The sequence below is a fragment of the Schistocerca piceifrons genome, chromosome X, assembly GCF_021461385.2.
Source record: "Schistocerca piceifrons isolate TAMUIC-IGC-003096 chromosome X, iqSchPice1.1, whole genome shotgun sequence".
NCBI lineage: Eukaryota > Metazoa > Arthropoda > Insecta > Orthoptera > Acrididae > Schistocerca > Schistocerca piceifrons.
Genome location: NC_060149.1, coordinates 560,905,883 through 561,050,061, shown reverse-complemented (window position 1 = coordinate 561,050,061; position 144,179 = coordinate 560,905,883).

Sequence of the window (144,179 nt, the reverse complement as noted above, 5' to 3'; positions counted from 1 at the left end):
TGGTTTCCGCATTGTGAAGGGGCAGTTATATTGCTCGGACTTGTTAGATGTGAAGTGTAATCGGCGTTTCTCCACATAGCCCCCTCTCTATGTTGGCGTAATGTGGGATAGATATCAGTATACTCGTGTTGCCTGTAAGACACCGATATTTAATATGGCGTTTATTCCGTAATATCCTTGTAGTGGACTCGTATAAATTCGTTGCTGTTTTGATGCGGCTGAGGCTAGTTAAGCTAAATAAAAGCTTTCCTTTCCCTCTGCTTGATGAGTTATCTAGTTTTAGCCATGGCAGTCCGGAAGGCTGTCAGATTCACTCCTGTTGGTCTATTCCCAAGCCTACATCATTCATTATTTTATCCATTTTGGTTAGAGAACACATCAGCTTTCTTCGTAAAATACACTGTAGGAAATACTACAACTAACCACAAGTTTTGGAAACGATTTTATTGTACTATAACTACTTTCGGGCCTGAGCCAATCGTCAGATGGTAGCATTGACTTCTGAGTCACAGAAACTTAATTATTTTTTGGGACACAAATGTAAAACTTGCAAAGAAGTCAACGCTACGATCTGACGATGGACTCGGAGCGAAACTAGTAATGGTAAAACAAAATCATTTCAAAAATGTTATCGATGGTTGCAATATTTCCCATTCTGTACTCTATATCATTCATCTTACCACTCCCTAGTTGCTAACTGATATTCCTCGTTCCACCAAGGGATTGCATTTCTTGTGGGGTGGCTAGAAGATGTAGGAATTGAGGAATCATCATGGTTGGTATTTGCTGTGTGATACGCCCAGTCTAGAATGTTGACATTGTGTTTGAATGCAGCCATTTAGCTGTGCACAACGAATTCACCCTGCTGATCTTCTAATTAGGCCACCTTCTTTCGGCTGCTTTAGACACTGCCAGGTGAAGCCACATGAGAGAAGTGCTCACTTCCATGTAGAACTAAACAGGATCAACGAGGGTATAAGAGCATAGGGTGTCACGTATGGCCGAGAAAGACCCCATTGCTGTGGAGAACTACGTCATTCCCATGTGATCTGACAGTAGCAGGCTCACAGTTACTTAACCCTTGGGGCTGATCGCAGAAGAGCCACCCAGCACATTGTGTGTATTGATGATACCTAAAAAAGAAATGCGCTGTTGAGTTGTCTCAGGAGATCTGAACGTGCTGTACTGACAAGAGTTTCCTGCGCAGGGATGTACACGTAGCATATTATCAGTCCAGATGGAGCGTGTACTGCTGCTACAACCGCTTGTAGGTCATAGAGAAGGGTGATGGATGAAGAGTGGTATTTTTGTCTGATGCACACAGTCACACTACTCTTTCCCTGTTCACTGCATAGGTCATACTTCCCGTGAGGGCTAAATCCATATGGCACAGGATTATCAGCGGCCTACCAACGCTTGCAAAACCTTTTTATTTTATAGCATTTCTTAATCCTCTAAATGTGCGTTTTAACCGTTAACATTACAATTAAGAACTGAAGCAATTTTTACCCTCGACGATTCCCGAAGCCTTGGAGGGGAGGTGAAAACGTTTGGACTAGGGCCTGATGGACTTTGTGGAGCGTCCAAACACATCTGTATGTCGCCGGATGCTCTTTCTCGTTAGACGTTACTGTAACTCTACCGATTCGAGGATTTTTAATCTTGGTTATTAAGTCTGTTTGTTCTGCTTATTGTTGTCCCCTACAGAGGGGAGGGTGGCGGAATAGTAAATGGAAGTGTCTTATTTCAAGACTTTCTTCTTCTGAGTGGAATACACCCGGTATTCTTTGATACTCAACGCTGGTTTGTAAGTCATGGTAACGACTGAAGCAGTGCCTTTACAGGCACCGTTATAAGCATCTGCACAGGGCGTTTGCGTTGAGGCCCCTAATGAGGTGACTGGTTACTTTACGAAGATAGAGGACGGGGTTGCGATCGCTGATGCCTGAGTGGTTTTGAAAATCGTTTTTCGCCTCCATGTATGGTAGCCGTTCCTGAATCTTATGTTACTGTAAATAGACAACGCATTCATTTCACGAACACAAGACGTCAGCCCAAGCAATTTACCGTACATGGAGGTATAGCCTACGGTGGGTCTGGATGATGAGTGTCCAAACCACGTCTACCACAGGTTGTCTTTTCCGTGCATGCTGTGACTGTGTTCCCAAATCTTTTTCATTGCCAACGCATTGGATTTGGGACATATTAACTCATTCTAAGATTGAAGAAGCCAGCTTGTATTTATTCACGTACTGTTGGTCTCATAAATGTGTGTATCAGGGTAGCATTTTTTCTAATTCACTGTTACCCGCTGAAGTACGTTCTTCACCTCGTTTACACCGACGTTTTGTAGTTTTTCTAGAAGTTCCATGGGATTCATATCTATAAAATCACTACTTCATACAATGCCTTTGCTGTAGTTGTGAATGTTGTGGATACCAGTAATACCTGCTCGTTTAGCATAACACTCAGCGCACTACCTTGTGAGACAGGAAAGCAGGCAGACCCGGCTCGAATCTGCACGACGTGTTAGCGACAATGCCTGGTGCACAGACCAGCCTGTGTGTAGTTTTAGGCAGTATCTCACGCTCATTTCATGGCAGTTCCAGCGGAGATAGCCCGCTATCGACTGTATATATTTATAGGTTTGTACCATTTACGTTATATGAGTGGTTACTCGAAGATCCACGTTCCCTGTGCCATTAAGAGTTCCGTCACCGTGACACACGGCGGCTGTTGACGTAAAGTCCAGAGCTGGCAGATACAACAGAGTTCCATTGTTGGGAACCCCAGTTTCGCCAAACGCGTACCCACGCACTCAGACACGTGTGCCTTATCGGATTCCAGGGATGAGAAAAGCGCTCCCTCCCCAATCCCCCACCCTATTACCCTAAGTTCAAAAATGGCTCTAAGCACTATAGGACTTAACATCTGAGATCATCAGTCCCCTAGACTTAGAACTACTTAAATCTAACTAACCTAAGGACATCACACACATCCATGCCCGACGCAGGATTAGAACCTGCGGCCGTAGCAGCAGCGCTGTTCCGGACTAAAGCGCACAGAAACTCTCGGCCACAGCGGCTGGCTATTATCCTATGTTTTGCATCTGTTTTAAAGTAGCCTGATTGTACATAATACCGTCGAACTTAATTAAAATTGTCGCGTATCAAGTCTACATTGATTGGCTGATAATCTGCATTGACTCCCAGGTCATGAAATAACTTTCCGTTGTTATGTTTTCGTTGTGAAGAAAGGAATTATGAGTCTCTCTAGGTGAGCTGGCAATATTTTTGTTTCCAGAGGATTGAAAATGTTTCACCTCGAAAGGTACCAGCAGCTCAGATTTTAGTATTTCACTAGCTAAGGCTGTGCATTGTGTAGAAGCACTTTGTTGTAATACAACTTTCTTAAACATAAAATATAACCCCACATAGCCACCTAGACACAGTGGGGGAATCGGAAGAAAGTGTATTTCGCCTACGAAGGCGGTACCTCACGGAACCCTCTGCCGGCCGGAGTGGCCGTGCGGTTCTGGGCGCTACAGTCTGGAACCGAGCGACCGCTACGGTCGCAGGTTCGAATCCTACCTCGGGCATGGATGTGTGTGATGTCCTTAGGTTAGTTAGGTTTAATTAGTTTTAAGTTCTAGGAGACTGATGACCTCAGAAGTTAAGTCGCATAGTGCTCAGAGCCATTTTTTGAACGGAACCCTCTTTCGACTGATTCTTGAGTCCTGTTCGTCAGTTTGCGACCCTCGAAAGTTGTGATTAATGGAAGACATAAAGGAGATGCAAGTAAATCGACTCTCTTCGCCAATGCTTCGGCTGCTAATGGCGAGGCGCCAAGTACGTAATCATTCAGTTTCGGTGGCAACGCTGCAAGAGCGGCGCTGTGCAGTTCGGAGAAGTCTACTGTTAAAAGTATGAGAGCGTGCGTTCCAAGAAGAGTGACACAACATATTACATCCTCCTACATACTTCTCGCGAAACGACCTTGGCGGGAAAGCCAGAGAAATTGTAGCTGATGCGGAGGCTACCCGACGCCCGTTGTTCCTGCGAATTTTTCTCGAAGGTAACGGGAATGCGTAGTGGAGTGACTGGGGAGGGGGTGAGGAGAGGTAGTCAGAGATATTGGCAACAGTAGGGTGGCTTCCGGAGAACATCTGTAGATATAAAGGAGTTAAGGCAAGATGAGAGACACGCACTGTCGTAATTGATTTCTTTTTTTATTTACACTCTATAAGGTTGCACTAGATTGGAAACTGCGACTTTCCAACAAGTTGCGGGCTGTAAAATCTACAAAATAATTAAATGGGGTCGTCCTTTCCCTCATTTTCTGTGAGAATTATTGTCATGACTTCCATTTTGCGAAACAGTGCTTAGTGCAAATCAAACTAAAGTTAGACATTGGATACTAATCTGTTTTGAAATGAAATTAATGTTGAAATGATCTACTGATAAACATTGCGTTAAGGCCTAAAGCAGGTGTGAGCAACGATTGACAGTTTGGCGTGCTGAAAATTAATTACGTCATATTACACGCTTTAGGAAACCTTCATTTGACCGTCGGTTGGCGGTATCACTACCCACGAAATGCTTATGGCAGATGCCATTACATTAACATTGACGATTTACGTGTAAACTTGTCCGTTATTCCTCATTATCAACCATTACTGTCCTTAGTTAATATTTAATTAAATGCTTTTTCCTCAAATTGTATTTTCGATAAACGGGGATACAATGCTACCCCAAACCCTGAGATGTGCTTTCTAGAGGGAGATGTTACTCTTCATTGCTGGGATTCTTTCTTGCTCATGAGGGAGCCGCCGCTGCTGCTGCATCCAAACAGATTTCTGAGCTTCACCTCTCAATGAAAGTCATTTGTAATACAAATTTATTTTCTCAACAATATTAAGCAGATAAAGTTACGACAACCGTCGTAGTAAACTGCTCCGCAACAGAACACTAATTAGCCATCAGGCAATACGCCTTCTCGTTGGGTAAAAAGCAAGTATCGCGTTTAATGTGTCGTGGATATTCAGGTGATCAGGAACTGAGGGCTAACTCGGATGAAGATGGACCCGGTATGTAACCGTCGCCATCATTCGCCTAAGCTTACTTAGGCAAACTACACAGGGTTTCATATGAGGAACAGTCAATTTTCGGGTATGAAACTTCCTGGCAGATTAAAACTGTGTGCCCGACCGAGACTCGAACTCGGGACCTTTGCCTTTCGCAGGCAAGTGCTCTGCGAGCAGGAGAGCTTCTGTAAAGTTTGGAAGGTAGGAGACGAGATACTGGCAGAAGTACAGCTGTGAGCACCGGGCGTGAGTCGTGCTTCGGTATCTCAGATGGTAGAGCACTTGCCCGCGAAAGGCAAAGGTCCCGAGTTCGAGTCTCGGTCGGGCACACAGTTTTAATCTGCCAGGAAGTTTCATATCAGCGCACACCCCGCTGCAGAGTGAAAATCTCATTCTGGGAATATTCAGTTATATGACAGGAACGAACATTCGAAGCAAAAATGTCAGGTAAACATGGCGTCTACAATACATAACGGTAGGAGCTATGAGCTCTTCATGTTCGATACCGTGAAACAAACCATTTCTATTGAAACCTCATTGCTTTCCTTATTTTGAAAGGTGGTAGTATGGACAAAAACAAAGACAAAAGTCCAATAAGGATGGGATATAAAGTGCATAACTTAAGAGCTATTAGCACTTGTTTATTTTCGCTGTTGTCAAACATCTCTTCTACTGAACAAGTGTTCACATGTCTTAAAATATGTGTTATGATGACGAAGAACGAATCGTCACCAATGTGAATGACCGGTGGCCAGTGCTAAATAGAAACATACAAATCTCTTCTCTGTATATATAGCAGATTTGTCAGTGGGGTCGATAAGGAGATGGTTGCATGGTCTGGGTCTACAACGACTAAAATAATTAGAAGTCGTTGGTAAATAACAATATATTGTACTTAACTGGTCTTCATAGTTGGGAGGAATATAATTACAAGAAAAAAAAATGGCTTTGAGCACTATGGGACTTAACTTCTTAGGTCACCAGTCACCTACAACTTAGAACTGCTTAAACCTAACTGACCTAAGGACATCACACACATCCATGCCCGAGGCAGGATTCGAACCTGCGACCGTAGCGGTCGCGTGGTTCCAGACTGTAGCACCTAGAACCGCTCGGCCACCCCGGCCGGCGGAGCGGAAGTAACAGTTCCGCTTCAAGGCAACGTTGCTGAGTATAGACTTCCAGAGGAGGCGCCTGGTTCTTGCACCCAGGCTGACTGCTGTTCACAGGCGAGGAAGGCTAAAATTTGCATGGCAGTACCACAACCGGACGTCAACTTAGTGACGAAATGTGCTCCTTTCGGATGAATTCCATTATTATTCTCCGTCGAGTGGTTGGCCTTGGGCGTGTACGCCAAAAAAACGTTTGAAAGCAAGCACCCTGAAACAATCCTCCGAAGAGTCCACACCACAGGAAGGACCTTCATCGACTGGTGAATGTTTTCGTGGCATTTCCTGGTTGACCTCTTTATTCTAGAACGCACAGTGGATCGACAAAATTTTTATTCCCCCCCTGAAGGACAGGTCCTCTCAACATGCAGTTTGTTTCTCCTTGAGACCATGGCATCTACAATCAGGACAATGTAACATGTCACACTGTCGGCAGTGCAAGTGCATGGTCCGAAGAGCACCAGGATGAGCTCTCCATACTCTCTTGGCCACCAAACTCCTCAGACTAAAACGCAGTCGAGACACAGTGAGACCCACCTCAATGGAGCTTCTCGCGCCATGGATCCTCGACCGGCAAATCTGGCACAGCAGGCCGCGGTACTAGTGTCGGCATGGCTTCACATCCATGTCCACAAGGTCCCTGACTCTCTTGGTGCACGTCTCGCAGCAATCCGCGTTGTAAAGGTGGTTATTCAGGTTCTAGGCAGGTGGTCACATTAATGTGACTGGACAATGTATTTTCGCTGATTATATAATTCATTTTTATTATAGGTGTAAAGAAACTGTTTTGGTAACAACTAAGAATTAATATATATATATCACCGTACACTTTTCTTTTTATCAATGTAAAACATATTCAGTAACATTATTCTCCCGATTCCATTTACATGGGGAAGTGTCATCTGCCTGCACATTTGCGCACCATGGAAGAATTTTAATACGCTTCTAACAACCTAAAAATGTAGTTGAGACTAATCCAAACGTCAGTCATGCTACGTGTTGCAAGTAAACTAGACTTAAATGTATTATCATACGTAATGTAGTAACAACATAGTGGGGGACCTTTAAACAGAGCGAATGTCCCTAAACATTCATACACTGCTGCATGCTATTTGCTTTTCCGAATACACATTCCACTTCATTTGCAGTTTACACAATTACACCTACATCTACATAACCACTCTGGAGTTAACACGTAAATTCCTGGCAGAGGGTTCGTCGAAACACTTTCACACTATTTCTCAGCCGTTCCTTTTTCTAACAGCCCGTGAGAAAACTTAAATCTTTCCATGCGAGTTCTGATTTCTATTTTACTACAGTGATCATTTATCCCTGTTTAGGTGAGTGTCCACAAAATATTTTCGCATTCGGAGGAGAACGTTGGAAACTGAAATTCCTTGCTTGACACAATGAGAAACTCCTTCGTTTTAAAGCTTGCCATACCAACTCGCGTATCATATCCGTGACACGCTCTCCACTATTTCTTGATAATTCAGATCGAGTTGCCCTCCTTTGAACATTTTCGATGTCCTCCGTTAGTTATATCTGGCAAAAATCCCATACTGCAAAGCAGTACTTTAGCAGAGGACGGACAAGAGTAGTATAGGCAGTACGCATGTTCTGTCAACAAATTACTGTCTTTGGTTGGCCTTCCGCACAATATTATCTTTGTGATTGTTAGAATTTAATTAATTCGTAATTTTAATTCCTAAGAATTTAGTTGAACTGACACCGAAATTTTAAAGATTCCTTTTAGGCCTCATGTGGATCACCTCACATTCTTCATTTTTTATGGTTAATTCACACTTTTCGCAGCGCACAGATAGCTTGTCTAAATCATTTTCCAATTGGTCTTGATCTTCTGATGTCTTCACTAGACTGTAAATGATAGCATCATCTGCAAACAGTTTAAGAGCACTGATCAGATTATCACCTAAATCCTTTATATTGTTTAGGAACAGTGGAGGGCTCATAAAATATCCTTCGGGAACACCATATCTTACTTCTGTTTTATTCGATGACCTTCCGTCAACTAGACCTTCCTGACAGGAAAGCACAGTAATATCATGAAAAGAATATGACAGTCATTCATCTACAATGGGACCTGATAATTATCTCAATACTATCAGCATTTTCAACACAATAATAAAAGTGATATATCTGTTTTTATAAGTGTCTATTCCCTTTTCTCTTTATCAAAGTGTGTACAGCTTGACATACCAGACGTTTGTTCGTTACTTACACGACAATACTCCCAAATGCTCGTCTGTTGTCTTGAAGGTCATTGGTGGATCGACTGTTTAACACAAACCCATCGCCTATATTGAAACAAACTCTGTTTCAGATTACCAGCATGTGCATAATAATAAACTGCAAGGAACAGTATTTGGTGGCTGGGACCATAACAGAGGAGCGTTAAACATGCCGACTGAGGACACGACACGCTCGGCTGTATCGCCTCGGGATATCCGTCACGCTTGCCAAGGACTACAAGTAGACACTTGACCTGAGCCGCACGAGACGAACCGTCAACGGCATCAGGGCAGCCTGTGTAAGCTCTCTCACTCACCGTATGCACATAAGTTGGATGGGGATTCTCATTACTGGCTGTTTAATACAGGTTTCAGGCATGGCAAGTTTGAGCAAGATTTGCAGCGCTGTTAAGTGAGCGGGGTACTTCTCACGGGGCCAGATCACCTTTCATTCTTTTCCATTTTCGACAAAAAAGTTCGTCTACAATCTCACTCAAGCCTTACTATTATGTCTTGGCATAGTTATTCAGTATTCGGAAGTTGCGGTCGATACAGTGGCTTTGGATGAAAGTTAAAAAATGCAAGAACTGTAAAGACAGTAAGATATTATTTAGGAAGCAACATTTTTTTTTTGAATGAAGCAACCAAACTTCATAATGTATTGGTTAGGACAAAATATTTTTCCACAAAATTGAGGAAAACGAACGTATGTTGTAACAGAATAGGCAACAATGCTGTTCCCTATGCACTTGTAAGTATATGACTGCAAAGTACCTACACAAATTATTTACAGAAGAATGGAGAGAATGGTAGAAGCCCAACTCGGCGACGATTAGTTAGCGTATTGGAAAACTGTACTAAAATCCGGAGCAATACTGATACTACAATTTATCTTTAAAGATGACCGACAGGAGGCAAACATGTTCTCAAAACATCTGCAGACATACACGGTGTCCCAAAATAACATATACACTCTTCGAAGCTGAATCACTCTTTAATTGACACAGACGAAAGTATTTTTGTTCTGAGCAATAATTCAGAAGGCAGTGAAAATTTTATCAACACTTCCATGACTGGAATTAAACACGGCATTATCGTTCGAAGAACCGAAGTGGGTGCTAAAGGGTTTCTGGAAAACAAAGAATGTGACTGAGTTACGACGATGTAGGAAATTTGCATTTAGAGTACCACCACCTTCATGGTTAATAAATAAAGGACTTCAAGAAAAGGTTGAAGTGGATGGAATGGTGCATTATGTGAAGAAAGGACGAAGTGGAAGGAAGTGGCGTTCAATCTACAACGGAAGTGTTGATACAGTGATTCAGGCGTATACTCATTCCCCGAAAAGTCTGTGAGGCAGTGCTCTCGATACTGGGATCAGCAGAATCAGTATTCACATAGTTTTGTGTACTCAGAGAGTTACAAGTTTTACGTTTCACCACTTCTTCGTGTTCTGCGTGAGCATGAGCCCGATATGTTAATTGAAATCTGTGAGCGGTTCAAAAACATGTGTGAAGAATATGAGCGTTTGCAAGGTGTTATTATTTAGTCGAATAAAGCGACTTGTATACTTAATGGAAGATTAATCACCATAATTTCGTGCATGAAAACACAAAAGTAAGTGAAGAAAGACGTACTACTCGACCAAGAGCATCAGCCTGGTTTGGCGTCAAGAGGATTAATGAGACCGTACTTCTTTCAAGAGATCCTAGAAATGCTGCATAAGAGATCACCCTGTATTAACGAGGTTTTCGGCAATGAACATTAATCATTTCAACAGGATGGAGCGTCATCTCACTTTCAAGTTGATATGGGGAAGCCGGCCGAAGTGGCCGAGCGGTTCTAGGCGCTACAGTCCGGAACCGCGCGACCGCTACGGTCGCAGGTTGGAATCCTGTCTCGGTCATGGATGTGTGTGGTGTCCTTAGGTTAGTTAGGTTTAAGTAATTCTAAGTTCTGATGACCACAGCAGTTAAGTCCCATAGTGCTCAGAGCCATTTGCACCATTTTTTTTTTTTTTTTTTTTTTTTTTTGATATGGGGGATTTTCTCTATGGCATATTGTCTTCGAGATGGATAGGACGAAGAGGAAGTACTGTAAAGCATCCAGCTCCATCAGCAGATTTAACTCATTTATACTTCTATCATTGAGGTGTGTGAAGAACACAGTGTACTCCACAAAACCACAAACAGTGGATAAACTAAGAGAGCAAATTGAGCAAGCCTGCGATACTATTCCATTATAAACAGTATAGTTAGCATGTCGCTATGATCTACGTCTTTATCGAGGATGCAATGAGGTGGAAGGTAGTCATTTCAGGCGTATAACACGTTAATGTATTTGACACCACAATTTTTTTGTTTTTTTCTGCTTTAATTAAAGAGATATTCGCTTTCAAGGAAATATACATTATTTTGGAATTCCCTATATAGAAAGTTTTGATAATCGATCTAAAACTCTCTGAAATTGTGAATTTGGTAGAAATAAAATACAGTGAGTGAAAGGTTACCGAAAACTTGAACAGAAACCGGACGGCAGTTGTAAGAGTCGAAGAACATGAGAGAAATGCATTAGATAAGTAGAGAACGACAGGGACAGAGACAGAGTAGTATCCCATTCCTCATGATATTCAATCCATACATTGAGCAAATAGTAAAGGAATCAAGGAGAAATTTGGAAAAGGAATTGAAGTTCATGGCTAAAAATGGTTCAAATGGCTCTGAGAACTATGGGACTTAACTGCTGAGGTCATCAGTCCCCTAGAACTTTGAACTACTTAAACCTAACTAACCTAAGGACATCACACACATCCATGCCCGAGGCAGGATTCGAACCTGCGACCGTAGCGGTCGCGCGGTTCCAGACTGTAGTGTCTAGAACCGTTCGGCCACTCCGGCCGGCGAAGTTCATGGAGATAAAATAAAAACTTTAGTGTTTACCGATGATATTGTAATTCGGTCATTTACATTAATATAAGTACAGTAACGGAATCTATAATGTCGCGAAAATAGGTTTTAGGATGAACATCAACAAAAGTAAAACAGTGAAAATGAGATGACGTCCAATTAAATCCCGTGATGGTATGGGAATTAGATTAGGTGACGAGGCACTGAAAGAAGTGGACGAGTTTTACCGCATGGGCAGCAAAATAACTGTAACGGTAGAGGAAAAGGGATACAAAAAGCAGACTAGCATTAGGTAAACAATCACTTCCGAAATGAGTTAACATCGAATATAAATTTATGTGTAGAAAATATTCCTTTTAAAAATATCTGTCTGGGATGTAGCCTTACATGGCTGTAAAACCTGGACTATAAGCAGTACACAAAAAAGGAAAATATAGGTTTCTGATATGTGGCTGTCCAGAGCAATCCTGAAGTTTAAATAGATACATACTAATGAGTAGATACTGAATGTTTTCAGTGAGAAAAGAAATTTAAAGTATAAACTAACTTAAAGAAGGAATCGTTTCATAGGACACCTCGAAACGCGTTAAGATGTTATAGCAGTTACGAAGAGAAGAAGGGACTAGTACAGGATACGTAAATATGGAGAGCTACATCAAACGGCACTTCGGAATGAACGTAACAACAAATATACAGGATATATCTTCTGGTAAACCTTCCGGGATGTAAGACTCACCGGAAGAGAAACACCCCTCAGATAATGTCCAGCACAGCTCTGGACGAAACGTTAGGAGCTGAAGAGTTTCATGGACCACGACCTTACATCCCGGAAGGTTTACCAGAACATATGTCATCCAGTCGTGAATGCTTTCATACTATACAGGATGTAACTAATTTCTCTTTACAGGTTCCTTCCACCAAAACTAGAAAAAAAAGTCAGTAAATGCCGTCTCTAAAATACATATCTAAAGAGCTATGAGCACTTCTTCATCTTCAATACTGTCAAATACTGTATATCCATTCTACTGCAAGTTCTCTGCTTTCCATATTTTGGGAGAATTTGTGTGGACCAAAACGAGTAAAAATGCCCATTACGCATGGGTTCCAAAATGCATGCCTTAAGAGCTATGAGCATTTGTTCGATAGAAAATATGTGCTTCAAAAGTAGCGCGTATACAAAAAAATTTAACGCTTGGAGGTTGCTGAAAATCCTTTAAATTCTGAAATAAATAATATCCTTATATTAATTCTCCAGGTTCATTGACTTCATTTCGGATATCCTGGCAGCAGTCAATGCTAGGTGAGAGCTTGAGGAAACCTAAGAGATAGATGTAGGTAGTAACAGGTGGTGCAGCAGCATTAATAAACTCAGAACAAGTATATAAACAAACTTGAATATCTCTCTTGCAAGAATCCTTGTCTACGTCTCACCCACTATTGTAGTATCAACAGATGTAGAGAGAGGCGTGACAGGGGCATGTCGTTTTTTTCTACGATTTATATTACAATAACCTTATACAGTAAGAGTGCATCCGGAAGCGTCACGCAAGCTAAATGCTGCAGTATTATCGTTGGAGCGTTTGTGTGTTTCATTATCTTCCAAACACGAACCACAGTGCTTTGTGTCTCATCATTCAACTATGCACTGTGAACATTAAACCGAAAGACGTAAATCTTCCGTGCATTACTGACGGGGTGCAATATTCCAGAAAGATAACGGCCCCTGGACTGTCACATTATACACAAGGTCATCAAGACTGTACTCAGACTTCACGTTCAGCCGATGTATCACCGATAAAGTATTTGTGGAACTTCCTTCACAGACACTGCTACATGAGGCACTACGAGAAGCCATCAACAAGAAATGGCGGATTTCTCCCACGACAAAGTTTCATTCCCATTTTATCAATACTTTGCAAGCCACAGATAACTAAATGTCACAGGACTTTTTCAGTGATCCAAGAATTAAGCATTCGTTACGGTTCAGAGACTGGTATGACGAGAATTTTTATGAGTCGCTCTGGAAGAATAATCCATCTGCTCATCGTAGCCGGCCGCTGTGGCCGAGCGGTTCGAGGCGCTTCAGTCGGGAACCGCGCTGCTGCTACGGTTGCAGGTTCGAATCCTGCCTCGAGCATGGATGTGTGTGATGAACTTAGGTTAGTTACGTTTAAGTAGTGCTTAGAGCCATTTCAACCATTTCGTTCAACGTAGTAAATTCGTAAGTGTTTGCAACGAGGTCGTGTATAATTTCTTACGTACGGCAAGCTTTGAGATACAACGTGGATAAGCAGATGACGTTAATTGTCAATTGTTATGTGTTTCTTGTTTCTACTTCGTGCTGTTGCCGAACCGCTGCTACATAAACTATTTTTAAGTGTTATCATGTTCAGCTACAGGAACTGAGTACCTAGTTATATCCGAGGCTTATTCAGAAACTAGGTGTACTGTGACCATAACAGAGTGGGGATTTTTCCTGTTTGATGGATGGAAACACTAAGCGGTATGAGGGATCCCCTGAGCAGAGAGAGAATCTCAACTACACGGTACTACGAAAACTCATGTTGTAGTATCCAGTTGCGTGAAAGATGTAGGTAAGGAATCTCGCCAAATGCGAGCCACGTGCTGTGATCGGCTTCCTACTGGCGGAAGGAATAACACCTATCAAAATCTTTTCATGCACCAAAACGGTTTACTGCGTAGTTATTATGAACAAACCGAGTGTGTTTAAGTTATGTAGGAAGTATAGTGGAGGTAGAACAAACGTTTATGACGAGCAGAGCAGTGAAATAACCTTCGTTTTTGTAGTGAACTGGTGCTAAAATCGATGAAACTGTTCGTGAAGATCGCCCATTGACACTGGAGGAAATATTTGCGATGTTTTCACAACTCCCCAGAACTCCTAAATCGCTGGGATACCGGAAAGTATGCGACAGAGCTGAAAAAAAATAAAGTCAACTGCAATTCCAAATTCCGCAACAAAAAAGAGAACAAAACAGCAATTTTGGGGAAGCTGATCATGGTGTCAGTGTTTTGGGACCTAAAAGGCAACATTTTCGTCTAATTTCTACCTCAGAAGGAGAGCATCAATGTACAACGATATTGTGAGACCCTAAAAAAACTCAAAAGGAATATTTAAGGAAAGGAGGGGAATGCACTACAAGGCCCGTCCTGACACCGCCTTAGCCACCAAGGCGCTCTTGGACTCATTTGATGAGGGTGTTTTGAACCACCCTCCGTTTTCCCATGATTTGGCACCTTCAGATTATCAGCTGTTCAACTTCCTGAAAGCACACATGAGCGGACGAGAACGTGTAGAAAGAGGTTATGATGTGGAGGAAGGAGCTGGCGGGAGATTCCTCAAGGAAGGCATTAGAGGCCACGACTCACCACATGCACTGAACAGTAACAACTAGTGTGTCAACAATGTCCTATAATTGTTTTTCGAACGCTATAATTGTTTTTCGAACGCACTTTTTCGGAAAAATATAAAAATCTTGTACACTTACTTTTCGGATATGCCTCGGCTAAAAGCGGTTTTGGGTCATGTAGAAGTCGATAGAGAGTGTAAGGAAAGCATGTGACTGCAGATTGCGACAATCAGTCTGTAAACGACAGCGGTAGCCTGAAACGAGCCCAGGAACGTGACAGGGAAAAAGTTAAGTTTTTCAGTCTGATGCAACCTTTCTTCAGCATGGTACTAAAAATGATCCTGCATGAAATACAGACTCAAAGAAGGATGAACTGAGCAATATGTGTCATATGTTGCTTTATATGGAAAATTACTTGCAAGCGCCCCAAGGCCCTGAACGACGACAGTACTTGACAAAGCTGAAATATATTGCGCTGGGTGATAAGTACATCCTCAGGTTTGCCACACTAAGAAGTGTTGATAGTGGCTCAACTGTTTTATCAAGTGATATTTTTAATGAATATCGATATCTGTGTCTCTCGCAGTCACTAATCTCGTGTCTTTAAACACTGCATAAAAACATCTTAACAGCTAATAAAGTAGGCCCTATATATCTGCGAAGCCATCTGATGTCTTTCTACACTAAACTGGAAACAAAAAATTCCGTGTGAGTCGCTGTTACCAGATGATACCGGATGATGAATGCTGTAGTGGGCTGCCATGTATACAACCGACTTTTTTGAGAATGGAAACGATGCAATGATAAGAACCCAGTGGCTACTTCAGTCGGAGATTCCTTCTTGGGCCAAGTAAAGGTACAGCTCTTTCGATTTCAGAGCAAAGCGAATTTACATTCATTTATGTGGCACCTTACTGAATACAAACAGGACTATACAATCTATCATCAACCCTTAAATTGTTAAACTAAATCGAGAAATGCAATTTAATAAAATAGTTTACACTAAAATGTACTTTAAGTAGGGTCACTAAACCAATAATTGAACGGGGTGAAACATTTGATGAATTTGACCGGTTGCAGGAACTCATATCATGCACTGTCATTTACATTTAAACATTTAAGTTCACTTTTTTCATTCATAGTTCTCAGTTCAATATAAATTTATTGGAATCTTTTGTTTGATTTAAGTACATTCAGTTCAATACAGTATTTCGTATATTGTTTTTAGCTTTCTCCTTGGTTCTCATATCCCTGCGTTAACAGAATAGAAACCGCATATGCGGAGGTGAAGCATGACTGAACAGCTATAATCGCTAACGTTGCGGGGAAACGGCTATGCAGGGGCATGTAGGACGTTCTGTGGTCTTGATAATTGTTTATTAAGTCTCTGAATGATGACAGTTCCGAAATAACATGTTTTTTGTGTGATTATCTGCTAATTCAGGTATTTCATTTCTATAATTTACACTTTTCCGCCAATCAAACCAACATGCTATTTTTGGTGTTCCTTGGATTTACAGATACGCTTAATATTTTTCTGTTTCTACATGCATACACCACAAGGCAACGTGCAATGTGTGGCAAAGTGTACTTCCTACCAGTATTAGCGATTTTCTGTTCTATTCCTTCTGCATATTGAGGGAGAAACGAACGTCTGTGTGTCTGAGTAGGTGCTATAAACTTTTTTATTCTATACACGCAACGTATGAAGGTGGAACCAGAATTTTTGAAGTCTTTTTTTTCAAATTACGGTTATTTAAATTTACCGAATAGGATACCCCACAATAACGTTACTTTTATTCCAAAGGTTCCGATTTAAGTTCCTATAGTCAAAATTCTCGTATAGCAAGCTTAGGAACGTTAAAAGTACATGTTATAACACATTTAATTATTGATTCTCTATTTCCGAGCCTACAGCTACATCAGTATTCTGCAAACCACTGTGAAATACATGCCAGAGATTACCTCCAGTTGCACCACTGATTAGGTCGTCTTCGCGTTCCATCCTCGTACGGAGCGCTGGAAGGACAATTGCCTAAACACCCCTGTGCCCCTTAATTTGGTTTAATCTTGTCCTCGCGAAAGCTATTGGAGCGATAAGTAGGGTGTTGTAGAGTATTTGTAGATACTTCATTAAAGCTGGCCCTGGAAACTTTGTAAGCATGCTCTTACGGGACACTTGGCGTCTGTCTTCAAGCATTCACTATTTAAATTTTTTCAGCTTCTCTGAACGCTCTCCCACGAGTGAGGCAAGCCTGTGAATATTCGTACTGTCCTTTTTGTATGCAATCTGCACCCCATATTAGTCCTGTTAGGAATGGGTTTCACACAATTCATCTGTATTCTAGAAAATGGTGAGCTACCTCCTATGGCTGCCAGATCGTTTGCGAATAATATTAAATATTAACTCTCAAAAGGTTAAATTATCCTAAGCACGACAATATTAAAGTTTACATATAAGTCTTTTTACAAAATTGTTCCTACACTTACGTTATGATGTTGGTCAGTAGTACGAAAATCGTCCGATTCTCGTTCGAAGTTCGGTACTACTTTTAGGATGACAATCGAGTCTATGGTGGTTGGTTAGTTATGTGACAAATTGAGGAAAAGATTACCCAATTTCGATCGAGTTTACAGTGGACGCAAGCTGGTGAACCAACAAGTTCACGCCTCTGCACGTTGTATTTACCTTACTTAAGCTGCGATGAGCTGTCGTCTGCTGGGCCGCTCTCTTCCACTGAGATTCCTATAAAACTGATTACACGAACATGTAGTCATCCCTAGTCTTAGAATATGGCGATATACACGCGCACGTTGGAGCAGCGCAGATATTATAATGCCCTCTCAGTTGTTGCAAGAACAATTAAGTAATTGGCTGGTTCGTTTCTCCACAGTTGGAGCTAAACGATGCTACAGCTAATTTCTAACTGAATATCAGCCGCTGTGAACGCAGTGTTCACACAAATTACTCCTCTGCGTCGTACAGAGCGTTATGCACTCCGTTCTGCACTTGGCACCAGTTCAGAGAAGAGTCCCCAATTATTTTTGTCTTGTCTTACTCATAGCCTAACTGTCTCCCCACCTGGGTTCTTTCGTTCTTCGCGTCATGGCATTTTTTGACCAATAGGAGCGTTCCTCTTATTTTGTGGAAACTCTGTCTACCAATCGCAAGGACCCTACCATTAAACTGTGTCGAAGCTTTGGCTCTTTTCTCCTTACTAGGGTGTTTCCGCCATTCGGACGCTTTGTGCCCGTCCCAGATGCCTTAATACATACATTGACGCTCTCACTTGTGTACCAGTCGTTGGACACATGATCGAAAATGCATCAGTGGTCTTTTTCGTATCCATTTGCAATTCCGAAACGTAGTCTACTAAAAGCTTTCTGTCCTGTCCTCCCTCATATGGGCCGTTATACTCATTCTCCCCATCTGAGTCACCTGGTCGGTCGTTGACTTTCCACCTAGGACACCCCTTTAAGTGGTTTCTGTGGTACCCCCTGTAGCGTGGCCTCTCTTCTGCCCTTGTCCCTCTGAATTCCAACTAAAACGCCTGTCGCTGCTTGTTTCACATTCCGCTCAAACATGCATTATAGGAACGGTATGTTAATTACTGTCGATTGAGTATCATTCCTTTTTGCATTACATTTTGTTAGGAAAATTTTCTCGTTACGGCCGACTTAAATTAGGTGTCATATTCACCTTCCCATTGCGATGTATAAAGCTCTCACATAAGGCGCGAATCTGACCCTCATTTATTCTGCCACTTTACATATCCTCCTCCTTCTGCATTCAGTTTTGTGCTGGGTCGATCAATGGTTGAGAAATTGATTGAAGTCAGTGCAAAATTAGTTGCAACTGCTGACTACAGCAATTGACATATTTACTGACCAACTTCCTGTTTTAATATTTTGTATAACTTAAACAGTGGTTCGATTCAGTCTCATTATTTTATATTATACCTGATTTGATGTCTACGGATTAGACCTCTTAAGAAATTTTCTTTTTATTTTCTTTTAGAATTTAAACTTGACTCCAATTTTCTGATTTTTTTTATACAATACTATTTAACTTATCTAAGGAATTTATTTCTTTCAAAATAGGTGACTACATTTTTAATTTCAATTTTAATTCTAAATTCAAATAATTTGAGTATATATACTTGTATTATCTCAAATATTCCTTTCTGGAGACTGATAGGGTTTTCTTTTTGTTCACCTAAATTATTTTAAATGATGATGGAATGTATTGAAGTTGAAGAGAACTTCATTTAGTATTATCCTCCCCTTTTATAATAAACGTCACTGTTCTCTATCTTTCGCATTAATCCTAATGGAAGATATGTTCATTTCTAACAATTAATCTCTATAATCTATAACTCAACCATATCCCTGACTTTACAAGCATAATCGTATACATTGACATGGTTATATTCCCTAAAAGTCTTAACTCTAATCTTTATGACCTTACAAAAGTTTTCAAATTTGACTTTTACAATCATATTACCTAAAAATCTTCAGATTCACATATTCTTAAAGACAATAAAAAAATTCCCCTTTTTTGGGTAGTAGTCTGTCACAGACAGTTCTTTCACCTACAACTTGTGAGGTGACAGGCGAATTGTGGCGCCCTGGAGATATTCTAAGTTCGGATTTGGCGTGGCCGCACGGGCCGCTCGGTGGGCGCGGGCCGCTCGGCAGGCCGACCTCGTGGCGCCGGACGTTGGCCAAAGCAAGAGGGGTCCAGCCCAATCGCATGGCTGGGAATTCCATGTTGGCACTGTGACGAGGACGGTCCTTTGTGTCGATGAAGGAGATATCTATGCCAGGAGTGCCAAATATGTCGGTCTTCGTGAAACCATCATGACAGACATTTCAAAGTTCATTTAGAAATTAATTGTAGCCAGATGAATCATGTAACCGCAAAAAGGAACATGTACATTACTATTATTTCCATGACGATTTTGATGGTGTAATCAGATTTTCATTATCTTTATTAGTTTAAAGTTTAGTATCTGGCGGTAAATTATACAACTAACAGCCAGCAACGAATATAGAAAATCCCACCGCTTTATCCGATTTCGTCGATTGACATGTCTTTAGAACGCTTCTAGTGTGAACCTAAACTGGTATAAATTATAGGCATATACTCGAATAGTACATGAGTTATTGGAGGTCAAAGTGGCCAATTACTATCGAACGCGTCAGGCCATAGGTACTCCACAGTTACACGAAAAAACGGTAGCAGCATGCTTATAAATATATTTATTCGTGTAAGTCTTTGTTTATATCCGATATACAATACTCATGAAGAGATTGGTTAAATATTTACTGTGTTTTAGAAACCACAGAGACGTTAGGCTGCTAGCCTACCTTTTGTTCTATTCCTTTGATATACGTATATTTAATTTGTTTATATATTTAATAATCTATGTTAGGTCGTGTTTATGGTCCAGCCATAGGAGTATTTATTTCGTTTCCAGTTATTTATATGTAAATCCTGTATTTCGAATGTGTTTCAATAAGTTTGTGTGTGTACGTTGGTTTGGAGACATGGAGGGAGCGCTCTAGCCAATCACAGCAATTGTTACTAAGGAGGCGACTACCAAAGTGAATGGAAGTGACTTTGGAAGAGTAAGGAACAGGACACGGTAAGTACTGGACGCGACAGTCGCGAGAGGGACTTGGAGAGTGTAGAGCGGTTTGCGCGTGGTCGCGGAAGATAGAAATATTTCGGAGTGCCGACCTGCGTGCTCTTGTGTGATTTCCGTGGGTTTTGCAGTGAAGCCATAGTATGCGTTCACAAGTGAATATCTCGCGAGCTGTGTTGTTGTTCATAACTAATTACGTGAAGTAGGAATCTATTATTCCCCTGTTATTCAACTTAAATTATATTTAATTGCTGGATCATTGACATCAATAAGTGTTTTGCTGAAATACACCACATTCTCAAAAGTACTTCTACTATTGTACTCATCATTTAAAGACACTAAGATAGTACCTGCAGATTTTATTTAATTGCTGTCTTTCATTTATAAATTTATATGTTACATTCATAATTCGCAATTGCCGAGAGATAGAAACGTTCAAACATTCAATTAATGTGCGTATTCTTATCGTATGCTGTAGACTCAGCAGTATTTGGTCTGTAATGCGGCAATTACGTATCCCAGCTCCTTGACAATGAAACCACCCAAAACTTTTCATATTGCAACTCTGAGTCGGAGGGTACGTAATTGAGGGCCACCCAACATCACCACCATCGCATTTTATTATTTGAAAACCTGCAATTGGGGGCTCATCCGGGATTTGTGCCCTGCAAAGTGGTAATTCATTTGCCCTCTGTTATTCAGCGTACTATGCGAAGTGTAAAACAAAACATTTGCAAAACCAGCAGAGATTTCCGTACAAAGAACCTCTCACAAAACACAGTGTGAGATAGGTTTTTTCCTCAAATAGGTGTCTGGAAATATTAAAATTACGCAGTAATTTTCACAGCTAACACGTGCTATCGATAGAGGTCCTAATCTATCGCGTTAATGGCAATTTCCGTGGGGGCTCAGAGTCTAAGTATGTTGAGTGCAATAAACAGTAGCGGTTAGCGCGTTGAACGGACAGCGGTATCGGAGTATGTTGGAACACACGGTAATCGGCAGCAGCTAGAACTAGATCAGGCGACGTCTCGAGTGGCGGACACAGACAAGCAGCAGTATGACTGCAGCTTCTTCAAGTACTTCAGGGTAGTCTTCAATGTCGACTTCCACTACAACCGGCGGCATCACCATGGCAGAGGGAACCATCTCAGATGAGATGAGTGGCTCCACAAATAGAGAGATAACGCCCCCTAAAGTTCAAGCTCCACTTCTAGGTTTCACGAATATAAAACAGTCACATCGTATGTGTAATTCTGAAAATGGAAGTGAGCCGGTTAGTCCGAAATCACAGAGCGGAAGTGTAACTAGTAGAAATACAGACAAGGGGAATGAATGTAGGGGAGATATGATGTCTCAGCTAATGCAAATGATCCAGGGAATGCCAAATAACATTAGTACAATTATAACCGATATTGGCACATTGCAAACAGTCGCGAATACAATTCGGACTGATATGGGTACAATGCGAACAGAAATAGGTTCCGCTGTGAAAGATGAAGTTGAATAAATTTTTGGGTAACCTTGAACAAGAAATTGATGATAAATTAAAATGTGTCCGAGTGTATATGGGGAAAATTACAGACAAAGTTGTAATAGTAAAATATAAAATCGAATCAGCGGAAAACGATCTTGGAGAAAAAATGAATAAGATACAGACAGAAGTTGGGGACAAGGAAAGCGACTGTATATAAGCGCAAGCGATGTAAATTTAGCAATTAATGACATTGCAAATCGTGTAGATGAGGGAGAAAAAAGTGGACAGAGTTAGAGTTAAAATAGAGTCCAGTATCACTAGGGAAAATGAATTTAAAAACCAAATGCAACAGATAAAAAGTGATTTAAATTCTTAAGCCTCCCAACGGCCCACACCGGTTATAAACATCCCTTGGGCAAATAGCGGATCTGTGAAATGTTACACAGACGATGGAAGATATCACGCAGTCAATTTCTTGGCTGCGTGTAGGGATGCTTTTGTTTACGGCATGTCAAAGTAAGATAAAATAAAATACGTTAAACGGTATTTGGAGGGACCCACAGTCTTGGGCATATGTTAGATGTAGTTCATGCGAATCCTGCGAAGAGTTCAAAAAGTGTTTTTTGAATAACTTTTGGAGCGAGGCAGAATAGATGCGGATCCAAAATGAATTCTTAAACAGGCTGAGTTACAGGCATGGTAACGGAACAATGAGATATTTTTGTTAACGCGAACTTGACTAACCTATGCATGTGAAAAATCCGTTGCGGGTTTCAACGGAAATCACCACGTTAAAAAGGCGATTACCCGAAGATTTGCAGTGGGATCTTGTCCATAGTCCATGTGATACCGTGGTCGAATTTCTAGAATTTGTAGAAAAATTAGATAGGGCTTTGAAGTTCTAACCTCGGAGCAAATCGGGTGGTAGTTATCAAAATGGGGATCAAAATAATCACCACCAAAATAATAGTCGTGACAGTAGAAAAGGAATTCTCAGGGAGATAGTAGCTGGAATGAGCAGAATAGCCCATGAAAGAACGGGAGTGATAGATTCTGTGAACAGGATCCGAGTAAAGAACGCAGAATTGACGGGAGAAATACGCGTGAAGTGCAGTCGCGGAACAACCGGTCGGGAAACTGATGTTCGCCATATCTTAGGTCCGGGGATGGCGCTCTAAACAGGCGATGAAACGGCTGGAGATAATGGTAATGGTAGAAATGTTGATAGTGTAATGTGGAGTATGCTAAAGAGAAAGGCTATATAGGCGGCTCTTTCAATAAAAGCAGGCGCGAACGGCGGAAGCATAAATTTGTAAGAGATTTAAGAAAAAGTAACGGGAATAAATTTGCGGGGAATGAGCGTGTGTATGGTGATAAACGGAAAGGAGTTAAAGAGGAGATCAATTTTGTGAAAGCAAATTGCGTGGAGAGTTCCGAAGAGGTATTAGAAAATAGTAGCAATTGCTGTAAGGAAGGTGTTGTAGTAACAAGTATTAGTGATCTGGCGAAAAGTGTCGATATTAGAGAAGGCGGCGTAATTTTGGTCTCGCTAGCTGCAAGTGAGGGTGTTTGTGTATCGGCGGAAAGCGCCAATGTTACCAAGGGAGGCTTAGCAGTGGTCTCGCCAGCAGTTGAAGTTAAAAATGTATCGGCGGAGGTGGATGATTTCGGTTTAAAGGAAAAGGGTAATGGTAATTTATGTAATGATGTAAAAGCTACTGGTATTGATACTTCGGAGGAAGGAATTTACGCGTTTCTACTCACAAATGAAGGCGAAACGAAACTTACTGATGAATGAGTGGATCTAAAACGTTTTTCAGAGAGTGAATGTGGGAATGTATGTAAAGTAGGATCGGGGGTTAATCGGGATGAAAAGTGTGTAGAAATGGCAGTGTGTGCTGATTTTTGTCCGATCACAGCGGAATGTAGCAAGTTTGGAAGTCCCAAAATTGTACGACAAGGTAGCAGCAATTTGTGTGATGTAGCGGCGTAGGATAAAGTTGTGTATGGTTCACGTAAAGTTAATTTGTCAACGGAGGAAAGTAAGGTTTCTGATGTGAATTTTTGTAGTGATTTAAATGGTGTGTCTGCAGATACGATTATTGGGATGAATATTTTGGTGATGATGGGTTAGGCATCGATGTATTATTTCAGGAAGATAAAATGTTTAACGGTGAATTGATGTATAGTTTTGTTGAAGCTGCAAGTGTTGATGTTTTGGAGGGGAAAAACAGTAAAGCTGTGCATGCTGTGGGTAGTGAATCGGCGAAATGTGTGGAAGAACTAATAGAAAATGTAGACAGGGCTGAAGTAAATAGTGTGGATGGGGATAGTTAGTGTAATGAAGTTCGTACGAGTTGGTATATGAAGGAGGAGTGTGGTTTTAGTGCGACTGATTGTAATTGGTACGGTAGAACGTTACGGCCGTTACTACTGCATATGAGGAAACGAGAGAAGTTTAAAATTGCTAGAGGTTTAGAAAAGGCAAGGAATGAATTTGGGGCGAAAGAAATATTTAATGAATTATTTTGGGATGAACCTGAGATTGAGGGATGGATAGAACAGGATGTGTGTACACTAGAATTGGAAGAGAAGGGACGAGATGTAGAAAATGATTTATCAATGGAGAAATATTTACAACGAAAGGAAATGGTAAATATACAGCCAATTATTTAAATTAAAGTGAGAAAAGAAATGGTAGATGCACTTCTAGATTCAGGTAGTAATGCGTCAGCAGTGTCGGAAGACTTTATGAACATAATCAAAACTAGGAATCTAGTATCTTCCCAGTCACTGGCGTTCACGTTGAAACGGCAGTTGATGGTATAAGACAACAAATACTTTTAGAATTTAAATGTGGAGAAAATAAATTTGAGATAAAATGATTTGTAGTGAGTGATCTAGTAAAGGAGGTAATTTTAGGAACTGGCTTCCTGTGCAAATACAATACTTCGCTTAATTGTGTAGGGTTGGAGTGAGGAAGTCGATATGCATAATAGATTTAAGGAATTGATTAATGCAGTCAAGAGTGTATAGAGAAAGTGGAGAAATGAAAAGCTGTTCTAATTTGTAATTAGTGGTAGTAATTTTCGAGGGATACTTTATATGTCTTACTTGGGGATTCATTAGAAATTTGTTAGTTTATTGTGGCACTGTATGTGTGTAAAAGGGGGGCGTTTGGGCACTGAATGTGTGTGGAGGTCAGTGACCTCGTGAATATAAGTAAAATATTTATTGATTCATGCTTTTTATAAGAATGTGGCAAGGAATTTAGTGGTCAATTTGAAGCGTATTAAAACTGTATTTGTATGTGCATGCCATTTTTGGTGCGAGGAGGTAGGAAGGATTGATTAAAGTCAATTACACAGAACTTACGGAATTTGAGCTTACTGTGATTCACCCATTTGACTTGTGACTTTGTTCCTACAGTATCGTTTTCCACTGGAGGGAATCTTTAGCGAGGATCCTAGTAGGTTTTGGGAAATGGTTTGTTGAGGGGATTCTAGTTTTGGTTTTCGTTGTAAGACAGATTTGTCACGATATACGGGGGAGCTCGGAATTCAGAGGCAGACACAATTTCTGCGAGACACTTGGTCAAAAGACTGATGTGAGTTCATCAACACCTCACTCTAAAATCCGTGTAAACGTGTGTAGTGCGACAGAAAAATTTAGTGCAAGATGGCACCTTAGCACTGTGTGAGTGGCACAAGAAGTGCTTACAAAATCGTACATAAGCGAAAGTGCATTTTAAAAATTTTATTTCTTGTCCCAAAAAAATTGTTTATGCATAACTGAAATACAGGCATTTATTTAATAAGCTGTTTCGTTCATTATTTGTGTTAGTTTAAGCTTATTTCGAAGTTCATTCTGCCCCCACACAACTACAAAAATCTTGTAAACACTATTGGCCTGCCGTTTTAATCACTTAATTCTGTTCTTTGAAATTTGTTTTATATGTACTTGTATGAACTGAACGGTGCTACTTCGGAACATCCTGGCAAGCCAGAATGTTAATAAGTGGAGGTGTTACGTGACGGGCAAATTGTGGTGGCCTGAAAATATTCAATGTTCGGAGTTGGCGTGGCCTCACGGACCGCTCAGCAGGCGTGGCCCGATCGGCAGGCCGACCGCCTGGCAGTGGACGTTGGCCGAGGCAAGAGGGGTCCAGCCCGATCGTGTGGCTGGGAATTCCATGGTGACACTGTGACGAGGATGGTGCTTTGTGTCGATGAAGGAGATGTCTATACCAGGTGTGCCAAGAATGGCGGACATTGTGAAAACATTGTTGCAGACATTTAACAGTTTGTAAAGACATTAATAGTAGCCAGATGAATCATGACACCGCGAAAAGAAACATGCACATTACTATTATTTGCATGACGATACTGGTGGTGTAATGAGATTTTCAATATCTTATTAGTTTAAAGTTTAGTATCTGGCGGTAAATTATACAACTAACACCCAGCAACAAATTCCAAAATCCAAACGCTTCGTCCGATTTCGTGAATCGACGTGTCTTTAAAAAGCTATTAGTTTAAACCTAAATTGGTATAAATTACAGGCATGTGACTTGAATAGTACATGAGGTATTGGAAGTCAAAGTGGCCGATTACTATCGATCGCATCAGGCCATATGTACTCCACAGTTACACGAAAAAACGGTAGCAGCGTGCTTATAAATGTGTTTATTCGTTTTTGTCTTTGTTTATATCCGAAATATACTATTCATGAAGAAATTGGTTAAATACTTACTGTGTTTTAGAAAGAACGGAGACATTATGTGAGAGCTCATATTACATGTACTATAAATGACAAGTAGATGTTGTCTTATTGTACTGTGCTATCATCTGTAGCATCTCGAAATTGGTATGGTTTTTGTAGTTATTCTGTCCTATGACACGTTATTTATTTCAACTACCTCTTTCTCATTTGTCTAAGCACGTATTTGTTACGTTCACCGTTACGAATTGTTGTAAATTTAGGATACGTGTGATCGAAGATTCGGTATGTATTACAGTATGAAATGTCAGAACGAAAGTAGCAAATAAAAACAACGCTTCCTAACTCAGGATCGAACCCTCGGCCTCCTGCATGCTAACACGAAACTCTGTTTACCACACCAACTACACAGCACGAATAACATGTGTTGACAGAGATAGTTACCACACCTATGGTTACAGTGTTGCCAGATTGCCACTCTTTAACGTCCTTTGGCTGCCAGATTTACTGGCCGGACGAAATTTTGTGACAAACATTTTTTAATCGCTGGCATGTGAGGAGCCGCGTTCCGAAGCCCAAGTGTGCGAATTTCGCTTGGCACTGTATGTACGAGACTGAGCACAATTTGTATGATCATGGAATGCGAAATTCAAATTAATGGTTAAGTCAGTGCAAACTAGTAGACACCACACAAAGCCCATTCATGCCTAAAGAACTGCATATTACTAATGAACTCATATAAAGAAAAACAAAGAAAAATGACTCAGACAAACGAGGAGGCCAATCCTAAATGACCACACAGACAATCTGCAAGATTGGCTATCGACATCCAACAAGTAACGCACACGCGAAAATAACCATATGCCACAAACCACTTTACTGGAGCCCACTGTAAAACCTGTAGGTACCTGCTGGGCATCCCTTTATGTTTAAGTTCAGTTTGCTCATAAGGACTACTGTCTTCATGATTCAACTTCCATCTCATGATTTGCGTCTCCTCCAGAACGTTGGGGAACAACCTTTTTGGTTGCGTATGCAAAATTTGTAGATCTTCTTTAATACCATGGAAACTTTGGTTTATATGTCCCAAATGCAGTGCTAACGCTGACTTAGGATTACGAGTGGCACGACTGTGCACTCCATGACTAAGCAAACTGCGCTCAATATTTGGTTTTATGTGTATCAGTCCTACTATGACAGGTCACCACATCTTCATCCTTATCCTTTTTAATTCATGATATTTTGGGATTCTGTATGTGTGTTTAACATATTTTACATCATTGTTTTATATTTGGCACTAGTGTTTCACCTATTTCAAAAAAATCGTTCAAATGGCTCTGAGCACTATGGGACTCAACTTCTGAGGACATCAGTCCCCTAGAACTTAGAACTACTTAAACATAACTAACCTACGGACATCACACACATCCATGCCCGAGGCAGGATTCGAACCTGCGACCGTAACGGTCCAGCGGTTCCAGACTGTAGCGCCTAGAACCGCTCGATCATCCCGGCCGGCGAATATTTCATCTCTTACTATTGTTACGTTATTATTTCCTGACAGCTACATTTACAACTTTGTGTTGCACATGTTTCCTGCCGGATGCATGTCTTACATTATGTTGCACATGTTTTAGTTTAATCGTATGCCTTTCTTTTCGTACTATTGTTATAGCTTATCGATATTGGGTACCTTTGTGAAACAGCGAGACAGTGACCCGTGGATGTTGGTAAATGAATTCCCTCGGTACCGTTCGCTTTCTTTCGGTACTAGTTCATGCCGCAGCCACTTAATGGTGTGTGTCCATTTGTGGTGCATCCCGTTCAGCACGGCTGTCAGTTCGCCGGGTCATGCTGTGTGTATTCGACTGCCAGAGCGCATGTTGGTAAGTTCCTTTTAGCATACGGGCAGCTGAGATTTTGGTTATTTGTAACGGCATTTTTGCCTTGATTTTCCCTCTCATAAGGTAATGCCACATCTCTGCCCGTTCATAATAGATCGTCTGGTTATACACTACTGGCCTTTAAAATTGTTACACCAAGAAGAAATTCAGATGATAAACGGGTATTCATTGGACAAATATATTATAAAGGAACTGACATGTGATAACATTTTAACGCAATTTGGATGCATAGATCCTGAGAAATCAGTAACCAGGACAACCACCTCTGGCCGTAATAACGGTCTTGATACGCCTGGGCATTGAATCAAACAGAGCTTGGATGGCGTGTACAGGTACAGCTGCCCATGCAGCTTCAACACGATACCACAGTTCATCAAGAGTGACTGGCGTATTGTGACGATCCAGTTGCTCGGCAACCATTGACCAGACGTTTTCAGTTGGTGAGGGATCGGGAGAATGTGCTGGCCAGGGTAGCAGTCGAACATTTGCTGTATCTACAAAGGCCCGTACAAGACCTGCAACATGCGGTCGTGCATCACCCTGCTGAAATGTAGGGTTTCGCAGGGGTCGAATGAAGGGTAGAGCCAGGGATCGTAACATATCTGTATTGTAACGTCCACTGTTCAAAGTGCCGACAACGCGAACAAGAGGTGATCGAGATGTGTAACCAGCGACACCCCATACCATCAGGCTCGGTGATACGCCAGTATGGCGATGACGAATACACGCTTCCAAAGCGCATTCACCGCGAAGTCACCAAACACGGATGCGACCATCATGAAGCTGTAAACAGAACCTGAATTCATCTGAAAAAAATGACGTTTTGCCATTCGTGCACCCCGGTTCGTCGCAGGCGCTCCTGTCTGTGATGCAGCGTCAAGTGTAACCGCAGCCGTGGGCTCCGAGCTAATAGTCCATGCTGCTGCAAACGTCGTCGAACTCTTCGTGGAGATGGTTGTTGCCTTGCAAAGGTCCGCATCTGTTGACTCAGGGATCGAGACGTGGCTGCACGATCCGTTACAGCCATGCGGATGTGATGCCTGTCATCTCGACTGCTAGTGATTCGAGGCCGTTGGGATTCAGCAAGGTGTTCCGTATTACCCTCCTGAACTACCGATTCCATATTCTGCTAACAATCATGGGATCTCGACCAACGCGAACAGCAGTGTCGCAATACTCTAAATCGCAATCGAGATAGGCTACAATCCGACCTTTATCAAAGTCGGAAACGTTGTGATACGCATTTCTCCTCCTTACACGATGCATCACAACAACGTTTCACCAGGCAACGCCGGTCAACTGCTGTTTGTGTATGAGAAATCGGTTGGAAACTTTCTTCATGTCAGCATGTTGTAGGTGTCGCGACCGGCGCTAACCTTGTGTGAATGGTCTGAAAAACTAATCATTGGCATATCACAGCATCTTCTTCCTGCCGATTAGATTTCGCGTCTGTAGCAGGTCATCTTCGTGGTGTAGCCATTTTAATGGCCACTAGTGTATTATTTTCGTCAATGAATGGATATTTATGGATTTAATTTTCTTTACTTGGTCATACTATGTTTGCCTCGAGTCTCACCGGCTGACCCCACATTTTTCAAGCCTCAACCGCACAGGCTCTCTCATATAAGTAGATAAATTTGTTAAAGTTCCCATGTGACTTGTACGCTTTGTCGTACGCAATTAAGGTATAGCCTGTGGTTGGTTTACAACCTTACCGGTGGGTTAAAATATATGTTAATTTAGTTTGTTTACTCTCCTACCTACTCTTTATCAATTGCTACAATGGCACCTGAGGATGGGACTAGTGTTATGAAAATAGTGTAGTGTACAAGTCTTTATCCAACTAAAGCAACATTGAAATTACAACTACAGCGGATTTTATTCATCATGAACAATCCAGGCAACAGTTCTGGATGTCGCTCTAAGAATTTATTGCCTTCTCACCTGCCATCTGGCACAGAATCTCTGAAGAACTTAAACTACATTATTCGGAATTACCGTAATGCACTGAGAAGGGGAGTTTTTGAAAATACGTAACCTCAAATACACACTTGTAAGGCGATTTAACCCTTGAGGTGGTTAATTTAAACTCAGAAGCAGCTGAGTCCTGGGCAGGACAGTGTTCTGGGCTTTCAAATGAAATTCAAATTACGCCGGAACGGAAAACGAATATATTTGAAAGCCATTAAAGAACTTGATGGCACCTGAATGCGTTAGCAAGTATAACTTTATAGCTTCCTCAGACCTACTTTACTCTGATGGCAATACCGACAGGTCTTGTGAGAACTTCGCGGTTATTGTATGAGCACAGATGTTACATGCAACTGAATATGATGTGAATCGTAGGAGGTTAATTGCCGTCAAGGAACGCACCGTGAATGTAGAAGACCATACTGGCCAGCAGTAAACTCTTTTGCTGAAAACTAAGTAATTTTGCGTCGTCAACAGAACGACGCTCCGTTCTTCGACAGTACCTTTACTAGGCAGTAAATATAGTCAAATAGGAGTTAAGTAGATTCCCAGCTAGAAACCTGGGAAGTGAAAGAGCGTTAAAATATCCTGATTCTGCTTTCACACTTCGAAAGGTTTCTGAGTACGTTAAAAACCTCCTATGAGCCACAAATTACACAGTAATTTTTTATAAAATTCGTATTTACACTGTACATTGAATAAGATCTTCTTCTTTTGCTGTTGTTTTTTTCCATTTGCTCTACGTAGTCAGGATTGTTTATAGCAGTTTTGCCAACATTCGGTGGCTGGATGCCCTATCTGACGCCACCACTCCCAACGGGAAGGAATCTGTGTATTCCATTGGTCTGCGTCTTATGCAGATGCCGTGTCCAAGTGTGAGGTGAGAAGTAGATACCAACCCGACCACATCCAGCACTGTCGGCTCACTATTCCTCGCCGATAACCCGCAAGGTGGATTTGAACCGCTGTTGGCTCAACTCCCCTTGTTCCGGAAGCGGCATGTTGGCGCAGCCGGGTATGTGGTTGGATCACAAAGTATACGATATGTGACCGTACCGATACCTGCCGTACCAATGTCGAACAGGTAACTCTCTGATCTAAAGTGACAGCTTACCATTATCATAATGAACTCGCTTTCGGGAAGACAACGGTTCGCATCCCATTCTGGCCTCCCAGATGCAGGTTTTACGTGATTTCCCTAAATCGGGCTAGGCAGATGCTGGGATGCTCCGTTTGAAAATAACACTGTCGATCTCCTTCCCCATCATTTCGTAATCCGAGCTTGTGCTCCGTCTTTATTGATCGCAGTGTGAAGGAGACAGTACAATGTAATCTTCCTCCTTTCCTTCCTTCCTCCGTAAGCTGACCACGGAAACGTTAGTTTCCATCGAACTGAGATGTACATATCATGAGAGTGCGACGGTACCTAACGTTTTCTGCTACTGTGGTTGCTCTTACAAACAGCATCCCATACGAGGAAACCTTTGGAGAATTTGCTCGATATCCTTCCCACTGTAGGTAGTTCGGCTAGGTAGGGCACTGTTTAAAAAGAACAGTCGACGTAGTCACAGGATCGAGCCACGCACGTCTGGCTTCATGCACCGCAACTAATTCGCTGTAAATAATAACCTGTCTGAGATCCTGCAGTCATATCGTCTATACAATGGCTAGAATTTCGGATTAATACAATACACAGATATATAAGATAAGTGAGTAATGTAATTACAATGGTTCTATTCTAACGTCCGTAGACGATAGAGAACAATGGGGAATAATGCTTATTCAAGAAAGGACATCTCAAACAAACGGAAAGTGGTGTTACCATAATCCAGTGTAATAGATACGGAAATACTCTTCTAAAATGCAGTGAAGCTACGCTAAGAGCATTTCGAGATTGGTAGCAACATTCAAAAAGCGACATTTTTTGTCAAAAATACGCGGAAACTAAGTCTATTTTGTCATCAAAATACACGAAATATTCATTAGCTCAGAAGAATTCGCAGTTCAACATCAGGATTCACAAACTGACAAGCGCGAATTAAAGAACGGTATCTCATACTCTGTCTATTCTCAGTTCAGTAAAACAAGAGGAAAAAGTTAGAGTCCGATTCCGGAGCACACTGAAACCTCTCGCAACATGAAATCAATTTAAAGATTAAAGTATATGCCGTTACCACCAGACTAAAACACCTCCACGATCGCATACCACTTGTTATCACAGACGAGTCTGCATTCTTCCAGAACTCGCGTGAAAGTGTCCAGAATCGCTCTCTAATGCTCTTCACTGGTAAAAGACCAAGTGTCCAATTTACCCCCGTAGTGTTCCACTGCTGTCTGCTTTTCCCATTGACTGAAGGCTGTCCCCACCATAATACATCTTTTTTCAGTTCTACAAACATGATTTGACTCAACTCGACCACTTACCGGACTCAGCTAATACATTAAAACAGTATTTAATAAACAAATATTGTAAACATTCGGTGACACACAAACCATACACAGTACAATTACATCTACATCTACATCCATACTCTGCAAGCCACCTTACGGTGTGTGGCGGAGGGTACCCTGAGTACCTCTACCGTTTCTCCCTTCTATTCCAGTCTCGTATTGTTCGTGGAAAGAAGGATTGTCGGTATGCTTCTGTGTGGGCTCTAATCTCTCTGATTTTATCCTCATGGTCTCTTCGCGAGATATACGTGGGAGGGAGCAATGTACTGCTTGACTCTTCGGTGAAGGTATGTTCCCGAAACTTTAACAAAAGCCCGTATCGAGCTACTGAGCGTCTCACCTGCAGTCTTCCACTGGAGTTTATCTATCATCTCCGTAACGCTTTCGCGATTACCAAATGATCCTGTAACGAAGCGCACTGCTCTCCGTTGGATCCTCTCTATCTCGTCTATCAAACCTATCTGGAACGGATCCCACACTGCTGAGCAGTATTCAAGCAGTGGGCGAACAAGCGTACTGTAACCTACTTCCTTTGTTTTCGGATTGCATTTCCTTAGGATTCTTCCAATGAATCTCATTCTGGCATCTGCTTTACCGACGGTTAACTTTATATGATCATTCCATTTTAAACCACTCTTAATGCGTACTCTCAGCTAATTTATGTAATTAACTGCTTCAAGTTGCTGACCTACTATTTTGTAGCTAAATGATAATGGATCTATCTTTCTATGTATTCGCAGCACATTAAACTTGTCTACATTGAGATTCAATTGCCATTCCCTGCACCATGCGTCAATTCGCTACAGATCCTACAAATAAAGATTTACCTATAAATAAATAAGCCAGTATTCTTGCACAAGTGTGCTCATGATACATGACAACAGATTGTCATTAAATATAGATTAAAAAAATTATTTAGGAGGCCTTGTTAGAAGAGCCTTTTGGCACCCATTTAGAAAGATGATGTCAGCTAACACATGCAACTGACCACTTCTTAAGATACCATGATTTTGTATTACAAATAGTAATTAATAGTTAAATAGAGTCACTGGCCTATTGGTAACCTGTTCATTAAATAAATACACAACTATGATTAGCTGTGAGGTATTCTAATTCCTGTAGTTTTAAAGGTTTTGTAATACTGTTGTGACACTGGATGGACCTCTTTTTCCTGAGATCGCAATTGTATTCAGATTGGCTTTAATACTTAACTGTGAGTTTTTATAGAGTCTTGAAGAGCTGTAAGATGCCATCTTTCAGCTTGCCTGACACTCCATCATTTCTTAGAGAATTGTCTTCTGAAACATGGACCTTGCCCTTGGTGGGGATGTTTGACGGCTTCAGCGATACAGATAGCCGTACCGTAGGTGCAACCACAAAGGCGGGATATCTGTCGAGAGGCAGACCAACGTGTGGTTCTTGAAGAGGGGCAGCAGCCTTTTCAGTAGTTGCAGGGGCAACAGTCCGGATGACTGACTAATCTGCCCTTGTAACATCAACCAAAACGGCTTTGCTGTGTTGGTACTGCGAACGGCTGAAAGTAAGGGGAAATTACAGTCCTAATTTTCGCCGAAGGCGTGCAGGTTTACTGTACGGTTAAATGACGATCGCATCCTCTTGGGTAAAATGTTCCGGAGGTAAAATAGTCTCCCATTCGGATCTCCGGGCGGGAACTACTCAGGAGGACGTCGTTATCAGGATAAATAAAACTGACGTTTTCCTGATCGGAGCGTTGAAAGTCAGGTTCCTTAATCGGGCAGGTAGTTTCAAAAATTTTAAAAGGGAAATTGATAAGTTAAATATATATGTAAGCTTCCACGGCCATTGTCTAAATCAATAAAATTCTTTTGGGTTTGTGAGCGCATTGTCAATATATAAAACTACCGACGTTTCGGTCACTGTTGCAAGTATTTATAAACAAAAACACCCTGACGAAGGCCACTTGCAATAGTGACCGAACAGTCGGTATTTTTATATATTGACGATTCTGTCACAAACTCAGAAGGATTTCACTGACTTTGGAGAGGTTAAAGTTAGATGGGTTAAAGTTAGATAGAGATAGATAATATCGGTAGCAGGAGGAACAAGACTTCTGGTCAGGTGAATACAGGGTTATAAATACAAAATGAAATAAGGGTAACTCAGGAATGGTTTAATAATGATTTTAAAAAAAGGAACGCAGGTAGGTTACTACGAACAGCATAATGAACGCATTATTGCAGCAAAGATAGGCACGAAGCCGACGCCTACCACAACAGTGCAAGTTTATATACCAAGTAGCTCCGCAGGTGATGAAGAGGCTGAAAAAATTTATGAAGTGATGAAAGAAATTATTCAGATAGTTAAGGGAGACCAAAATTTAATAGAAATGGGGGACTGGAACTCGATAATAGGACGAGGAAGAAAAGGAAAAGTCGTTGGTGAATATGGACTGGGGATAAGAAATGAATGAGGAAGCCGCCTGGTACAATTTTGTTCAGGTCATAACTTAATCATAGCTAGCTCTTGGTTAAAAAATCATGAAGGAAATTTGTATACGTGGAAGAGATCTGGAGACAATGGAAGGTTTCAGATTGACTGTATGATGCTAAGACAGAGAATAAGGAGCCAGGTTTTAAATTGTAAGACATTTCCAGGGGCAGATGTGGACCCTGACCACAATGTATTCGTTATGAACTCTAGATTAAAATTGAAGAAACTGCAAAATGGCAGGAATTTAAGGAGATAGGATCTGCATAAACTGAAAGATCCAGAGGTTGTAGAGAATTTCAGAGAGAACATTAGGGAACGATTGACAAGATCAAGTGAAAGAAATACAGTAGAAGAAGACTGGGTAGCTTTGAGAGACGAAATAGTGAAGGCAGCCGAAGATCGTGTAGGTAAAACGACGACGGCTAGTACAAATCCTTGGATAAAAGAAGAGATATTGAATCTAATTGCTGATAAGAGAAAATATAATAATGCAGTAAACGAAGCCGGCGAAAAGGAATACAAACGTCTCAAAAATGAGATCGACAGGAAGTACAAAATGGCGAAGCAGGAATGGCTAGAGGACAAATGTAAGGATGTAGAAGCATATCTCACTAGGGGTAAGATAGATACTGCCTACAAGAAAATTAAAGAGACCTTTGGAGAAAAGAGAACCACCTGTATGAATATCAAGAGCTCAGTGGAAAATCGGTTCTTAGCAAAGAAGGTAAAGCAGTGAGGTGGAAGGTGTATATATAGAGTCTATACAAGGGCGATGTACTTCAGGGCAATATTATGGAAATGGAAGAGGACGTAGAGGAAGATCAAATGGGAGATACGATACTGAGTGAAGAATTTGATAGAGCACCGAAATATCTATGTCGAAACAAGGCCCCGGGAGTAGACAACATTCCATTTGAATTACTGATAACCTTGGCAGAGCCAGCCATGACGAAACTCTTCCATCTGGTGAGCAAGATGTATGAAACAGGCTAAATAACCTCAGACTTAAAGAACAATATAATAATTTCAATCCCAAAGAAAGCAGGTGTTGATAGGTGTGAATATTACTTAACTGCCAGTTTAATAAGTCACAGTTTCTAAATACTAACATGAATTCTTTACAGACGAATGGAAAAGCTGGTAGAAGCCGACCTCGGTGAGGAGCAGTTTCGATTCCGTAGAAATGTTGGAACACGCGAGGCAATACTGACCCTACGACTTCTCTTAGAAGATAGGTTAAGGGAAGACAAACCTACGATTCTAGCATTTGTAGGCTTAGAGAAAGCTTTTGAAAATGTTGCCTGGAATACACTCTTTCATATTCTTCAGGTGGCAGGGGTAAAATACAGAAAGCGAAAGACTATTGATACTATCTTCAGAAACCAGGTGTCAGTTATAAGAACTGAGGGGCACGAAAGTGAAGCAGTGGTTGAGAAGGGAGTAAGACAGAGCTGTAGCCTATCCTCGATGTTATTCAATCTGTACACTGAGCAAGCAGTAACGGATACAAAAGAAAAATTTGGAGTACGAATTAAAATTCAGGGAGACAGCTTTGAGGTTAGTCAACGACATTGTTATTCTGCCAGACATGGCAAAAAACCAGGGCGTGCAGCTGAGCGGAATCGACAGTGTCTTGAAATGAGGTTATAAGATGAAGATTAACAAGAGGAAAACGAGAATAGTGGCATGTAGTCAAATTAAATCAGGTGTCGCTGAGGGATTTAAGTTAGGAAATGAGTCACTTAAAGTAATAGATGAGTTTTACTGTTTGATGAGATAAATAACTGATGATAGTCGAAGTAGAGAGGATATAAATGTTGACTGGCTATGGCATGTAAAGTGTTTCTGAATAAAAGAGACCTGTTAACATCGAGTATAGATTCAAATGTTGTGAAGTGGTTTCTGACAGTATTTGTATGAAGCGTAGCCATGTATGGAAGTGAAACATGGACGACTAATAGTGTAGACAAGAAGAGAATATAAGCTTTCGAAATGTGGTGCTACAGAGGAATACTGAAGATTAGATGGGTAGATCACGTAACTAATGAGGAGGTACCGAACAGAACCGGGGAGAAGAGAAATTTGTGGCACAACCTGACCAGAAGGAGGGATTGTTTGGTAGAAGACGTTCTGACCCATCAAAGGATCACCAATTTAGTATTGGAGGGAAGTGTTGAGGGTAAAAATCGTAGAGGGAGAGTAACAGATGAATACTCTAAGCAGAACCAGAAGGGAGTAGGTTGCGGGAGTTATTCGGAGATGAAGAGGCTTGCGCAGGATAGAGTAACATGGAGATCTGGATCAAACCAGCATCTGGACTGAAGACCACAACAGCAACAACAACAACACAAAGGTCGTGCGAGTAACAGTCCTCATAATTCCCAGCTTTGGGATATACCCATTTCTGGCAACGCTGCTCATCTTTGTTCCTGGACTCGCCCGTATCCATCACCCGTATAGACCTAGTGCAGCGCGACTTGAACGCTGGGCCTGATAGTGTTAGGTTGTATAACAATTTCACGCTGCGCGGGATAGCCGAGTGGTCCGAGACGCCTTGTCACGGTCCGCGTGGCTGTCCCCGTCGGAGATTAGAGTCCTCCCTATGGCATGGGTGTGTGTGTTGTCCTTAGTATCAGTTAGTTTAAGTTAGATTAAGTAGTGTGTAAGCTTAGGGACCGATCGCCTCAGCAGTTAGGGCCTACAACACCTTACCACAAATCTCTAAATCAACTCACTTCCCATCATACCACCTCCAGGCGTCCAAATCGCTGGCCTAAATACGTGTAATATTACAAGAACTAAAAGGAGACGTTAGTAATTCAGCCGTTCATTACTACCTGATACCGTAAACAAAATTATGGTTAGATTGTCGGTTCACATAAAAAGATGCGAGATTAGGAATTAACATAAGGTTTCATCAGAGACGGACCAATGGCTTGGTTAAGAGGTAATGAAGGAAACAGCCCAGTATTTGTCTTAAGTGGTTTAGGGAAACCACAAAAATTTGAATCTGGAAGACCGGCTGGGATTAAAACTCCGGTCCTCCCGAATGCACGTCCAGTGGCTCAGCAACTGCCTCACTTCGCTCCAGCTTGTCGGTTGAAATACACATAGTGCTGGCGATTTACAGCAGGTGCTGACATAAAGCTCATAGTCATTGCACGCACTATACACTAATTTCTGTACCAAACTACTCGCAAATGATGCCAGTGATAGTGTTCTCTCCATAAGTAAGCTATACTGCAACGAACTCCTCTCGAATCATCATCGACACATTTACATTCATCGCGGTCACTTGCTAGACTTTTCGTACAGCATTCACAATCGGCGTTATTGATGAGGATAAAGATAATCTTTTCGATTTAGGCAGCTGAATCATTACGGGACATCACAAGCATCCCTGGTAATAGACATCCCGCCCAACACTGTCATATGAAATCTACGTATAACTGGTCATATTAGCATATATCGGAACGTGTCTATTGGATACAAACAATTATTACGTATAATTGAATACATGATCTGCATCACCTCTAGTCCCAAAGGATGGTGCCGCATCAAAAATAAAGTGTGTTGTAGAAGTACCGACACGTTTGGTGTGGTCAGAGCGTAGTACACATGGAGAAACAATGAACCTTTGGCACCATGTAGGAGTTAGCGAAATTCTTTACAATTATTCACGGATGTATCACCGTAGATCAGTTAAAGAAGAGAAAATACAGAAGATTAAAAATCGCCTTCACAGGTAGCAAACGTAACTGTGTCGTCTTCTAGGTACCAAGTACACGTTATCAATGAACTTACTTGAAAGCCGTGTTGTGTGGGGTATAAAGTGCTTTCTCTCATAATTATCTACAACGTTTCGTTTTTATTTCACCGTTGTCGTAGCACAATATTTCGACACAGTGATGTGTCATATTTTTCAAGTGTTCTGGAACACGTCACTAAGCAGCTGATGGTGTTAAAGATTTACGATGCCAAAATACTCTCATTACCAACTAAATCGGAGATAAATACTTAATAATGTGTAGACTTACATTTCGCTCAGATAATGTCGGCAACACCCAGTGGAACAGATTCCACGGAACGTCGAAAGATTTGCGGAGTTATCCCGATGGATGACTTCTCACAGCTTGTGGAGACAGATATGGGTTGTGTGCAAGGTGCGTACAGCTCGCTCGTCGATGTCTCAGACTTGCTCAGTAAACCCTATTTCCGTTAAAATCTCCTCAGATCACTGTGACGTAATTAGTGAGCGACGCGGTAATGTAAAATATTGTTGACATTGTCGGTCGTCTGTCCAAAGCTTTAGGCGAACAAACGCGTACAGTTGACTTGGCAGCACGTTCCTGTAAGAGATGACGGTAGCTCTTTTGGCTATCCAGTTCATGTCATGTAAACATCCCCTACACCATAATACTTCCAGAATTTGCCACAATGGTGGTCTGTTGAATGCGTCATGTTGTTTCCTTGCATCTAAAATGTACTAATTTCTACTGAGGTTCACCAGTTCAGGTGGCCTTCTTCGACGCTTCGAGAATCCTGAGGCGAAGTTCCTGCAACCATGATAATCTCTGAGCCATGTGACTTGGAATTAGGAGAGACTCATGTAACCTATAACGGAAAGGTGTTTCTGGGTAGTGTGGCTGATGCTTGGTTATTATTATCTAGCACCAAACCTGAAAGTGATTTTTCGGCTGTGGCCCTTCTGTCACGTGTTAGAATAGTCTACCGAAACCTCTGTCATCAACATGTAGTTAGCCCCGACAAAAAACTAGTCCCCCCACCCCCGTGTGGGTCTGGAGGTTAGAATAGGCTCGATGTATTCCTGCTAGTCGTAAGAGGTGACTAAAAGGAGGCTGAAACGTTTCAACCTTTCTATGATGGTCCCCTGTATGGTGTGACCTCCATTTTTTAAAATTGTTCGGAACAGCGAGCCAGATGGGTAAGGTCGCCTTACATGGTGCACCGTGTCCATCGTGCGCCAATACCTTTAGAGTACTTTATAGTAGCGGATCTGCAATTCAGCTTATTCTCCAACCGTTGGACGAGGACACCTCCCTGTGTGCGTTTTCCTCCATCCACTGTGCGGTGTCGTTTTCTGCGCCGCCTTTGATAATGGACTTGTTTGCACTTGATATCCAGCATGATAGCCAGCCCATTGTGGTGGGGTCGCCACGTACCCTGTTGGGTATAGCACCTAACTACACAGGGATCGCTCTGCTGATGCCTGCGCCATTAACTCCCCATGAATCCCATGGAGTATATGCCCATCTAGTTGGGGAATGAGGACTCCAGAAATGGCCAGCCTGCCAAGTGGTCTTTGCTAAGACTGTTTGGCGCCCATGGGGAGGGCCCCTAGTCAGAGTGGGTGGCATCAGGACAGACTACCCACCATGAAGTGGACTATGTCATCTCTTGCTGGCGTCAAACACCAGCAGTTTATAATCGCTCAAGGTCTCAATTCCGTGTAAGGCCATATGACCCCAAATCGTCCCCCCCCCCCAACCCCCACCCTGGCCAGACCACGGGAGGATCGCCAGGCTAAAGATAGAAGCAAACCTTATTCGCCCCAGTACCTAGTTTGTACGAGAGCTGATCAGGAATCCTTCCTATCGACGAAACCACAGCTTTTTGTGGAGCATCTAGAGGACAAGTTTGGGGTGATGGAGGGACTGTCCGAAATGCGCTCTGGGACAGTCCATATAAAAACGGCATCTTCTGTACAGTCGCAGGCATTACTCGACTGTGACACGCTGGGGGATATTTCTGTTTCCATCACATCCCACTAGAGCTTCAATATGGTCCAGGGTATTACATTTCACAGGGACCTTTTTTGCAGTCTAATGACGAGCAGCCCGCCAACTTAGAGCGATCAGGTGTTCTTGTCGACCTGTGAATCTATAGGGATCCAAAAAATAATCATATTTCCACGAGTGCCTTCATCTAGGACTTTGAAAGTGACACATTACATAAGATGGTCAAGGTGATGGTATATTCATGTGATCTCAAACCATATATCCCTCCCCCGCTGCGGTGCTTTAAGTGCTGGAGGTTCGGCAAATGTCTTCCGGCTGTACTTTCAGTGTCATATGTCGGGATTGTGGATGTCCATCACATCCCAATACACCATGTGCCCCGCCTCCTAACCATGTCAGTTGTGGAGAACACAATTCCCCTTGCTCGCCGGACAGCAGGATTCTCCAGAAAGAAGGAAAATCATGGAAAAGAAAACCCTGGACTAACTGACCTAGACAGAGGCTAAGAGGAAATTTGAAAGTCACAACCCTATTTGCATGACATCATCATATGCCACAACTACAACAACTGTTATGGCCCCATTATTTCCACCATTTATAGCTGGCCCTCAGTGCAAAAAGACTAGCCACTTGATGGTGTGGGGTAGTCCTATTTCTATTGTTCCTACAACACCTACCTTGGTAGCAATGCTGTCCAACTATTGGGGACCTTAGTCTCCACTTTTCAGCTAGAAAAGCATTAGTCTTCTTCGTATCCTCTCGCTAGGAAGGGATCTCTTGGCTGAATTCCTTCCAAGATTCTTACCAGTGGGAAAGAGGACGTCCACCAGTGCCTGAAGGATCCACACGCAGCTTGCCATATGTCTTCAAGAATGCTCTCAGGCCCTGAGACTGTATCAGTGAAGCCCTCCCAGCTAGAGAAACCCAAGGAGCACCGAGAGAAGTCTAAGAAGAGAAAGACCCCAAACAAATAAGGAATCTGATTGGCACCCACACCACCGTTACCTACAAGCTCTCTGTCTCAGGATGAGGTGGAGATTCTGAGATCCCCTGAGGACCTAAATCTCTCCAGACTTTGAGACACTATGGATGTAGAATGCTCAGGCACTCAGTCACTGGCAGCAGGTGATCCTGAGGCGTAAACTGCCTCCTTGATCGCTTCATGCCTTCAGAGCCTTAAGACAACACCATCCTCCAATGGAATTGCGGCAATTTTTTCCACCACCTGGCTGAGCTACAACAACTATTACGCTTTACACGTGCTTTCTGCATTGTCCTCCAGGAAACCAGGTTGCTGGCAATGAAGACCCCTGCCCTATGTGGCTATAGCCGAAATATTTACAAAGGCACAGACGGTGTTTAGAAAGGATAGATTGCATGCAACCGGTGGTGGCGTGTTTGTCGCTGTTAGTAGTAGTATATCCTGTAGTGAAATACAAGTGGATAGTTCCTGTGAATTATGATGGGTGGAGGTTAGACTCAACAACCGAGCTAGGTTAATAATTGGCTCCTTTTATCGACATCCCGACTCAGCAGCATTAGTGGCTGAACAACTAAGAGAAATTCTGGAATACATTTCACATACATTTTCTCGGCATGTTATGGTCTTAGGTGGAGATTTCAATTTACCAGATATAGACTGGGACACTCAGATGTTTACGACGGGTGGTGGGGACAGAGCATCGAGTGATATTATACTGAGTGCACTATCCCAAAATTACCTCGAGCAATTAAACAGAGAACCGACTCGTGGAGATAACATCTTGGACCTACTGATAACAAACAGACCCGAACTTTTCGACTCTATAAGCGCAGAACAGGGAATCAGTGATCATAAGGCCGTTGCGGCATCCCTGAATATGCAAGTTAATAGAAATATATAAAAAAAAGGGAGGAAGATTTATCTGTTTAGCAAGAGTAATTGAAGGCAGATTTCGGACTACCTAACAGATCAAAACGAAAATTTCTGTTCCGACACTGACAATGTTGAGTGTTTATGGAAAAAGTTCAAGGCAATCGTAAAATGCGTTTTAGATAGATACGTGCCGAGTAAAACTGTGAGGAACGGGAAAAACCCACCGTGGCTCAACAACAAAGTTAGGAAACTACTGCGAAATCAAAGAGAGCTTCACTGCAAGTTTAAACGCAGCCAGAACCTCTCAGACAAACAGAAGCAAACGATGTCAAAGTTAGCGTAAGGAGGGCTATGCGTGAAGCGTTCAATGAATCCGAAAGTAAAATTCTATGTTCCGACTTGACAGAAAATCCTAGGAAGTTCTGGTCTTACGTTGAATCAGTAAGTGGCTCGAAACAGCATATCCACACACTCCGGGATGATGATGGCATTGGAACAGAGGATGACACGCGTAAAGCTGAAATACTAAACACCTTTTTACAAAGCTGTTTTACAGAGGAAGATCGCACTGCAGTTCCTTCTCTAAATCCTCGCACTAACGAAAAAATGGCTGACATCGAAATAAGTGTCCAAGGAATTGAAAAACATCTGGAATCACTCAATAGAGGAAGTCCACTGGACCTGACGGGATACCCATTCGATTCTACACAGAGTACGCGAAAGAGCTTGCCCCCCCTTCTAACAGCCGTGTACCGCAAGTCTCTAGAGGAATGGAAGGTTCCAAATGATTGGAAAAGAGCACAGGTAGTCCCAGTCTTCAAGACGGGTCGTCGAGCAGAAGCGCAAAACTATAGACCTATATCTCTGACGTCGATCTGTTCTAGAATTTTAGAACATGTTTTTTGCTCGTTTCTGGAAACCCAGAATCTACTCTGTAGGAATCAACATGGATTCCGGAAACGGCGATCGTGTGAGACCCAACTCGCTTTATTTGTTCATGAGGCCCAGAAAATATTAGATACAGGTTTCCCAGGTAGATGCTATTTTACTTGACTTCCTGAAGGCATTCGATACAGTTCCGCACTGTCGCCTGATATACAAAGTAAGAGTCTACGGAATATCAGACCAGCTGTGTGGCTGGATTAAAGAGTTTTTAGCAAACAGAACACAGCATGTTGTTCTCAATGGAGAGACGTCTACAGACGTTAAGGTAACCTCTGGCGTGCCACAGGGGAGTGTTATGGGGCCATTGCTTTTCACAATATATATAAATGACCTAGTAGATAGTGTCGGAAGTTCCATGCGGCTTTTCGCGGAAGATACTGTAGTATACAGAGAAGTTGCAGCATTAGAAAATTGCAGCGAAATGCAGGAAGATCTACAGCGGATAGGCACTTGGTGCAGGGAGTGGCAACTGACCCTTAACATAGACAAATATAATGTATTGCGAATACATAGAAAGAAGGATCCTTTATTGTATGATTATATGATAGTAGAACAAACACTGGTAGCAGTTACTTCTGTAAAATATCTGGGAGTATGCGTGCGGAACGATTTGAAGTGGAATGGTCATACAAAATTAATTGTTGGTATGGCGGGTACCAGGTGGAGATTCATTGGGAGAGTCCTTAGAAAATGTAGTCCATCAACAAAGGAGGTGGCTTACAAAACACTTGTTCGACCTACACTTGAGTATTGCTCATCAGTGTGGGATCTATAGCAGGTCGGGTTGAAGGAGGAGACAGAGAAGAGCGGCACGTTTCGTCACGGGGTTATTTGGTAAGCGTGATAGCTTGCTGTCCAGGTTTCGAGAGGGTGCGTTTCTGGACGAGGTATCGGATATATTGCTTCCCCCTACTTATACCTCCCGGGGAGATCATGAATGTAAAATTAGAGAGATTCGAGCGCGCACGGAGGATTTCCGGCAGTCGTTCTTCCCGCGAACCATACGCGACTGGAACAGGAAAGGGAGGTAATGACAGTGGCATGTAAAGTACCCTCCGCCACACACCGTTGGGTGGCTTTCGGAGTATAAATGTAGATGTAGATGTAGATGCAGAGAATGACATCATGAATGACATATGCCTCTAAAACGTTTGCTCTTACACCATCTAAATAACCAACACCTATAAGACGTAACACACCTGGCGGTGTGTGACGGAGGGTAATTTGAATACCACATCCACTTCTGCCAGAGTAAGCAATATACTAGAACCTACGCTCACAGAACTTCAACTCATTCAAGCTGAGCGCCTCTGCTGCAGCGTTCCGTCACCGTTTCACTCTTGCTAAATGAATCTGTATCGAAAGGCGCTGCTTTTCTTTGGATCTTTTCTATTTCCCCTATTAATCCTGTTTTGCACAGATTGCAGACTAACAAGCAAAATTCAAGAATCGGTCAAATGACGGTTTAGTTGGGGGTGGATTACACTTCCTGAGTATCTTTGTAATGAATTTCACTCTGACTTCTGCCTCACCCGCGATTATTTTTATGTGGTCGTTCAACTTCAAAATCACCCCGTACCCATACCCCTACATGTTTTATTGATGTGGATGCTTTCACTGATTGTTCTGTATTCGTATAATCATAATGTAATGGGTCTTTAATCCTATTTAACCTCCACACGTTGCACTTGTTTATGTTGACGGTCAACTACCATTTCATTCAGCAAGCGTCTATCATCTGTAGATCTTCTTGTGTTTCTTTAAAATTTTATAACATTATTGTGACGATATTGCTTCAGTCATTGTATTTCAAGATCAAAATACACTATAACTTATTTACTACACAATATGTACAATGAGGCTCTTATAGACTAACTTGAAGTACATTATAAAGAGCCGGCCGTGGTGGTCTCGCGGTTCTAGGCGCGCAGTCCGGAACCGTGCGACTGCTACGGTCGCAGGTTCGAATCCTGCCTCGGGCATGGATGTGTGTGATGTCCTTAGGTTTGTTAGGTTTAAGTAGTTCTAAGTTCTAGGGGACTGATGACCACAGCAGTTGAGTCCCATAGTGCTCAGAGCCATTTGAACCATTTGAACATTATAAAGATAATTATACAGATAACTGTGTGTAATGAGAAACAATTTGACCTTCTTCCTCTTGAGTGGAGAGTTTCAGCAGTTTCATATTCATTACTTTACCAACATATCTCAATTTAAAATGGAAAAGGGAATCTGTAATTAACTCTCCAATGAATGTTTCTGAAACTGCTGTTTCTTCATTACGATTTTGGATACTGTGTTGTTTAAGTCTTTTAGTTTGTTAAAAGAGGAAGAAATCTTTGTGTCCACACGGGCAGGGTCTTAATCCGACGTCAGTCTGTGAGAAAAATATTGAAATCATACGTATCATGTTGCTGCCAGCCTTTAACTGGTACTACGGATGCTAATCAGGCGTGAGAATTATTTTCTGACTTCTCATCACGACCGCAAAGCTGGGCTGATCGTATGTTACTGTAGTACAAGATTATTTTACTGCTGTGCGAGCAGTAGTAAATAAATTGTATCATGAATTAAGTGAACTGATCGAACCATGTGACTCTCTCATGTATAGGTGGTTGCGTCATACATTCCACACATAAGGCAAAATATGGAGCTGTCTCTCCTAGCTGAACTATCCGGAACAAAACGCTGATCTTCAGATGAAGGACGACATAATATACTACTGGCCATTAAAATTGCTACATCAAGAAGAAATGCTGATGTCAAACTGGTATTCATTGGACAAATGTATTATACTAGAACTGACATGTGATTACATTTTCACACAATTTGGGTGCATAGATCCCTACAAATCAGTACCCAGAACAACCACCTCTGGCCGTAATAACGGCCTTGACACCCCTGGGCATTGAGTCAAACAGAGCTTGATGACGTATACAGGTATAGCTGCCCATGCAGCTTAAACACGATACCACAGTTCATCAAGAGTAGTGACTGGCGTATTGTGACGAGCCAAATGCTGGGCCACCACTGACCAGACTTTTTCAGTTGGTGAGAGATCTGGAGAATATGTTGGCCAGGGCAGCAGTCGAACACTTTCTGCGTCCAGAAAGCCCCGTACAGGACCTGCAACATGCGGTCGTGCATTATCCTGCTGAAATGTAGGGTTTCGCAGGAATCGAATTAAGGGTAGAGCCACGGGTCGTAACACATCTGAAATAAAACGTCCACTGTTCAAAATGCCGTCAATGCGAACAAGAGGTGACAGAGACGTGTAACCAATGGCAACCCATACAATCACGCTGGGTGATACGCCAGTATGGGGATGACGAATACACGCTTACAATGTGCGTTCACCGCGATGTCGCCAAACACGGATGCGACCATCATGATGCTGTAAACAGAACCTGGATTCATCCGAAAAAATTACGTTTTGTTATTCTTGCACCCAGGTTCGTCATTGAGTACACTATCGCAGGTGCTCCTGTCTGTGATGCAGCGTCAAGGGTAACCGCAGACATGGTCTCGGAGCTGATAGTCCATGCTGCTGCAAACGTCGTCGAACTGTTCATGCAGATGGTTGTTATCTTGCAAACATCCCCATCTGTTGACTCAGGAATCGAGACGTGGCTGCACGATCCGTTACAGCCATGCGGATAAGACGTCTGTCATCTCGACTGCTAGTGACACGAGGCCGTTGGGATCCAGCATGGCGTTCCGTATTACCCTCCTGAACCCACCGATTCCATATTCTGCTAACAGTCATTGGATCTCGACCAACGCGAGCAGCAATGTCGCGAAACGATAAATAGCAATCGCGGTAGGTTACAATCCGACCTTTATCAAAGTCGGAAACGTGATGTTACGCATTTCTCCTCCTTACACGAGGCATCACAACAACGTTTCACCAGGCAACTGCTGTCAACTGCTGTTTGTGTATGATAAATCAGTTGGAAACTCTCCTCATGTCAGCACGTTGCAGGTGTCGTGACCGGCGCCAACCTTGTGTGAATGGTCTGAAAAACTAATCATTGGCATATCACAGCATCTTCTTCCTGACGGTTAAATTTCGCATCTGTAGCACGTCACCTTCGTGTTGTAGCAATTTTAATGACCAGTAGTGTGGGATACTGCAGAAAATCGTCATTCCAGGACACATGGTGCAGCGGGGATTGGTGGGGCGATCTCATGCCTTGGCACGTAGGAGCACGATGGTCACTTCGTGGGTGTTTGTGATTTCGTTAGATTAGTTAGGTTTAAGTAGTTAAAAGTTCTAGGGGGACCGATGACCTCCAATGTTAAGTCCCATTGTGCTCAGAGCCACTTGAACCCAGCCATAGTTCATGGAAGTGACAGGCGGGTGCTTATATTCTGCGATGCGTCTGAAAACGTATATGGAGCAGCTTATTCTGTTCACACAAACTTAGAAAATAACGTCCTAACTCATATACTGTGCAGTAAGAATGGACATGCTGCTATTAAGATGCCAACCCTGCCACGATTGGAACTTCTAGCAACAGAAGTAGGAACGCGATTACAGTGTTGCTACTATCGTGTAACATCATTTAAAATCTTTCATACTGTAGCCGTGACTACCAAATATAGACGTTGGTGTGCGCTGGAGCAATGTTGGATGTGGATGGAAACTGTCGGGATGCGCCGTATTAAAACTTTGCCGTTATCTTCAAGTGTTTTATTACTCCCAGCTACAGTGCTGCATCCCTCTCTGTCTGCGTCACAAGATCCTGTGATGCTGAGGACGCCACTTCAATGTCTGCAAAACATCTTGCCGCGGGAGGACTACCTCAGTGACTCGTGCAATGTACTGTGGCACGCCGGCAATGTACAGCTGCAGTGTTTTGACGACGTCAGGATGCGCCAGCAGCTGACTCAGTAGTCTTGGTCCACGTTGCCACAGCGGCGCCCGTTGTGAGCCGCATGGTGGCCCGCTGGGTGCTTCTTCACCGTTGTGGTTAAGACCATGGGGACAACAAGCACTTGCGAGCCGACTGTCAAACCAGCGACCCTCGCCTCGGAATGTCTCCGGTGCGTGTTGGGAGCCAACAAGACTGCCCACGGTGGCGAGCCATCGAGTGGCCCGCCGTTGGCTGGCTATGGAACCTGTTTTGGCCTCAGAGGGTTGAACCAGCGACCCGCCGTGGACTGGAACGTTGGCACACCAGCTGCTGCTGCGTGTAGCCAGTGGTGTGACGCGCCCTACCGTCCAGGAGAGCTGCCACACTTGAATCCCCCTCGTTAGAAAATCGGCACCTATTTGTACATGGCTGTGAGCCTATGTTTTGGTAATGAGCCACTGGGAGTCATCTACTCATAATACCCAGGTCGGGCCAGTGTGCCCCTTCTGCCTGTAACTTGCGCCATGCAAACCGTTACGTTTACTCATTTCAGTGGGTCTATGGCTCTGTGGCCTCCATTCTACCTCACAACTGCTGGTAAGCGTAACTTAATGTCAACAGGCCTGTGCCTGGCTGTAACTTGTGCGCTCATCAAATCTTAATTTTCAGTCTTAAACGATGGTGCCGCTAGAATCTGATATTGTGGACGTACACTACAATCACATGAAGTTTTCTTCGCTGCGCTCCAAACAGATGGAAGACCTTCGCCTATAATCGTGTAATGCAGATACAAACCTACACGACTCCCGCAAACGGAGACACTACTCAGGAGAAGATTAACCCAGCTGATCATCTTTCATGAGGACTCCTTGGGGGTGAAATATATACCCAGGAAATATTGTGGCCTGGACCACCTTGGCTTGCACGCCCTCCTGAATGCTGGTCATGTGATGCTCTGACAACGAACCTACTACCTCCTGAGGAGAAAACGAAGAAAAAGACACAGCCAACATCTGTCGATATCTACAGCGATCGTCCCCATGAACGTACCTAAACTTAGCTCATAACGGAGACTCATTCGTATCAGAGCATAGACTCTCCATTTCCTACACAACATTTATCAGAAGCTGAAATCTTGGAGCGAGCTTACAGCCATTGAACTGTCACCTGCCCTAATATATTGAATACAAGTGTTACAGAGAAAATCCTTCGTCGGAGAACCCCATGAGCTTCAACATAAGTAGCCGCTGCCAAGGGATTCAAAAACCGCCTGAGGTCGACTGCAGTGCACTAGCCTTGATAGGGACCAAAACATCCGGTTCTCCTTGATGGTTCCCACCATTTCACACAGCAGGTTATTTGAGAGACACGCGTCACCCTCCATCAGCTTGGCGTTCTTTCTGTACTTTCCAAATTCCGAACTGAATTTAGGATACTCAAAGGTCGTCAGGCAATCAAAAGATTCCTACAACCTTGTTTCGCATGTAGGATCCAGAAGAACCCACGAGGACAACGAATTGGAGCACGACTGCCACCGAAACTTGTTACGACAGCTTAATCATTCCCAGTAATGGGGATAGACTTTGCTGGATAACTGTTCTTCAAAGTGAGAAGGCAAATGCACAAGTCAAATATCGCTCTTTTCACATGTCTTACCACACGAGCAGTGCATCTCGAACTTTTTGCAGACTTGTCAACAGACGAGTTTATCACGGCACGCCAGCGTTTCGCCAGAAGACGTGGACTACCCCATGCGATTTGCACACAATGTGAAAACACTCCCGCTAAAAACACAGATCCAGTACAATTCTGAAAGGCTCTAACCACCACCACGACTTATCAGTTTCTTGTCTACCATGGAATTACATTAAAATTCGTTACCTCACGAGCGGGTCTTGAATACGATGGTGTGAAAGAATGGTTAGCGCTATAAGGCGTTGACGGCGGAAAGTATTGGGACTCGCTAACTCACTGAAGAACAATTGAACACCAGACTGATCAGTATGCAGATTCACTGACCCGTTCTGTTTCTGACTGGTGAGAATCCAGTAAAAGTTCCAGCAGGAACAGGACCTACGTCGAACACGAACCTAGCATAAGAATTTCGGCTGAGACAGCAGCTATCCTACAGCTTTTGGAACCAAAGAATACCTATCGGAGCTAAGGAACTTCCATGAAGTTGAACGTCCATTAGGACCACTCATCGAATTCCACCCTGTAAACGCCGTTATAGTAGAGGAGGAAATGCGCCCACGGCATATGCCAGAAGGCCAGAGCATAGAGAGCTACAAGGGAGAGATAAGGACACTAATCGTCCGCACACTAGAAGGTCACACGACCAGTCGTCCTGTGCAGTTGATTGTGACATTAGAGGTCAACCAAGGTGGGAAGGATGTAGCGGAATGAGATACCTGTTAAAAGTGATAGACTGTCTGATTATTCTTTGGAGGAGTATCTCTGACTTACTGATATTTGTTGATACATATACTTCTGTGACGAGATATAAAGGTTTTGTTTGTTGTGGATCCCATACAGTCTGTCATTACTATATTTATACAACACAATATTGTACCTTTGAATGTACGTAATGGTTCGAAAAGAACAAAAATGTTCGAAACTAGTCACTAATGAAAATATTATATGCAGCTGTGATGGAAACCTTAACTAATAAATTAGAATTGTAAAAATGTGTGTTAATTCTACTACAGCGATTTATATCTCTCTGCTTGTGGGCACAGACAGTAGCGAAACATAGTTGCGGATACATTGGTATGCTGAGTAAGGTAAAAGGTGCCGTCTGTGACATTTAGAGGGTCATATATACATTTTACGAACTACGGCCTGCAATCCGAAATGAATGACTCGATTCTGGGGTTTTTATGGAAGGTTGAAATCATGGTTATACCATATCTATGAACTTTTTGTTAAAATTGAACATATTTTGATATTCATTACAGGACTGTGTCGGCATTTCAAACCATTGTCGAGTGATACTGGCATTTATGTTTGTGCCGACACTATTTATCGACTGGCTCGCAGTGCAGTGCATACAAAATGGATTATATTATCATTGTCTTGTAGGCAATCTATCTGACAGTTTCTGGCGTCTCGTTAACAAACAATGACTTCATTCATGGCTGTATCAGAAAGAGCCGTCAGTAAAATGCTACCTGTGTGACTGCTAGTACACAACACAGCCTTTAATTCCTTTAGTGGCCTCAAGCTCATGAGCGCTATCACTATTGAAACTGTTAACGGCAGAACAGATAAAACTTTCCAAAGCGGCCTTCCCGTCTATGTAAGCACTGAATGCTATAGGGAGCGTGACGTGGTTTTTATTAGCTCTGTACTACTACCTAAATTTGATCAAAACGCCGTGATGTCGATCGCACTTACATGAGCTGTGAAAGGATACTCAAAGAGTGTTTGGTATAATTTAGTGAGCACACTGAATACATTTCAAACAATTTGTAAAATAATTTATCATTCTAAGCTCTTAGTGTCGATGATGTAGCATTTGTCATTCACGCAAGTAGTATATCACTGCTAAAGCAGGTGCTTGTTGTAAACCAGTCTTTTCTTAAACGCAGTTCGTATTTTATTGCTGAGGGCAATAGATTTTATCCGTAAATAATTGTGGTAAGTTCCTATGGGTCCTAACTGCTGAGGTCATCGGTCCCTAGGCTTACCCACTACTTTAATGTAACTTAAACTAACTTAGTCTAAGGACAACACAAACACCCTTACCCGAGGGAGGACTCGAACCTCCGACAGGAGGAACCGCGCGAACCGTTGCAAGGCGCTCAAGACCGCTCGGCTACCCCGCGCGGCTATCCGTAAAGAAGTACTGGCATCTATTACAGTACTCTGCATTACCGATTCAATACTCTTTCACAGATGAACACCGTGTGCTCAACTGGGATCCGAGCCCCGACTCTTGCCTTTCTCGGGAGTGCTCTTACGAGTTGAGTCAGGCAGCGAGCGAAAAGTAAGTGGCCAAGAGTCATGGGAAAGGTTGTTCCATATTACGAGGTGCAGTATATGATATCTAAATGTTGCGGGCTAAGTGCGGCGTATGGAACGAATGTAGTCACAATATCCATGCAATCTGTTGCACTTGGTTCTCAGTGAGCACGACAGAAGATCTTTGGTTATCTGACTTCAGAACTGGGGCCGGAATGGACGCATTATTCATAGGTCATAGCATATCCGAGATGTTACAAGAGTTCTGTTTTTTTTATGACAACAGTGTCTAGTATGGCTCTGCAGTATCATAGATAGATGCCGGGAATCCATTTCTGGCAGTACTGAACGGAGACAAACGCTTGAAATAATATTTTTTATTGCCAGAAGAAATTTTAAAAATCCATACTGCAAGCGTCGGCAATTGATGTCGTGTGGCAGTAGCATGCTCTGCTTTGATACTTCCTCAGTTTTACCGATAACATGACGGTAACATACGTGGTCGTACCTTACCAAGAACCATTTTAGATCCCAGATAATTCACACAGTTGAAAATAAACGTTTCGGTCACAAAATGGTACTTTATCATTTCTTGGCAATAGATTCACGCCAGAGACAGTGGATGTCAGTCAGTTTCAGTTTAGTTACTTTTAGCGGTAATAGTTAACGGGGCATGAAAACACTTCTACAATCATATTTTTAAGAGCATAGAACATTCACGGATGTTTTTTTAAACGGAGTAAATAGCTAATATCCACAGCGGAGATCTGGTTTAAGTCATATTGCTAAAATTTGTGTACAGACTACGACAAAGTATTAAAATAACTACCGGGAATGCAGCCGGGTGAGGTTGCTGCTGCAAGGTTAATACACTCCTGGAAATTGAAATAAGAACACCGTGAATTCATTGTCCCAGGAAGGGGAAACTTTATTGACACATTCCTGGGGTCAGATACATCACATGATCACACTGACAGAACCACAGGCACATAGACACAGGCAACAGAGCATGCACAATGTCGGCACTAGTACAGTGTGTATCCACCTTTCGCAGCAATGCAGGCTGCTATTCTCCCATGGAGACGATCGTAGAGATGCTGGATGTAGTCCTGTGGAACGGCTTGCCATGCCATTTCCACCTGGCGCCTCAGTTGGACCAGCGTTGGTGCTGGACGTGCAGACCGCGTGAGACGACGCTTCATCCAGTCCCAAACATGCTCAATGGGGGACAGATCCGGAGATCTTGCTGGCCAGTGTAGTTGACTTACACCTTCTAGAGCACGTTGGGTGGCACGGGATACATGCGGACGTGCATTGTCCTGTTGGAACAGCAAGTTCCCTTGCCGGTCTAGGAATGGTAGAACGATGGGTTCGACGACGGTTTGGATGTACTGTGCACTATTCAGTGTCCCCTCGACGATCACCAGTGGTGTACGGCCAGTGTAGGAGATCGCTCCCCACACCATGATGCCGGGTGTTGGCCCTGTGTGCCTCGGTCGTATGCAGTCCTGATTGTGGCGCTCACCTGCACGGCGCCAAACACGCATACGACCATCATTGGCACCAAGGCAGAAGCGACTCTCATCGCTGAAGACGACACGTCTCCATTCGTCCTTCCATTCACGCCTGTCGCGACACCACTGGAGGCGGGCTGCACGATGTTGGGGCGTGAGCGGAATACGGCCTAACGGTGTGCGGGACCGTAGCCCAGCTTCGTGGAGACGGTTGCGAATGGTCCTCGCCGATACCCCAGGAGCAACAGTGTCCCTAATTTGCTGGGAAGTGGCGGTGCGGTCCCCTACGGCACTGCGTAGTATCCTACGGTCTTGGCGTGCATCCGTGCGTCGCTGCGGTCCCAGGTCGACGGGCACGTGCACCTTCCGCCGACCACTGGCGACAACATCGATGTACTGTGGAGACCTCACGCCCCACATGTTGAGCAATTCGGCGGTGCGTCCACCCGGCCTCCCCCATGCCCACTATACGCCCTCGCTCAAAGTCCGTCAACTGCACATACGGTTCACGTCCACGCTGTCGCGGCATGCTACCACTGTTAAAGACTGGCTGACACTGACGGCGGCGGTGCACAAATGCTGCGCCGCTAGCGCCATTCGACGGCCAACACCGCGGTTCCTGGTGTGTCCGCTGTGCCGTGCGTGTGATCATTGCTTGTACAGCCCTCTCGCAGTGTCCAGAGCAAGTATGGTGGGTCTGACACACCGGTGTCAATGTGTTCTTTTTTCCATTTCCAGGAGTGTACAATGAAAATATGCAACCACGAATACACTGCAGAAACTAGCACAACGTCACTATTTGGCCAGCCGTGGTATATTTCTGTCCCTTTGCTGACACCTCAACACTGGCATGACACTGTGCACATTATCACTGGATCATGGAACAGTGACGGCGTGTAGCTCAGTCCGGTGATTATCGGTTTCTGTGGGTGCATGTCCTGTGAATATGAACGCCCTGTCTCTAGTCGTTGAAGGTTTTTATTTTTTTCTGAAGATGATTGTATTTATCCATGAAGGCAGTGACCATCTTGACCCCACTGTGGAAAAATGTATTAACAGTTATGATAATTAATTTTGAAATAACTATCACTTCACTTACTCTTTTCCATCTGTCACGTTTTCATTTGACTTCCCGTAACATAATTGTCTTTCGCGATAGGAAATTGTACTTTTACAAATAGAGAAATAACATGTTCAAGAGGGATCCGTCTCAGCTGTTACTGCAGAGAGGTAGCAACAGGAAGCAATGAGTATCGCGTGTGGAGAAATTGGGAAACAGCAGGATGAATGTTGTAGACAGATTGTGATTGCTAGTAAGTTTGTGTGCATACATGATAAAATTGTGATCCCTTCAATGATGGAATTTCACCCTAGTACTGCACGATGCTTTCAGCGTATGTAGTTTTCACTACACGATCCGCAAATGGTTGTAGATAGGACCGAAGTCCATGATGTTGTTGTTGTTGTTGTGGTCTTCAGTCCTGAGACTGGTTTGATGCAGCTCTCCATGCTACTCTATCCTGTGCAAGCTTTTTCATCTCCCAGTACCTACTGCAACCTACATCCTTCTGAACCTGCTTAGTGTATTCATCTCTTGGTCTCCCTCTACGATTTTTACCCTCCACGCTGCACTCCAATACTAAATTGGTGATCCCTTGATGCCTCAGAACATGTCCTACCAACCGATCCCTTCTTCTGGTCAAATTGTGCCACAAACTTCTCTTCTCCCCAATCCTATTCAATACTTCCTCATTAGTTATGTGATCTACCCATCTAATCTTCAGCATTCTTCTGTAGCACCACATTTCGAAAGCTTCTATTCTCTTCTTGTCCAAACTATTTATCGTCCATGTTTGACTTCCATACATGGCTACACTCCATACAAACACTTTCAGAAAGGACTTCCTGACACTTAAATCTATACTCGATGTTAACAAATTTCTCTTCTTCAGAAACGCTTTCCTTGCCATTGCCAGTCTACATTTTATATCCTCTCTACTTCGACCATCATCAGTTATTTTGCTCCTCAAATAGCAAAACTCCTTTACTACTTTAAGTGTCTCATTTCCTAATCTAATTCCCTCAGCATCACCCGACTTAATTAGACTACATTCCATTATCCCTGTTTTGCTTTTGTTGATGTTCATCTTATATCCTCCTTTCAAGACACTGTCCATTCCATTCAACTGCTCTTCCAAGTCCTTTGCTGTCTCTGACAGAATTACAATGTCATCGGCGAACCACAAAGTTTTTATTTCTTCTCCATGAATTTTAATACCTACTCCGAATTTTTCTTTTGTTTCCTTTACTGCTTGCTCAATATACAGATTGAACAACATCGGGGAGAGGCTACAACCCTGTCTTACTCCCTTCCCAACCACTGCTTCCCTTTCATGTCCCTCGACTCTTATAACTGCCGTCTGGTTTCTATACAAATTGTAAATAGCCTTTCGCTCCCTGTATTTTACCCCTGCCACCTTTAGAGTTTGAAAGAGAGTATTCCAGTCAACATTGTCAAAAGCTTTCTCTAAGTCTACAAATGCTAGAAACGTAGGTTTGCCTTTCCTTAATTTTTCTTCTAAGATAAGTCGTAAGGTCAGTATTGCCTCACGTGTTCCAGTGTTTCTACGGAATCCAAACTGATCTTCCCCGAGGTTGGCTTCTACTAGTTTTTCCATTCGTCTGTAAAGAATTCGTGTTAGTATTTTGCAGCTGTGACTTATTAAACTGATAGTTCGGTAATTTTCACATCTGTCAACACCTGCTTTCTTTGGGATTGGAATTATTATATTCTTCTTGAAGTCTGAGGGTATTTCGCCTGTTTCATACATCTTGCTCACCAGATGGTAGAGTTTTGTCAGGACTGGCTCTCCCACGGCCGTCAGTAGTTCCAATGGAATATTGTCTACTCCGGGGGCCTTGTTTCGACTCAGGTCTTTCAGTGCTCTGTCAAACACTTCACGCAGTATCATATCTCCCATTTCATCTTCATCTACATCCTCTTCCATTTCCATAATATTGTCCTCAAGTACATCGCCCTTGTATAGACCCTCTATATACTCCTTCCACCTTTCTGCTTTCCCTTCTTTGCTTAGAACCGGGTTTCCATCTGAGCTCTTGATATTCATACAAGTCGTTCTCTTATCTCCAAAGGTCTCTTTAATTTTCCTGTAGGCGGTATCTATCTTACCTCTAGTGAGATAGGCCTCTACATCCTTACATTTGTCCTCTAGCCATCCCTGCTTAGCCATTTTGCACTTCCTGTCGATCTCATTTTTGAGACGTTTGTATTCCTTTTTGTCTGTTTCACTTACTGCATTTTTATATTTTCTCCTTTCATCAATTAAATTCAATATTTCTTCTGTTACCCAAGGATTTCTACTAGCCCTCGTCTTTTTACCTACTTGATCCTCTGCTGCCTTCACTACTTCATCCCTCAAAGCTACCCATTCTTCTTCTACTGTATTTATTTCCCCCATTCCTGTCAATTGCTCCCTTATGCTCTCCCTGAATCTCTGTACAACCTCTGGTTCTTTTAGTTTGTCCAGGTCCCATCTCCTTAAATTCCCACCTTTTTGCAGTTTCTTCAGTTTTAATCTACAGGTCATAACCAATAGATTGTGGTCAGAGTCCACATCTGCCCCTGGAAATGTCTTACAATTTAAAACCTGGTTCCTAAATCTCTGTCTTACCATTATATATTCTATCTGATACCTTTTAGTATCTCCAGGGTTCTTCCATGTATACAACCTTCTTTCATGATTCTTAAACCAAGTGATAGTTATGATTATGTTGTGCTCTGTGCAAAATTCTACCAGGCGGCTTCCTCTTTCATTTCTGTCCCCCAATCCATATTCACCTACTATGTTTCCTTCTCTCCCTTTTCCTACACTCGAATTCCAGTCACCCATGACTATTAAATTTTCGTCTCCCTTCACAATCTGAATAATTTCTTTTATTTCATCATACATTTCTTCAATTTCTTCGTCATCTGCAGAGCTAGTTGGCATATAAACTTGTACTACTGTAGTAGGTGTGGGCTTCGTATCCATCTTGGCCACAATAATGCGTTCACTATGCTGTTTGTAGTAGCTTACCCGCATTCCTATTTTCCTATTCATTATTAAACCTACTCCTGCATTACCCCTATTTGATTTTGTGTTTATAACCCTGTATTCACCTGACCAGAAGTCTTGTTCCACCTGCCACCGAACTTCACTAATTCCCACTATATCTAACTTCAACCTATCCATTTCCCTTTTTAAATTTTCTAACCTACCTGCCCGATTAAGGGATCTGACATTCCACGCTCCGATCCGTAGAACGCCAGTTTTCTTTCTCCTGATAACGACATCCTCTTGAGTAGTCCCCGCCCGGAGATCCGAATGGGGGACTATTTTACCTCCGGAATATTTTACCCAAGAGGACGCCATCATCATGTAGTCATACAATAAAGCTGCATGCCCTCGGGAAAAATTACGGCTGTAGTTTCCCCTTGCTTTCAGCCGTTCGCAGTACCAGCACAGCAAGGCCGTTTTGGTTATTGTTACAAGGCCAGATCAGTCAATCATCCAGACTGTTGCCCTTGCAACTACTGAAAAGGCTGCTGCCCCTCTTCAGGAACCACACGTTTGTCTGGCCTCTCAACAGACACTCCTCCGTTGTGGTTGCACCTACGGTACGGCTATCTGTATCGCTGAGGCACGCAAGCCTCCCCACCAACGGCAAGGTCCATGGTTCATGTGTATAGATAATGGAAGTGGCATTCTGCGATGCAATCCGTAAACTACTGAAAATGTGGAATGGGCACAACTAAATGAGGGCGAAACCATATTCGAGCTGTCAATATTTAAAAAAAACGAATGATCCTAAACCGTCATTATTGGGGAACGCTATGCTACCTCTCTGGATGACTGTCAACGAAAGAAACTCTGATATGCGATTCTTTTCACCGTCCTGGAAAATCGTGTCGGAGGATACGACGTGCCAATATTAGCGATTTTCTGTCCTTTGCTATACGTGCACCGAGTGAGGGCAAATGGATACTTCTGTACGAGAGATTATCTCTCTTGTCATACCTTTATATAATAATGGCATCCAACAGACATCCATGAACATAGGCATACTGACATTTTACATTCATAGAAGCGCATCCCTGAATTCGTATTGTATTGAATGCGAATTTCTTTCTGATGTACTGCATATTCCCACAAGGCTTCTGAGTAATCTCTATCTTCGATTACTTTTAAGTATTACAGTTTATACGTGTTCGGTATACTTCATACTGCATGCCAGCAATACTCCTAAAACTTAAACCATTTAAATTTCATCAGATGTTCACAAGTAATCCTGTAATCCTGTAGTGTTTGGTTACTTCTCTTTGTTATATCTACTATTTTGTATTTATCCAGATTTAGCGAACAGTTATTCATTACAGAAGACCGAAATTTTATCCAAGTCTTTCTGGATTTTCTCACGATCATTTAACTACCACATTTTCATCGAGACAAACAGCATAAAATGCGAACAGTGTGCTTCCTTGGCGCATGTCTGATTTTAATTTTGTTCCTGTTGAATAGTCACCGTCAACTTCAACGAACTGTTTCTGTCTATCAAACTTTATCAAATCAGTCACTAACGTATAAATACACCACTTCAGATTTTTATTGTTAGTTACCGGTATGATACAGAGTGAAAAGCCCTTCTGCAATTGTGGTTTTTCCGAATGTTTAAGATTAGCATAAACTCTAGAATGCTGCAACGAACGAATTGCAGCGATATTGGTAGGTCATTTTGTGAAGCCTTTCTTTTAGCACTTTTATACAGACGTGGGGCCACAGCTCTCTAACAGTCACTTGATATAGTCCACTGCGCCGGGCAGTGTGGCCGAGCGGTTCTAGACGCTTCAGTCTGGAACAGCCTGACCACTACGGTCACAGGTTCGAATCCTGCCTCGGGCATGGATGTGTGTAATGTCCTTAGGTTAGTTAGGTTTAAGTAGTTCTAAGTTCTAGGGGACTGATGACCTCAGATGTTAAGTCCCATAGTTCTCAGAGCCATTTGAACCATTTTTTATAGTCCACTGCGGGGGATATTCTAGATAAGTATAAAGTAGGAAAGAGGCTGCTTCCGCAGATCGTGCTTTATAAACTCAAATAGGAATTCGGTTAGGGGCAGGTGCGTATTTCATTGTAAGCTGCCGTAATTCTTTTTCAATCTTGAGTGGGCTTACAACAGTATCTTACGTTTTTGAGTTTATTTGACAGCCAAACATGGTTGTTGTAGTGAGCACATCGTTTGATATATTTTTAAATATGGACTTTTATAATTCGGCTATTTTTGAGCTGCCTTAGTTTCAACATCAAACTGATTTACGGAAGATCGTATGGAACTTTTAAACCCATTCCCTAACTTGAACTTCCTAATTTTTTTCGGTAGATCTTTCACTAGAATCCGACAGTGAAAAATATAATATGCTTCACGCGTACCTCCTCTTATGGACGCACAAGTTGGCATTACGTTTACTCTGTCAGTATCCCTGCAGTTCCTTTAACATCTGGTTTTCACAACATTCTCTAAATGTTATAATTAAGCCAGATAGCTATTTTCTTTGTTTTATTACGTAACGTGGCGTTAATACCCTAACTTTTCGTGCACTAGAATCGTAGTTGGGTATCCCGTTCCCTACGTCGTTTAAGTCGAACGCCAAGTATGTGCTTTTAAAAAGTAGAAGATTTTCTTCCAAACCTGCTCTAATCTGAGCTGGTGTTCCGTCACTCGCGACACAAAGTTAATTATTAACCTCGCTTCTTCCTCACCAACCTTACGCCCTTCCTTCATTGTCCGTAGTAAGGGGAATTTCTGTAAGATTATCGTAAGACAGATCAGTTAGGTGTACGTCAATAGGGAGAAGAGACAAAGTAGATCATAGCTTAGGACGTTTAAGGTGGAACGGGGGATTTCGCACTATTTACAATCCGGGAAAGAAATTATCGCTGTTCCTAGACTGATCAGCTTACATAAAGACAATAGCGTATCATTTTTCTGAATGAGCCGTTAACTTCGAAGTATTGATCTTAAAACAAGCATATTTAGTGAACAAAATTCTAGTATGGGAGCTTAGCGTTCTTTAGCACTAGATCGCGATGTATTTTTAAATTAGTGTGCTGATGAATCTGTAAGAGAGTGCAAAATAAGGACAAAACTCGTAGCCTATTTTCACTTACACATATCACATTTGTTACCAAATAGATAAATTATTTGCTAAAGTTTGGTAAAAGTTAAATTAATATTCTGTTGTTATGTGTTTCGCCGAGCTTTCTAACTCACACTTCCAACATCTTAATTTCTTTGATAGGTCTGACTAATACGACTGAAAATTTGGAGCATAATTCAGATATATATATGAACATCATCTTTGGTAGAAACTTTCGAGGCGTGATGTAAGCATTCGACAGACTCGCACTATCAGCAAACTAAACTGTTGCTAGGCGATCAAATATTTGAACATTTCCTTACAGTATGAGAAACAGCCAGGAAGCTTCGAAGTTTCAGTAACGCAGTTATGGACGTAGAATAATGTAAAGAAGAAAACGACATTGATCTAATGCAAGACAGTACGGCTAAATGAAAGATCTTAGGTAATATTATACAACACCAGCTTCTGAAAGTAACCCGCCGGGAGAGCCGTGCCTTCGCTCGTCAACATGGCCAGAGCGGCTGTCGGCTTTGGCACCCTCTGCATTATGTATGACGCATAGCTTGGTGTTGATATGCAACGCGCTGGCCGCCGCACACGCAGACCGCAACCCGAAACCCCGCTAGAGCGACCACGCAGCTTTTTACTGCTCTATAACCCTACTAATACACTGACACTTCCCTAGCACCCTCAGTGCTGCGTCGTAGTTCGCCTTTGCTTACGCCGACTCTTCATTTGCCCGTAGAGATATAGTAAACAAAAACAGCACGTTGTAGAAACTTCCGCACAGCCCTGTAACCGTAAATAGTGACTGCATGCTGTAGGCTTGTACGTTCGTCAGCAATTCAATTAATTACAACATCTGTGTAGGTCAGAGGGCGTATTGACCGCCAAGCCCCACTGAAATTGTCGGAACGACACATGTGTTTATACGTCACACTAACCATGCGGCGATGTTCGATCGCATGATGGGAAATACGCACATCAGCGCGTTGGACAGATACCAGATCGTCGGTTAGGTTCCCGACACATTGGAAGCGTTAAGTATCGACCTACCACTGGGACGAAAAAGTGCCACGTTATCACGCACTTTCTGTGGGTATCTATATTCTGAGGAACCGCTGGCTCCAGACCAAGAACGCGTTGTAGACAACGGTCACTGTCGACCATCTACGATAGTGTAGGTGGGCAGACGAGCTATAGTACATCATATCGTTTGTCTGTTTAATACTGGGCTACAAGTGGGCTACACAATCCATTAACCCAGACGAGTATGTCCGCTGCAGAGATACAAAGATAAGAAAGGGCCCAATAACACGCTTAAGGCACTCAGAAACATCGCCCGCACTGATAAGTCACAGAAACGATAGTAACCGCTATAATGACCTGGACTTGGACTACTTCGAAAACTAGATGAAGCGACGTGGGCGATTTATAATAGGACACCGTTCAGATTCGTGATGAACGTATTTCCATACTAGAAATATTTATGTTTGATAATACGTCTATCACCTTCGCTCGGAAGCGTTGAAACTGGTAGCGAAAAATAAAATAAAATCATGACGACGGCTGTAGGTGTTTTTATTTTTTGTCACGATAGTAAACGGCCGTCGTCCCAGAGACCTCCTGCTAAAAGATGGACGTACAAAATAAAAGAATCTATTTTTGTATCACATATATTTTTGTTTACACCAGAAGAGAAATGAATTGTTCCTACAGAGGAACTGTACTCCATTGAGTGGTTTGAGGAACACTCCACGAGCATGAAGGTGCTTATGGGACTCCATGTCAGGTCAACCAAATCCTACTGAGCACATTCCGGCCGCCTTCGACCTACGTGTTCTGCTTTTTGACTGAGATCGATTGAACGTGCGTCATACATGGGCAGGATCTGAACGGATTTAAATCAGCAGGATTTATTTTCACATTCAATATCTCATGTAATCCACGTCGTATGGAATCCGCGCTGCGAGCGGGGTAGAATCGGTGCTACACGTTGTTAGGCAAGTCACTCTATTTACGGGGTTTAATTACGTTTTCTGTAAAGAAGGTTTCGTGTTCTAACACTTTACTTACTTTTCATCATATTTGACACTAGAGACTTTTTATAACATTATTTATGCTGTTTCCTTTGATTCATAGATTATAATGACTGTGTTCAGACTGAGGATCATGATAGATACAGGAAGCCAGTTTCATAGTATAAATGTGCAGAAACTCATCGTTTACTTGGAGAAACAATCAGGGAAGTGACAGCCCGTGTCAGAAGTAAAAAGTTGAATAATGGAAGTGGCGACTTCCTGTGACGAACGAGATAGTGTGAAACGTAAAACCGGTCCAGTAGCTCCTTTCTTTTTTTTTTTTTAAAAAAAAGGTCTGTAAAACATTATGATAACGTGGGCTTGTAATCCGAATAGGACAATGGCTTTCGCATACGTAGAGCAAAATTTATTAAACTATATGGAATGCTGATAAAAGAAGGACATTATGCTACATACATTCCTCAGATGATAACGGAAGTATCCCGGTACAATATGTTTTTATGTATAACAAAGGTTTTGACTAGCAGAAGTTAAACTGGCTAATCAGAACGAGGTCGGTCTAGGCAGCGGTGTTCTAGGTACCAGTACAAAGAACAGAAGTTCTCCACTGTTATGGAATCCTACACTTGAGATTTAGACGCAAACTGAGCATTCTTTTCTGGGGCTTTCAGTGTAGTTTTGGATATTCTAATGAAGATAACTTCTTTGGCCGAATCATTTAGTGGCTGCAAGATGAGTTCCTTTTCCTACATGCACATTGCCCCGATATAAAGTAATCACCAGTAAAAGCTAAAAAGACTCTGATAGTATGACCAGACGCGTAGAGAATTTGCAAACATAGGAAAAGCAACACTAGTGACTTCTTATGATTTTAGTTATAAGATAAAACGTTGGAATATTAAATGAAATTTCATTTCTCTTCATATATTTTTGATACTTATGTACTTGTTAATATTGTCAACTGAAAAATCTAGAAACGTAACGAAGATGTTAGCATTTATTTAGTCGCAGAGCGCAGAGACAAGCTTAATGTGACGTTAAACTTTAATCTGATAAATGTACATGCCCTTTCCTCGCAGATCGTACACAGCTAATTGCTTTTTTGTATTAAATTTTTGCACCTTAGATTCATATTTCAATCGGTTGGATACCTTAAACGTAAACCAAGGTGAAAAAAGATACGGGATCCATCCTAATATCGAGTAAGACCTCCTTTCTCCCGGCGTAGTGCAGCAACTCGAGATTGCATGGCTTCCACAAGTCACTGGAAGTCTCCTGCAGAAATACTCAACCATGATTTCTCTGTAGCCGTCCATAACTGCGGAAGTATGGCCGGTACAGGTTTTTGTGCACGAACTGATCTCTGTCCGGCGATCTGGATGGCCAAATCATTCGCTCGAGTTGTCAGGAATGTACTTCAAACCAATCGCGAACAATTCCGGCTCTGTGACAAGGCGCCTTGTCATCCATGAAAATTCCATCGTCGTTTGGGAACATGAAGTCTATAAACGGCTGCAGATGGTCTCCATGTAGCCAAACACAACCATTTACGGTCCCTGATCGGCTGAGTTGGACCAGAGAACCCAGCCCATTACATGTAAACACAGCCCACACCATTATGGAGCCACCACCAACTTGCACTGCTTTCACTACTTCAGTTCATATCTTTGTGGAGTTCGCTCCACACTCGAACCCTACCATCACCTCTTACCAAATGAAATAGAGACTCGTCTGACCAGGCCATGGTTTCCCTGTCGTCTCGGGTGCAACCGATGTCACGATTCCAGGAGAGGCGCGGCACGCTACGTCGTGCTGTTAGCGAAGGCACATGCGTCATTCGTCTGCTGCCGCACCCCGTTAACGCCAAATTTCGCTTCACTGTGCTAACGGATACGTTCGTCGTACTTCCTACCCTGATTTCTGGCGTTATTTAATACAGTGTTGCATGTCCATTAGCACTAACAACACTATGCTTACGTCGCTGCTCTCGATCGTTAAGTGACGGTCGTCGGCCACGGCGTTGTCCGTGGTGAAAAGTAATGCCTGAAATTTGGTATTCACGGCACAGTCTTCACACTGCGGATAGCGGAATATTGAATTCCTTAACGATTCCCAAATGGAATGTCCCATGCGTCTAGCTCCAATGGCCATTCCGCGTTCAAAATCCGTTGACATCCGTCGTGCGGACGTGGTCACGTCCGACACCTTTTCATATGAATCACCTGAGCACAAATGACAGCTCCGCCAATGCGCTGCCCTCTTATACATTGTGTACGCGACACTACCGTTATTTTTATATGTGCTTTTAGCGTTCCCATGACTTTTGTCACCTCAGTGTAGCACCAAGCAGGTGTCGCACTGGATCAGTGTTTGCAACATGCACATTATAATATTTCGTGCATTCATCCGTGTTTAGTCCCTTTAATCGCTTAAAACTAATGGCAGTGGATTCTTCGAAAACTACAGAACCAATTTCATTCCAAATACACTGTATGATGAAAACTATTCGGACACCTATATGTGGGCATTAATACGAAGTGTTACCAACCTTTTCTTTATGATCGCCTGAACTCACATTCAGTGAGGTGTCTGAAGGTCCGCAGAGGAATAACAGCCCCTTATTGCTCATGATATGAAACCAGAGGAAGTAGTGACGCTGGACGCTGCGATCTGTAGTGAAGTCAACTCATACCAAAGGTATTCCACTGGATTCAGGTCCTGACTCAAAGCAGGTCAGTCTTTTCCAGGAATGCTATTGTCCATAAACTACTACCTCACTCATTCTGCTTTACGAGAAGCGCTTTGTTATGCTGATACCAGGAATCATCGTCTCCGAACTGTTTCTCACCTGTGCGCCGCACACAGTTCTGTAAAATGTGTTTACATCCCTCCGCATTTAGCGTTTTCTTATGTCTAATAAGCGGACCACACTCTACACACGAAAAGCACCCTTTACCATATCAACATCTCCTCCGTACTTCACTGTTGCACTATACTACAGTTAACAGATTCTAGACAGTCACCAAGCCCAAAACCTTCCGTCGGTTTGCCACATCGTAATGCTCGGTTCATCAGTCCAAATGCTCGTTCCGATCTTCTGCTGCCCAGTGGTGTCACTTGGGACTGACTACAGAAATGTGGGGCTTACGAGGAGCTGCTCGATCGTTATACACAATTCCATTTAACGCCATACGCACATTCATTGAGCCAGCTGGACTACAGGCAGAGCTTTGGAACTCACGAGTAATTCCTTCCGCTGAATTCTGGTGATGCTTTATAACCATCCTCCGTGAAGCTCGGTGGCCCCTGTAGGCCGGTACGTGAGGTCTGGCAGGTTTTGATCTAGCTGAGGTTGTTCCTTCGCTTTTCTGCTTCACAATCACATCACCAACAGTGGACTTGGGCAGCTATATATAGAATGGCTGAAATGTCTCTGATGGATCTGTTACTAAAGCAACATCGAGTGACTAGTCCTCGTTCGACGTCCCAGAGCTCTCCTAACCAATGCGTGCTGCTGCTGTTACTGCTTCTGGCTGGTTCAAATGCCTCTGAGCGCTATGGGACTTAACTTCGGAGGTCATCAGTCCCCTAGACTTAGAACTACTTAATCCTCACTAACCTAAGGACATCACACACATCCATGCCCAAGGCAGGATTTGATCATGCGACCGTAGCGGTCGCGCGGTTCCAGAATTTAGTGCCTAGAACTGCTCGGCCACTCCGGCCGGCTACTGCTTTTCTACTGACAACAAAATACCCCCGTCTCCTTTTATACTGGCTGGTATACTTCTCGTAATGTGAAGTGGTCAACTGCACGTCACGTAGGGGTACCTTTGATCAGGTAGTGTACATGGGAACATTCGTCGCAAATTAAAGCTCAGTTCCCGATCGAGATTCTGGCCTTGGCCACTAACGTTTGCTGGTACCACGTGGTTTGATAATTCTGAACCAGCAATACATCAGAGCATCATTACGGTTTGCTGCTGCCGGTTACATGCTGGAAAGCACAGCATCGGAAACTGAGCTGTCTATTAATACTGTTTGTGACTATAACAGTGTCTGTCGAGAAGTGTGTTACGCAATTAAACCTAATAACAGTGATTCAACAGGTGGTTCCAACAAGATCGTAAAAATAGATATTTGAACATGACTCCACTTACCCAAAACCTTACCGCTGGATGCTTTATACAGGATGTCTGGAAATTCTCATCAAAAACTTCTACGAGTTGTAGATGAAAGTGAGAACATAATATTTTGAATAAGAATCCATGTCCGGAAACGCACCGTTTCCATGCTTAAGCCGTTTGAAAACATGTTTCGTAGGTTGGCAACAGGGTAGTCATTGTGGGGGGGGGGGGGGGTGCTTAAATCGGATTTTCTGATATCATTTGACCTCCGTCCTACCTATCTGTCGTGGTTTGAGCCTCATTCATGCGTCTGTGAGTGTCAAAGCAACATGGAGGAGTACCCTTTTGCAGTATACACAGAGATGATCCTTCGCTATGACGAAGCTCACGGTAATGGAAGAGCTGCTCGTCCCTTTTATCAACATCGTTATATACAACGTCTGATTCCGTTGTATATCTTCCTCGCTACAATTACGCAACGGCTTCGATAAACGGGTACCTTCACCGTGAGAAGACGTGTCTGTGGCGCTCCAAGGAGATGCTGCGCACCCGAATTGGAAGATGCCGTACTGCATCATGCTGAAAAGAACCCTTCAATGAACACACGAAAACTAGCGCGTGCATTGGATGTTGGTCTCAACCCCGTCTGGTATGTTGTGGATGCCAATAAATACCACTGTATCACTTCTAGCACACCGCACCACCTCTAACACTCACAAGACGTGGATGAGGCTCGAACCAGATCAGAGGGGTAGTAGGATAAACGTAAAATGATAAAAACCAATCCTACGTAAGCATCCACCACCGTGACTGCCCTGTCCCAAACCTGTCTAGCAAGCATATATTCAAATGGCTGGAGCACGGAGACGGTAATTCTGCTTACATGGGTTCCTATTCAAATTACCATGTACTTACTAGTTTCTTTAAGTCCTAGAAGCTAGTAACGGGAATTTCTGAACACCCTGTATACGCTCTAATCGCCAGAAAGTGTCTTCCTCTATGCAGCTGCTCTGGCACCCATGGCAGAACAGACGTAGCGGAGAGTTGAACTTAAGTGCTGCTTCATTAATGCTACTGAGATAATGTAAGTTATTTATAATCAGAGGAACTATCGCTACGCTCTGGCGCACAGTTATTCATCACAACGTATACTCCGTTAAAAAGTAAATGTATGTTGTAATCGTTTCAAATAGTAGTCAAGCTGATGAATTATGGCCGTTAACCAGTCGGGTGTAAGGAGTTTAAGCAGTTGCAATTTGGTAACATTTATATATTTTCCCATACTTAGTCGTCTCTCTGCGTATTTATATTTATCGTATTGTTCATCGCAGTATCACTTGCCTGTTTTTCTTGTGTTGGCGAATGAATTGGGAATGATATCTAACTACATGTTTCCTACCTTATTTCAAAATATTGTTACATTTTATGATGCGGGAAACAGCTAATAAGCCCGTACTATTTCACTTTTTGTCTTTTCTCGTTACTACATTGTGTATTGTGTATTGAACCGGGGACCTAAAAATTACGAAGAGGCTTCGCCCCGCCGTAGCCCTCAGTGGTTCACAACCCCAAAACAGGCCACAGCAGTCCGGCCACCTCACCACCGTCCCACACTGAACCCAAGGTTCCGGCCCCAGTGGAATCCTCCGGGCGGATTCGTGCCGGGGATCGGCACGCCTTACTGCTCGAGAAGCAGCGCATTAGCCCGCTCGGCTAGCCGGGCGGGCTTCGTTACTACATATCTCTTTAGGAAGACTGCGGCTCTTTGTGCAGATAGCTATGACAGCAACGAGAGAGACGCTCAAGAGAAAGACGCTCAAGAGAAACCAGGCTGAATCACCGATCCTAGATTTGCCGCTAGATGGAATTTCTGTTTGGGAAGGTGTGCAAGATCTCTTATTTCGAAAGAACAAAAGTAAATTAAAAAGTGTAATGCAATAAAAATTTATGTAATGTACTTTTTCGAAAGGCAACACCCACTCTCTTCTGTAATTTTGTATGTATAGGAAGTATCTTAAACCATTTACTTATTGCCGGGTAGGATTCAGATAGGGTAACGGGTTTTGCTCTTTTTCATAGGTCATTTTATGCAGTTGCGGTACTAGCGAACCTAGAGGTATTGATATTAAATATATCTTAGGGACTAGAAGTAATTGCTTTCATTTACAAAGCAAAGAATAGTTTAGTGGTTTTATGTAACCTGTTGTGGTTGTAAGCGTGGTATATTGAACCAAGCTATGGGCCCCTTATCTAGAAGTTTGCGACTGAGACATTCAGACACTCAAAGGGACCTTCGGAACACGTAATACTGCTGACGGACCACATCTTCGTCATCTCACTGAAGGCGTTATTGGATGATGATACAATATGGACATGTGATCGGTATAACGCTATCCTAGACGTTAATGTCGAATTTGATTGGAGATGTGTGGAGAAAGAGATTATCAATCCCTTTTACTGTAGGCACCAACGTGACACTTGTCTTCGGCGATTTAGGGAGCCACGGAGCACAGAAACCTGGATAGCCGGACGTTGATTTGAACCGCCCTCCTACCGTCATGTTTTAATCATTGTGTCACCTCGATGGGTACTGGGCTTCCGCGACTGAGGTCGGTACGTCTTTGTCAAGTTGTTTCAAGGTTCTCTTAGGGATGTTTAGTAGACCTCGTTTCAGACCTCCCACAAAGGAAACATACTTGTTAGTACCTGAATAGATATCACATCATTCGTAGTTAAACCACTGAAGCTTAAGGGGGTTTTCTGTGCTCTGTAAATTGGTGAACCTATGCAGCACAAAATAGCTACCAAACTACATATGTGCAAGTTTTGCAACTAAATGATTCACGCCCATTGATAGTAAAGTAAAGGTCTGTCGTTACTTCCGAGTGGACTGTTTCCACCGTCTTTTCACTCGGAAAACCACTGTCATTAAAATCATTGTCACTCTCGTTTCCACTTAGACAGTCCTGTAAAAGTTCAGCAATATGTTCCTCATAACGAACTAGCAGCTTCACTCTTAGTAACTTGAACTTAATACTTAGAACATTTCTCTCAACACAACTGCTACAGTTCGACATCCAGTTAACACGGAGTTCTCTAGTACCGTCAGATTCGAGACTGGTGCATCTGAGAGCTACGGAACGTTGGGTCCGATGAGCCTCGACTTGGAGTGAAAACCAAGATTGACAATGTCGATCGCCACAACAACACCAAATATTGAAATTTTTTTGCATTCATTATGTAAATACAGCGACAGAAATAAAATCACTGCACCAAAAAGTAATTAATGTACAGTAATGAACTTTTAAGCGTACATTTTTCTAGGTAACATATTTATGAGACTAATATTGCAAGATGGCAGGTTCATGTACGTGCGAGATAATCCATTGCAAATGGATGACACTCTGTAGAGCACGTTGGGATACAACAATGGTATGTGGGCGAGAGTTATCCTGCTGGAAAACGTCTCCTGTTACGATGTTCGTGAATGGGAGCCAACAGGTTGAATCACCATACTGACGCACGAATTTGCAGTGAAAATGCATGGGATAACAACGAGAGTGTTACTGCTGTCATACGCAATCCCACCCCCAAACCACAACTCCAGTTGTAGGTCCCGTGCGTCTAACACGCTGACAGGTTGGTTGCACTTCTTCAGCTGGCCTCCTTCTAGCCAACACACAGCTGGCACTGGTACTAAGGCAGAACCACCTTTCTTCGGAAAACACACCTTACCCTCCAGTGGAGGTGGTTTGGGGTCAGCGGAATGCACACTATAGGGTGTCTGGCTCGGACCTGTTCTTAAAGTAACCGATTTGTAGAATTTACCTGTGTAACTGTGTACCAACTGCTGCTCAGATTGCTGCTGCAGATGCAACACAATGCACCGGAGCCATGCGACCTACACGATGGTCTTCCGCCTCGATAGAGCCACGTGGTCGTCTGGAGCTTAGTCTTCTTGGGTCCGTACTTTCCCGTGACCCCTGCTGTCAGCAGTCATATACAGTGGCTACATTCCCTCCAAGTTTTTGTTCAATAAGGAACATCCAGTTGTTCATAGCCCTACTACGCGACCTCATTCAAACTCAGTGAGCAGCTGATAATGGTGCCTTTGTCATTTTCAAGGTATTCTTGACTAACATAAACTCATCATAACCAATCTTAAAGGTAACTAACACTCATGAACGTTAGAGCGTGTATTTAAAGCAAACCTGGTTTGCTTCTTGATAGTGACACTACTGCCGCCATTCTTATGCGACCGGCGCGAAATTTGACTAGACATCATCTTTCAGATGCAGAAACACGCTTACCAACTTTAGTTCATATGGCACTACTCCTATTCGGTGTTGCAATTTTTTTCCGTTAGTGTATATTTGAATGTTAGGGCACTCTTTGTTATAATGTACACCGTTGTTGTTGGTGAGTGGAATTATGATTTCCACAAAGAGACCCCCACAGTCCTCTGTGGCGCACTCTCTACACTTGCCAAATTCATAGTTCACCAAGTGGCTTGAGATATGTTCGTCTCTACAGTAGCTGTAACAGACAACTTATGCACGACGGACTAGGCACATTAACTTGGTAGACGGCACATCGGTAAACAGATAATGCGATGCAATGCGCTCGTAGTATGTAAAGCCAATTTCTGTTTCCAGTGACAGCGTCTCTGAAACAACTGTTCACTGCCACTATTTGCTCGAATTTCAAACTTGTAACACGCCCAGGGAAATATAAAGTACGTTCTACAAAAGTACACCGTAAGCACAGGAACGAAGGCTTGATAGCCGGCCAGGGTGGCCGAGCGGTTCTAGGCCCTACAGTCTGGAACCGCGCGACTGCTACGGTCACAGGTTCGAGTCCTGCCTCGGGCATGGGTGTGTGTGATGTCCTTAGGTTCGTTATGTTTAAGTAGTTCTAAGTTCTAGGGGACTGATGACCTCAGAAGTTAAGTCCCATAGTGCGCAGAGCCACTTGAACCATTTAAGGCTGGATATTTAACGACTGAGTGCCTAAACCTCACGTACCTGGTTTTCCTGCGGCAGTTACCGTTCTCTCCTTGCACTGCCTGCTTCGATGCGTCCTGTAATAATTATTACCTAACAGGGTGCGGGGCCCCTCACACAAACAATGCCAACTTAATTTGGTGAAATTCAATACATTCTGTTACAAATACACACCGTATTGACTGCACTGTTCACGGTTAACATTATTCCACAATCTATATACTCGATATTTGCATTCCAGCACAGTAATCGTTCTGACGAACGATAGTTATTGTTAAAGTAATATTGTTGTTGTTGTTGTTGTTGTTGTGGTCTTCAGTCCTGAGACTGGTTTGATGCAGCTCTCCATGCTACTCTATCCTGTGCAAGCTTCTTCATCTCCCAGTACCTACTGCAACCTACATCCTTCTGAATCTGCTTAGTGTATTCATCTCTTGGTCTCCCCCTATGATTTTTAACCTCCACGCTGCCCTCCAATACTAAATTGGTGATCCCTTGATGCCTCAGAACATGTCCTACCAACCGATCCCTTCTTCTGGTCAAGTTGTGCCACAAACTTCTCTTCTCCTCAATCCTATTCAATACTTCCTCATTAGTTATATGATCTACCCATCTAATCTTCAGCATTCTTCTGTAGCACCACATTTCAAAAGCTTCTATTCTTTTCTTGCCCAAACTATTTACCGTCCATGTTTCACTTCCATACATGGCTACACTCCATACAAATACTTTCAGAAATAACTTCCTGACACTTAAATCTCGATGTTAACAAATTTCTCTTCTTCAGAAACGCTTTCCTTGCCATTGCCAGTCTACATTTTATATCCTCTCTACTTCGTCCATCATCAGTTATTTTGCTCCCCAAATAGCAAAACTCCTTTACTACTTTAAGTGTCTCATTTCCTAATCTAATACCCTCAGCATCACCCGACTTAACTCGACTACATTCCATTATCCTCGTTTTGCTTTTGTTGATGTTCATCTTATATCCTCCCTTCAAGACATCATCCATTCCGTTCAACTGCTCTTCCAAGTCCTTTGCTGTCTCTGACAGAATTACAATGTCATCGGCGAACCTCAAAGTTTTTATTTCTTCTCCATGGATTTTAATACCTACTCCAAATTTTCTTTTGTTTCCTTTACTGCTTGCTCAATACAGAGATTGAATAACATCGGGGAGAGGCTACAACCCTGTCTTACTCCCTTCTCAACCACTGCTTCCCTTTCATGTCCCTCAACTCTTATAACTGCCATCTGGTTTCTGTACAAGTTGTAAATAAAGTAATATTATCGAATTCAAATACGTGCACACAGGACTAACATCAAATTCACCGTTCGGAAAGGTGCCTTAGAAGTCGACGAAAACCAAAGCTCTTCCAGTAGTATTTAACAGTTCCTTCGTCCTTTGAAAGAGCGTGTGCGTGTCCGAATCGCGACACAGATGTGTGAAAAGTCGGTACACTACATCCGATAGGCGAAAGCAACTATGCTTGTGATATTCACACCGTCCCAACGACACATGCAGCACATTTACGTTTGAATTCATGACGTAGAATTGGTCTTAACCATCCTTCAAAAGTAAGATCACTTAGCCACTGGTCTTGAAATTTTTCTTTCTCGCAACTTTCTCACCGTCTTATTCTGGCGTTAATTCACCTTGTACTCTTTATTTTTTTTTTGAGTACTTTGTCACTCATTTTACACAGTTACCATACGTCATACTGAAATGTTAATATAGCTAGCTTCTGCTGTTTAGGTCTACTTTTACTGAGGCTGAGAAAACGTAGCTGCAAGGGAAACTAACGCACTAAACTGCTCTTTCACAGGGTAGGTACTATAAACTGGAGAATCCCTGGTAATGACCTCGCTAGTAGCAGCGGATATCAGTTTCTGTAACTGGGGGAATCCGTGGCAATAAGCATGCTGTTAGCAGGAGGTATAGCATTCTATAAATAGGGGAATCCCCGGTTAAAAATGGCTCTTAGCGCTATGGGACTTAACATCTGAGGTTATCAGTGCCCTAGAACTTAGAACTACTCAAACCTAACTAACCTAAGGACATCGCACACATCCATGCCCGAGGCAGGATTCGAACCTGCGACTGTAGCTGTCGCGCGGTTCCAGGCTGAAGCGCCTAGAACCGCTCGGCCACAACGGCTGGCGGGGAATCCCCGGCAGTGAGCTCACTTCTAGGAGGAGATATCGAGGACCATTACATTTGTTTGTAATGTAGATACAGGACTGAACATTTTTTCTTAGTTTACTTATCATTTTAAAATTTCTACGTTTTCTGAAATTATTTCCTAATCCACTCTTTTTCCACAAGACCAAATTTTTGCTTATTTTTTTCCTCGTTTGTGAGAAGTTTCCCTCTATCTAGCAGCACTGTCCTGTAATTAAGCTATGGCACTTGTCCGCTCTACCCTAGCCAGAGAGGCGACTATAGATAAGTCAGCTATACAACAGTTGGCTTAAAAACTCATTTAATATTGGCCATAATAAGCAGTTGACTTTGCGGTATCGTTAGGTATTAACAATGGAGGTCAAACTTAATAACTTCCTTTTTGTTTTCTTTGTATGTGCTTTCTAATAGCTTCTGGCTTTGTGCATGTTCCAAAATTTCACAGCAACGTGGATTCCCCTTAATGTTGCCAAACCTGAAAAGTTGAAATATTAAGAAACTTGTGTGCAAACAGACCTACTCCTCCTGAAGATCTGTATAGGTGTTACTTATTAGTTACTTTCTTGGGCATTCACTCGCTATCTCGTTATAAATTGTGGAAGCATTAGAAGAAACACAAATTAACCCTCTTCTGTTAATTAAAGTTCAGAACACAAATTATCATCCTAAGCCAACGAAAAAAAGTACAGTAAAATTTTTCAGTGTGGAAGAAAAAGCAGTAAATTTTTAGGTTAGACGAAAGATGGAGAAAACGCTTACAGTTACCACTAAGCAGTATGCAAAGCCAAGTAGTAGGGCAACAAGAACGTCACTCCACTGTGTATTGTTGCTATATTTATTCAAGGTGGTGAATCCAAGATGGCGGCCATAGATGTGGCAATTTCGCAGTGACATCATGACCGGAAGTTCAAATTTTGGTGGGAAAGTAGGTCAATTGACCTATCTCCACTGACCAAACCCCCTTCCCTCCCCCTCCCCCTCCCCTATTCGCTCCCCTCCATCCACTCCCACTCCCTTCCCCTCCCCCATCTGGAAATTGGTGGTTAACAGACCCAGTCACTACTGAGCTGCAGGACAGAACAGATGCAGGTCTTTATTTTGTATGCATCGTTTATTTAAACAATTGGAGTTGTCATTGGCAGTAGCTCCATCCATTGTGTTCACCATGAGGTCGGGAGTCCACCTGACCTAGTTCAAATCACGGCCTATCCTCCTATTTCCTCACATGACATAATCCAACATGGCGGTCTGGGGGAGAAATGGTAGGAAAAGGACTGCGTCTGTGTCTAGCTGCTGCACTGGGTGGACGAATGAAATTGTTTCCTGTGTTCAGTGTATGAGATGTCTATGCTGGAGAAGGAGGAGTGTATTAGCTGTAGCCAAGCATGTGAAGACTGTGTCGGTAGCGATTGTACTTGGTGAAGACGATTACGATTCATGAAATAATGAAGATGCAGCAGGCTGGGGCTAAGTTACACTTCACAACTCATACTGATAAATGCGTGTGATGTAACTGTAAATCATTTGATAGAGATCCCGTCAGTCATTCTTCCGAAGTCCAAGAGGCCAGAAGTTCACCCACAACGGCGTGTGGCCTCTTCCAACGGGCCCGGAAACTCAGGCAGGGGGCCCACCGACCCACGTCACGGCCACGCGGTAGCCGCAGGGCTGCGCGCTAAGCACTTTCTGTCGCACTGGAAATACCTGTGGCCTGCTCCTCCTTCCCAACTCCGGCACACTGATACCCTTTGTCGCTGAACACGAACTGCTTCAGGAGTTATTACAGCTGGTGTTTATCAATATTGTCACATAAAAATTTGAAGATGTCTCAGGAACTAAATATACCACTGACACAAAGAGGGAGAGAGAGAGAGAGAGAGAGAGAGAGAGAAAGCTTTGCAGATGATGCAAGAATATTTAAACAATTGCATGTTTTATTCCGAGGAATGCCACCACCGCCAAACTTGAACATGGACTCTAAAATGATTGCGGCACTTTTGTGAAACCATCTCTGAAACACTTCGCGCGCTTTTGTGGGAAATACCCTCGTCCTTGAGCACGAACTGCTTCAAGAGATACTATATCCAATTAAATATGTCTCTAAATGCACTTTCAATAAGATCACTGCACAGTAGTTTCCTTCAATTTTGCGATGTATACTGCCATTCTTGAACACTGACTATAAAAGGGAACACTACACACTTGTGAAATCTCTCACTCTTCCTCCACTATTCCAGGATATTTGCTTGCGTAAACAAATTAGGTAAAAAGTTTTAGCTCCTCCATACATTTGCAGGTGTTGCTTTAAACATTTTTTTTTTCAAGTGCACTAGCACACAAAACAATGCACTGTCTTCCCAGATGCATGCGGAACGGAAATACAATACGGCAAAATAACTCGAAAATAAAAAGAACACCGCTAAAATAAATGAGCGCAAGTATACGGCGTCAAAACTCTGAAAACGATCCTACATGACGTAAAAGAAATTATTTTTAAATACACTATAACAGTAGTTCTCTGCACGAGGCACAGGTCACCACAGAGTGAAATTCGGACCAGAAGCGTGGTTTTTCCAGCTGCATCCACGAGCGGGCGAAAACCGTAGCCGTCCAGAGCAGCATCAACTTGTCCTGCGTATTCAGAGCAGCAGTTATCTGCAGGTGGGGTACAATGCCACACTCTTATTGGCTACTGAAAATACTGTTTAGGACTTCCCACCAATCACTCTTCCTGGTTGGTTCCCGCCAAATCGTTGCGTCTATATAAACTCCCCCGCCTCTACTCCCGGTCTCATTCGGCCATTGTCAGTTCGTCTGTACAGTTGTGTGTCTGTGTGTGTCTCCCACCACCACCACCAGCGCCAGCGGCAGTAGCAGGCATTGTAGAATGGCTAAAGAAGAGGGAGAATATGAACTGCCACGTAAGTGAATAATTTATAAATATGGTTACGGTGTTTAAACTGGGGAAAAATTTTAGTGCGATAAAAAAAAAATGTTCTCGTCGGTAATTCGGTTCCTTTTGCTTGTTTTACAGCGTAACTTCAGGACTTTATCCTGGATAGTGAGGATAGACGGGAGGTGGAGGAGAAGAGGCTGGACCGCAGCAAACTCCTCCTCATGTGGAAAGCCAGCGCCTAGGACTGCCACGTGAGAATAAAAAAAAAATTATTTGTAGTGTAACTTGTTTTTTCCTGTATCAGTGGTTTATTTCTTGTTAATGTTATATATACCTCACATGGTGGAAATTCATAGGGATTTGGAAACGCTGCTGGGGTCTGGAAGAATACATCTACCACACGCTGTGGAACCGTCTACAGCAACAGCAGCGAATACATGGCACCAACAATGGCTGAAGTCTTTAGAAAAGGAGGGAAATATCTATGTAGTAGTAGTAGCTATGTAATGTTTCTTCTTCTTATAGTGAAAGTTCTAGAAGTGCTAGACGGCCTAGATAGGCAGCTGGAGGCAATTCGGCATTTGCAACAGTCTCCACCGCCTGAAGAGACAGCAGAGCAGTCCTGTATGTGTAAAAAGAATTCTAATTTTTTGTATGTGTCTGTAGTTGTATAGGTTTCCTTTTTCCTCTGACAAGTAATTATATTTATATATATGTCTTATTGCTGTTGTAGGTGAGATGGATCAGCAGCATATCGATTTTGAAGAGGATGAAATACCTGATTGGGTCAGTGAAATGGCCCTGTACGAGGTACGAAGAGGTACAAAGGCAACGTGACCTGGCACTTTTGAGGAGGGTGACTTCCCCGAAGAAGTCGTAGAAATACCAGATAACGTTGATGAGTTACTCACACCGTGGACCCAGAAGAGGAAGTTAATTACGCACTCCGCTTATAACCATGCGATCGTGTGTATTCTTTCCTTCTTTATTTCCTTACATTAAACGTCGTAGTTAATTATTTTTCTTCCTCTCTTCTACAGCAGACGAGTGTCCGCAGCCACAGCACAGTGTGACGCTTATTCTGGTGATGGCTAAAAATTCTTCCTCGCCAAAGTGGTGTCCGGTAAGGCTCCCATCGCCTACAAGATCACCGCTAGAAGCCGCGCGGAAAGCCGCCATCACCGCTGCCCGAGCACCGCCACTCTGGCGTCCATGGGCCGAACAACGACTGTAGACTCGAGTGACCTTGGGTAATCTTTTGCTCAACTTGTCACAAAACTAGCCATCCTCCATAGACTTGATTGTCATCCTAAATAGTGCCGAATTTTCAACCAGAATAGGATTATGTATTGTAGCACTGGCCAACATCATGACGTAGTCGTAGGAACAATTTTGTAAAGAAACTTCTAGTTGACATTTAGCATTGTCGTGCATAGGATTATTTCACTTTCTGAGGATTATATGCGTTGGTTTTACAACTGTCGTAACAGTGTCACATTGTAAACTGTGTAAATGTGTGTATTTCTGTGATAAGATTGCAACATTAAACCAAAAATATTTACAAAAAAATGGCTCTGAGCACTATGGGACTTAACATCTATGGTCATCAGTCCCCTAGAACTTAGAACTACTTAAACCTAACTAACCTAAGGACAGCACACAACACCCAACCATCACGAGGCAGAGAAAATCCCTGACCCCGCCGGGAATCGAACCCGGGAACCCGGGCGTGGGAAGCCAGAACGCTACCGCACGACCACGAGATGCGGGCAAAAATTTACAGCTTACACAATTGTTGGTCTGTCGCCAAAACCTTACAGAATGGAGACCCAGCCAGGATGGCAATTGGTCTGCCTGGGTGGCAGTTAGTGAAATTAGAAAGTGAAGGTAAGGTTTTTGAATTGAAATAAATTGTTTTTCGTTTTGTTGATTTTATGACTAGGCTACCTAATGTATGTGTAGGTATAATTCTCAGAATACAGTGAATGTGTGATCCAAAGTGCAGAAAAGTTGCATTAATGAACAAGACAATATTTATTTTGGTGTAAAAGTATGACCATGCTGGAGCGCGCGAAGTTATTCACGGCGTTGTTAAGTTAGTTTGAAATTCTACAAAACAGAGAACGGCGTTGCTAATGATGTGTACATAGTCCAATAAACTTTCAATGATGTTTTGGGAACGTGTAAGATCATATAACTTGATGTTGACGAAATCCGAGGCTCGCGCAATTCGAGAAAGGCAGAGGTTAGTTAGACGATCGGAGATGGCGGAAGAACGGATATTATCGCAGACAGGTCAAACTGAAGATCTTAACAGGATAGAGATTGACGTACAACAAAAAGCATTGAGTGCGAGACACGGATCGGAGCGTAGTGATAGTGCTGAGGGAATGGTGGTAGTTTCGCGATTGGTATCACAGTCTAAGCATGAGAGCGTCCGCACTATGTACGGAAGTCGGTGAGACGCCACGTCGCCACGTAAAAGATGCCAATGGCAAAATTTACATCAAATAGTGACAGGTGACGGTGGTGAAGAGTCGTATAGTTGCTCGCAATATTGAAGCAATTCACTATGGTCGCAAAGCAGACAAATGCAGGGTTAGCAGACTTAAGACTTGAAACAAATGCGGGGTTAGCAGATTTAAAGACTGAAACAAATGCAAGGTTAGCAGATTTAAAAGCATAGACAAATGTTGGCTTAAATAGTCTCAAATTTGAAACCTATGCTGGATTCGCTGAAGTCCACGAAGATCAGCAAAAACTATGAACGGAAGTTAATGAATGGTCCACTAAAATCCGGAGAGAGGGTGTAACGGAACTGAAATAATGGTGGGCTGACAGTAATTTGGAGCCCGCGCGTCGGAAACGGGCGCGCTGGTGTGAGACTGCCAGGGAGTGCACCCTGATGCCATCTATTGGCGAAACTGGGAATTAGCGCTGCCTCTCAGACAATGCACTAAACTCTCGGAGTCAAATGTATTCTTTTTGATGGTAATTATAAGTTATTACTGTATGATTTAATGTTATAAGGCGCTAGTAGTAAATTATTATGACTGGTATGAACTCCAGGGTAATAAATATAAATATTCTTAAATACTGAATGATTTCGGTGAAAAGGTGGTAGGGGAACGCCCCCACTCTTGGTGATACGAGCGTAGCTAGAGGTAGCTGGAGACACAGGGACTGAACAATGGAATGGCCTGGAGAGTGTTGACGTGACAGGACGTGCGTAACTGTGCTCACGCAAAAGTGATTATGCAACCGCGAAGAGGCGAATATCGTCGCTGTTTGTGGAGTAGAACGTGACGAATGGTTGTCGAAGCTGTCTCTATGCCACTGGGGCTGATTGTAAGAGTTCCTGCGCCCAGATTTTATGGCGGACGTGCAGTAGCTTATACGAGTGCTACAGCTCGTAGTTCCAGCCGCCATTAAGGGCATGAGGCGTGAAGAGCTGCGGTAGCCACATGCATCCCACCACCAGCACCGACACGTCTACCCAAGGCAAGACTGCTTGAAATTGTTAAGTCGAACTTTGTATACATGTAAAAGGAGAATTCCAGTTTCCTTTTGTGCAAGTGCAGAGGAAAGAATATAGTAAAGAGTATAATTACGACGCATGTTGTTCATTGTAAAGTGTAGTAACCTGAAACATAGTGTAGTGAAATCAGACTGAGGCCACCATCGCCTCTTTCATTTACAATTCTTTTGGTTGTAGAATACTTTAGCGTTTAAGAATGTAGAAAAGAGCAATGGTCACACCAGAATGAGTCGCCTACTTATAGTTACTTAAATTTTTCTGAGTAACCTTTCAAGTAAAGTCACTTAACTAATTCTATAGCAAGTGTCCAAAGAGTAATATCCCAAAATCATTAAATAAGTTGAAGCGTAGAAGTTTGTTAAATTAAGTTGCTTAAATTGTCTTGGTGGTAATTACCAAGCCAACTCACAGAAATTGAGAGAGTATTTGCTTTGTAGAATCACCTAGAATGATCAGAAATAGTAATATTCAGAATTAAGTTTAAAATTCAACTCAAGCCGTTTCACTTTGAAACGAGCCAAAAAATTGATTTATTCTTTTGCTCCTTCAGAGCTGGCGACCGTAGTTATAAGTATTTTCAGGAGGATTCGACGGTAAGTCTGCTGCTCTCGTCGTGCTGATAGGATTGTCTACTGCTGCTAGCAGTGGTGATTGGATACATAAGCTCACTACCAAGTTAAGTGGGTCAGGTAGGCAGTGTTACCGTGTGAACTGTAGGGCACTGTAGGCCGTGGATCGAACCCGTTCAATCATCACAGCTCTTTGAGAAATAGTCCGGTTAGGAGTGTACTAATCCAATAGGTAAATACTGGCGAGTAACGGTCAAAAATGTATACGCAAGTGAATTTAGCAAGGTCCATGTAGCACCTAGTTAATGTGGTGTAATGGCGAGGGTAGGAGTGGAGTAAAAGTGAGCTGAGCTTGTGGCAGCTGTGCTGTCTTCAAAGATTAATAACGCCAGAATTCACTACTAACTCTTACCATTAGGGCTGAGCTATTTACGGTTAAAATACATAGCAGTAAGCGCAAAGGCGTGACAGCTACAAGTCCGTATTGGCTTTATACATACGGAAGTAGGAAGCGGGTCATTCTGTCAGTGGAGGGGTTAAAACAACGGAGTCACTTGAGAACATACCCCATTTACTGATGGAAAGATTCGGCGGTTCGGTCGCAAGGCGAAAGACTCGCGCAAGCTTACACAGTCGTTAATGGCTGGCCAGAAAGAGATGCGTTCTGACGTTGACCAGGTGCAGGGTGCAAAATCAGAAATGCTATGAACAGCTTCGTACAGATCTGAAACAGTGTATCAAGAACCGTACAGAAAGCAGTTGTGAGGCATCGGAATCGGTAGTGTCATCCGACAAAGTGATGGACAGAAATCCAGAAGTAAACAAGTAGGTTGTGCAATCTTTTGTAGCAGTAGCGGAAACACAGAAAAGTCATGAGATTCCAGTCGTATGTCCACAAGAGGAATCATCAATAATTACCGAAACGAAACAGAAGCAAATGGGAAGACAACAGTTAACATAGGCAATGTGTCGTCACACCAGACATGGACCGAGAAACGGCAAACGCACACATTCCAACAGAGCGTCATCCGACCCTCCGAACGTACGCGAGTGACGCGAGAACAGAGCAAGTTGCGACGACACATGTACCAATTTCTCAATTTCCAAGTTATAGTATAACAGGTTATAGACCGCAAGTCAATGTGAATCAAACAGGAAAACAAAACACTGATCCAGTAACGGGAAATTGGAACAAATCTTTCAGTCCGATACACGAGGAACGGTACGGATTAGATAACTGCACACCACTGCATAGATAAGATGCTAGATGGGACGTAAATCTGTCATCTCAGGACTCGTATGGTAGGACGAATACAAGAAAACATGACACAGTTGAAGGTAACGGATAATGTTGTGGAAACACAAACCCCGTATGGTGGAATAGAAAAATTTTAGAATGATCACTTTTTGACAGTCAGAAAATTGCAACGTTACAAAGAAAGCGGGAACGGCTTACACCCACAAACGTTTATAAATCAATTTCAGATTGGTTTACCAGAGAACTGGCCACTTAGACATAAACTTGACTTTATTTGTGGGCATATAGATGGCGTAATAGCAGAAACCATACTAAGAGTAACTGAAAGCTGTCAATCGTATGAGCAATTTAAATCCGCATTCTTGGAACGATACTGATCCACAGATACCCAAAATAGAACAAAGTATGAATTGTTACAGAAAGAGATATTGTAAAATTCAGGAGAATGGAAACCAGTTAGATTTTTCGAAGAAATGACAAAATAGAAGCCGTGTATAGATAATCCATACAGTGATGGGGAACTGATATGTATTTGCACAATTAAATTGCCGTTACGTTATCAGTACTCATTGGTTGGTAGGACAGGAAATAATATACAGCTGTTTAAAGGGATGTTAAGAGAACCTGAATTCATCTTCTGTGAAGATGACACGAAGGAACAACGTACAGCGACAGAAAACAATGGTGTGGGAGGGGGGGGAGATTATAGCAACCGATTAGGATTTAAAAATAGTTACAATGCCAATAATAACGTAGGAAAATATAATCGTTTTGGAAAGAATGGTAATCGCCCATGGGACAACAATAGTAACTATGGTTTTGCAAACTCTCGGAGGTCGAATATTCATTATGGTTTTGGTGGGCCGCGGAATTATAATAGTGGATTTGGTCAAACAAAATACGGTGATAATGATTCGAGATATAATCACCGTGCAAACGAGGCAGAAAGGTTTAGAGGTTTTCAAAAACAAAATATAAGTTACTCAGGTGGAAATGGAATGGCCAGAACGGAGAAAGGTTGGGAAAATCAAGCTTCAGCAGGACAAAACACGCGAAATGAACCGGTACAGGAAATCGAGTTGAGGTCACCAAACCTAGGTAAAAGAATTGATGAGATGAACGGTACGAAGACCAGTATCAAGTGATTCAGTCGCTAAATGAAGTTAATTATATAATTAAACATATAAATAGACTTAGTTTTGATCAGCAAGAGTCTGAAGTAAGTTTAGGGGGTAATCGGATAAAAACACCAGCGTTCTGGGATTCAAATGACTGGGAAAAAGACCGATGATAAGGAAACGGAGTTATTAACGGTGAATACAGACAGTAGTACAAAAACTGATGACGACCAAATTGTAAAAGGTGTAGCTCATTTATACTGGAGAGAGAAATAGTATGCCAAGATGTAACAACAACGACGTTGTACTATTGTACACATAAATAATTTTTTTTTTCCATCTGATTTTTCGTTAAACTTGAGTAATTGATGTTCTGATTTCATTTGTTTTCTTGTTTCATGCCATTGTGTTAAGAAAACTGTAAACTATTTTCAATGTGAATATTAATGTTTATGTCAAATGGCAAACAATATTGTAATAGAATTGAAATGTAACAAATGTTGAGACTGTTGTAACATGTTTAAAATTGTAACTGTGCGTCTGGTCCATACGTAGGCAATGTGTTAGGATATGTAGAATGCAAAACCTCGGGTGAATACCCTGTCTGAAGGGGAGCGGTAAAAGGTGGATGACAGGCGAGCGCGGGAAAATGCACGCTGGAACTGTACGGCACAACGGGCTCAGCAGTAGTAGTTGGAGTTTGGCATTGGTCTGAGCAACACGTTCTGGAGCGTGGGGGCTCTCCTGGAAGACGTAGTTTCATTGAGCCTCGGGTATGCCGTTCCTACGTCCATACAGCATGGCAAAATTACATAGGCACTAAACGGAAAAGTATTGCGATGCTATGAAGAAATAAAGTGCCGGTACGTCAACAGCCATAGCTGTGGTTGTATGTATGCTCTGTGCCTCGCCATCTCGCCGCCTGCCAACCGCCGCATCGATACAAACAGTTTCAAGGTCCCCCCTCCCTTTCTTTTTATTCATTTGAATTCTGAAGTGTTCTAAATTGGTTTGACTAGCAAAAGTTAAAGTCAATATATATGTCAAAAGTTATCAGTGTTTTATCTTTATCAAAACTGACATTTTGTGTGTGGCCCCAAAGTGCTATTTCTAGGGTAACCTATGCCCGATTAGATCAATAGACAGTACGAAGTTTGGTAGAATACGTTATAGTGTAGTGTTATGTATTCATGGTTTTTCCATATCAGTACAGAAAGTGAAACTATCAGTTCAATAGATTTTCTGGTTCTAAAATTTACTATATTATGCAGTGTTACTACGTGTTATTTTGCATGAATGTACATCAACTTGTAAAGGGAAGAAACTCAGTTAATGCCTAATTAGGCTGGCTACCGTATTATTAACAAATTGGTGGCATCTGCTGTGTTGCTTTTCGTTCGTCCTGACGTGTAGTTGTATTTCGGACTTATTTGACGTATCATTGTTATTACAGAGTGGGTGTAAGTCTGATTTGCCACCATTCAGGTACACGCGGTCAATATCTATACAAAAATCCTGTCTTGTAAGGTAAACCCCACTCACTTACCATGGTACAGGCTTTAATGAGTATTGTGTGCCCCACGCGCACGTTTCAAAGAGGATAAAGCACCATTGATAACACCATTAGTGATACCCAAATTAGAAGTGAAATCCCACCAGTACCCAAAGAAAAACACCAACATCAAGTAAAATTAGCACCAAGCAATAGGAAGGTTACGGCGTTGGATGTAAGTTCTTTTTTATATACAAAGGCCCCATGGAAGTAAGTAAAGTAGTCCATGATAATGCAGTCGAAATGATTAATCGAAATACAGGAAAATCATTGGGTTTGCACCATGTGAGTCATACGAAATTGTATAAGGGGTACACAAAAGAAAAAAGAGTAACTTCACGCGAGAATTTAGTTGTCTTAAATGTCCAGAAATCAAAGAAAGATAAATAAATGCACCCATCTAAAACTTTTAACGTGTACTTATCTCAGCTGGAGAAAAAAATAGCAAATATCGTAGGGATGTAATACGATATTGTGAAGAAAAACAGGAAAGTAATAACTAAAGTAACTCTTCTGTAAACGAAATGTGTTCTCGGGAAATAGTAGAAAGCAAGGAGGACGATACAGACCAGCATGTGGAGAGCTGGACGAAATAGTAGGAGATTCTCTCTTAAAGCCGTAGCGTAAAGGAGAAGGAAGTTGATTTTTGTGGACGAAAGGAAGTAAAGGAGTAGGAAGGAAATAAATATTTAGGGAAGAAGGAGATAGTAATTTCTAATTTGTTCCGTCGACGATGGTGAACAAATAATTGAGGAGATATTTCGGGGGAATATATGAAGTCTATATGATTTGTGGAAGGTACCGCAAACTGATACTGAAATAAAGATATGAGGGAAATAAATATAAGAAGTCGTTAGGAAATAATAATGAGGAAAGAGAATTGAATTATTAAGCTAAGCAAGGAACACGTTATTTCGTGGAAGGAGGTAAACAGTTGGAAGTAAGATTAACCGAGAAAAAGAGTTCAATAAGGAAGAGTATGATGGAGAAAGGAAGGAACATAAAAGTTCACTATCGAGAAAAAGGGGAAAGGGATAAGTACAACAGCGGAAACAATTTTTAAGCCTTAAAACAATACAACAGGACAGTAGAGAAAATTTTTGAAAACCAAAAACAAAATACAAGAGCTTTATTGTATTTTGAAGTTCTGTTACAGCTAATCCCAAAAAGAAGAGTTTGCAGAGAGAAAGACGTTGGAGTCGGAGTCAAGGTGCGAGGTTTTCAAAATAACATAATACACTTGCAGTTAGAAAACTAAAATGAGGTAAAATAAAGAGTTCACTAACTTACTAACCGCCATCACCGTAAGTTTCACTCTTACTATCCATCGTGATGAAGATGAGGAAACCCTGACCTATAGATTAAGAAAAGCAAATCGAATGGAGAGAAAAGATTAATAAATAATGACAGTGACAAGAAAAACATTTTTCTAGAGTAAAAGATAACTTGTGTAAAGTTTAGTAAGAAAATTTTTATGTTTGTAAAGTTGTAACGTAATTTAAGGGAGTAAGGGTTAGAATAAAACAGATAATGATATCATGTAAAATAGTTCAGTTTAGTATAGATCAAAAGCTTTATTATAAGAAATGAAACTTTCTTAGATTATGATTGATATGAAAGCTGGAGATAAAGTGAAAAATATTGAAAAAGGAAAGGATAATATTAAAATTTTCAGCACCATGTATGCGGAGTCTATGCTCGGTAACCAACGACAATGTAAGGCAAAGCGCAGTATCCACAACATATAAGTTCTTAACTGAGCCATACGAGTGCAGAGTCATCGTACACTGTTGTAGTCCACAGTGTCACCCAGTGAGGTGAATGTCCAGGGGAGTACGAGTTGGATGATACTCTGTAGTCATCTGCTGACTGATGTAGCACTCTGCACTTCACACTTAGTCCTGGTCGACCTCAGAAATATGCACTTTAACACTCTTCAATGCATCTTCAATTTCTATTCTCACGAGCAAACCCCAGTCATGACGTGTTTCTATACACACATTTACACATTTCGTTCCACTAGGCGTTAAATTGTAAGTAGAACTGAAAAGCATGATTACACTTGGTACCTTCTTATCCAAAGCATCTGTACTCTGTGCCTGCACTAGCACAGGGATGTTCTGCTGAGATAGGTCGTATCTCAGTGACCAGGACTATCCTCCATCTTGCTGTTGTTTAGGACCACCAGCAGCATTCGATGTGTTGGAAGCAGACCGCGTGTCCTCATCACATAAATCGATGAGTGGGACAGACTATAACAGCTCCGTGTCATGCTCCAGCAAGTGGGCTCCGTGTGCTAAAGGATTCAATGTCGTCGCTACAGGTTCAGACATGCTGGAGGTTGTTGCTGCCGCAGGTCCAGAGGTCTCGACAAGACGGCGGCTGAGGTTGCTGCAGGTCCGGATGCGGCAGAAGTCGACATTTTCATGTTCGCCCCTGCAGGCATGGATATTTCGAATTATACTGCTGAAAAAAGAGGAGGAAGTGTTACATATGGACCAGGACACCAAACAAACTAATAGTAATAATAATAATAATTCTAACTACAAATAAAGATATAATTTGGGATACTTACTTTCAAGTTTCCTCCTGTTCTTCAGGGCTGTAATGTATCGCGACTGCTGTTGACACTTTATAGTTGTTCTACATTTACACCTGCATGGATACACTGCAAATCAAATTTAAGTGCCTGGCAGAGGGTTCGTCGAACCACCTTCACAGTTCTCTATTATTTCAATCTCGTATAGCGCGCGGAAAGAATGAATACCTGTATCCTTCCGTACGAGCTCTGCATTTTCTTATTTCATTGTGGTGATCGCTTCTCCCTGTGTAGGTCGGTGTCAACAAAATATTTTCCCATTTGGAGGAGAAAGTTGGTTATTGGAATTTCGAGACAAGATCCTGCCGCAACAAAAAACACCTTTCCTTTAATGATGTCAAGCCCAAATCCTGTATCATTTCAGTGACACACTTTCTCATATTTCGCGATAATACAAAACATGCAGCCCTTCTTTGAACTTTTTCGATGCACTCCGTCAGTCCTATCTGGTAAGGGCCCCAAACCGCGCAGCAGTATTCTAAAAGAGGAAGGACAAGCGTAGTGTAGGCAGTCTCCTTAGTCGATATGTTACATTTTCTAAGCGTCCTGCCAATAAAACGCAGCCTTAGGTTATACTTCCCCATAATATTTTACATGTGTCCCTTCCGACTTAAGTTGTTAATAATTGTAATTCCTAGGTATTTAGTTGGATTTACGGCACTTAGATTTGACTGATTTGTCGTGTAAACGAAGATTAACGAATTATTTTTAGCACTCATATGGATGACATCACACTTTTCGTTATTTAGGGTCAACTGCCAATTTTCGCACCACTCAGATATCTTTTCTAAATCGTTTTACAATTTCTCTTGATCATCTCGTGACTTTATTAATGGACAAACGACAGCGTCATCAGCAAACAACCTAAGACGCCTGGTCAGATAGTCTCCCAAGTCGTTTATATAGATAAGGAACAGCAAAGGGACTATAACACTACCTTGGAGAACGCCAGAAATCACCTCTGCCTTACTCGATGACTTTCTGTCAATTACTAGGAACTGTAACCTCTCTGATAGGAAATCACAAATCCAGTCACATAAATGAGGCGATATTCCATAAGCACGCATTTTCACTACACTTCGCTTGTATGGTACAGCGTTAAAAGCCTTCTGGAAATCCATAAATACGGAATCGATCTGAAATCCCTTGTCAATAGCACTCAACACTTCATGCGAATAAAGAGCTAGTTGTGTTTCACAAGAACGATGTTTTCCATACCCATGTTGACTGTGTGTCAATAAACCGTTTTCTTCGAGGTAATTCATAATGTTCGAACGCAATGTCTTCCAAAATCATGCTGCACATCGACGTTAAAGATATGGCCTATAATTAAGTGGATTACTCCTACTACCTTTCTTGAATATTAGTGTGACCTGTACAAGTTTCCAGTCTTGAGTACGGATCTTCCGTCGAGTTAACGGTTGTACATGATTGTAAAGTATAGAGCTAATGCATCAGCATAGTCTGAAAGGAACCCAACTGGTAAACAGTCTGGACCAAAAGACTTGTTTTTATTAAGTGATTTCAGCTGCTTCACTAGTCCGAGGATGTTTACTTCTACGTTACTTATGTTGGCAGCCGTTCTTGATTCGAATTCTAGAATACTTACTTCGTCTTCCTTTGTGTTTAGTAGCTCTGCTTTGGCTGTACTGTCTTCGATAGTAGCTCCATTGCTATCGCACAGAGAAGGCATTGATTGTTTCTTGCCGCTATCATACTTCACATACGACCCGAATCTCTTTGGATTTTTCTGTCAGGTTTCGGGCCAACGTTTCGTTGTGGAAACTGTTATAACCATCTAGCATTGAAGTCCGCATTAAATTTCTAGCTTCTGTAAAAGATCTCAAATCTTGAAGATTTTGCATCTGTTTAAATTTGACATGTTTGTTTTGCTGTTTCTGCAACATTGTTCTGACCCGTTTTGTGTACCAAGGAGGATCAGCTCCGTCGTTTGTTACTTTATTTGGTATAAATCTCCCAGTGGCGGCCGATACTATTTCTCTGAATTCAAGCCACATCTGGCCTACACTTACATTATTAATTTGGAAGGAGTTGAGATTGTCTCTCAGGAAGGCGTCAAGTAAATTTATATCTGGTTTTTTGAGAAGGTATATTTTTCGTTTAATTTTGGAGGATTTGGGGGTTACATTATTCAATCTCCCTACGACACTCCTGTGTTCACTAATCCCTGTATCCCTTTTGATGCTCCTTATTAACTCAGGATTATTTCTTGCTAAGAGGTAAAGTGTGTTTACACAATTGCTTACTATTCACGTGGGCTTACGAACTAACTGCTGGAAATAGTTTTCACAGAAAGCGTTTAGCACAATTTCGGATGATTTTTTGTGTGTACCTCCGGAATTAAACATGTGTTTTCGCCAACATATCGAGGGTAAATTAAAGTCACCACCAACTATAGTTGTATGAGTCGGGTACGTGTTTGAAATTAAACTCAAGATTTCTTTGAACCTTTCAGCAACTGTATCACCTGAATTGGAACGACGGTAAAAGGATCCAATTATTATTTTATTCTGGTTACCTACAATGAACTCTGCCCACACTCCTTTACTTCTTCTCCTTCTCCAGCATAGGCATCTCATCCACTGAACACAGTGATCAATTACATCTGTCCTCTCACTCCAGCAGCTAAACACAGATTGAGTTCATTTCCCGCCATTTTTCCCCAAGACCGCCATGTTTGTCTGTGTCATGGAAGGGGAGAGGAGGAGGAACGACAGCGCCCTCTGGTGGCAATGCTGTGAACAAGGTCATTGGACTCCGGACCTCATGGTGAACACACTGGATGGAGCTACTGCCTGTGACAACTCAAATTGTTTAAATAAACAATGCATACAAAGTAATGACTTACGTCCACCCTCTTCAACAGCCCAGCACAGACCTAGTCATTTTCCCGCTAATTTTCTGATGGGGCAGAGAAGGGGAGCAGAACAAAACATATAAAATACTCACGTCCATCCTATCCAGCAGTCCAGCACAGACTTTTCCCACCAATTTACTTATGGGGGAGAAAGGAGGAAGGGAGCAATGCATACAGAATAAAGACTTACATTCATCCTATCTGCAGGCTCAGCACTGACTGAGTCCTCTTCCTGCCGATTTCAGACGGGGGAGGGAAGGGAAGGGAGTGGAAAGAGGCGAGGGGAGGTAGAGGGGAGCGAGATTACGTTAGTGGAGCTGTCCCAATTGACCTATTTTCCCGTCAAAATTCGAACTTCCTGGCATGACGTCACTGTAACATTGGCACATCTGTGGCTGCCATCTTTGGTCCGCCATCTTGAATAAATTTGGCAACAATGCTGAATGGGTTCACGTCCTTGTTGCCCTAATACTAAGCCAATTTCGTTTAGTAAATCCGAACGTGACCTGTATGACTTGAAGAAATACTTACATGAAGCAAGAAATATATGCCCAACTCAAACTCACAAAAGTGTAAAAGAAAAACCATTCCAATGATTAAGAACTGCCCATGAGAGTAAGTGTATCGTGTCCTAGGAATATCTAGGAGACTGAGCCTTCTGAATTGCAAGTGAGATTATCTTCACTTATTTCTAGGCTTGTTTGACCTGTTGAAAGAGATTAAGGAAATTATTCGGGAAAGGGAGTCGCACGTTTACCTCAGGTAGAACTTGAATATGAAATGTCATTAATAAGTAATACCATACAGAAATTCGTAGCTGATGGGTAGACTAAAGTTTCTTGTTATCCCCTAAAACGCAGTGTATCAAGCCAGTCAGTCGTGTTCCGTGCAGAAACTGCATGCGAATCACACTTTATCATTTCGAGCGACAAAAGACAGTGTCGCTTGTGCAGTTGATGAATGCTATGAGTGACACATTCGTATACAACAACATCAGTGATAAGTATCGGTGGATTACTGTTTGAAGAAGATTTGTGTTCGTTTTCAGGAACCTTAAGGCAAAATACGACCAAAAATTATACAAGAAGTGTTTAATTGCAAAAGTCTTGTACTCGACATATAAAAGTCGGGAAAAATGGGGGAAAATAGTTTTCAGTATTACATAATGAACATCTTCTTTGCACTTGCAGAACATAATTCATGGCTTTTGTTAGATTCTGTCCCTGGACATGACGATACCTCTGCCTTTAGGATGTCGAAAAGACTCTTAATATGACTGACTCCTTCAGAACAAATGGTATGTTTCAGCATGATGATAAAGAAATCTTTTGACAGTGCGAAGCATAATACAGAATATTGTCGAACTCCATAATTTCCGATAGGTGTTTATCATTTCAGGTTGATCCGTGGAACACTATCGTTAAACTTTGGCCATTTCTGCACTGTCAGTCTGTACCAACACGTTTTAGGAATTTGATTAAGTATACCAGATGCAGCACAATATGCAGGACAACGGCCCCGACTATTTCTTACTCCATCCCAACTCTGTGTCAGTAAAACTAGTAATTACTGTGAAGTGCTTAAGTGCATTAATTTTTCTTTTACCAGCTGCGTCTAGTGTAAGGAAAATGTTTGTTCTCGTCATCTAATGGAGACTTCGCCTTTTTGTGATGACTACACGAAATAAACAATGAACTGTTTCATTGTTAGTGAAATATACGTTACCTAAAATCTATCAAAGTAACTGGGCTACAGTATATGACGCTGAATTACACGCGACCTTTTCATGTCAACAAACTGAAGCGCTGATTGGTAGAAATCGTCTGTCATACAGTACATTTATTTTCTATCTTCTGTCAATCACTTGTGTAGTAATTACGTCTGCAACAGTTCAACTGCTGATATGAACTGCAAGTTAATCAAACAATTTATCATTAGAGACATTTCTCGTGTGGTTTAAGTCCTGTGTGTGTAGTGTGTACTTCGTACTACACGGCGCCACATTGTCTTGTCACGGCCGTGTCTGCTTGTTCGCCCATTGGCGCGCTAGGCCTGAAGGGTTGCACAAATCACTGTTATAAGCAGTTCTTCGTGTGAGAGAAATAAGCCTTTTAAATTTTTTTAAAAATATTTGGTGTGCGCCTTAGCATCTAAAATGTTGTAAGTGTATTGATTTCAGTATATTACTAGTGCATGAAAAATTTCAGGGTTGCTTTCGGCTTGCTAGATCGGAGCATTCGCTTAAAAATCACCTAGGGCATTTCAATGACAAGCAAGAAATCATATGTTTCGGATGAAACTGCACGGAAGGAGTACTGGCACTTTTTTCCCTTGTGAAACACTATCACGTACGGTCCTCTGATGTGAATCACCATGACTTAGCGATGACTTAGCCTTGCCGACACCTGTACCTATTCAGTTAAGTACCGCAATCTTCGTTGTAAGCAGCCAGAAAATATTCATGCGACCCCATCCAAGTATTCGTGCCATTTACACTGAGGTGAAAAGTCATGGGATATCGATATGCATATATGTACAGGGCGATCAAAAAGTCAGTATAAATGTGAAAACTGAATAAGTCACGGAATAATGTAGATAAAGAGGTACAAATTGACACACATGCTTGGGATGACATGGGGTTTTATTAGAACCGAAAAAAAATTCAAAAGTTCAAAAAATGTCCGACAGATGGTACTTCATCTGATCAGAACAGCAATAATTAGCATAACAAAGTAAGACAAAGCAAAGACGATGTTCTTTACAGGAAATGCTCAATATATCCACCATCATTCCTCAACAATAGCTCTAGTCGAGGAATAATGTTGTGAACAGCACTGTAAAGTAAGTCCGGAGTTATGGTGAGGCATTGGCTTCGGATGTTGTCTTTCAGCATCCCTAGAGATGTCGGTAGATCACGATACACTTGCGACTTCAGGTAGCCCCAAAGCCAATAATCGCACGGACTGAGGTCTGGGGACCTGCGAGGCCAAGCATAACGAAAGTGGCGGCTGAGCACACGATCAGCACCAAACGTCTAGCAATGTGGGGTGGCTATAATAAAACCCCATGTCATTCCAAGCATGTGTGTCAATTTTTACCTCTCTATCTACATTATTCCGTGGTTTATTAAGTTTTCAAATTGATACTGACTTTTTGATCACCCGGTAGATGATTATGGCCTCACAACGGGGATTAAAAAACTTTGAATTCGAAATGGTAGTTAGAGCTAGACGCATGAGACATTCCAATTCGGAAATCGTTACGGATTTCCATATTCCGGTATCCACAGTGTCAAGAGTGTGTCGAGATACCATATTCCACGACTTACCGCTCACCATGGACAACACAGTGGCTGACGGACTTTACTTAACGACCGAGAGCAGCGATGTTTGCGCAGCGTTATCAGTGCTAACAGACGAGCAACACGGAGATCAATGTGGGACGTACGACGAACGTATTCGTTAATAAATTGTCCCGAAATTTGGAGTCAGTGGGCTATAGCAGTAGATGGCCGACGTGGGTGCCGTTTTAACAGCACGATATCTACTGCAGGGTCTCTCTTGTGCTCCTGACGATATCGGTTGGACCCGAGACGACTGGAAAAGCGTGGCCTGGTCAGTTGAGTCCCGACGTTATTTGGTAAGAACTGATGGCATGGTTCGAGTGTGGCGCACATCCCACGAAGCCGTCCGCTAAAGTAGTCAACAAGGCACCTTGCAAGCTGGTAGGGGCTCCATAATGGTGTGGGCCATGTTTTCGTGAAATAGACTGCGTCCTCTGGTCAGAACGAATCGATCATTGACTGTACGTAGTTATGTTCAGCTACTTGGAGACTGCATGCAGCTGTTCATAAACTTCATGTTCCCAAACAACGACGGAATTTTTATTAATGACAGTGGGCCGCTTCACCACGCCAGAATTGTTTGCGATACGTTTTCAGAATACTCTGGACAATGGCCATCCAGATCGCCCGACACGAATTCCACCGAACATCTGTGGCACATAATCGAGCGGTCCTGCACTGGCAACACTTTCGCCATTACGGCTGGTTATAGAGGCAGCATGGTTGAGTATTTGTGCAGGGGACTTCCACCAACTTGTTGAGTCCACACTATGGAGAACTGCTGCACTATGCCTGGTCGGACACGATATTAGTAGGTATCCTATGACTTTTGACATCTCACTGTACCACGTCTAAGGCTGTATTATTGGATCATTGTTATTGTACGTAAGATTAGAATCATCTCGGACCTTGAATGCATCACAAAATTTTAGATTAGTGATCACTGTGTTTTGCTACACATCATTTCTTTTCACAGATGCTGTATGGCAACTTTACATACTGAAAATACTTTCATGATGATATAAACTGGCAATAGTCAACTGAGTTATAATATTGATTTAAGTGTGATGTGCAGCAAACGGATTCTTCATTTTCTGATGATGCTTTTAAGAGATATTTATTTCATATTATTTAATTCCTCTGAGTGTAGCTGAAATATTAAGAAATACAATATCATTAATGTTCTGAATGTCCATGTGCAACACAGTGGTGTCAAATTTTAAACCAACAAACCACTATTTACCCGTCCTGTGTTTAATTCACGATATAATAATACGAAATGTCAACACATGTCCGTACGATCGTGTCCTGCACGGAAGATGGCGTTCTGGTCAACGGACAACGACGCCAACGATAACGTGAGGGTACCTATAATACACGATAGTGTTTTACGGGTAATCCCACATCCACAATCGGTGTGTGCACAGTCGCAGACGTTGCGGTATGGCACAGGGAAGACGCCTACCAGATTGTCGGCGGTGGAGGGCCATGGGAAGAATGGAAGCAGGACAGTCCCAAACTCATGTGACCCGACGGTTTAATATGAAGTGTTCTGTTGTTTTTCGGATATGGCGATAGTCGTATAGAGATCGAAACTGTATCCCGAAGACCAGGGTGGGGCCGATGATGTGTGACATCAGAAAGAGAGAACCGTTATTTGGCTGTAAGGGCACTACAGTACCACCTTAGTACAGCACGGCAACTGGCATGTCTTCTCAGCATTCACTGGACGTGTTGTAGCGAGGCAAATAATGTACGGAAGGCTTTGGCAGATTGGCCTTTATGATCGGAGACCTACTGTATGTGTACTTCTGGCGCGTCTTCACAGAAGGGAACGCCTAGAGTAGAGCCGTCAACTTTCCACCTGTACAGTCGAAAAGTGGGGCAATGTTCTATTCACAGATGAGTCCCGATTTGGTCTGGACGGTAGTTCTTGTCGGCCATACATATGGAGGGAGCGTGGAACATGATTTAGAGATCCAACCATAGTGGAAAGAGACTGATAGCAAGGTTAATCTCTAATGGTGTGGGCGAGGATTATATTGACCACTCGAGCACATCATCACGAAATTGTAGCGTTAAATCGGCTTGGTTTAACTGCTGTCAGGTATCGTGAAGAGATCTTGGGACCTCATGTGCGGTTGTCGGGAGCCGCTGGGGGCCTACACTTGGTACTGCTGGACGATAATGCTCGACCTCATAGATCACCTGTGGTTGATGTTTTCTTGGAAACGGAAGATATTGGACGCACGGCGTGGCCTGCCAGCTCTCCCGATTTGATTCCCATAGGGCACGCTGGGATGCACTAGGGACACGGGTTGCATCAGTTCAGCTTCCACCAACTAGTTTTCAAGACTTACGAACAGCGCTGCAGGGAGAATCGGCGTTATTGCCTCAACATGAGATTGATGGCATCATTCGCTGCAGCCGCCATCGTTTGTCAGGCCTGTATTGCTGCTAGAGGTGGTCACACCCCATACTGAGCGCATTAACCAGTTGCCGGAACGTGTGTGTATATCGGTTAAGATTGAAAAGACTGATGAACATTTTTGTCTACGGTTATGCATGTTGCAGTTGTTTACGTTCTGTGTTCTTTATATTGTTACTACTTTCTTATCACCAGATTATACTGTCTTGTTGCAAAACAAACGCAATCTTGCAAAATTTGGGTTTGTTGCTATAACTCTGGACACCAGCGTATATTCATTAAACAGTCAGCACAGCATTAATCAAGAACATAGCTTGTAACGCCAGCCGAGCGAGATAGCTAGCCAGTGATGGGCTCTTTTTCGAGAGGAATTTATTTCTGACTCTGTCAAACCACCCATATTTAAATTTTCTTTGTTTCCTCACATCGACAGAAAAGAATGGCAAGGGGGTAAATTTTCTTCGCCAATCTTGTTCTATTCCAGTTCGTGGTCTTTTTACCATAACTCCGTCATGAAGGAGATGTTAATTCCTAATACTCTTACTACTAGTGATGAAGCTACCACTCACCTTGGCTAAATTTGTTTTGGAAACATTGCATTAAGAGACGTTATCGCTACATATATGGTGACTCAGTAAGAATATTACTTACTTTCTCAGGCTCTAAAGTTGTTGGAGAGCTTGATTTTTTATGAGTGTTATTGGAATAGAATGTTGCAAGACGATAGTCTTAAGTAAAAATCTCCCCTTTTTATATTAGCCGTGTTATGCTTACTCGTAAATGGTACCTCAAACTATCGGCGATATTGTCCATCGTCATCATCCAACACTGATTGTCGTATCTGGTACTGTGCTACACTCTCTGTGTGGCTATGAGGCCATGTTAAAGACAAAGGCATTTAAGTGTGATATCAGAGATTAAGTCGAGTCTGCACTGGAGAAATACTAATAGAGCCACTGATCGTAATTAACATGGTATATGCACCGCCCGCTTCAACGGAGCAGTGAAGGTGTAACCACTGTTTGACTCAACGGCATCGAGAGAATCACATGTTAGTGCATAGGACTCCATAAATTGTGCACGTCAATCGCTTATTTCTTCTGTTTTCCACACAACATTCTGATGGTTCAAATGGCTCTGAGCACTGTGGGACTTAACTTCTGAGGTCATCAGTCCCCTTGAACTTATAACTACTTACACCTAACTAACCTAAAGACATCACACACATCCATGCCCGAGGCAGGATTCGAACCTGCGACCGAGGCGGTCGCGCGGTTCCAGACTGTAGCGCCTAGAACTACTCGGCCACTCCGGCCAGCAACGTTCTGATACTATACGTGTTGATTGACGAGGATAACAACTGCCGAACTTATAATAAACCCTATAAAACACAAAAACCGATTATAACGCTCAAAATTTTCACCGATTCGTGACTAAAAGGAGCAGATATATGTGTCTAAGATGAGCATATATGCCAAAACCAAACTCACCTTAGCGATGAGGACCTGAAGACCACAAAGTGTCGACCGGTAGCTTTGTCATTCTCTGCCATTCAGTGTCACGCGAATGCGGCATCACTAGGCTGAGTACTCTTCGTTCCAGTCCTACCACCAAGGAAAAATCCTTTGGGAGTAACCGGAATTGAACCCAGATACCCCATATGAGAATCAGGCGTACTGACTACGAGGCTACGGAGGTGGACTTATATTATACGCTGTCTCACATATCGTTGTTTTAGGTTGTTGTCAAAAGCCTTGAAAAGTAGTTGACATTTTTACTACAGAACAGTAGTGAACATTTGGACACACATAGATTATATATTTTTAGGTGTATAATATGTAGCCATATATGCGATATGTAGAAGGGCTAGTTTGTTACCACAAATCTGGAAAAGTTCTTGACCGATTAACTTCACATTCTTACGTGACACACTACTGAACATTCGGCCAGACATGTGTTATATGTATATTTTGATATATCTAATATATAAAGATGTGTGTAATACGTAACACAAAAGTTGTTATCAACATGTCGAAAAGTTTTCGCCCAATTTACTTGAAAATCTTACACGAAACCAGAACAGACATTCAAACGATCAGAAGATATATACTTTTTAAGCGAGAATGTGCAGGTTTTCTGTTAAAATCGAATATGAGGCCAACAATCCTGTGCTGGTCCTACCATAGGTGGGCATGTAAATCATTCGACAACTTGTTTCTCCCTCCCATATTTCGACTTGTATATTTTGAAACAAATTGTATGCACAACTATGTTGTGTTTTGTTTTCTTCCTCACCGTTGGTTTTAAAGAAAGCAGGGAGGTCGTATTTGTGCCTTACTGGCTTATGTTTAGAATACCATTACGGAATCTGAATAGTCCGTAACTTTGTAATACCAGCCATATGCAAAGTACTGCCACTGAAGTGCTATCCTCACAGATCCTACACCTGGAGAGGTCTCCCTCATGCGCCGCACACCATTGATCCCAGCCGACTTACCCACTCATTTTAAGCAACTTCAATTGTCATTCAAGGTTTGGTTTGCATTAACAATAAACAATGGACATTATCCGAGAGATAGGACAAAGAGGAGACCGACACGGAGGGGAAGTAAATTGACATAGAGAATGTAATGGAGGAGTTGGGCAGAGAGAAGGAGGAAGAGGATGAGATGGACAGAGACAGGGGAGGAGAAGGAGATGGTCGGAGAGATGGGAGGGAGGGGTAGCAGATTTGAGTGTAAATGCAATTCCGAAAAGTATTTAGCTTTTGCGAAGCATTGCCTTGTTCAGTCGCATATATAGACCTTGCTCAGAAACAGTCTGAAAAGTACGTAAGGGTGTTTCAGGGTAGGAGTTTCTGAGATATAATTGTTAAGAAAAAAATTCGATTTGTTGCGCCGTTTCCGATTTAATCAGCACTGACGTCAGCCAGTCGCTAAAATGCGGTAATGCACAGTCAGTCACCTCTGGGACCGTGAGTTATCATTTGCTCAAATACTCTTTACCAGTTAAAATGTGCATTTTTTGGATGTGATAAATTTAAGCTAGGTGAACAAAAGCTACGTTCCTTCGGTACGAGGAAACCAAACGAAGAACGCGTTGGGTGACAATGCCTGTGGCAGGTAGGGTGAATTTGTGCGGGCAACGATCTGATTGGCTACCTTCAGTGTTAATTAAATGGGAAACGGTGCAACATAAGAATCTTTTTCTTAACAGTTATTTCTCAGCTTTTCAGACTTTTTGTGACGAAATTTGCAAGACCGGACGTCATGGATTATGACTTTTAACACTATTAATGTAAATAAATTGTTTGTTCTCCAACAAAATCTTTCATTTGCTAACTACGTCTATCACTAATTAGTGCCTTCAGTAGTTAGAATCTTTTATTTAGCTGGCAGTATTGGCGCTCGCTGTATTTCAGTAGTTCGAGTAACGAAGATTTTTGTGAGGTAAGTGACTCATGAAAGGTATAAGTTATTGTTAGTCAGGGCCATCCTTTTGTAGGGATTATTGAAAGTCAGATTGCGTTGCGCTAAAAATATTGTGTGTCAGTTTAGTGTTGATCAGAATAAGTAAAGAGAGAAATGACTGAGTACGTTCAGTTTTGCTCAGCTGTTTGAAAATCAGATAACGTAAGAGGTTTACCAGCATTGTCTTTCTTAATTTTTCTAAGGGGATGTTTTAGGACGTCAAAAATTAAAAAAAAGTTTTCAAAACATGTTCGCTCTGTGGTGTACACCTTTCTGCAGTGGTTTATATGTGAAACATACACCCCTGGAAATTGAAATAAGAACACCGTGAATTCATTGTGCCAGGAAGGGGAAACTTTATTGACACATTCCTGGGGTCAGATACATCACATGATCACACTAACAGAACGACAGGCACATAGACACAGGCAACAGAGCATGCACAATGTCGGCACTAGTACAGTGTATATCCACCTTTCGCAGCAATGCTGGCTGCTATTCTCCCATGGAGACGATCGTAGAGATGCTGGATGTAGTCCTGTGGAACGGCTTGCCATGCCATTTCCACCTGGCGCCTCAGTTGGACCAGCGTTCGTGCTGGACGTGCAGATCGCGTGAGACGACGCTTCATCCAGTCCCAAACATGCTCAATGGGGGACAGATCCGGAGATCTTGCTGGCCAGGTTAGTTGACTTACACCTTCTAGAGCACGTTGGGTGGCACGGGATACATGCGGACGTGCATTGTCCTGTTGGAACAGCAAGTTCCCTTGCCGGTCTAGGAATGGTAGAACGATGGGTTCGATGACGGTTTGGATGTACCGTGCACTATTCAGTGTCCTCTCGACGATCACCAGTGGTGTACGGCCAGTGTAGGAGATCGCTCCTCACACCATGATGCCGGGTGTTGGCCCTGTGTGCCTCGGTCGTATGCAGTCCTGATTGTGGCGCTCACCTGCACGGCGCCAAACACGCATACGACCATCATTGGCACCAAGGCAGAAGCGACTCTCATCGCTGAAGACGACACGTCTCCATTCGTCCCTCCATTCACGCCCGTCGCGACACCACTGGAGGCGGGCTGCACGATGTTGGGGCGTGAGCGGAAGACGGCCTAACGGTGTGCGGGACCGTAGCCCAGCTTTATGGAGACGGTTGCGAATGGTCCTCGCCGATACCCTAGGAGACACAGTGTCCCTAATTTGCTGGGAAGTGGCGGTGCGGTCCCCTACGGCACTGCGTAGGATCCTACGGTCTTGGCGTGCATCCGTGCGTCGCTGCGGTCCGGTCCCAGGTCGACGGGCACGTGCACCTTCCGCCGATCACTGGCGACAACATCGATGTACTGTGGAGACCCCACGCCCCACGTGTTGAGCAATTCGGCGGTACGTCCACCCGGCCTCCCGTATGCCCACTATACGCCCTCGCTCAAAGTCCGTCAACTGCACATACGGTTCACGTCCACGCTGTCGCGGCATGCTACCAGTGTTAAAGACTGCGATGGAGCTCCGTATGCCACGGCAAACTGGCTGACACTGACGGCGTCGGTGCACAAATGCTGCGCAGCTAGCGCCATTCGACGGCCAACACCGCGGTTCCTGGTGTGTCCGCTGTGCCGTGCGTGTGATCATTGCTTGTACAGCCCTCTCGCAGTGTCCAGAGCAAGTATGGTGGGTCTGACACACCGGTGTCAATGTGTTCTTTTTTCCATTTCCAGGGGTATATATATATATATATATATATATATATATATATATATATATATATATATATATCAGTTCAGAAAATTTAGAGACTGGATTTGAGTGAAATAGAGATATGTTAAGATGGCGTGTAACCTCCGTGTGACACAATACTCGTTAAAACCAGTGCTATGGGAGGAGAGCGGGATGCACCTTATGAGAAAGGATTTTCGCACAGATATCGACCGTGTGTACCTGAATGGTGGCAAATCAGACTTACATCCACTCTGTAATAACAATGATCCGTCAAGTAAGTTCGAAATGCAATCACACGTCAGGATGAATCAAAAGCAAACCAGAAGATGCTACCAACGTGATAATAATACGTTCGCCAGCCTAATTAGACATTAACTGAGTTTCTTCCCTGTACAAGTTGGTATATATTCGTGCAAAACAGCAAGTTGTAACACTGCATAATATAGTAGAATTTTAGAACCAAGAAATCTATTGAACCGATAATTTCACGTTCAGTACTGATATGGAAAATAATGAATACATAACACTACAATATAATGTATACTACAAAACTTTATACTGTCTATTAACCTGATGAAAATCGGACATAGGTTACCCTAGAAATTGTACTTTCATGCCACACACAAAATGTCAATATTGATAAAGATAAAACACGGATAAATTTTGACTTTTATATTGACTTTAACTTTTGCAGGTCAAACCAATTTAGAACACTTCAGAATTCAAATGAATGAAGGGAGGACCCTGAAATAGTTACGATCGCTGTATTTAAAAAAAATTATTACTGAATTTATTATTCATTCAAGATTTCCAGTATGTAAGTTGCTACTCTTGTAGGTTATTATTGCACCGAACAAACATAGTTCACTCTCTGATCCATATGAATACAGTACTAAAAGGTTCAACCCGCTAGTATCGATGCGGCGGTAGACGGGCGGCTAGGTGGCGAGACACAGAGCACACATACAACCACAGCTATGGCTCTTGACGTATCGACACTTTAATTCTTCTTAGCGTCGCAATACTTTTCGATTTAGTGCCTATGGAATTTTGCCATGCTGTGTGGGCGTTGGAACGGCATACCCGAGGCTCAGCGAAACTATGTCTTCCAGGAGAGCCTCCTCGCTCCAGAAAGTGTTGCTCAAGCCAGTGCCAAACTCCAACTACTACTGTGCCCGTTGTGCTGTGCAGTGCCCGCGTGCATTTTCCCGTGCTCGCCTGCCATCCATCTTTTACCGCTCACTGACAGACCGGGTATTCAGACGAGGTTTTGCATTCTACATAACCTAACACATTGCCTCCGTATGGACCAGACGCACAGTTACAATTTCAAACATCTTATAACAGTTTCAACATTTGTAACATTTCAATTCTATTACAATATTACTTGACATTTGACATAAACATTAATATTCACATTGAAACTTATTTACAGTTTTCTTAACATAATGGCATGAAACCAAAAGATGTGAAATCAGAACATCAATTACACAAGTTTATCGTAAATCAGGAGAAAGGAAGTACTTATATGTACAATAGTACAGAGTCGTTGTTGTTACAGGCGGTATTAATGCTTCATATATTCTACATAGGCTCCCCCTCACTCGTGTACAACGCTCGGAACATTCATACAACACTGTGCAATTCTTAGAAAGTTCCTACCTTGGGATGTCCAGCTCACGTGTTACGGTGGCTTAAATTCTAGTTATGTTGTCAAAGCGTTGACCCTCCCTGTGAACTTCTGGAAATCGTCATTATGTTCTACGTTCGTAATGACCAGAATAAGTGTCGTCACCCCTGACTATTTCTTGTAAAAAAGGATTGTCAGTATTTTGCATTTAGTCATGGCTTGGGAGCTGAAAACGCATCGTTCCTTTTATTTGGCAGTCAAGGTTTGTGGTACAAATTTTTGCACGCAGTTCTCCATTCTTCAGCATATTCTGGAAATCGCCTTGACGCTTGATTTGAAGATTTTGCCCCATTCCGATTTGTGACACAATAGCGTTGACGCTCTATGGCCGCACGTCCAATACTGTCTCGCCACAACTGACTAGTGGAATGCACAGCTGCTTTCTTTAGCTGTTAGTTAAATCTTCCATCGTATTTACTGCGGTGACGTCGCTTATACGCCAGGAATTACATCATTCTGGGAACTTTTTGGACGAACGGTGCATACTCAGGAGTGTGTGTGTGTGTGTGTGTGTGTGAGGGACAGAGAGAGAGAGAGAGAGAGAGAGAGAGTATGTATATATATATATATATATATATATATATATATATATATATATATATATATATATATATATATGTGTGTGTGTGTGTGTGTGTGTGTGTGTGTATGCATTAAATCAAATATTGTGCCTTTTCCTGGTTTGGGTCTGGACGCTTCTCGCTGTCCTTGCTATGCGCCAAAGTAGGACTTCCGGATTCCCCTACTGCAGACCTCTGCGGATGTGAGGAAAACTGAATCTCGCCAATAACCTGTCACCTACAGGTCAGGAAGAAACAGCAGGGAGCGGAGGAGGAAATTGGCAGGAGACGCTAACGGTCCTCTCCCCTGTCGATAACAGTGTTGAGTCTGTTTCTGTAAATATCCCGAATTTTCCTTGATACTTCGCGCGTTTAGCCGTGCAGAAACTGTGCTGAAAATGTAAGCTTCTGTGATGTATCTTAATTCCGAAGCATTAGTTATGGTAAACTGTGTTACTGTTGAACGCAAAACAACTGGAGTATTATTACGCACGGATAAAACTCATAAACGTGCCGTGGACGTGTTTTGTGTGATGGTAGGCCTTCTTAAACTAATTGAAGAATCTTAGAGTCATCTAATCAGTTGATGGTATACAAATGTCAGGCTCTTTGAACATATGAAACAACTTTTTTCTTCTTTTGAGTATCAGCTTCAATGATAGCATCTTACTTCTTCAAATTTGTTTTAACTGATTTCGGTCAGGCAGTAGGAAGTTAATGCTGCCTCTTTGTATATATCTATTGTTACTTAGAATCTCCAATGTTTTACATCAGTGACCAGCGGCAAAACCGGCGATAAAATCTGCCACTAGTCCTTTAACGCTATTCTCCGTGTTTTGTGTGTGATGAAACATCATTTGATGAGGTATTGAGAAACTCAGTCGCAAGATAAATTTACTTTGTTGTGCACATTAAGTGTCACTTTCTGTTTGCACAACGTGGTGTTTTCAGTCGTGCTGTTAATACACCTTGTAATACGGATAGAACTTTCGTGTTCTGTATTCCTGAACATTATTTCATCATGTTTGTGGTAATTTTAGTGTTTAACAGCAGGGAACAAGTGTACTGACGTAAAATTATTGGCAATTGGTGAATGATAGTTCACTAACGAGTATTTAAGGTTTACAGAGTTAGCAGTTCCGTATCTATAGATTATTTTAGACCGTCAATATTAAGGCCATTACACCCTCTTCCGTGACTGACTAGGCACTTGTTACATGGTGCATGGAAGAAAGGATGTAATAGGTCTCGCACTTAGTACGTAATCGTACAGTTTAAAGTGGTAATCACAGAAAGCTAAGACTTGGGTTTTATATGTTTGTGACAAGTGGAACAGCGGACGTAATTTACATGAATCACCAATGGACGTGAGGAAAGCGAGAAAAGAGATAGAGGGACCTGGAGTAGTGGTTGAATACAAATAACGAGGCAAGGAAAAGATATTTCCAAGTGAGATACGAATAACTAAAAACGGAAAGAAAATGAAGTATTTGTCGAAGATTAGGTGAGTACGTTTACAATTATCAGAGAAAACTATAGATGATTATCATGGTAGTTTTAGGGTGATAAAATTAGATATACGACAAAAGGTACTATATCGTGTTTTTATTGGATGGAATAGGATATAGAATTTGCATAGAGTGTCGGTCAGCTTGTTCCAGATGAGGAGAGTAGCACTGGATAGCTATTTTGAAATGGTTCAAATGGCTCTAAGCACTATGGGACTTAACTTCTGAGGTCATCAGTCCCCTAGAACTTAGAACTACTTAAACCTAACTAACCTAAGGACATTACACATATCCATGCCCAAAGCAGGATTCGAACCTGCGACCGTAGCGGTCGCGCGGTTCCAGACTGTAGCGCCTAGAAACGCTCGGCCACCCTGGCTGGCAGCTATTTTGATTTTGTTTTTGTTTCATAGAGGGGTACAGCGAGGCTACTAGTAAAATGTTCTTTTTTGCTTAGATTATGACATATTAGATACTGACAATGGAAGGGCCTTAGACACGGGCAACCGATTGGGCTCATATTCCACAGGTCATGAACATCATGGGTAGTTTTCTCAAAGACGGGAAGGGGGGAGGGGATCATTTTACGTTGCTTACGAGCGAATTGCCAAATATGAGCCGAATCAGTTTGTTGTGAATGAGACCTTCCCCTTGTGAGGTGGGTCCAGATCATGCAAACACAGCGAACTGTAGTGACGTAACTTCTCTGGCCGGACAACCGTCCTAGATTATAGTGTGGGGCAATGTCAATGACAAAGAGGAGGATGTAACAGACATAATGCACGCATGCATTAACTGTTCATTCCAGGTGTCTGAATTTTCATTATTCGTGCCATGGGGGATTACATTGTAATAGTGCAGGACCAGCAGGAAGAGTGAGTTTTCTCTATCACATGCTGCGAAAAAGGTTTTCAAATCGTTTGGATTGCGTTTTCTACCCACATAAGGTACTTCTCAACTTTCAAGTTTTTTAAACGACTTTGGGAAAACATCTAAAAGAGTAGGAAACTATATTGGATTCAGAAGTAACTAATATCCAGTATACCTAATCATATTTTGGTGCGTATTATATCAAAGCTGATGATACCGAATGCTTTTCTGAAGTCTAGTTAACACCAATATTGCAGCTTCAGTGTCACCTGTGGCCTGTTTCAGGCCATCGGCTACTTTAATTTGCCCTTTAGATGTCTGTGCCCTTGAGGCTCTGGAAGATGGTTTCTCCTTATTTTCAGTGCAAGGTACATTCCACGGAGTCTCTTCCGCAGAATCGAGGGTAAAGTACAGCAGCGCTAAATGGAAAGAGTATGTCGGATTTTGGAAATATTACTTTCGCCTTTCCTTTGCTGTATTTGTTTTATATACTCTTGCTAACGACGAGGCTTCAGTTTCACTTCTTTATCACTTCAGTGCTTTTATAATGGTGCCACAACTAGTATTTTGAAAACAGAGTATCAACTGTCGTTCACAGACATTTTCTACATTTCTGATTTTACATAAAAGTATTTTTTGTTATGTTCAATTTTGTTCTTTACATTACCTAGCCATTAATGGCTTGACATGTGCCACTAAATATAAAGGAGCACTTATATATGGAGGTGCTAGATAGAGATATTATTAATTACTCTACCTGAACTGGACGTGCAAAGCAAATTAGCGCAAGCTGCCTTATCCTATCCATAAAAATTAAAAACTTCAGTTACCACGGTATGCAGATGAAATGATATTTTGATGAAATGGTCACCCCAATTAGCTGTACGAGTAATCCTCATTCTCGAACACACACTCGAAAAGCACTGAGTCGATGCCTTTCACATGTGCGACATTCAAGCCCGCATTTCGTGGTCGTGCGGTAGCGTTCTCGCTTCCCACGCCCGGGTTCCCGGGTTCAATTCCCGGCGGGGTCAGGGATTTTCTCTGCCTCGTGTTGGCTGGGTGTTGTGTGATGTCCTTAGGTTAGTTGGGTTTAAGTAGATCTAAGTTCTGTGGGACTGATGACCATAGATGTTAAGTCCCATAGTGCTCAGAGCCATTTGAACCATTTTGAACCATTGCTAAACAAATTTCACTACGGATACTTCAGGAACACTTTATGAAGACCCATTTTCATTTCCCATTCAGATACACACTGGATATCAAGAAGTAATTAATGTAGAGTAATGAAATTTCGGGAGTACATTTGTCTAGGTAACATATTTAAGTGATTAACATTACAAGGTCACAGTATGGAGTGCGAGATCAGCTATTGCAAATGTAAAATATTACTACATTAATTACCGGTGAATCGCCTGAATTTTGAATGCAAGCATGCTAACGTACATTAATGCGTTGTGAAGCTCCATGCCTGTTGCACTAGGTCGGTCAACACAAGGACGGTTAATGCTGTTTGTGGATGAGGCTGGAGTTATCGTCCGATGATGTCCTGTATGTGCTCGATTGGAGACAGATCTGTTGATCGGGCAGGCCAAGGCAACATGTCGACACTCTGTATAGCTTGTTGGGTTACAACAGTGGTATGACGGTGAGCGTTGTCCTGTAGGCAAACAACCCCTGGAATGCTGTTCATAATGGCAGCACAACCGGTCGAATTACCAGACTGACTTAAAAATATACAGTCTGGGTGCGTGGAATAACCACGAGACTGCTCCTACTGTCATAGGAAACCACACCCCAGACGATAACTCCAGGTGTAGGTCCAGTGTGTCTAACACGCAGACAGGTAGGCTTCAGTCCCTCAGCTGTCCTCCTAACCAACACACGGCCGTCACTGGCACCGAGACAGAATCAGATTTCATTGATACTACCCAGCCCTCCAAAGAACTGTACCTTGAAAGCACTGAATACGTAAATGGCGGTGGTTAAGGGTTAGTGGAATGCACATTGCAGAGCTTCTGGTTCGGAGCTGTACTTGAAATAACCAATTTGTATCACTTCGTTGTGTCACTGTGGCACCAACTGCTGCTTAAATAGCTGCTGTAGATGCAGTACGAGGCGTCAGAGTTATATGCGGAACTCGATGATCTATCCTCTCGATAGTGCCACGAGGCTGTCCGGAACCCAGTCGTCTTGCGACCGTTCCATTCCATGACCACCGCTCCTAAGAGTCATGTACAGTGGCTACATTCCATCCAAGTCGTTGTACAGTATCGCAGAAGCAACTTCCAGCTTTTTCTCGTAGTCTTATTACACGACCTCGTTGAAACTGAGTGAGATGCATCTCTGCCGCCTTGAAGGCATTCTTGACTGACATGAACTCACCACGTCCAGTCTCAAAGGCAGCGCTCACTACCATTGCAGCGTGTAAAGGGAACATGATTTTAATCCTCATTCTAGCGCTACTTCCGTCATTCTTATGCGACTGACACAAAATCTGAATAGACATAATTATTTCAGATGTAGATATACGCCTACCAACTTTGGTTTATGTTGCGCAACTACTCCTTGGTGTTGCGATTTTGTTTCCGTTAGTGATGTTCGTGCAGCGAAGGTAAATGATTTCTTTGAGGACGTAAACTGAGGTTTCGCTTAATGGACGCTCTCGAATCAAGGTGTTAACCAAGTTTGTCTGTGAGACAATGGAAGTAAAAGCGTAGGATTGGATCTAAACACAATGCTGGTATTAGGGTCACTACAGGCATATTCCCCGGAAAATAAATTGACTGTGGCCTGATCAAAGGAATCATATGACATTCACATGAAGTGATTTAGGGAAGCTAAAGATAACACTGTACGGAGACCCTAACGCCGTTCTCTGTAATACTTTGACACATCTGTTGACAACGACGCCAGAGTAAAAAAAGGAAAATGGAAATGAAAAATAAACAAACACATAACACCTAAAATGTGATAGGCTTGAGAAAGGAATCCGAGTTGGGTACGTAGAACCTATTGTCTATTCCATTCTCGACTTCTATAGGTTATTATCACGTATCTCTGATTGACTTCAAACATCACGTCTCATGGGAAATGATTGAGATATATAAAACTTCTATACAGCAATCGTCGATTGCTCCAGCGACACGTTGCGTAATTAGTAGCAGCTGTAACTTCATCGCCGGCCGCGGTGGCCAAGCGGTTCTAGGCCCTTCAGTCTGGAACCGCGTGACTGCTACGGTCGCAGGTTCGAATCCTGCCTCGGGCATGGATGTCTGTGATGTCCTTAGGTTAGTTAGGTTTAAGTAGTTCTAAGTTCTGGGGGACTGATGACCTCAGATGTTAAGTCCCATAGTGCTCAGAGCCATTTTGTAACTTCATCCTGCTAAAAGATACAACGTTTAATTATTGAAAAAGGCCAGGAAAGGACCACTAATACAATGAAACTAAAGACAGAATTTGTCTCCACTTTTCCGAAAGTATTGGGAGGATCTAGACGAACTGTACTCACTGGCAACCTATTTAGTAATTCATAGTATCGATGTATATCATATGGAGGATTCGCACAAGTTTTTTCAGAAAATCCACCTAATTGTTCTTAAACCAGATTTCAGTGTAGCGTATTTCTAGAACTAGCATGCAGACGCGACTCTAAGCAAGAGCAGACAGTGATGATTGGGCGGTGGTCGAGGGGGGGGGGGAAGGGGGAGGGGGGCGATTATACGTAGTGCCCATAAATCAATTAAGACGAATGCAGTGATGGTCTTTGTTCTATATGACCTTATACATTAACTCTTTATCATCGTCGATGGGAAGTTAGACATAAACCTCCCTTTCTTCTTCGATGCAGATAGCCCGTTTGAAACAATGTGGGTAGCGTAGTACTGTCTAAAATGTTAGTTGAATATCGTTTTCTCATTAATTAAAGCTAGTGGCCCCATCCCAAAACAGAAAAAATACCAGTCCTAGATAATGACGTCAACTTCATCAAAGTTCTCATTTAGTTACAAAATATTCAAGGGAATTGTTCTCCCGTATTCAGGAGTCTATGTGATCTGGTTATGGCGTCATGTACCGTGAGCTATTCTAATATAAAAGCTCGTTACATCCCTCCACGGAACTATGAAACCGTTATTTGAACCACTGTAATAGATGAATTCAAAGAAATTAAGATATGGCCTGTACTTATAAAAGAACTCACCTGTTGCCATAGTCCGTGGATTGGAAACCAGGCAACAACTGTAATGTCTTTCTCGTTTGACGTTTTTCTTTATATCTTGTGAGTATTCCTCCTTGTCTCACAATGTGAGTCATGTTTCATGCTGAGCAACATACTGAAACGTGCAAATTCTTGGTAAATTACAATTGTAGCAAATAATTGGAAAATGTAAAGTGAGCTGTGTATCATGGGAATAAGATCATAAATGATATGAAGATGCATTTCACTTGATGAGTAAGACAACTGATGAGTTTGTAAATGAGGTATGTAGCGCCACGATTGAAAAATTTTATTTCCTGGAAATTGCGATCAAAGGGGGTACTACAATTTTTTTGAAATTCAGACTCTTGACTGACATACTTCTTTATAGTCTATTGTCGTATTAGTCCTCTTAGTATAATATACTAAGTTTCCTAATTCATTGAAACGGACATTTCTCTGTAGCTTTCTCATATTATAAATATTTCTCGGGATACAAAAGAAACAAACAACTTGCTACAGTGTAATTTTATTGACACAAACCAAGATGGCAAAATATTGGTGGGAAGTATATATACTTTATAATCACAATGTTAAGACAGTTAAAGTGACCTAAAATGTGTAGTCAGATCGAACGAAAATATCTCTTCTAAAAGTGACATTAATGGACTGCACTGAAGCAGAGGATCAGAAGAAGGGGCAGTCAGCGATACAGCGTAAACTAGACTGGAAGAAAACAGCCCGAAATATTCATGGGTATGACACATCAGCTACGTAATTTGGAAACCCTTGTCTCCCAGATTATATAACTTAATTCAAGGCAGTACATTACAGGTGAGAAATATCGAAACTTTCCTACGAGCCACTATATGACGCATTACCCAATGCCTAGCGATTCCCTTGCGAAGCCTCTTTCTTGTAAACAAAGCCCGTATATCTCAAACGAATCAGCTGTTTATGTATGTTTCACTTAGGGGAATATTAATTATAGTAGACAAGAAATTAAAAAGCTACAGCACTGTGTTATAAGGGAAAGACAGTAAACCACCATTCCACTCGCATTAGTATTTACTGACGTAATTTCTTACCGTGAAAAAATTTTGTCTGTCAAATGTTATTAAAATCACACTCACGCTTTTATCAAAGGTACAATCTTCCTGTGTTATTTAGAAGTCTACACGTGACAACTTGATATTAATAGACAGAGTCCACAATCGCTAAAGTAAAAGAGAAAGCGTATTCAGTTTGAGATGAAATTCGTATACTTTCATTCACATTCCATCATTCGATGAAACGAGAGGTAATAATATACACCATCGGATCAGAGGTGTCTATATACCACTATCTGATGCGAAACTGATCACTACTTGTGAGGGGCGGTCCCGCCAGTATAAAAGGGGGCGGGGAATATTGTGTTGACAGAACAGAAGCGGTAACAGCCGAATACGTAGATTAGAAGAGCTCAGTGACTTTGAAAGTGGTCTAGTCGTCGGAAGTCATCATAGTGAGAAATCCATGAAGGGTATTTCAGCCTTTCTGGAGTTGACAAGTTGACTGTTGGTTATGTGATTGTGAAGTGGGAACGCGAAGGAATAGTCACAGGAAAACCAAGATCAGGCAGATCACACGCTGACGAACGGAGACCGTCGACCATAACAGAGGACGGTTGTAAAAAATTGCAAGGAATCAGTGGAAGGAATCACTCGTGAGTTCCAAAGTGCTACCAGCGGTCCAGCTACCACAGTGACTGTGCGTAGGGAGTTAAAACAACACAGTTCTGTAATCAGTACTGAGCGACATTTGAGGTTGTGTAAAAATCGACGGCTCCGGACAGCGGAGACTGGAAACGAGTGGTTTGGAGTGATAAATCGTGCTACACTCTTTGTTAATCCGAACATGGGGTCTGGGTGTGGTGAATGCCTGGAGAAGGTAATCTTCGTTTCTTGGCGAAGAATGCATTTCTCCATAGACATTCAGACACCTCGGCGAAATTGTCCGAATCACAGTTAAAGTCGTCACAAAGGACAAAGAGTGTCCTCTAATAATTGTTCTAATGTATTCGATCAAATATTGTAGTCACACTAAACTGAATCTAAAGCGAATATTATTTGCAAACATATTGGGTTGGTGCATAAATTCGTAGTGATTTTGTTTTGCTTGTTGGTATGCCGGTTGCTCTGGGTTTATTTATAGATTATCGTTTTTTATTAGTAGTACACTGCTGATGTTTGAATTTATATATTGTCATTTTGTCATTTGGAGATAGTGAGTGGAGCTAGCGACGCCAAAAGTGGAGTGCTAAGTAGAGAAATGGCAACCAACATATTCTTCTGTATGAGTTCAATAGTGGGATGACAACAGAGGTGGCAGGCAGAAATATTTGCGCCGTTTGTGAGTTTAATGCCACTGGAGAGAGAATGGCAAGAAAACGGTTGTCTCGTTTGAAGGAGGATCTTTTTGGCAGTAGTGACTCTCCATGTTCAGGAAGAACTTCGGGGTTTGATGAAGATCTTTTAAATGCATTAATCCACAATGATGCACGCCATTCCACTCTAGAACTACCGAATGTGATGAACGGTGATCATTTCACCATCGTGCTATACTTTATGCAGTGGGTATGTTCAAAAATCGAGTGTATGGGTAGCTCATGCTCTAAGCAAAAATCACAAAAATCAGCGGGTAGCCATATGTGCATCTCTGCTTGCCCATTATCAGTTGTCTTGTGAACAGCGCCAATAAATCCCATCCTGTATCGTTATCGGTGACATGAAATGGAGGCTTAATGCTAAACGAAAAGAAAGGAATGTCTGAGCCCAAACAAAGCAACAACCACTTCGTAAAAGAAATTGCGTGCATCCACGGAAGATAACCCTATGCATGTGGTGGAACAGCGACGATGTAGTGTTCTACGTATTGCTTCCTGCGGTGTAATCATTGCTGCTAAAATTTACTGTTAACAATAGTGATGTATTGCAGACGAAGTCCAAGAACAACGACCGGAAGACTGCGTGAAGTGATGCTACTTCACGATAACGCCTGCTCGTATTCTGCAGGGCTTAGAGAAAACACTGTATAGGAGTTTTGATGAAAAGCCATTTCGCACCCACTTTATTCATCTGATCTTGATTTTCACGTTTTCCGCTCTCTATCGAACAACCTTCAAGGAACGTGCTTTCCGGCTGAAAATGTGCTCCGAATATGGTTCGAGGAGTTCTATGCCTCAGAACCACGTTACTTCTACAGTCACGGAATCGAACAGTTACTCCAGAATTGGCAGACTGTTGTAAATAGTGAAGGACAATAGATTGGAAAACACCACGAACTTAAGCACCAATTCATAATTACAGTCGATAAGAAGCACAAACATTAGAGGCTTTAACTTGTGAATGACAGATGCCTTGTGCTGCAGTAACTAATGAAAAGTGTTGGACAGTAGTGAGTGACACTGACTCAACATACATTACGTCGAGTGCTGTCCATGACTGCAGATTATGGATTACATAATTTTTGTTGGTAATAAACTGATCCCCAGTCAAAATATTTAATTTTACTGTTTTGTTTTAACGATTTAAGAGCTATAACTCTATTTGCAAGGACTATAATAACATATTTTTGCGAATATATACGACGCACAATACGGATATTTCGTTGCCAAATGAAGGTGACAAAGTGAATGAAACATATTGAATGTTCAAAACACTTTAATGCTGTCTTTCAAAAGGAGGTGCAGCTCCGAAATGTGGTGGGCTAGAATAGGAAAATTAAATATTCTTAGTGAAGAAGTTTTGTTTCTAACAGGAATATTCTTAACCTAGGAACTTTTTCTTTCAGACAGTTCCTTCAACAAAATACTTAACTCTGTTCTATGTCTCTCCATAAGAAATAAATTACGTAATGCAACACAGAAAATCGTTGTTAGTGAAGGGACGTTTCAACTCTGTTTAAATGTCATTTTCAATGGGCAGCATTGAATAAAATTAGTATTTCCGCTGGACATTCGACTGCTTCCTCTTTTTTGCTTTCACAATGGCTAACACTGCGTGTTTTTAGATTTTGTGACACCAAAATGAAAAACGGTAACATGAATGCTAAAAACTTCCTGGCAGATTAAAACTGTGTGCCGGACCGGGACTCGAACTCGGGACCTTTGCCTTTCGCGGGCAAGTGCTCTAGAGCACTTGCCCTCGAAAGGCAAAGGTCCCGAGTTCGAGTCTCGGTCCGGCACACAGTTTTAATCTGCCAGGAAGTTTCATATCAGCGCACACTCCGCTGTAGAGTGAAAATTTCATTCTAGGAACATGAATGCTGATGTAATGTTTAGAGCAAGTACGAGATTGAACTTCTCCTGTCAAGCATATCCTCACTGCTACAGTAAACACTTTTTAAATAAAAATAAAGTTCGTCTGGTTTCAGCTGCGTGTGGCATACACGAAGAAACTCTGTTTAATCTCTTCCCACACAAACTGATGCGTTATACGGCACTAACCTGACGCCTTCTTCTATGTACTGGTTTCCTTACAAAGGGTACACACCATAAAACTAGTACGGAAAACGTTTTTTACACTTACGCGAAATTTACCCTTTTTGATGAGCAGGAGAACTTGCCGCCACAGAAAATGCTGAAAATCGTGATCTCGATGAACCAATCGGATGCTGTGACATGTAGGCGCAAGCGCTGCTCATACTGGTTCTGTCACAGGTACTTCGATGAGTCATTACGTTTGCTTGAATGGAGGGAGCAGAGCTGTTCAGTGAGCATTTGAATACAACATAAAATGCAGCTCTCGCTAAAACAGCTGCTTAATCTCTGGAGTGGTATTTGGAGCACAAAGTCTTGTGCCAGCACTGTAACACGCTTCTTTCACCAAACTGATAATGCTAATCGGTATGACAACAAATTTTCCAATTCATACGTGGATGAACTCACAGGAGATGAGAAAATGTATTGATATTTTCAGTAAGACTGAGCAACAGCACATATCACATTCATAAATTTGTCGCTAGTGAATAAAGTATACGGTGAGGAGCGGACAATCAGCGGTGGCAGTATATCTCCTTGCCACTAAGATCGCCTAATTTTCTCTTTCCCTATGATTTTTATCTCTGCGATAGACTGAAGGGTCAGTTCACAAATAATTCTCACACACAGGAAGATTAGCAAGAGAACACTAAAAACTCTGTTGCTGCCATTTGTAAGGCAGAGCTGCTATGCGTATCTCACAATTTGATAAACCGTGCACAGCGTTGCATCGATGCCAAGGGTGGCCCTATCAAGTTTCTTTTGTGATATTCATTAACGTGGTTCAAACCTGCTTCTGATTTTCCGGATCAGTTTTATTTTGCGCACCCTGTACCTGCCTTGGTACTGACGTGATCCTAAAGCCGCTGTTTAAGGTATGCCTGATTTTCTCAACATATACAGGGTGAGTCACTTAACGTTACCGCTGGATATATTTCGTAAACCACATCAAATACTGACGAACCGATTCCACAGACCGAACGTGAGGAGAGGGGCTGGTGTAACTGGTTAATACAAACCATTAAAAAATGCACCGAAGTATGTTTTTTAACACAAACCTACGTTTTTTTAAATGGAACCCCGTTAGTTTTGTTATCACATCTGAACATATAAGCAAATACGTAATCAGTGCCGTTTGTTGCATTGTAAAATGTTAATTACATCCGGAGATATTGTAACCTAAAGTTGACGCTTGAGTACCACTCGTCCGCTGTTCGATCGTGTGTATCGGAGAGCACTGAATTACGTAGGGATCCAAAGGGAACGGTGATGGACCTTCGATACAGAAGAGACTGGAACAGCACATTACGTCCACGTGCTAACACCGTTTTATTAGTCTTTTTCACTGACGCACATGTACATTACCATGAGGGGTGAGGTACACGTACACACGTGGTTCCCGTTTTCAATTACGGAGTGGAATAGAGTGTGTCCCGACATGTCAGGCCAATAAATGTTCAATGTGGTGGCCATCATTTGCTTCACACAACTACAATCTCTGGCGTAATGAATGTCGTACACGCCGCAGTACGTCTGGTGTAATGTCGCCGCAGGCTGCCACAATACGTTGTTTCATATCCTCTGGGATTGTAGGCACATCACGGTACACATTCTCCTTTAACGTACACCACAGAAAGAAGTCCAGAGGTGTAAGATCAGGAGAACGGGCTGGCCAATTTATGTGTCCCCCACGTCCTATGTAACGCCCGTCGAACGTGTACCTCACCCCTCATGGTAATGTACATGTGCGTCAGTGAAAAAGACCAATAAAAAGGTGTTAGCATGTGGACGTAATGTGCTGTTCCAGTCTCTTCTGTACCTAAGGTCCATCACCGTTCCCTTTACCGAGCGAGGTGGCGCAGTGGTTAGACACTGGACTCGCATTCGGGAGGACGACGGTTCAATCCCGCGTCCGGCCGTCCTGATTTAGGTTTTCCGTGATTTCCCTAAATCACTCCAGGCAAATGCCGTGATGGTTCCTCCGAAAGGGCACGACCGACTTCCTTCTCCATCCTTCCCTAATCCGATGAGACCGATGACCACGCTGTCTGGTCTCCTTCCCCAACCTAACCGACCAACCGTTCCCTTTGGATCCCTACGTAATTCGGTGCTCTCCGATACACACGATCGAACAGCGGACGAGTGGTACTCAAGCGTCAACTAACTGGGTTCCATTTAAAAAGAAACGTAGGTTTGTGTTAAAAAACATACTTCCGTGCATTTTTTTATGGTTTGTATTAACCAGTTACACTAGCCCCTCTCTTCACGTTCGGTCTGTGGAATCGATTCGTCAGTATTTCATGTGGTTTACGAAATATATCCAGCGGTAATGTTAGGTGACTCACCCTGTATATAAAATCAGCGAAGTTGTCAACATAGAATCACATATTATGCAAGATGATGACAAAACTAATTTCATTATGACAAGAAATTTGGATGTTCAGACAATATATACCAAAAGTCTGTTGATACTACCACTTGCTCAAAAGAGATGTGATATGTGACCACATAGTTCTTAAAAACTTAGGGATGAATTAGATAAACTAACATAACATGTTAACAGTTCCGTGGGAAGTAATGAAAGTGCGGGAGCCTGTTGCCAGAGGTCTCCAAGTAGTGCACACCTGGACGTCACAAGCGAAGGTCAGCGTGACTATAGCGGAAAATGGGATTATTCCCGCAAGAAGAGGCATATGAAGGGACGGGAAAAAGATTGTGTGTTTCAATCAATGAGCAGTTGCGGTGCACAGTGGTTGTGTTCTGCATTGCAACTTGACTCTCGTGCAACATATGGATGACTTCACACGGGGAAGAATCAGCGGGAAACATAGGCACTGTTCCTAGAAGGTGAGGAGTAGGTTGACCACCGTCAAATGCTGCACCAGATGATGACAACTTGTGCAACAGGCAGGAAGGTACCCACGTCAAACAGCGGGTGCAGTGCGACCATGTTTAACAGGACTGCAAGGCACGGAGTCTCGTGCTCCACAGTGGCACAGTGACTCATAAAGGTAGTCTGTTTCCTCGTCGACAGTACGTTCTGTTTTGTTTAACATGGACATGGGCGGCACCGTTGGCGATGGTGTCAACAGCACAGTAACTGGACCAGCGAGGAGTGAGGTTGATTACTCTTCCCCGATATCAACCACAGTGTGAACAGTGATTATGGACGTACTGTCACATGGAGAGAGGTGGGAAGACGTAGTACATCCTGATGGAACACTGTCGAACATGATCGTTTTGGTGGTCGGGGCGTTATAGTGTGGGAAGCCAAAATGTTGCATGAGCATACTGACACTGTATTACATCTCCCTGTGCGTCGTTTCAAAGGTGTATTCAGCTCTTACATCGTTTTTTGGACGAAATAGTGTGACCTCATAAAACTGAGCACGTAGAGGAGCTCTTGGAACGAGAGGATATTCGGCGAATGATATGGGCCGCCCATTTCGCCCAACTTCAATCCCATCGAGAACGTATGGGATGAACTGTGGAGACGTAATGAAGTACATCCATATGCACCAACGACCATCCAGAAATTTTCTGCCATGACGGTGGAAAAGTGGAACGCCTTGTGTGGTATCGATAGCTACGATGCCACGAAGTAGGTGAACTCTCGTAGGTTGGCTCTACGAGAGCGGATGAACTACGCCGACCACAGCGCCCTCTAGCCGACGCTGTGGAGCTCTACGAGAGCGGCTCGCCTTTGGCTTAGTTCATCAAGAGCAGTCGGCCGGGACACTTCGCTTTAGCTTCGTTTAGTATAGAGACTTGCACTACTTACGACGGGTCTAAGGCTTTGCACCTACGTGCTCATCTGTACAAAGTTATGTATGCATCTGTATATATTCACGCACCAGTAAACCCCCTTTACTTACTTGCGGTACCGACGTGTTTTACCTCACCTGCTCCTTCTCGCTTCCTTCATTCGGCCAAACTTTTAGTTTTCAGGAGCAGACACACGCGCCGCCTTCCAGGCGGAATACAAAACCGTGACACAAGAACGAATTACCAACCTTCTGTTCAAAGTTGGAGCAGTCTACAGAGCATGTATTGCCGTCCGTCCGTGATGATATTAATTACCGTCGTTAAATGAAAACTAATTTCTATTCGTTCCATTGTGTATTTTTTTTTTCAGTCGCCTTCTGTACTGTACTGTGCCACGTCTTTCTACGTATGGTGTAATTTTCATCGCGCTGTGTTAATTAGCGTTGACACACCATGCAAAGGTTACTTTTATCCTTCAGTATTGCAAACCATTGTAGTTTTTTTGCTACTGTTGCTCTAGTGTTACAAGTTTCTAGTTACGTGGAAATAAAATAAAGAAGTTCCTACTGGTGTGTATTTAGCCACTCATGTACGTATGTACGATGTCGCTTGTCTCACTTGTTTGGGTTTGTAGCAAAAACTTTTTCCACATCCTGTCTCTAGAATTACTGTAACACGTAGGGGTTTACAATTTAGCTATTTTCGAACAAGAAAGTGTACTTAGTAACTTCCACATACATACGTACCTGTAAATGTGGGTGCGGTAGAAAGTAGACTTACTGTATTTACATTCTTTATTCTCAGTTTTCAGTTAAGCATAATATTTTACTTTAATTAAAATTGTAATCCATTAAATAAATCTGACAGACAACTAGTGAAGCCTCATACATAAGTGACATAGTTTAACATCTTAAACCACTTTTACAAATGCAAAAAGTTTGCTGCTTCTGTTTCCTTGCTTTTATTTTTTAAACTGTAATGCAGTAATAATTAAATTGATTATGAATGCTAGTTTGGAATATATCTTGCAGCAGGTTGGGAAATTTTTGTTCTGTCTATGAAACTTCGTATATAAATCAATGTGTATTTTGTTAACGAAGGAATGTTATACAGGAAAGTCATTCTCTTTCTGCTCTATTTGGGTCTTTCGTTAAAATCAGTTAATTCAAAGGTGCAGCGTACAATCTTGATCGATGTTTCGAATAATTTCCATTCTCTGCCCTTTACATGCGACACGAATTTGATATTGTTTCGTGTCACTTGTTGTGCCGTGGTTGGCTCGCCGCTTGAGATTGGCACTACTTCCTCTTGCGAGACATGGCACACTGCTCGCGATCGAGGTCTCTTTCTAGCGAGCACGAAGTTGGAACGGTGGAGTGACAGTTACGGACCGGAGTCGGCAGACACGTTGTGGCTATCACGTGAGTGCGTGATTTGCGCCCGATCCAAATGTATGCTAAGACGACCACGATATCAGTACCTTTCCTGGCGGAAGATTGTTCTATGAATATGCTGTGGAAGTGGTTGTACGCCGGTGGTGCTCCGTAGTGGGTCATTGAACCCTCTGCCAGGAACTCTGTTGTGAATGGCAGAGTAATCATTTTGATGCAGATGTAGTACTACTATTCTACAGCTTGAGGAATAAGCGTTAAGTAGTAGCTTTCGTGAAGATGGTGCTTTGAGGTGTTGCAAAACTGTGTTTCCCAGGAATGTCGAACTCCAGTAAAGCGGATGCATTGGGCTCTTCATAAGGTGCTGAATATTAGTCTGTTTCAGCTCACGTATTTTACTGTGGTGGTCATGTATCGAAAGGTTATGCCATGTTGGAACTGGTGTAATGGGATGTGGTGACATATAGCTGAACAAACCAGTCTATCAGTGACGACATTCGATAAGACAGTTACTAAAGGTACTGTCTTGATAAACTTCATCTAATCCTTGCCGAAATTCTGCTCTGCTGAAGTTGTTGCCTATTGTAACAGTGTTCGCGTTAACATATATTTGGACATCGATCACCTTTAAGTGTTGACGCCAGTGAACAGTTTCTAACTTGACTCTTAGGTAAGATCTAATTTCATTTATTGATTGCTAAGCTATCCATAGCTTTCTCCTTTCTATCTCTCAAAGTAAATTTATGGAATTGCGCTAAAGTAAACCTCAACGAGGGATTAGAGAAAAAAAAATTTCTTCATTTAAGGGATCATTTTCATTTGAAAAGTATGTGTTCACGTGGAGATCTGAGTAGAGAGTGACTGTGCGTTATGTAGTTTTGTACATAGCGCTTTAAGGAATGTGCCTTTTAATCATCCTGAACATTGCGTGCTCATGTAAACTTATCTGTTGTAGAAATTTTCTCAGGAAACGTAACGCCATAACTCGTGTCGGATCATAGAGAGCTGTGACGGCCATCTTGTACAGCTTTCGAACTGTGAATGTTAACTATGTATTCAGATTTCACATTCAGTTATGTTTCTGGAATAGGTGTATCAGTATTTCCTTTACTGGTAAAATTTCAAAATTATGTATTTATCTGTTTAAAATATGCTATATTTAAACTTGCATCCAAGCTCAGCGGATCACTTCACCATTTCCTAAGTTCCAGCACCCTCCTACATTGCTCTGTCATTCATTGTGATACCCTACTCGCTTCTCAATTCATGTATGTTAACGTGTAGAATTAATTAAGCGAAAAATAGCCTTGTACTTCAGTATCTACTAAAAATTCAAATCTCAGTAACAATGTGTAAGTTTTATTGTGTGATATTTGATAGCTCACTTAGAGTGCTGAATGATAATCTGCTGTACGGCTGGTCCCAGCGGAGGTTCGAGTCCTCCCTCGGGCATGGGTGTGTGTGTTTGTTCTTAGGATAATTTAGGTTAAGTAGTGTGTAAGCTTAGGGACTGATGACCATAGCAGTTGAGTCCCATAAGATTTCACACACGTATGAACATATGAACATAATAATCTGTTGCAGTGTACCGTTTGGTCATTGGTGACTTTTTGGCCTGTATGGTAGATTTTTGGATGTGGTAATCTTCTGCAGTTGTTAATAAGTGGTTCAGCTCATCATTGAGTTTTAAAATCTGGAGTTCTGTTTCTACATCACTTGGGTGATTTCTGTTCTCTATGAAGTGGTCTGCAAATGTAGAGTGTATGCTGTCATTTTCACTGCCTTTAAATGTTCAGAATGTCAGATTCTAAGATTTCCGGATGTCTGTCCCACATATACTGATCCGAAATATTTTCAGGATAACTGATATGTTCCTACTTTGCTAAATTTATCTGCCATGGTGCTGGGTAGCATTAATCGTTTCTGTGGTGTACTGTCTGTTCCCTGTGCCACATGTATGTGCTCTACCAAATGAACATTACTGCTGTCAGATTACGTTTAGTTCTTGCTTGTAGCTATCTTCATCCATTGCAGTTCCGTTCAGTCTGTGTAGGATTTATCTGACGCTTGTATATTTGTGTGCTGTGGGATGGTTCGACCTACACGGCAACAAAACTTGAAATTCCATTGCCACAAATTCAGTGACGTTCATTAGTAACATATTTGTTTCTAGAGATAGTAATTCATTCTATTGTTATGCATACTACATACAATTATTTGCTGTTCATGTACACTGTAACGTACGAACTTCTGTATTTATCCATCATAAAACTCACATAACACATATGCAGTAAACATTTGTCTGTGGGTTGATGCCTTTATATGATTTATATGGACGACCAAAGGCGTTTTTTCGCTAACATTTAATATATTCACTGCCGTTGCGTGCTTAAGATTATTCTGTTATTTGTAAGCCTCTGACCTGTTGTGCAGCTACGTGAGGCCTTTGTCACCAAGCAACGTGTGCAGCCCTGGCGCGCCTGGGGCAGCCTTGTCAATTATTGAGGGTCTTGTGGCTGTAACTGCAAGGTAACCAAGTTTAAGCAACCTTAAGCCAATTTGTATGCATTACAGTTGGCTAGAGAGAGAGAGCAGTATATTGCTGGCCGTCTATTTGATTGTGTGTTCCTGCCTCGAACGTTTTCCACGCTCCACGCACCTCGCAAAGGACCGCCTCCCGTTTCTTTACACCGAGACGCACACCTATTTCTTGATATTCTCCGGAAAGTACTTTTTTAGGCAATATCTATAGACTTACCTGAATGTATAGTACACAGGGAAAAAACCATTTTGTCGTACTGGTTCAAAAACAATGCCGTCGCCTTTTACGATCGTTATCCATTTCGTAGTTGCTGTCAGTTCGTCGCGAAAAGAAAGAAAGTGTTTGTCAGTGTCGATATAGTAACACGGATTTGATTGTTTCATACACTTAGAAATTTAAAGACACTTTATATCTCTTTGTTACTTAAAAACTTTAATTCATCTAATTGTGTATACATGATCGTTACAAGAGCTGAAACGTTCTTCAGAATTATTTGACTTGGAGATGATTCATTTAGAAGTTTCAGAGCAGTAATAGCACCGTGGATCTACATAATCTGATATATATCGTAGGTATCGGAAAAGCAGTTTCGTAAATATGACCCAGAACTGACACGTTTCGATATCCCTAATTTAGAGGAAGGAAAAATTTTTAAAAGTCCTCATATTTTCCATACTTACCATGAATCAGCAGTTCCTGTATTGTGCTTTATACTAGGCATATTCCGAAAGTAAGGTCCGATCGGTCACGAAATGGAAACCACAGTAAATACAAAAGTGTTTTATATGCAATACTTAGCCACATCTTCCAGCAACGTCTCTACATAGTCGCAGCTCCGTCTGAGACATTTGTCGTAGCGTTGTACCAGCTTTCCAAATACTCTCAACATAGAACGCACCAGCCTGCACTTTTCGCCGACTCTCTACAGTTCGCTGTCTTTGGCAAAACGTTGACATCATAACCAGCGGTCCATGTCAAGAGAGATGATATTCAGAGGGAGCAAAGTACGGGCTGTATGGAGGACGATCAAACACTTCCCGTCGAAAACGGTGCAGGGGCGTCCTCATTGCCCCTGCAGAGTGCGGCCGATACCCCCCCATGAAGAAAAAAATGCACGACAGTTATATTGTGTGGGCTGCATCAAATCAGGCGAAATCTCTCACGGGCACTCATACTTGGTGGGAGACAACGTTTTCTAGGCATCTTTTCGTGGTCACTGAGCACTCGGAACTAAGAAGACAGACGTTACGCTATCAATGGGCATACTATAGGCACTATACAACACACCTATGCCAAGCTTTATCTGATTTTCAATGCGGTTTCCATTTCGCGAGCGATCAGACGTTGCTTTCGGGTACGCCTCGTATTCTGAAAGAGTAAAGTTTATTACAGCGTTTCTGTGGCCACAAGGTCCACAGACGCCGCAAATTATGTGAATCATAACATTTTACCACACCGTCAACCATTTTATACATTGAAACAACATTCAGCATGTTTGACTATGAAACCATTTTCATTGTTTTCATGGCAGTAACGCTTCAGAATTGACGTTCTTGCGTTATAGTCCTAGAAATCATGAAATCTCACAGTGGTGTAAACGGAGGAGGTTAGCTGCATTACCGAACTTGACAGTTAATGCGTAATACTAACTTTGTGTGTTCATTAGAAAAATTAGAATGAAAAGAGAGAAAGATGTCAAACAATACACTCATGAACCAATGTATTATGACAACCTGCTTCATAGATTGTAGGTCGGCAACGAGATACATCACTGATTTTGCTTATCAGGGATCCGACAGTTAATTGGTAGGTTTGTGGATATACGTAGCATTAGATATCTACGCACAGGTCATGTACGCAAAAAAACCGGACCTCTGATTTGTGTACACTGTGATGGCGCCCGACCGCGACCCAGATGGGTTCCATAGGACTTACATCAGGCAAGTTTGGTCGCCGAGACATCAACATGAGTTCACCATAATGCCCCTCAAACCACTGTAGCTGGGTTCTGGCTCCGAGGCACAGACAATTATACTACTGAAAGATTATAACTCCGTCGGGGAACGTATCAATCATGAAGGGGTGCAGGTGGTTCGCAGCTGCCTGCGTGTCTTCGAATAGTTCGACAGGTACCATGCAAGCGCAGGGGAATGACTCTCATAGCCTAATAGTGCTCCTACCAGCCTGCGTCTGTGGCGGGCTGCACGTTTCGAGCCGCCGTTTACCACGTTGACGGCATTTGTGGAGACTACCAGCGATCTTGTGTAACAGAAACGTTTTTCATCTGAAAGGCCGATACCTTTCCATTGATCGACGGTGTAATCTCGATGGCCCCGTGCTCACTGCTATAGTAATTGACCATGCTGTTGGATCAATATGTGAACACGTAGGGGTGGTCTGTTACGGAGCTCCGTGTTCAGCGATGTAGAATGAACGGTGTGCTCCGAAACACTTGCACTTGCACCAGCATTGTGCTCTTTCTCAGAGGTGCCATAGATCGCCATCTATCGTACTTTACAGAGCAGACAACCCTCCAAATCCCACGCACTGTGAAGAGTCATCGACTCGCAGCCATTTAGCGCCTAGGAGTAGTTATGCTGTCCTTCTACATATTTCCGTAGCTGCTCGCGACAGTAGCATATGAGCTTTCTACCAGCTTCGCGGTTTTCGTGATACTCGTTCAGGGACTCTATGTAATATAATCTGTCCTTTGTCAAAGTAGCTTATTTCAATGAATTTCCCCATTCGAAGCCCATATCTTCGCTAGGGTGATCCCCCGTCAGTGTCTGCTTCACTTAGATACTTTTGCTACCGTTTCAAGTACCACGACGCCTCCAGACGGCATTCAGCGTCGCCGTGGGCGGTGATCATATTGTTGGCTTCTCAGTATGTGTTGGGCCAGATCATGAAATCGGAAAAGAATATGTTTTAAAATAGAAAATATTTCGGACAAAATGTACCAAGATAGTGTTTGCTGCCACAGGCAAAGAATGAATGACACCCAACGGAAGAAACTCATCTGCAACGTCTTTATCTCGAAACAGAAAACAAGAATAGCCTGGTACATAAACGTTGAAAAACCTCTATATGGGTATGCAACAAGCAGACTCATAACATCGATATTTCTTCAGAACAGCTGAACAGTCGTTTCGAGAAAAAATGGATGTATATGTGTATATCCAAGATAAAATTTCGACTTATCTTCGGAGAAGTTACAGTGATGTTCCGAGGAGAAATGGAAATGCATCGTCAAGAAATACAAATCTGACAAATCTCCAGAGCAGCTATAATGACAACTGAAACTTTTCGAGAGAACAAAAGCACATTTGGTGCCAAATGATCTTACTATCACCGTGCTAGAAACAGTCAACTGATGAAAGAGATTTGGATTAAACGAAAAACACTGAACGACAACAACTGGCATAGACGTATGGTCGTAATTCGTTGGCTAACTGAAAAAACAAATAATAATAATGAAACTTCCTGGCAGATTAAAACTGTGTGCTGGACCGAGACTCGAACTCGGGACCTTTGCCTTTCGTGGGCAAGTGCTCTACCAACTGAGATACCCAAGCACGACTCACGCCCCGTCCTCACAGCTTTACTTCTGCCAGTACCTCGTCTCCTACCTTCCAAACTCCGCTGTAGAGTGAAAATTTCATTCTACAAATAATAATAATAACAGTAATAACGGTAATCTATGGTCTTTTCAAGGTAATGACTTAAGTGTTCAGCAATTAAACATTTTTATAGGTAATTAAATATTATCTTTTCTGTGCTAAAGACCCTGTGTCTCTAAGAACACTAATAACTGTTACTTGAAAAGAATAATTATTGCCCGTAAACTTCACAACTATAATGCAGGTTTCCTACATTCAGGGGCAAATATGCATTCAGGGAAGAACCTATTGTTCTCTTTTGATTGAGAGATCCTTACCAAAAATTACATAACTAAAAGTTCATGACCTGCTTTGTTACCCAACGTCACTTTCTCGAGACAGACAAGTTACTAGCATCTCAGTGGCAAACTATGTTGTATAGATCGAGAAACGTGCTGCAGTCATATTGCACAAATCCTGCTAAAGTAGTATACAGATCACGAATAGAACGCAGTACGATATAGTAGCAACTGTTTTGGGTATCTCGTGCTTGTGTCTATCGTCAGCGCACCGCCACGAAGGTCAAAACCTCCCAATGTCCTAATTACAGATCACGTTACTAAATACCACTCACCGCAGACTGCATATTGGCTTCCTTTGAATTTGCGGCCCCCAAACAAAGCATCAGGTGGCGGCATTCCGTTGTTCGGGTAATTCGAGACTCGCCTCCTTCTCTGTCTCTCTCAAGAAGCTACTCCATGTTTGTCTGTGTGAACCAATGACCTGAAACATACAGGCGGAGATTTGTATCTCTCCTCAAATACAGTGTTCCTATTGGCTAATGCTGAAGACAATGGGAGAGTTGAGGTAATTTCGATATAAAAAATAGAGTGAAATCTCCGACTTGAACTACCCTACCAAATTAATTGTTTATCAATTTAAAGGAGTCAAATATATCAGTTAAAACACTCATCGCCATGTTACGATGATCCTTCTTCATAACAAAGCATGTTTTCAACGTTTGAGTATCACACGCAAACATTATGCGAAACAAATAATGAAATTTCCACCACAAAAAGATCATGGTGCTAAATACACTCCTGGAAATTGAAATAAGAACACCGTGAATTCATTGTCCCAGGAAGGGGAAACTTTATTGACACATTCCTGGGGTCAGATACATCACATGATCACACTGACAGAACCACAGGCACATAGACACAGGCAACAGAGCATGCACAATGTCGGCACTAGTACAGTGTACATCCACCTTTCGCAGCAATGCAGGCTGCTATTCTCCCATGGAGACGATCGTAGAGATGCTGGATGTAGTCCTGTGGAACGGCTTGCCATGCCATTTCCACCTGGCGCCTCAGTTGGACCAGCGTTCGTGCTGGACGTGCAGACCGCGTGAGACGACGCTTCATCCAGTCCCAAACATGCTCAATGGGGGACAGATCCGGAGATCTTGCTGGCCAGGGTAGTTGACTTACACCTTCTAGAGCACGTTGGGTGGCACGGGATACATGCGGACGTGCATTGTCCTGTTGGAACAGCAAGTTCCCTTGCCGGTCTAGGAATGGTAGAACGATGGGTTCGATGACGGTTTGGATGTACCGTGCACTATTCAGTGTCCCCTCGACGATCACCAGTGGTGTACGGCCAGTGTAGGAGATCGCTCCCCACACCATGATGCCGGGTGTTGGCCCTGTGTGCCTCGGTCGTATGCAGTCCTGATTGTGGCGCTCACCTGCACGGCGCCAAACACGCATACGACCATCATTGGCACCAAGGCAGAAGCGACTCTCATCGCTGAAGACGACACGTCTCCATTCGTCCCTCCATTCACGCCTGTCGCGACACCACTGGAGGCGGGCTGCACGATGTTGGGGCGTGAGCGGAAGACGGCCTAACGGTGTGCGGGACCGTAGCCCAGCTTCATGGAGACGGTTGCGAATGGTCCTCGCCGATACCCCAGGAGCAACAGTGTCCCTAATTGGCTGGGAAGTGGCGGTGCGGTCCCCTACGGCACTGCGTAGGATCCTACGGTCTTGGCGTGCATCCGTGCGTCGCTGCGGTCCGGTCCCAGGTCGACGGGCACGTGCACCTTCCGCCGACCACTGGCGACAACATCGATGTACTGTGGAGACCTCACGTCCCACGTGTTGAGCAATTCGGCGGTACGTTCACCCGGCCTCCCGCATGCCCACTATACGCCCTTGCTCAAAGTCCGTCAACTGCACATACGGTTCACGTCCACGCTGTCGCGGCATGCTACCAGTGTTAAAGACTGCGATGGAGCTCCGTATGCCACGGCAAACTGGCTGACACTGACGGCGGCGGTGCACAAATGCTGCGCAGCTAGCGCCATTCGACGGCCAACACCGCGGTTCCTGGTGTGTCCGCTGTGCCGTGCGTGTGATCATTGCTTGTACAGCCCTCTCGCAGTGTCCGGAGCAAGTATGGTGGGTCTGACACATCGGTGTCAATGTGTTCCTTTTTCAATTTCCAGGAGTGTATTTCCGAGGTCTAGTATGCACCAACACTTGAGAGTGCAAACACCCTCCTCCACCACAACGTTCAATTGATCAGATCTGGTGAATAAAAATTATTGCCGATCACATGAACTAGTGATCACGATGCTAGCACAGTTCCCCATCTAAAGGATACTTCCCATTCACATTGGGCAGGAGACACATCAACACCCGTGCTGGCCATGCCGTCGCGATTGCGTTTTTTAAAGTATTGTAGAATTCCTAAACTGGTTCTTTCCACAACATTTGGAAGTAGAGAGACATACTGCATCATAATATAGTGGCAACAGCAAATACCACTGCAAGACAGAGTTCACTGCAACGTATTGAGAAGCTTGATGCAGTCTGTAGCAGGCAGGGGAGGCCGCGCAATCAGTGCCATGGCGCCTTTAACCGCACTGCCACTCCTCGCGCCGATAGGCTAATTAGTGAAATTGATCATGAGAGTCACTTCGCATGGCTAGTAATTTTACTTTTTCAGTAGGCGGATTACACTCAACAGGTAGCTGAAATGGGAAATCCATACATCACCTTGTAGCCTGTAAATAATTTAAATAAACAATATTCCATAAACTGCAATCAGTTTCCTGATAAATTCTCTAACTAAATAAATAAAAACCATCTTATATCTTGCACATTGTTTAAATAAACAGTATTCTACGTAATGTATAAGTTTTTAAACAATACTCCCTACTTTCCAATAGACTTCCTGACTAATTCCTTAAACAAACAAATAAACTATGTTCCATATACCAACTTTTATCCCATAAAACTATATTCCGCACAATGTCTTAACTGTTTAAACAATATTCTATACAATGCAATCGATTTTCAGGCTAATGAGCAATCATCAGGGACATTTCCGGCCAATTGTCATGCCGGAGACATGAGGGGTCTTTTTCTAGCGAGCAAAGGGTTAATTAATTGATCGATCTAATTAATTAGTGAATCAGATTGGTTCAAAAGCATTCCGGAGGGATTGGGGAGGAGGAGACAGAGAAGGAGGAGAAGGGGGAGGGGTATATGTGTGGGAACAGAAGGTTAAGGACCAGTCACTCATAAGGAGGGGTTATCCTGAGGGGTTCACAATCCTCTCAGGAGAACAATAGGTTAAGGACCTGCCAATCAAAAGAGTACAGCAGGTTTACCCTCAGTGCATACTTGCCCCTTAATGTAGGCAACAAACACAAACATACTGTGCTCGTGGCCACTTTGCCATCATACTGTCTCACCCCCTGTCATCCATATTTCATGCCTTCATTTGTGGACGTTCTTCACATTTTTTGCATCTGCTGACAAACCTGGAAAATTCAACTTTTTTTCTAAACAACATAGAGGAGATTCAATCCCACTGAATGTGATGTCATCGCTTTGGAATGTAGCATGACAGTAATTTTTATTCTGGGCTTTAAGTTGGAACCGCTAGAAAATGCTCAAATCCACTCAGCAAAGCCTTAACATGATCCAAAGAAGGAAAGTGAATTTATGTTATTTGATCTCTAGTCTTCATATGTACACGGAATGTCAAAGGATTCTTGTAAGACTCTGAGGTTCCACTCAAGCACCTTTCTTGGACACTGTAAAAACTTCTTGTTCAGAGAAACTCATTCAGTGATCTCTACTGGCTGACGGGACAGGTGATTCACTCCACACTAGTGCATGCTGCCCGCATGTGAAACCAAACTGGTGTCAAAGGGCTGCCCATCCTGATGGTAGGTAAGGGTTGATAGATGGGTGCTGTGGCAACGATGGTGTTGTGCAAATGCGTGGTTTCCAGTGTCATAGTCCCCCGTACACGCGCCACAGGAGAGCTCGAAAAAGGAGGGACGAAAATCGTACAAGCTAAACAAGCTTTTCTGCTTCGTATAATGTTCCAATTTCGACGTAGTTTTGAGTGGAACCTAGGAGTTCCACCCTGTATACCAAAGCAAAACCTGCAGTCACGCTAGCCCTCAGAGGGATGAGCTCACTGTCAGTGGGGCTGCAGCCCCGCTGTGTCCTTAGGAAGGGTTTCAATTGTCCAGTGGTGGGCGGGGGACGGGTGAGAAGAGTGTCACCACTGGCAAAATGTGTCAAGAAAGTCGTCTTGTGGCTCATCGCACTGCGAAATTTTGTTTTCGATCACGAAATGTGTGGGAATCAATGCTCCAAGGGAAGTGGTGATTGCATTGATGTCCTTTGTGCCATCTCCTAAGACCTTTACGTGTCGTTCTGGTAGGTGGTGTGTCTGAAAGATTTTCCCTGGGGGTCCATAAGAATAAAGTGTGATTAAAACGCTGGACGTCGCGATTCTGAGCCCCATCGCAGGTACGTAAAATGGAGGGCTGAAATGTAATAGAGTGTGTGGTAGGCACCTTTCAGCAAAATTTCAAACTTCTGCGTCGCAATGGGCGACAATTACACTGTTTCGAAAATGTAACCCTTTAATTGTGTTGTGCTGTGTATTTCATCCGTACCAGGGAGCCTAATCAAATATCCTCATTCGTGGAGGAATTTTTTGTGTTCTGCTCTTGCTCCAGTTTCATAACCACAGCTCGTAAACAAGAGCCGAGCTTTCGTAGGCTGAATGATGAAGTCACGTTTTACCATACGAGGGGTGCGAGATGCATACTCGAAGGCTATTCGAAAAGTAAGGTCTAATCGATTGAGAAATGGAAATCCCGGTGAAAATAATTATATTTGAAATATGTAGCTACACCCTCTGGCTACTTCGCTGCATAGTTGCTGCTCCGACTTAGGCAATTGTCATAGCGTTGTACCAACTTTCCAACATCCTCATCATAGAAGGCAGCCGTTTGTAATGTCCGGTAATTCTCTAGGAGTGACTGCAGCTCGTTGTCTATGCCAAAATGCTGTCTTCATAGGTAGCGGTTCGTCTGAGTAGAGATAAAACTCAGAGGGAGCCAAGTCCAGGCTGTATGATAGGTGATCAACCTCTTTCCATCGATAACGCCCTAAGAGCGTCTCCATCGCCCAAGCAGTGTACGGCCGAAAATCGTATGAGGAAGAAACGTCGTGGCAGTTACGTTATGTGGGCTGCATTCAATCTGTCCAGGCACTCATAGCCTGTGGGAGACAATTTTAAGTGTCGACTGTGCTCTCGGAACTGAGAGCGACGTGACCTTATCGACTGGTGTACTGGCTCTGAGCACTATGGGACATAACATCTGAGGTCATCAGTCCCCTAGAACTTAGAACTACTTGAACCTAACTAACCTAAGGACATCACACTCATCCATGCCCGAGGCAGGATTTGAGCCTGCGACCGTAGCGGCCGCGCGGTTCCAGACTGAAGCGCCTAGAACCGCTCGGCTACAAAGGCCACTGGTGCACAAGGGACACTGCCCATCTGTGCAAAGCTTCACTGGGTCTGCACTTTAGTTTCTGATTTGTGATCGATCACACCTTAGTTTCCAAATAAACCTCGTGTAAAGTGGGGTGTGATGGCCTTAGGTGAGTTAGGTTTAAGCAGTTTTAAGTCTAGGGGACTCCTGACCTCAGATGTTAAGTCCCATAGTGCTTGGAGCCATTTTTTAATTGATCGATCAATCGGATTACGAGCGTCCAGCAGTGGGAACTCCATTCCTCGACTGATGTTTTGATTGTACACTCTTCGGCTGTGTTTCGAGTGGATCGACAGACAAGCTGCTGCACTGGAGTCCAGCCCTTTAAATCGGAGGATCGTGCTTCTGAGCATGCGGCCACCGATACACAAGGGCCAGAGATGTCGTTCGGTGGCAGGGAACCTTGTGTTAACAGAATCTGTGGCTTGACGCTCGATCCGTGCTGGAATATCGGTACATTAATAGAAGCTGCACCGTAGCGACATCTTTGCAAATACATCATAGAAAGAGCCAGATTCCACTATCTGTACAGGTAGAAATATTAAATCGTTTATTATAACCTTCACCAAACGGATCAGCACTGTTTTCTTCACCAACGAGTCCAACAATGTTGATGTCGACACTGTCATACAGCCTACAGTGGCCACTTTCGACGCAAAGCATCGCGGCAGGCGTTTTATTAGAGTGTAATAGCCGGATGTAGCTGCGGTGTGTCACACATCTCTCACGGGTTACATGCGTCGCTCGCCCGATACAGGAAAGATCACACTCTAAGTGGACCTTCATCAAGCATACATTTGAAGTGATCTTTCACCGTCCATCTAAGACAGTAGCACTTTTCGGTTTCACCAAGACTGACTTGATGCTCCACAAGGCTCAAGATCCCCAGCGACTGTGGCTTTTTACAAATCAGACAGACGCACGTACAGCCCATGACATTTTAACTGAACAGCGTAAGTTTTCAGTCGTTGAACAACATTTCTGGTGCTCGTGCATGTGCTGTGCCCGGGATTAAAAGGACACATGGCAGTGCTATAGTTTCAGCTTTTTGGTCGAAACGCATGCGACCGAAATATCATTTGAAGACATGGAGTTTCTGCGCCTGCACGCCCGAAGTATAACAGACCACTCTTGTTTTTAAACAGGAAAGGAAAAAATAGGATCATTGGATGACTGACAGGTCCAGAAAAAACTTGCACATGAAGCACAGCAAGATAATCGCCACACCTATTATTTTTAAGAATGGTGTTTAACGGAATTTTATCTGAGTCTCGTGACACAAAGAGATTTTCGGGTGGATGTAAAGAAAGGACAATGTCGATTGCCGTATTATTTTCTCTCTTTGGATAAATAAAATCCTCCTACCTAACTACTTTCCAGAGAATTATGCACGAACTGAGGGCACTTAAGGTGAAACTGGAGCAGATGAAAACTCAAGATATTATGAGACTCCTTCGGTGCTTGGCAGGGTATTTAGCAAATGTACCTTGCACACGAGATGGTGCAGGACAAAACAGGAAGAAGAGGTGGTGCTCGACTAGGTACCTGCAAACGGTGGAATCGAGGGAAAGAGGGCAGCTTGTGAAACAGCAAAAGCATCGCGCTAGGAAAACGCCACAGTTTACTATAACGCCCACTCACACTGTAGTGTCAAGTACAACAGTAATCCAATCATGACCCATTTCCTTAGAGTCTCAAGGTGGGAGGAAATGATCCGCACTCCCTTCGTATCAGACACTGACCAATGACACACACGCTTGACTCTCCTGGACAAGAAAACCATCAGAATTTACTGTTTGTGGGGAAACACTCACAGTGCATAATGTTTTAAAATCTTGAGCTCTATGTGCAGATAAGAATAAAGTCTTTGGCCTCAAAAGTGACTACCCTCGATTTTAGGCAACAATAAAAATTTAGAAAGTAAACTTTTAAAATTTTGTGGGCCTCTGAATACGTCTCCAAGTCGATAGGGCGAACATTATGTGTGGCTGGTTCATCTTATGATTTGCCCGGTCGACCAGCCATATTTACAGGCCAAATGGTTTTGTCGGTACTGTAAATGTATTACAACAATGTCATCAGCTCTGCTGACGAATTCGCGTGAAACATTTCAATCATTGTGTTTATAGATACGCAGCATTCATTTTCAATATCATCAATTTTAACAGCTTGTAGCACTATAATAGGAACGGACATGTTTATCACCCAAAATTAAACCCTTTCATCCATCCAAAATAGTGGTTAGACAGATATTTGTATCCGCAAATAATGAATCAAGACAACTGAAATTAATCTGTAGGCGTTTCTTTCGTTAAATGTGTAAAAACAAACACGTTTTACGAAATCCTAACTTCATAGTGGCCGAATACTACGATGGTCCAAGATTGACTGGCTTATCAGAACCATGACTTCTAGTCTACTGCTCTCGGAAATAATCGAGTAACTTCGACATCAACACTACGTTAATCTAAGTTTAACTGCCTCACTCTTGAGGTCGTTTAACAAACATAATATAAAAATTTATTAAATTTTTTGCCAAGAGACATCGCTTTATACATGTACATGGAAGTGTTTGAGCTCTGATACTTTTTAGTAGAGAAACAGGTTTTTTGGTTGATGACTCTGGTTTAAGAAGTATGAGTTTTAAAATGTCTTACTAGCTAGATTTGCACTAAAAACTTAAAACAAATCCATGGGAAAGCAACTGCGCGGGAGGAAAATTAATTATGATGGATATACACTACAGTCTGCTACTGCACATATACCATGTTTCAGAAAAGTTATCACTCGTTTTCAAGAAACCTCTATTGCTGACAAAAGAGAACTTTCAACACCGTCGTCGCAGAATGAGGAACGTCGGGAGTGCCAGCTTTGAGATAGGAAATGGTAAGTAATTTCCTTTTGGTAGTAAAACAAAAGCTTGTATGAAATGATAATGAGATGTTCTTCCTCCCTTTTTTAAAGCGTTGTAAGAATGAACCACTAGGAAGCGCGAACCTGCGGCAGCTTGAAAGCGGCGTATCTCTGGCTCGTTCCTCTTTAAGAGGATCCTTCCGCACTTCCAGTTTAGCAGGCGGAGTTAGATAAAGCCTATTAAAAGAATGAGAATTAATTATTTGATCTATATTTTCGAGGTTCTCAAGAGACTCTGGAAAGGCCAGATAACTGGTTGGGCCAATTTGCTCCCCTCTTTACAGCAGCCCCCAGTCAGAATTGCACAACTTTGATGAAAACTCGCATGTCGCCTAATCCCCAGCCGTCATCCTCCCTTCCAGTTGGCAAACACTCCACTTCCCTCCTGGGTGTCTCTAACATTTCCCTCAAGTCCGATACTTTCGCTGCATAAAGTAAGAATTTTAATTAAATAAGTGGCATGATATCTTATACTGCGGGTGTTGGAGCGACTGATGCAGTTATTATTTAACATTTTTATTTTCTTTAAGATGTGAGTGCGGTTTTCATAAATTTCAAAATAGGTCAACGTTATCAAGGGACACGGATGAATTCGTGATTTGTTATGAAAATAGTGCATGTTAGCCATCATCATTCCACACACACAATTTTCTCTCTCTCACGAAAACAGTTTTCTCATCTTTGAATATGTAACAAATTGTTTTGAATTTTCCTTCTCGATTCTCAGAGCGTTCACTATTATTCGAAACTTCTGCTGTAATCTTGATGCCTGGCATCTCATAAAAAACGTAATCACAGTATTTCTAAGGCCACTTAAATTACTTCTTAAGTCCCATAGGCATTTAGTAAGGAAAGAAACAATGTACTTTACAACAAGTTTTGAAGCTCGTGAGATGGTTTGACTCAAAGATTTGAAATGATCTGTTTGAAGTTGTCACAGTGGAGTTGGGAGCTCAGATTAATATTATCTCTATGGAGCACGTCGGTTTTATTTCATGGTCTTCAGACAATGCTTTATCAGTGTTAGTAGGAAGCCTCTATTGTCAACTACCTGTGTGAGAAGATGGAGGAACGTTCTTGCAGTTACTGTGAAGGAAAAGAACTATTCTGCACATTAGATCTGCATATTAGATCGGTGCTGGATGTACACCAAACCTTGCATCCCACATACAATTATTGTGTGATGTGTCAACATGTTAATAACAGAAATTATTGGAAGTAATATTCAGAACAACAGAGCGTTAGGATATGCCACATTTCAAACAAGATCAGCTAAAGAAATTCATAGTAACATAGAAAGTTTTAAAAGAACAATGATATTACCCCCCCCCCCCCCCCAAGGCAACGGTACTACAACTGTTCAAAGTATGATTTAGAATGCCACTTCATCATGCAGACTTATTATATGCGAGTACAATGTTAACGAAAACCCCAGTAATGCGACACTTGAGGATAGAGATGCTATCAGGTCTAATGCTCATTAAAAACTAAAATTTTAGGAATAGTCACTATGGAATATGCATCAATTATTCCCTTCTTTCTGAAATTCAATCAAACAGAATCGAAGACGCAGGGTATTTCCAGATTCGCCTAAAAAATTTTGACGAATAATATTGTATTTTTAACTTGTCGTTTATAAGTTATAGAAATAAGACGACATTAAGCTTCTGAGAATGACTGCTACAAATTGAACACAATTGAAAACTTGTTAAAGGTATGGTAGAATATACAACGATGTTGCAAAACATGGTGAACACGAACCACTATGAGATTAAATGTCATCTGTCTGCGTTACGTGATGAAGTAAGGAAAGTAATTAAGCAGACTAGGGACGATTGGAGTTACAAGACGGCCCGCAGATGGTGAAACCGACACACATAAGTGACTTGGACTGATGGCAGATTGTTATGGCCCGGCGCTTGGGAACGAGTGGCTTTGAAACGGCTACTCTGGGCATGTGTTGGTTTGCTATTGTAGTGAGAATCTAAGGGAACGATGGTAAAACCACGAGTAGGTGACGAGAAGCGCTTTATTCCAGAAACCCGTCGAAATCGCTGAAGCACGCTCTTTTATGGTGGCCCTTGACTTGGAGGTAATTCATTTTGGATCCTGGTGGCGGACAAAATAGTCACTGGTCGTATTTGTCGGGAAAGTAGAGGAGTTTTTGAGCCAATATTGTGGATTATTTTATAAACCTCTGACAGCGTCTCGTGGATTGAAGGAAGGTAATGCTGCTAAAGGTGATCCGTCAGTCGAATGCGGCCGGTAAGATCGGTGGCCCCTTTGGTGCTATTCCAAAGGAGTAGGCTATCTGTCGCCCAGTTATCACCATCGCCATCATAATCGTCATCATCGTCATCATCATCATAACCATCACTTTCATCATAAAATGAGACGACGAAAGTCATGGTATACCTTCTAATATCGTGTCGGACCTCATTCTGCCCGACGTAGTGCAGCAGCTCGAAGTGGCATGGACTCAACAAGTCGTTGAAAGTCGCCTGCAGATATATAGCTTGTATAGCCGTTCACAATTGCGAAAGTGTTGCGGTACAGAAGTTTGTGCACGAACTGACAAATGGCTCTGAGCACTATGCGACTTAACTTCTGAGGTCATCAGTCGCCTAGAACTTAGAACTAATTAAACCTAACTAACCTAAGGACATCACACACATCCATGCCCGAGGCAGGATTCGAACCTGCGACCGCAGCGGTCACGCGGTTCCAGACTGAAGCGCCTTTAACCGCACGGCCACACCGGCCGGCCTGCACGAACTGACCTCGCCGTTTTGTCCATAAATGTTCGATGGCATTCATGGCAGGAGAACTGGAAAATCATTCGCTCGAATTATCCGAAATATTCTTCAGACCAGCTGCGAACAACTGTGACAAGGTGACAGGATTCACTGTCATCCATAAAAATTCCATTGTTGTTTGTCCGCAGCTCGTGGTCGTGCGGTAGCGTTCTCGCTTCCCACGCCCGGGTTCCCGGGTTCGATTCCCGGCGAGGTCGGGGATTTTCTCTGCCTCGTGATGACTGGGTGTTGTGTGATGTCCTTAGGTTAGTTAGGTTTAAGTAGTTCTAAGTTCTAAGGGACTGATGACCATAGATGTTAAGTCCCATAGTGCTCAGAGCCTTTTGAACCATTTTTGAGCCATTGTTGTTTGGGAACATGAAGTTCATGAATGGATGTAAATGGGCTCCACGTAGTCAAACGTAACCCAGGACCCGGTCCATTCCATGTAAATGCAGCCATTATAGAGCCACCACCAGCACGCACAATGGCTTTCACCACTTGAGTCCGTGGCTTCGTGGGGTCTGCGCCACACTCGAACCCGACTATCAGCTCTTATCAACTCAAATCGGGACTCGTCTGCCTAGGCAACGGTTTTCCAATTGTCCAAGCGATATGGTCACGAGCCCAGGAGACGCAATGCAGGCGATATCGTGCTGTTAGGAAAGCCACTAGCGTCGGTCGTCTGCTGCCATAGACAGGTAACGCCAAATCTCGCCCCATTGGCCTAACGGATACGTTCGTCGTAGGTCCCACATTGATTTATGCGGTTATTTCACGCAATCTTTCTTGTGTGTTAGCACTGTCAACTCTAGGCAAATGCCGCTGCTCTTGGTCGCTATGTGAAGGCCGTCGGCCACTGAGCTGTCCGTGGTGAGAGATAATGCCTGAACTTTGGTATTCTCGGCACACTCTTGACCTTTTGAATCTCGTAATATTGAATTTCCGATCGGTTTCCGGAATGGAATGCCCCACGCATCTAGCCTTAACTACCATTCCACGTTCAAAGTCCGTTAATTCCCGTCGTGAGGCCACAATTACGTCGGAAACTTTTTCACATGATCGCCTGAGCATAAATGACTGCTCCGTCAACGCACTGCCCTTTCATACCTTGTGTAGGCTATATTACCGCCATGTGTAAATGTGCATATCGTTATCCCATTAATTTTGTCACCTCAGCGAACAACACAAACCTAACACTACATACGCATCCATTATACTCACCTATATTTTGAGCATACACAAACGACACAACTCTCACATATCCTCAAGGAAAGGGGTCGGTGTGAGCAGAGGAAGAACACATTTCCCGGCAGGTAGCTGAACCCATCCCGTGGGATATCCCAGCAACAATGCCATACAGTATTTACATTTACATCACAGAACATGGAGGTTGTAAGAATGGCCGGTGTGTAAAACTGGAAAGACTGCGATCTGTGGCATATATGACGACAGAGTATAACGCTGGTACACGTGTTTTGGAGTATACCGTTCATCGTATATTGCTGAACATGGGGCTTATCAGCAGAAAACAATACTTTTTTCCGTGTTGACTTAAAGACATCGTCGATTACTATTATTACAGAGGACACCGAATCATCTAGACTGAAGCGTTGATCAACAGAAAGGGCTTTATCAGCAGAAAACAATACTTTTTTCCGCGTTGACTTAAAGACATCGTCGATTACTATTATTACAGAGGACACCGAATCATCTAGACTGAAGCGTTGATCAACAGAAACCTGTCACCTTGTCTAAAGAATTGCCTTTATTCTTACACTGCGTCGAAGGTCGCGACCTGATAGGCCATCATACGCGAACGGCTGCTTGAACAATAACCGCGCTACGGACGTAAACCATTGGGGCAATACTATGCTACACGGGACATTTCCCAGCCCTCCGTCGGACCTGTAGTTGTAACTGAAAGCATCATGAAAGCTGTGGACTAAGTAAACACTATTGCGGAGCATCTGTGTGCTTCAGTTCTTGATGTCTTCCCCGACGGCGACATGTTCCAACTGGATAACTGCCTGTGCCACAAGGTCAGAATTGTGCTATGCTGCTTTGAGAAGCATGACAGTTAACTTACGTTGATGTATTGGGGATCGAGCTCTCCTGATGTGAAACCTGTGAAAACATCTGGCATGCTATCGGACACCAGCTCCACGCCCAAAAACCACTAACCCGTAGTTTAAGCGAACTTTATGTATTAACATTTGGCGATGGAATACTTTCGGAACGCAGTACCACAGCAGTTCCGAGTGGCATGGATTAAACAAGTCCTTGTCGACTTTCCAGATGTGTGATCTGGAAACTTGACAGGGACTTGTTTAATCCATGGCATACAGATCTGCTGTGGTACTGCGTTCCGAGAGTATACCATCACGCTATTAATCACGTGGTAACAAAATTTTGGCTTCTCAGCGTTCATGCAACATACGTTACATAGTTCCTGCGTTGTCTTAAGGTGGGGAGGTGCTGTGGGCGTACACCAGGACATATTTTGAGATTAATTTTTGTATTAGTTGAAAATGTTTCTTAGAGGGTCTGTTTTTAAGATTCACTCATATAAAGTCTGTCATATATGTTAAAATATGTTGAAACTGCGATTTACTGCATGAAGGTCTGGTGCATCCGAACGCTTGAATACAACCGAAGTAGTACTGTAATAGTTGCTGACAGGATAGGGTTCTTGTTAGTTTCGGATAGTATCACAGAGGGCATTAATACCAACTAAAATACTACTGTAAACAAGATCTCTCTTCGTAACATGCAAACAGTATGAAAGCACGTGCTTGTTTCGCGTCTCCTTAATTTATTTCGCTTGTTTCTTATACAAGGTAAAACGTGAATGCTTCAAAATGACAGACAAACATATTTATACGGATAGAAAAGGTTTTAAAAGTAATTCCAATCATGAGAAAATTCTTCGATTGGTAAACGGATAATCGATACAATATCGTCAAAAAAAGAGTGTTCCGACACTGGCGAAAAAATGCAAACTGTACCGTGCTGCGATTGTCGATTAAAATTAAATTCAGTTTTAAAAAAGTAAGCTGAATAGTTTAAACAGATGTTTTTCAAAACAAAGTTTTTCATGCTGGCAGGAAGTATAACTCATTAAATATATAGATGTAATTACATTACGTCTCTTTGTGACTTGTGAGTCGACTTTTTTCAACTGTTGTACATAGGATTTTATCGATATATAGCAATTTCTGTTTCTGCTGCACGTTTTTATAATGACGTTTTTTTGTCGAAAAAAATTAACTTTTATCTCAGAGTACCTTCATTTTGTTGAAAAAAAGTTTTTAAAGTATCCTAACGTGTAAGATTAGACACTATCATCAATTTGGAAATTCTGTTCTAGCCTGAAGACTGTGGTGTTCAGTGCTCTCACCAACCGCCCTTGCACACCGCCAAGGCCCTTCGGCGACGTTAAAAAAATGGTTCAAATGGCTCTGAGCACTATGCGACTTAACAGCTGAGGTCATCAGTCGCCTAGAACTTAGAACTAATTAAACCTAAATAACCTAAGGACATCACACACACCTATGGCCGAGGCAAGATTCGAACCTGCGACTGTAGCGGTCGCTCGGTTCCAGACTGTAGGGCCCAGAACCGCACGGCCACTCCGGCCGGCTCGGCGATGTTGTGTAGTGTCCTAAGCTGAAACTTGTTTACTTACAAAAGTATGTAACATAGTCTTATGGGCATATAATAAAAACCTGATGTTAATTTTGTAATTTGTTTGTCATTTTGTTTAAGAAATCATGAATATTGGTTCCAAAATGGAGCGTCACCGTGGACTACCCACTCAATATATGTTTGATATCTTCTCATCAATTGCGTCCAACTCTGTCCAGCAGCATATAAAGCAGTTACATCCCAAGGAGCGCATGATTAAAATGGGCCTTGGTTCGTCTCTGACAGAAAATCAAGCAACGTACATAGTACTCTTGACGTGCCCCGAAAGCATAAGAAAAATTATAAAATTCAAGATCCTTACGGCATACGATGTCTCCAACTGTCCACACAGGGCGAGACAGTAGTGCGTTCTGTGAGGTAACGGGCAGGTTGTGGCGCCCTGAAAATATTCTATATTCAGAGTTGGTGGCCAGGCATGTAACTTAAATTGAACATGAGTTATAGGAGGTCAAAGTGGCCGATTACTATCGATCGCGTCAGGCCATAAGTACTCCACAGTTACACGAAAAAACGTTATCAGCATGTTTAGAAAAATATTGATCCATCCATATCTTTGTTAATATCCGATATATGCTATTTATGAAGAAACTGGTCAATTATTTATTGTGTTTTAGAAATCACAGAGACATTAGGCTCCTGGCCTACCTTTTGCTTCCTTTATCTGGATATATGTTTATTTAATTGTTTATGTATTGAATAATGTGTGTTAGAGCATTTTTATGGTCCAGCCGTAGGAATATTTATTTAACTTCATGTTATTTAAATGTAACTCCAGTAATTCGTATGTGTTTAAATATGTGTGTGTACGTTGGCTTGAAGACATGCCGCGAGCGCTCTTGCCAATCACAGCGCTTGTGAATGGGGAGAATGGATGGAAGAGAGGTCGGGAGAGAAGACACGAGGCAGTGCTGGAGAGGACAGCACACGACAAGGGAAGTGCTGGACGCCTCGGCGCGACGGACGCGGAGTCGGCGGAAAGACTTGGACAGTGGAGCAATTTGCGCGTGGTCGCGGAGAATAGAAATATTTCGGAGTGGCAACCTGTGCTCTTGTGTGATTTCCATGCCTTCTGCAGTGAAGACGTAGTGTGCGTTTAGAAGTGAATATCACTCGAGCTAAGTTGTTGTTCATAACTAATTACGTGCAGTAGGAATCTATTGTTCCCCTGTTATTCAACCCATATTTTATTTAAGTGCTGGACCTTCGACACCAATAAGTGTTTTGCAGATTAGATTAGATAAGATTAGATTTACTTTCATTCCAATTGATCAGTAGTGAGGTGGTCCTCCAGGATGTAGTACATGTCAGAAAAACAACAATACATGACAAATATTTACAACTCAAATAAATCAGCTAATGTACCATTCCACAGGTCCCAAGTGGAATGATGGTCATTTGTTAATGAACGCTATATGAAAGAATCATTTTACAAATACTAACGCACTTTTTCATTTATTTAGAACGCAATAAACGTGTAATGCAACTACTACAATACTTATTTACAATGAACACATTATTGTACTGAAATGGTGCAGAAGTTAGATTGTACTTGCACACACACACACACACACACACACACACACACACACACAAACACATACACATACACACACTTATTTACAATGAACACATTAATGCACTGAAATTGTGCAGAAGCTATATATATATATATATATATATATATATATATATATATATATATATATATATATATATATATATCTCAGTTGGTTCTACTGAGAAATTCATCAATGCAGTAGAAGGAGTTGGCCACCAATAAATCCTTTAGGCTTCTCTTAAGCTGAATTTCATTGGTTGTTAAGCTTTTTGTGGCTGCTGGCAAGTTATTGAGAATGTGTGTTCCTTAATAATGCACACCTTTTTGTACAAGTCTGAGTAACTTTAAATCCTTGTGGAGATTATTCTTATTTCTAATATTGATTCCATGAACTGAGTTGTTGGTTTGAAAAAGTGATATATTTTTAATCACAAATTTCATTAAAGGATAAA